This window comes from Aulostomus chinensis, chromosome 4 (assembly GCF_037954235.1).
Source record: "Aulostomus chinensis isolate RoL2024-O1b breed Wild chromosome 4, RoL_Achi_v1.0, whole genome shotgun sequence".
Lineage (NCBI taxonomy): Eukaryota > Metazoa > Chordata > Actinopteri > Syngnathiformes > Aulostomidae > Aulostomus > Aulostomus chinensis.
The window spans coordinates 8445844-8586656 of record NC_141323.1 but is presented as its reverse complement, the minus strand read 5'-3'; the positions used below and the strand labels follow the sequence as shown (position 1 = coordinate 8586656).

Below are 140813 nucleotides of genomic sequence, written 5' to 3'. Positions count from 1 at the left end.
AAACAAACACAAACACATGTCCTGTTGAGAGATAATGAACTTCAACAAACCTGGACTCACTCCCTTACATCTTTGTTTTACAATTATAATGTAACAACGAGTGAATGAGTTATAAAATAGGTATAGAATGAATGTAGTTAATGAGTTATAATGTAATGTACAAATTAAGACTTTGACCTAATGATGGCACAACATGTGAAGTTTTCAAAGGTCATCATGAAACATGGATCCAATATAACAATTTATGCAATTGTTGACATTTTCACAGTTCGAAACTCTAGTAGTGACAAGCCTGGGAAAGCTACTGACTAGCTTGGACCCGAGCAGTGTTACAAACGGGGGTGCTAATGATTAGCCTTTGACATGATATTGATTGACCATGGGATGCGACAACGAACTGTACTTGAGATGCTAACAACTACCCTGAGGAGCCTGTCTGAGTCAGAAAATGACCATTTTTGTTTTGTTTTGTTTTGCTTGCACCAACAACCAGCCTGGAGATGCTTGCACTAAGTGGAGTCAGCTGGTGGTCAAGTGCAACTAGATTAATCTAAACTTGTTATTCTAAAATCATCACTTTGAAGTGCTTCATGTAAAGGGTATAAAATGTGAGGAAGAGCAGAAGACAGTATTTCACACAACAGAATTCCTCGTTTGTTGTCAAAACCAGTCAGATTTACATTGCGACCAATTATTTCCAGAAGGAAACCTGGAATTCTGCATGTTTGTCACTGTTTCATTTTGGTCTGGATCAGATTCATCAGTGCATCATGTCTGATATGACTCGTATGTTATCATATGTTTCCACGGTGACCCACGGAGAGTGTTTCCATGTCACTGCAGCGGCAGAGGAAAGTCGGTGTTATAGGAAAGGAAACCCCTGACCTGCTGACACATGTCCCCCTCTTCTGTAATTGCACTAATTACTTTTCCATAACAGTGCTGGAACACTTATGTATGTGGTTAGAATAACAATTTCCACATGAAACACTTGTTCATTCATCAGGTCCAGAGCTCCAGCGCGAGGGTTCCCCCGCAGACGTCACAGCGCTGAGCACCAGTTACCTCACAGCTGCACACTGTCAGGACGGACGACAATCACTCATCCATCCCTCCCTCCCTCCCTCCATCCATCCCCCATCATCCATCCCTCCCTCCATCCATCATCCACTCATCCCTCCATCACCCATCCCTCCATCACCCATCCATCCATCCATCATCCACCCACCCACCCATCCCTCCATGTTCTCCCTCTTCTCCTGTTGAGGGTGGTGGGGGTGGAGCCTATCCCAGCAGCCCTCCCCCTGGACAGGTCACCAGTCCATGGCAGGGCCAACACATAGAGACAGACAACCATTGGCTCTCCCAGCCACGCCTATGGTCAATTTAGAGTCTGGATTAACCTGGTCCCTCTTGATGTCTTTGGACTGTGGAGGAAGCTGGAGTACCAGAGAGAACCCAGCAGGAACAGGGAGAACATGGAGACTCACCCAGAAAGACCCCGTGCTGCAGCCGGGGCTCCACCCACAACCTTCTTGCTGGGGGCCACAGGGAGGACCACTGCTCCACCGGGCCGCTGCAGAAATAAAGTTAAATGATTAAATCGCTTAACTTAGTTGGTTAGTCTGTTTCTGAGACCAACCAACTGTCAGTAACCAAGATGAAACCAGAACTCTGATGAGGCTGTTTTAACTCAGGGACAAAGAGTCTTAGCAGAGACAGTCTTCCTGCTGCTGCTCTGTCTTCACCCTCGTCCTCCAAATGTGTTCATCATCTATTTTCAGCTCATCTTTTTATTTCTGCCCATCACACTGAGCCAGGACTCCGGAGGGTGGAGGCAGACGGCTGATTGTCCATAGAAAAGCAACATGTTTCCATGTGTTCGTTGGCTGAGGACGGAGCAGAAGTCACTGAGAGGAATCTTTTGGGTCTTTCCATGCTGTCCACCCACTTTCTTCTGAAAGACCTTGTCAACCGGGGACAGCTTCCTGGATATTTTCACAGTGAAGTTAAAATTCAAGCGTCACTGCTCACCTGATGCCACAATCTTTTCAAATGGTACCTTGAAAATACCTAAAAGCTCTCTGTTCTCTCACGTGCTTCCACGTTGCCTCGTCACAAAACCTTTTGAGAGCAAATACTCGGACTGGATCAAGTCAGACTGACGCAGAAGCTCAGCAGAGGGTCGAGAGTTTTGCTGCAGAAAAAAGTGAAAGTTTGAGTAGAAAGTTGGACTCCTTAAGACCTCTTGAACAGCTGATCATAAAAAGTGTTGTTTAAAGATGTTGGAGACTGAGGGGAAGAAAATGTTCCAGCAGACAAGGAAAGAACAAAACTGCAGTATTTCAGCGTTGTGAGCAAGATGGAGTGAGGGTGGAGGACCTGCAGCCCTCATCCTTTACCAGTACTGGACTCCGCCGAGCGCAGACAGGAGACAGGACCCGTCCTCAGCTGTCCTCTCTGCCATCACGGCGTCCTCCAAGCCAGATTCTGATGAAAAATAGATCAGTTTGGGTTTGTGTCCAACATCTGAAGAAAAAAAGAGCTTCTGTATGAAGCCTTTGGTTTTATTTTGGCTCTGATGGTCCAACGAGTTTAGGTAACGCAGTAAAAGGCCAGGAACAAAACTTCAGGCTGTAATTTAACATTTTACGCTTCATGTTGGGGTTTGACAAGCAGCCCAGGACGAGCTGAGATGGTAAATACGGTGGTAAGAAGAGTGGACGTGAAGGTGAGGATGTAAACATCCATCCTCCAGGGCAGCGCCGCCACCACAGCGAGCTTAACGACTTCCTCCCAGGTATTTAATGTGTCACTTGCAGGCGCTTCACGCTCGACATCTTTTTCCCTCCATCATCTGGTTTATTTTCTCTGAGCTGCAGCTCCGTCTTCCTCCTCTTCATGGAAAATGTTCTCCATAAATTAGAAGTCCAAACATCGTCTCCAAAACGCACAAATTGAATAATTCAGACAAATTAGCTAAACAAACACACACTTCCAGGCTTCTTAATGGGCCTAACGAGCTGCACTTAACTGTCTGTTGACGTTTCTGTCTTTAAACCAACACCCTCCACCATGATTGCCTCCCAACTACGAGCCCGGTGGGCCGGGACACTCCCGCAAGGTGAAATGACCTGCCACGGTTTGAAGAGCGAGCCAACAGCAGCGCTGCAGGCCACCAAAGAAGAAGCAGCAGCAGCAGCAGCATCTGTCTGACAGCGAGGAGCAAATCAATGCTTGACCCGATCCCCAGGGGGCGCCGTGGAGCAGAGCCCCCCCCCCCCGTAGAGATATGAACCTGTCTGAGCGGACTGAGCTGACGTGTGAGAAAAAGGTCGGTGAATGTTAAAGAGAGTTTAAACTCTCGCGATGCTGCATCAGCTTGAAAGATTCATCACAACGCCATCCCTGACAGAGTTCAGCATCACCCCATGACATCACAACGCCATCCCTGACAGAGTTCAGCATCACCCCATGACATCACAATGCCATCCCTGACAGAGTTCAGCATCACCCCATGACATCACAACGCCATCCCTGACAGAGTTCAGCATCACCCCATGACATCACAATGCCATCCCTGACAGAGTTCAGCATCACCCCATGACATCACAACGCCATCCCTGACAGAGTTCAGCATCATCCTGTCAAAGTACGACTGCAGTTGTTTGAGGCCAAAAGCTGCATTTTTTTCAACAAGGATGAAGATGATGATGCCACGGAACACGCATCATCAGGGTTCTAAGCTCCACAGAGAGACGTATACAAATGAACACACACACACACACACACGTGTATACACACATATACAATGGGGGAAATAAGTATTGAACGCATTCACTTTTTTGTCATTACATTTATTTCCAAAGATGCAATTCATGTGACATTTCTTCCAGACACTGGTATGAACTCAAATAATCCACACATGAAAAGAAATCACAACATTCAAATCCATAAAGAATGATTATGTGGAATCATGTGCAACAACACAGGAACAAAGTATTGAACACACCATGGGAAAGCTGTATAGTTCGGCAAGGAAAGGCACCGTACCATCTCAAATCTGAAAGTAATTAGTCTTTGTACTTCCTATAAGTGCAGACCAACATCAGCTGGGTGAGTGCTGATTGATGGCCCTATAAACAGGTTGTTTTTTCACCAAGTGGTCAAACAAGACACATCTCATGATGGGTAAAAGCAAGGAGCTCTCTCAAGACCTTCGCAACCTGATTGTTGCTCAGCATCAGAATGGAACTGGTTCCAGACTTATCTCCAAGCATCTGAGTATTCCAGCAAGCACCGTTGGGGCTATTATCCGCAAGCGGAAGAAGCATCACCTTATCATCAACAGGCCACGCACAGGAGCTCCTCGCAAGATTTCTGACCAGGGGGTCAGAAAGATGGTCAGAAGAGTTCTCAAAGAGCCAAGGACCACCCGGAAAGCGCTCCAGAAAGACATGGAGGCAGCAGGTACAAGTGTTACAGAGAAAACGATAGGCAATGCACTCCACCGCCATGGCCTCTATGGACGCTCAGCCCGCAAGACTCCATTCCTCAAAAAAAGGCATGTTGAAGCTGGTTTAAAGTTTGCTAAACAGCATCTGGATAAGCCTGTGGAATACTGGGAGAACGTTGTCTGGTCAGACCAGACCAAAGTTGAACTTTTTGGCTGTCATACTACACACCATGTTTGGAGGAGAGATGGCACTGCACATCCCCCAAATAACACTATAGGAACAGTGAAGTTTGGTGGTGGAAACATCACGGCATGGGGTTGTTTCTCATCTCCTGGTACTGGCAGACTTCATATAATTGAAGGAGCAATGAATGGAAACATCTATCAGCAAATTCTTGAGATGAACCTGCTGCCATCCACCAGGATGATGAAGATGAGACGAGGCTGGACCTTTCAACGGGACAGCGATCCGAAGCACATGGCAAAGTTGACTCTCCAATGGTTTAAAAATAAGAAAATCAATGTGTTAGAATGGCCCAGTCGATCACCTGACTTAAATCCGATTGAACATTTGTGGAAAGAACTAAAGAAAAATGTTCACCAGAGGGCACCAAAGAATATTCAAGATTTAAAGACAATCTGTGCGGAGGAATGGGCAAAAATCCCACCTGAGCAGTGTTGGCGAGTAGTTAATACATACAAGAGGCGTCTGGAAGCTGTCATTGCAAACAAAGGCTTCTCCACAAAGTCTTAAACCAGTCTCAGATGGTGTGTTCAATACTTTGTTCCTGTGTTGTTGCACATGATTCCACATAATCATTCTTTATGGATTTGAATGTTGTGATTTCTTTTCATGTGTGGATTATTTGAGTTCACACCAGTGTCTGGAAGAAATGTCACATGAATTGCATCTTTGGAAATAAATGTAATGACAAAAAAGTTAATGTGTTCAATACTTATTTCCCCCATTGTATATATACACACACACACACACACACACACTAATATACACACACACACTAATACACACACACTAATATACACACACACACACTAATATACACACACACACTAATATACACACACTAATATACACACACACTAATATACACACACACTAATATACACACACACACTAACATACACACACACACTAATATATACACACACACTAATATACACACACACACTAACATACACACACACACTAACATACACACACACACTAACATACACACATACACTAATATACACACACACTAATATACACACTAATATACACACACACTAATATACACACACACACACTAATATACACACACACACTAATATACACACACACACTAACATACACACACACACACTAATATACACACACACACACTAACATACACACACACACTAATATACACACACACACACACACTAATATACACACACACACTAATATACACACACACACTAATATACACACACACTAATATACACACACACACACACTAATATACACACACACACACACTAATATACACACACACACACTAATATACACACACACACACACTAATATACACACACACCAACATACACACACACACTAACATACACACACACACACTAACATACACACACACACTAATATACACACACACACACTAACATACACACACACACTAATATACACACACACACTAACATACACACACACACTAATATACACACACACACACTAACATACACACACACACTAATATACACACACACACTAATATACACACACACACTAATATACACACACACTAATATACACACACACACTAATATACACACACACACTAATATACACACACACACACACACACTAATATACACACACACACTAACATACACACACACACACTAATATACACACACACACACTAACATACACACACACACTAATATACACACACACACACACTAATATACACACACACACTAATATACACACACACACACACTAATATACACACACACACACTAATATACACACACACACTAATATACACACACACTAATATACACACACACACTAATATACACACACACACTAATATACACACACACACACACTAATATACACACACACACTAACATACACACACACACACTAATATACACACACACACACTAACATACACACACACACTAATATACACACACACACACTAATATACACACACACACTAATATACACACACACACTAATATACACACACACTAATATACACACACACACACTAATATACACACACACACACTAATATACACACACACTAATATACACACACACACACTAATATACACACACACACACACTAATATACACACACACCAACATACACACACACACTAACATACACACACACACACTAACATACACACACACACTAATATACACACACACACACTAACATACACACACACACTAATATACACACACACACACTAACATACACACACACACTAATATACACACACACACTAATATACACACACACTAATATACACACACACTAATATACACACACACACACTAATATACACACACACACTAATATACACACACACACTAATATACACACACACACTAATATACACACACACACACACTAATATACACACACACACACTAATATACACACACACACACTAATATACACACACACACTAATATACACACACACTAATATACACACACACACACTAATATACACACACACACACTAATATACACACACACTAATATACACACACACACACACACTAATATACACACACACACTAATATACACACACACACACACACTAATATACACACACACACACTAATATACACACACACACACACACACTAATACACACACACACACACTAATATACACACACACACACACTAATATACACACACACACACACACACACTAATATACACACACACACACACACTAATATACACACACACACACTAACATACACACACACACTAATATACACACACACACTAATATACACACACACACTAATATACACACACACTAATATACACACACACACACTAATATACACACACACACACACTAATATACACACACACTAATATACACACACACACACTAATATACACACACACACACTAATATACACACACACCAACATACACACACACACTAACATACACACACACACACTAACATACACACACACACTAATATACACACACACACACTAACATACACACACACACTAATATACACACACACACACTAACATACACACACACACACTAATATACACACACACACACTAACATACACACACACACTAATATACACACACACACTAATATACACACACACACTAATATACACACACACTAATATACACACACACACTAATATACACACACACACTAATATACACACACACACACTAATATACACACACACACTAACATACACACACACACTAATATACACACACACACACTAACATACACACACACACTAATATACACACACACACACACTAATATACACACACACACTAATATACACACACACACACACACTAATATACACACACACACTAATATACACACACACACTAATATACACACACACTAATATACACACACACTAATATACACACACACACTAATATACACACACACACACACACTAATATACACACACACACTAACATACACACACACACACTAATATACACACACACACACTAACATACACACACACACTAATATACACACACACACACTAACATACACACACACACTAATATACACACACACACTAATATACACACACACTAATATACACACACACTAATATACACACACACACTAATATACACACACACACTAATATACACACACACACTAATATACACACACACACACTAATATACACACACACACACTAATATACACACACACTAATATACACACACACACTAATATACACACACACACACACTAATATACACACACACACACTAATATACACACACACACACTAATATACACACACACTAATATACACACACACACACACACACTAATATACACACACACACTAATATACACACACACACTAATATACACACACACACACACACACTAATATACACACACACACTAATATACACACACACACACACACACTAATATACACACACACACTAATATACACACACACACTAATATACACACACACACTAATACACACACACACACACACACACACACTAATATACACACACACACTAATATACACACACACACTAATATACACACACACTAATATACACACACACACTAATATACACACACACACTAATATACACACACACACACACACTAATATACACACACACACTAATATACACACACACACACACACACTAATATACACACACACACTAATATACACACACACACTAATACACACACACACACACACACACACACACTAATATACACACACACAGGTCAACAGTTCCGTCGGTCACCAACTGTCCAGGTCCCCACTCACAAGATGGGAGGCCTGTAACTTCCATGTAGGAACACTTCAACTAGGAGAGACGGGGGTCGGGGGTCCAGGAAGTCACATTGTAGGATTTTTAAAGAATTTATTTTCAAATTAAGTTGGAAAATAAGAATTTGGTTCATAACAAAGTTCATCTCAGGACTTTGCTATGTCTCCTTTGTTGCTCTTCTCTCAGTCCACCCCCTGCTGGTGGCGTTTGGCCCAGGGATGCTGAGGGGCTGTCGCTGGGCAACACCCACTTTCACCTCCTCCAAAATGTTTCTATGGGGTTGAGGTCTGGAGACTGGCTGGGCCACTCCAGGACCTTGAAGTGCATCATAGGAAGCCACTCCTTCGTTGCCAGGTGGTGTGTTTGGGATCATCGTGACGAAGACCCAGCCACGTTTCATCTTTGCCAAACTGGCGCTGCGTCCGAATGGCCAAGTAGGTCTGATGGCAGGTCTCAGAGCAGGTCGGAGGCTGTCCCAAACCACAGCTGGCGCGAGTAGCGACCTACTTCTCAACCTAAATTCCAGCCTAAACACGCCCACATTGTAGGTCGGTTCAGGTGCATCCTACGGAGCAACCTATGGCCCACAATGCACCGCGGACTTCTTCTTCGTCCCCTAAAAACTTGTGGACCCTCAAGCCAAGTTAGCGCCACCAACAGTCTCCCATTCTGATGAACACCAACATTTATAGTCGTTGATGACTAAAGGTGCGTTCATGTGCTTAATAATAGAGGATGAGTGAAGAGTGGAGTGCAGTACCACAGTCAGGCCAGCAGGTGGGGCTTTCGTTGGTGCTGTCTACCTCATTGTGGTATCTGTGCTCTGCCAGCAGAGGTCGTGCTTCACCACCAATCTAGGGTGTCTGAATGGTGCCGCCGTGTTTAGGTTGTAGCAGGAGGACGTAGTAGGAGGACGTAGGCTGGGACTGGAGCCGCAGCTAACTGTTAGCACTGCTTTGGCTCAGTAACTCCAAACAATGATGTCAGCCAGTGTTCACAACTCGCATGCTGGATGACAGTTTGGGTTAACCGAGGACACGCTGATTAAATGAGCATCAGTAGGAATGTCGACATGTTCAGCGGCAAACTGAACTTGCTAAAACATTGCTAGCTAGCAACTGGAGGCTAAAAACTCCCCGCCACAGGAAGCTGAGCAGGAACACGTCAGTGTGATTAGTTTGTAGTTTTTGCTGTTGGATTTCCATCACTGCTGCCATGGAGATGATAACTTCCTGTTGGACTACAAAAGCGCTTCATCACACTTCAGAGGTTCCAGAACAGGAAGTAGATGGAAGCCCTGCACTGCCAGGCCCCCACGGCACCTGAGAATATTCCCTGCAATCACGTGAAAAACGGCTGAGGAAAGCGACTTTCCCGTCCCGCTGCTCACGTGTGAGCTGCTGGGAACCCGCGAAGCAGCGCTCAGTCGGTCGGTCCCGGCGATCCTCCGGCGAAGCTCATAATGGTTTGTTGATCTTTGTGATTACATGTCATCTTGGCACCGGCGGGTCTGAAGATTCGTGGGAGGTTCGCAGAAACATTAACGCAAGGGAAAAGCGTTTGGCTGCTGGAGACGGAGCTTTTAGCACATTCCTGTCGGGCAGCAGGCAGACGTGGTCTGGGCTCCCGATCCGGCGCTGCTTCGCTCTCCTGCTGCACTGAACTGGCAACCCGGAGGCCGTCAATCAAAGCCCTGCCTCTGAGTCAGCAGGTTGCCGCTGATAGCTGAGCTGGCGTCTCCCTCCTCCTCCTCACTCCACTCTTCCTGGGTTTGAAACACGGTTTTTCTTGTTATTTCCCTGTCAGGGAAAATCCTGGCCTCCCGCGCTCAGTTCGTCAGACTGGCCTCACTTTAGAACCCGACGAGCATTTGAAAGTGACAAGTGGAACCGGGTTCCTTGGTCGCGATGTCGGTTGTGACAGAGAAAGGAAGAGTCGCCCGGCGGAACCGGTTCTGACCCGATTTACTGACGGGAGTCAGGAGACGCCAGAGGAAACGGCTGCGTGTTACAGGGGCATCGATGAGGCGCGAAGCCCTTCAGACAGGAAGTCAGACTGAAGGCTGATGAGCACGCGACAGGTGGACGCGTTCTGCTACGGAGGCCACGAGGGGCCAGAAGACAGAAGCTGATCCTTCAGTTTTATCACTTTGAACTGTGAGACAACGAGAACTTCCTCGGATCGGCTTGTGGGACACATTAGATCTCGAGTGTAACCCCTCCCAAACCCACTCAGGGGGGTGTCCTGCTCCCCCAACACACCGTGAAAACCCAACGCACAGCACCAACGAGACCACATGAACCGTTTACTCACTTGCAGAGAACAGCGGCGTGTGAGAGGAACCAAGGGTCCTGGAGTCTTCAGGGCCTCCCCAGGGCCTCCTGGAGTCTTCAGGGCCTCCCCAGGGCCTCCTGGAGTCTTCAGGGCCTCCCCAGGGCCTCCAGCCAGACTCAACGGGGGAGCTGACGTGCTGCAGCTGTTAATTGACTCATTAGTGAGAGCAGCGCCGACTTCAAAATAAGAGCTGAGACTTCAAAATAAAGCAGTAAATGAAAGCATATAGAAATAAAAAATAGTTCAAATTCAAACCCTACACACAGCAGAATGACAACCGTCATATTGTGGCTCGCTGCAGAGCCGGGACCTGCTGGGACTCCAAACCAGGACCTTTATCTGTGAGATCTTCTCTTTTCAGTGACCTGGAGCAGGAATTTTAATGGCAGCATTTCAGGCGGCTGTGGAGCTCCAGACTGAGGCCGCCAGGTCCGTGTTCAGGAGGCTATCGTCCTGGTCCATCAGCAGGTCCTGGTCCATCAGCAGGTCCTGGTCCATCAGCAGGTCCTGGTTTCCCCCTGCCAGCTGCCTCGAGCGGCCGCAGCTAAGAGCTCTGATACCCCGAGGACTCTGTGGCTTGAGGCTGCGCCGCCCGCAGCCAAGATCCGCAAAACCCCTCAACCACCTCCGGACCACAGGAGGGTAAAACTGGCAGAGGCCGCGACCAGACTGTAGCAGCGGGAAGACGCCATCATGGAGGTCACACTGGCGACCTCATCCCAGCGACGCTGCAGAGGTCCAAACCAGTCTGAATCCCTCAAGATGAGCCAGTGGGTCACAGAGGGGGACCAGCTGGACCAGAGCCTGTGTGTGAGACAGTGTGAGTGTGTGTGTGGGAGTGGGAGTGGGAGTGTGTGGGAGTGGGAGTGGGAGTGGGAGTGTGTGTGTGTGGGAGTGGGAGTGTGTGTGTGTGGGAGTGGGAGTGTGTGGGAGTGGGAGTGGGAGTGGGAGTGTGTGTGTGGGAGTGGGAGTGTGTGTGTGTGGGAGTGGGAGTGTGTGGGAGTGGGAGTGGGAGTGTGTGTGGGAGTGGGAGTGTGTGTGTGTGGGAGTGGGAGTGTGTGTGTGTGGGAGTGGGAGTGTGTGGGAGTGGGAGTGGGAGTGGGAGTGTGGGAGTGGGAGTGTGTGTGTGTGGGAGTGGGAGTGTGTGTGTGTGTGTGGGAGTGGGAGTGTGGGTGTGTGTGGGAGTGGGAGTGTGTGGGAGTGGGAGTGGGAGTGTGTGTGGGAGTGGGAGTGTGTGTGTGTGGGAGTGGGAGTGTGTGTGTGGGAGTGTGTGTGTGTGGGAGTGGGAGTGTGTGTGTGGGAGTGGGAGTGTGTGGGAGTGGGAGTGTGTGTGTGGGAGTGTGTGTGTGTGGGAGTGTGTGGGAGTGGGAGTGTGTGTGCGGGAGTGTGTGTGTGTGCGAGTGTGTGGGAGTGGGAGTGGGAGTGTGTGTGTGTGGGAGTGGGAGTGTGTGGGAGTGGGAGTGGGAGTGTGTGTGTGGGAGTGGGAGTGGGAGTGTGTGTGGGAGTGGGAGTGTGTGTGTGGGAGTGGGAGTGTGGGAGTGGGAGTGTGTGATCGAGTGTGGGTGTGTGTGTGTGGGAGTATGTGTGAGATTGTGTGTGTGTGATAGAGTGGGAGTGTGTGTGTGAGATTGTGTGTGTGTGTGTGATAGAGTGGGAGTGTGTGTGTGAGATTGTGTGTGTGTGTGTGATAGAGTGGGAGTGTGTGTGTGAGATTGTGTGTGTGTGTGTGATAGAGTGGGAGTGTGTGTGTGAGACTGTGTGTGTGTGTGATTGAGTGTGTGTGTGTGATTGAGTGTGTGTGTGAGATTGTGTGTGTGTGTGATTGAGTGTGTGTGTGTGTGAGAGTGTGTGTAGTACAACTTCAGGTATGGTCCCTCCCACCACAGTGACTGGGAGGCTCGCTGGTCAGCTTCTTCAGGTTTTTCAAAGGGGCCATTTTGCTTCTGATGAATCCAGAGTGTTTTTTTCAGTTCTTCTTCTGCAGTTCTTTTCCACGCAGCTTTAACAGCGCGGTGAAACAAACTCCAGGGACGTCGACAGTATTTCAAACCCTGGCGTCAGCCTGAAGCTGCATTAATGTTCCTGGCAGGTTCTCAAGGAGCTCCGCTGGGAGACGTTGTGAGCAGTTGGACCTTGAGAACCTTCAGCGTGGTTCTAAACAGCCTCTCAACTCCAACAATAAAAAAGCGGCGTGCATACTGAGCGTCTTTGTGCAGAGTTGATTTCTGAGGCTGTGACCTGTTTCCTGTCAGGGGTTCTTCAAAGAGCTGCTTGCCAACAACGGAAAATGTTGCTGTGAAGAGCAGCGAGACTTGGATCTGGCTCATAAACCGGCTGAGCATTAGAATTTAATTAAGCCGTTTTACTCCTGTTTGGTGTGTTTGCGTTGGCGTGAGCAGCTCATTCCTGGAGGTGAGGTCACCAGACACTGACGGGCTCGCCGTAATGGTTTTACATCTTTATGACTGTGACTCACTCACAAGAATGTTTTCCATCACTGAGTGAGGTCTCCTCTCTCTCTCCCTCGCCGCCACCCAGGTCACTCTGGTCCCGTCACACCCAGCAGCTCCTCTGCAGTTGACCACCGCCGCAACCTGCCAGCCAATCAGCTTCCACCGCTGCCATACAAACACTCACTTCCTGTTTTAGAACTAGATTAAGGGTTCCAAGCTAAATCTGTTCATGCAGATTTCATGCAAGTGGTTGCAGTCAGCTGTGATGTCACAGATTGCGTGGGTACGCCATAGCAGTGAACAGAAGCAATCAGACGAAGGACGATTTTCAATCAATCGGTTAATTGATCGGTCAATCGTTTTTGATTTGCTTTTTTTTCCTGTTATTTTTTCAGTAGCTTTTATCTCTTTAATATACGGTTAGGTTTTATTAGTTCCAGTCCCTTGTTTGTGGGCTTTCACACGTCAGCCGTGACGACATTTATGATCTAATCTGATTGTTCCATTCTTTTTTTGATTTGTCATAAACTTTTAAATTGGAAATAAAGTTTCTATTTACTTTTTCCGAACTGCAGCCGTTTGATTACATCACCAGTGACATCATAGCACTTCTTTCAGATTAAACCAAGTATGTTCCAGTGTCGCGGAAGACGGTAGCGTCGTCGTGTGACGTCACAATCCACTCTCCGACCATTTCCTGGTTATGATCCGGGATTTTCAGATAGCTCCACCCTTCGGCAGTGCTTTTCCTCCGAACGTAGGTTCGACCTACCGACCCATCGGGTCGAGCAGCTCCACGTCACCGTTCGGCGTTCACATATTCGTTACCCGCGTCAGTCACGTGACGTCATCAAAGGAACCCTACCAGTTGCCAGAGCCTTCTTCTCCATGTGTTGGAAAACGCCGCCATCTTGTGGTCACTGTCAGCAGCTACAGCGAGAATTCTCCGCGTCGGTACCTGAACTGACGGACTCGGATGGCGGCAGCTGATCATCGATCCGAGTTCGAGTGCTTGACTTCCATGATTGTTACCTTTTATCGTCGAAGAGTTTTTACATTTCACTGTTTGTAGCTTTGTGCAGCTAAAAACTAGCAAGCACGCACGTGTGAATCAGAAATACTCGGTAGGTTGAATACTACATTCTTGGGCTTGAGAACTACCTGACGTTAGACCTGACGTCGCCCACACAGCAGCCTCCCCTCGTCGGCGGCCACATTAGGTTCATCACCCGATGCTTATTTATTGACCCAGGAGAAGCAAAGGCCTCAGCAGTGCTGAGCTGCAGTTAGCAGGTCCGTCTGCTGTTAGCCTGCAACACGTTCATTCACAGCTGCTGGCGGCCGCCACTGACCCCTTCCCAAGGGGCCAGGATCACTCCTGAAATAAATCGGCACGTTAACGTCCTGCTCTTACTGAGCCAGTCTCAGACAGTGTTTCAACTCTGCAACTTTATTGATTCCTGCACAGACAACAGCTCCACGGTTAGTAGAAGGTGTTTGGTCTCTTGGTGGTGAAGCGAGGTTTGTGCTGGCGGCGCAGGACCCGATGAGGCAGCGGGAACTTGATCTTGGAGTCCTGCGAGAGGAAGTTGTGTTACTTTAACATGTTACAACCACAATTCATCTGTTGTCTGTCGCCACGTTCTGAACCGCCAGCTTTGAAGATGGACGCTTCAAACATGGAAGAGGAATCTGGCTGTTTGTCTGGCGGGTTTGCTGGCTGGTGCTGACCCATGTGACGGCAGCCCAGAGAGAGACCCGCAATAATAAGAGACCGAAGAACTCACGTGGAACTGCTTGATGGCCGGTCTGCGGCACTTGTTCGCAGCGATGATCTGCACCTTCATGATCTGGATGGAGTGGGCACGGGCACGATGGCGAGCGCCCATATCCCGGTCTGAAAGATGGCCGACATTTGAACCATACACTTGATAACAGGTCAACAGGAGGAGACGGATTGAAAAGGATGAGACTTTTCCAAACTGACGCTAAAGGAAACCTCTCGTGCTGCTGGTCAAACTTAGGTGGCTCCGCCTACTTAACACAGACACTCTTTCTCCCGGTTCCACCGAAGCTGGCTGAGCTCATCTGGCATGGTTTTTCCTTCCTGCGGGATCACATCTGGTGTCCCAGCACAGGAGCGCCAACTCATCTGTCCTCTCACTCACCCGGTACTTTCACATCTCATCTGAGTGGAAGCTAACGTTCACCTGCTCAGGTGATCTGCTCCCAAGTGGCGAGCAGGTTGCCACAATCGTCTGCTGGTGGAGGAACCACAAGATGACCACTTCCTGTTGGACTACAAACACTTCATCCCTGACACGACCACTTCCTGTTGGACTACAAACACCTCATCCCTGACATGACCACTTCCTGTTGGACTACAAACACCTCATTCCTGACACGACCACTTCCTGTTGGACTACAAACACCTCATCCCTGACACGACCACTTCCTGTTTGACGACAAAAACCTCATCCCTGACACGACCACTTCCAGTTTGACTACAAACACCTCATCCCTGACACGACCACTTCCTGTTGGACTACAAACACCTCATCCCTGACACGACCACTTCCTGTTGGACTACAAACACCTCATCCCTGACACGACCACTTCCTGTTGGACTACAAAAACCTCATCCCTGACACGACCACTTCCTGTTTGACTACAAACACCTCATCCCTGACACGACCACTTCCTGTTGGACTACAAACACCTCATCCCTGACACGACCACTTCCCGTTTGACTACAAACACCTCATCCCTGACACGACCACTTCCTGTTGGACTACAAACACCTCATCCCTGACACGACCACTTCCTGTTGGACTACAAACACCTCATCCCTGACACGACCACTTCCCGTTTGACTACAAAAACCTCATCCCTGACACGACCACTTCCTGTTTGACTACAAACACCTCATCCCTGACATGACCACTTCCTGTTGGACTACAAACACCTCATTCCTGACACGACCACTTCCTGTTGGACTACAAACACCTCATCCCTGACACGACCACTTCCTGTTTGACGACAAAAACCTCATCCCTGACACGACCACTTCCCGTTGGACTACAAACACCTCATCCCTGACATGACCACTTCCCGTTGGACTACAAACACCTCATCCCTGACATGACCACTTCCTGTTATTTGGCTCCAGTCCTGTTTTCTTGCTGGCGTGCAGAGACGTTGAGGTCACGGCGGTGTTGATTGTTGGTCACTGCATGTAGACAGCATTCAGCTACGTGATTGAATGTGCAGTTGTGATCACGTCCATCAACAACCCCCACCAACCACATCCCAATAGCAGCAGAGTGACTGAGGGCTGCCATGGCGATACTCACAGCACTGCGTGACTGCTCCAGAGGTGGTCAGGTCGCGGTACTCTCGGTACATGTTGTGGGTGCCGCTGCGAGAGTCGTAGCGCAGCCAAATCCCAAAGTTCTTCACCTTCAGCGGGGTCTTCTCGTGGACCTGGAGAAGGTCAAATAGTCACAAGAAAATGGCGTCAAGATTTCATCCAGCAGGAGACGGTTTCATGTTCATGTCCTCCAACTTCATCTCAGGGTCAAAGGTCAGAATATTCACACAGAACCATCATCTGCCTAATCAGGCCAAGGTGCTTCCAGCCCAGCGCTGCTCCAAATCTCTAGCCAGACTCTTCTCTTCTGTTGTTCCCAAATGGTGGAACCAACTACCGAACTCTGTGTGTTCTGCTGAGTCCCTTTCTACTTTTAAGAGACAATTGAAGACTCAATTGTTCAGAGAGCACCGAGGCACTGAACCTGACTCTGCTCCTCTTTGGGGTAGAATCAGTCAGAGGGTCCAAGACCCAGCACTTAGTGACTATGTAGCACTAACTGGGTTGTGCGATGTTGTATGTTTGTTATATAAAAAAAATAAAATAAAAAAAGGGTGGGGGGCGACACTTCTTCTGCCACTAGATGGCAGTACCTGTGACCAAATCACAACTGAAGCACTTTGGCGCTTCCTATGGACTTTTCCTTAATTAGGTCTGAATTCTTGCTTGTGTTGTACATCGCTTTGGACAAAAGCGTCTGCTAAATGAAATTGTAGAATTGTAGAATTGTAGAATTGTAGGATTGTAGGATTGTAGAATTGTAGGATTGTAGAATTGTAGAATTGTAGGATTGTAAAATTGTAGAATTGTAGAGTTGTAGAATTGTAGAGTTGTAGAATTGTAGAATTGTAGGATTGTAGAATTGTAGAGTTGTAGAGTTGTAGGATTGTAGAATTGTAGGATTGTAGGATTGTAGGATTGTAGGATTGTAAAATTGTAGAATTGTAGGATTGTAGGATTGTAGGATTGTAGAATTGTAGGATTGTAGGATTGTAGAATTGTAGAATTGTAGAATTGTAGAATTGTAGGATTGTAGAATTGTAGAATTGTAGGTTTCCCTCCTGATCTGCACCAGTTTCCTGCAGACTGTTCATCAGTCTACTGACAGGAACTGACCTGTTCTGATCTACTGAGTCACAACCTGATGGAACCATCCTCAGAACCGTCCAACAGACCTGCACCAGAACCATGCTCCGGGTCCTGATCAACCCGTGGGTTATCTAGCTAGCATTCTTCCGGCTGTCAATCCTTTCGAGGACTTCTTCAGAGTTCTCATGTATTTTCATTTCAACTACTTATATATCTCCTTCTGTATCTGTCTTTGTCCCCGTCTGTCCATCAGTCTCTCCTCCTTTCTCTCTCTTTATCTCTGTCCCTCTCTCTCCTTCTGTCTCTCTGTCTTCCTCCATTCTCTGTCTTTGTCTCTGTCCATCAGTCTCTTCTCCTTTCTCTCCCTCTTTATCTCTGTCCCTCTCTTTCCTTCTGTCTCTCTGTCCTCCTCCATTCTCTGTCTTTGTCTCTGTCCTGCTCTCTCTCCGTCCCCACTGATCCTGGACCTGCTCTACTTGGACAGAGTCAGGACAGAACTTTGGTTGGGGTTTGGTGCCACAAATAAACCTGACCTGACTTGGACTGTGCAACCTCTCCTGGGTGAAGCAACTGGTGAAGTCCAGTCTTTTACCGGAGGGTCAGCCTTTTTAAACCAAGGACTTCTGTCAACACTCAGGATGAGCTGGGCTCTCGTTGCTGGCAGGCACCTACCAGGCCACAGTAGACCGTCTCTCCAGACGCCTTCTTCATCTTCCTCAGCTGGGACACGAAGTACCAGAAGCGGGACTTTGCCACGACATGGTTGGGGGCGAAGATTCTCATGCGGTACAGAGGGGGGGAGGGGTTCTTGGCAGAGGGCAGCAGACGCCCGATGACTTTGTATTCCCTAAGCTGCAGGAATGACATCAGGACACATGAGGAAGTGAAGACCTGAGACAGAATCAAAGCGGCCAGCAGCGTCCAAATCTCCTCACATTCAGTCAGAAAAGACAAACACAGCAAATCTTAATGGCTGAGTCTCCACTGGAGCAGTGACCAGCGAGAGGCCGGATGACACCAGGAGCTGAACCAGCTGACCAAACCTACGGCACTAACGCTTTGCGAACGCTTGGAGCCTTGGTGGTTCTCAGAGATCCACGATGTCACACCGCGCCGCCAAGCAAAGAGATCAGTTCATTCAGGGGTGCAGTGTCTTGCTCAAGGACACCGGAACCTTTGCAAATGAGGATGCAATCAGCGACCCTTCTGTTGCTAGGCAGCGACCTCCGCCTCGCCCCGCAACTCATCGTTAAGCTTGCTGCAGCTGCTGCGCCCTCATAGCAATAACTTCATACACCACAGTAGCGGGTGAACCCAGGACCGGTCCAAATCTGGGGTGAAGTATCAGCGCATCTCTAACTGTCGAGCAGTGACACCTGATGGCGTCACTATTTTGGAGTTTTCTCTAGCAGGATGTCAATCATTTCCTGGCCCCACACCTGTGCACATCAGCATTTGATGCTTCTGTCTTTTCAGAAAGAAAATGAGTCTTGTAGTTTGGGGCTGCCGACAGACATTAGTTGAATTTTAGTGAGCATGTCTGAGAATGCCACAAGTTTACAGACTAAAGGAGGAAACCCTGAACAGCTGCAGGCTCAGGTGGGGAGTCCTTGAGTCAGATACACGCGTAAACCCCGCCTCTCCTTAATGCCAAGCCAGGCAGGAGCAGATGCTCCAACACTGCTTCAACATCGACGTGCATCAAACCACTGAGCAGCTCCTCCAGGATTCAGCAAAACTGCAGACACCCCCCTCGCTGAAAAGTTGTTGAACCTTGAATTCACTTTCAAAGGCACTGCAGCAGCAGAGAAAGGCGACAAGGATCAGTTTCTGTGTGCACACCAGACAAGATCCCACCACGGCCATGGTGGAACCTTTGGGTTAGGGTGCAGAGCGTGGAACCCGTCCCCACGACCACAGTTCGCATCCGGAACCCGGGACCTTATTAATAAGGACGGAGAACTTCCAAACACTCCGGGAACGTTCGGACCCGACTGGACGGACAGTTGCCGATTACGACCCGGAGTGTTTGTGTTCAAATCCGCTGAGATCACGCGGCTAGCTCTAGCTAGCATCAGTAGCTAGCGCGGCACTCGCCGAGTCTCGTCACTAACGTTTACTACTCCATCAAACGCAGGACGGTAGAGAGAACGCGTCGTCACGAGCAGCCGTTTACCGGACGCACTGACACAGTTCTATCCGCACATCCATGTCGTCCACATGGTGCCCCGGACGCCATATTGTTACCGCGAGAGTACCGTCACACCGAAGATAAAACGATCGTGTACATGTCGACTTTTCCGACACGTGAACCGATGAATCAGAGAACAGCGTCGTTACGGAGGGAAATCTGTCCTCGGAATCCCCGCAGCGCTCGCCGGTAACGGTGAAAAGGAGTTTTACGTACTGTGCCGGACGCCTTCATGGTGCCTCTCGCTCACGGCCAGGACAAAAGAGGAAGCGGAAGGGCGGAGTCTCCTCATCTCAAACGGACGGTGGGCAACGAGGAGGCGGGACTTCCGGCACCACTGGTAGGAATTTCGTCTCATGCTGGTGATCGGTAGCGATGCCAAACGTCAAGATTATTATTGGAATAAACAGATTTATACACACAAGTGTTCTTCTTCTTAATAAAAGATTTTAAACCACACACCAGCAACAAACAACGCGTGGTGAGAGAAGAGGAACCAATCACATTCAGAAGCTCATCGAACACGAACGTTCGCTCGAGTGTCGGAGCTCAGGTGGACTCGAGATGGCACGCTACGTCAGGCTGACGTCAGCCAGAGCGCACATGAGCTAACTAACATCATCGTCGTTTCCACAGAAGCGAAAAGTCACATCGTGTATGAGATGCATAAAACCGCAATTTAAGCATTTTCTAATTTATCCACTAATCTGTCGATAGGCGTCGGTGTGAACGAACCTCTTCCTGGGGTCATGACCCGGATGCTCACCGGGTGGACACGCCGTCGCTTCAGCCCGATGTGCTCCGGGTTTCTGGAGCCTTCGCTGCCTCTCCGACCAGCCGACGCGTCGAAGGAGGCACACACGCACCGGTTCAGGTCCTAAGACGGTAGGTTTCCCCGAACGGTCCGTTTGTCCGTCACGTCTCCTGGTTAGCGATGAAATCATCGGCGGTTTGTAGCCGTGAGATTTCCAGCGCTGGAGTGGTAGGCGAGCAGCAGGTGACCGTTAACGTGTCCCGGTAGTCACGGAAAACATCAGAAAGCTGCTTTGACTCCCAGTAGACGGTATGCGTCGCCGGTAACCGAAGCTCTCCGATCCGGTTGCTTGGCGGTGTCACGATGACTCTTAAGGCCGAGTTCAGCAGCTTGTCGGCTAACGCTAGCTGGAGTTAGCATCAGGCGGCTAACAGTTGGCTCTGGTTTGGGGAGCATGTCGCGCGACGGTGTTTTCTGCACCCCCAGCCCTCCAGCCCCATATCTCCATCCCAGTTAAAATTGGCCGCCGTTCGACCCATGAAGCGTCCGGTAGACGTGGCTCCTGAGCGGGGTCCGGAGTGGGAACGGGCCGTGGAGGCTGGAGGTGTTGGTCCCGTGTTGCATCATGCGGGTTGAGCCTCACCTGTAGTGTTACTGGGGCCTGAGCCTGAAGGTACTTTATTATTATTATTATTATTATTATTATTATTATTATTATTATTATGAAGATTTTAAAGAACTTTGGTTCAGAGTCATGATTACTTTTGCCGTGGAACGGTGCCAGTCTCGTGGGGGCAGCTCTGTGGTCGCGGTGCTCGGAACCTTGTCACATCTGTTACCTGAGGCGGAACGGCCGCTGATCTACATGACGTCAAAGTTCACCACCGTGAGCCTGCTGAGTCGAGCGACCCGTGACCGGGAGGCGGATGCTCTGGTGAGGAGGCTGCGGGCCCCGCGTCACGGGCGATCCGCGGGCCTTTGTTACGTTTACATGCGTGTTTAGTTTGTAGGAAACCAGAAGATGAACCTTAGTAACTGTTAGTGACGTGTTGACCTGAGACAGACGAGCGACCAATCACCAGCTTACAGGCTGCTGAGGCTCTGAGTCAGCCTTCATCCTTCCATCATCCTTCATCCTTCCATCAGCCTTCATCCTTCCATCAGCCTTCATCCTTCCATCAGTCTTCATCCTTCCTTCATCCTTCCATCAGTCTTCATCCTTCCTTCATCCTTCCATCAGCCTTCATCCTTCCATCAGTCTTCATCCTTCCTTCATCCTTCCATCAGTCTTCATCCTTCCATCAGCCTTCATCCTTCCATCAGTCTTCATCCTTCCATCAGCCTTCATCCTTCCATCATCCTTCCATCATCCCTTCATCCTTTCATTATCCCTTCATCCATCCATCATCCTTCCATTTTCTACCACCTATCCCAGCTGACATTGGGTGAGAGGCGGGGCTAACCCTGGAATTGTTGCCGGTCCGTCCCAGGGCCGTCCGTGCAGATGTTGGTGCTCCACATACAGAGCTGCACCAGTCAATCCAAGGTTTTCCTTCAGTGAAGTGTAAAAGTTCACATCCTCCATGTTTCTTCCAGATGAGAGAAACCTGCCCGACAGCAGCTGAGAGGACCGTCGCCATCTTGAAACTAACCCACGAATGGCCTGTCAGTCTGTCGCTGCAGTCATGGACGAGCAGGCCCTGCTGGGGCTCAACCCAAACGCCGACGCCCGCTACAGGCAAAGGGTGAGATACTCGCCAGCTCAGGTTGCTCCTCTGTCCAGATGGACTCTTGACTCTCTCAGAGAGAGCCTGCTAACACCACTGGACTCCACCTTAAAGTGAGGCATCTCAGCACTGAGCTACCCTCTGATGCGTGACCTGGGACGCTGTTGTAGTTGGATGTTTTTTTGGTTTATCCAGTTTATATAAATAGGTACATAATATAAAAGACCACACCCACTTTTAGGGCGAGTCTCATCATCCATCATTTCAAGAGTGCGACATGAAGGTAGAGCCCCTCCTCCAGGGAGCTGAGACCCAGGCTAGTTAGCTTAGCACAATGACTGGTAGTGGGTGGGAAGTGTTAGCGTAGCTCCGTCTCTGCCTGCATTAATATCAGGAGGGTTGTGTAACCCTGGTGATGAATACCAGTTTAACATGAGGAGACGTTGTAGTGGTAGAATCAGACACGTAGCTGGAACTACTTTCCTGACTGGGAGCAGTGATTTGACGCAGCACCTCCAAAGCTCCATTGGAACTTGGGTCAACAGAACCAAAGGTTTGTTGAGGACTAGAAGAGCGACTGCTGCTACTGATGATGATGAGGAGGATTCCTGCTGGACACACCAGAATCCTGGACCTGAGCTAGCTGATGCTAACACTTCCCACCCACCACCAGCCATTGGGCTAAGCTAACTAACCTGGACCTGAGCTAGCTGATGCTAACACTTCCACCCACTACCAGCCATTGGGCTAAGCTAACTAACCTGGACCTGAGCTAGCTGATGCTAACACTTCCCACCCACGACCAGCCATTGGGCTAAGCTAACCAGCCTGGACCTGAGCTAGCTGATGCTAACACTTCCCACCCACCACCAGCCATTGGGCTAAGCTAACTAACCTGGACCTGAGCTAGCTGATGCTAACACTTCCACCCACTACCAGCCATTGGGCTAAGCTAACTAACCTGGACCTGAGCTAGCTGATGCAAACACTTCCTACCCACTACCAGCCATTGGGCTAAGCTAACTAGCATGGATCTGAGCTAGCTCATGCTAACACTTCCTACCCACTAACAGCCATTGGGCTAAGCTAACTAACCTGGACCTGAGCTAGCTGATGTTCACCATGGAAACGTAATTTAACTCAGGAAATTAAAGGGCTACGAGATCTTTTATTAGCCCTCCTGACTTTAAGACTTCAACTGTCTGTGTTTGTGAGACTCAAAGTGCTCTGACTGCCACTGTTGAAGGCGTAGTCATTAACCTGTGTCTCCACCATCAGGCCATGGCGTACTTCGAGCAACTGAAGGTGTCGCAGGATGCTTGGGAGGTGTGTGCAGAAGCTCTCGCTAAAGGCGTCTACGCGTGAGTGTCAGAACAATGCGATGGTGCTGTGGTGGAGTGTTTGGTTGTTGCTTCACAGGTGTTTGTTAATTCCAGTGACGACCATGTGAAGTTCTTCTGCTTCCAAGTTCTGGAACATCAGATCAAGTTCAGGTAAGGTCAGAGGTCACGATCTACGTAAGAGCATCTATGTTGGCGCGGCATGTGTTTGTCTGATGGGCGTGTGGTTGCGTTACAGACATGCTGGACTGAGCGCAGCTCAGCAGCAGCTGATCAGAGAGACACTGATGAAGTGGCTTCAGTGTCAGGTACACACACTCACACACACACGACCATCAAATCAACACTCTCAGAGCATCATGGGAGTTGAGTCCACTACTGCGTGGAGACAGTGATGTAAGGGAAGGATGAAGCAGGAGGAATGGCTGGCTGATGATGACAGTGCCTCTCCATTGATGATGTCATAACATCAAGCCCGCCCCCTCCTCATGTAGTCTATGTCTCTCCGCTGCAGCTGATGAATGCTCAGCCCGAGAAGCCCTTCATCAGGAATAAGGCGGCACAGGTCTTCGCCTTGACTTTCGTCATGGAGTACCTGACACTCTGGCCCAAGTTCTTCTTCGACATCCTGTCTCTAGTGGGTCTGAACCCTCACGGCGTCGACATCTACCTGAGGACCCTCATGGCCATTGATGCTGAGGTGGTGGACCGGGACATCCTGCACGCTCCAGAGGTGAGACTGGCTTCCTCGGCAGGTTGGTTCTGAAATGGTTGCAGGTCAAATAAATGCTGGAAGTGATCAGTCAGTGGGAGATGGCGGTCGGAGGACATGACTGTTGTCAAGGAGATCAGAGGATCTACCAGCACTGTTTGGTTTAATGCTGAAGATAGTTGGCATGTTTCCATGGCAACAAAATCATTGCAAAGTGTTTGAGGGATGCTCGTCTGATGATGGAAGTGCGGGCTTCATCATCCTGGACGGTGGCGGTGTTAAGCCGTGTGGCCTCTGTCGGTGCCTCAGGAGACGCGCAGGAACACGTTGATCAAAGACACCATGCGGGAGCAGTGCATCCCCAGCCTGGTGGAGTCCTGGTTCCAGATCCTGCAGACGTACCAGCAGAGCCACCCGGAGCTCACCTGCCAGTGTCTGGAGGTGGTGGGTGCCTACGTGTCGTGGATCGAGCTCAGCCTCATTGCCAACGACAGGTCAGTCTTGTCCTGCTGAGGGGGGGGGTCGACCAACGTGTGACGAGGCAAGAACTTCTTCTTTGCGTGTGTTTCAGGTTCGTTAACCTGCTGCTGAGTCAGATGTCGGTGGAGGAGCTCCGGGAGGAGGCCTGCGACTGCCTGTTTGAGATCATCAATAAGGGGATGGACCCGGTGGACAAAACCAAGCTGGTGGAGTCTCTGTGTCAGGTGCTGCAGTCGGCCGGCTTCTTCAACGTGGAGCAGGTGAGACCCCGCACCTTAGGGCTGTGTGTGTGTGTGTGTGTGTGTGTGTGTCCGTCAGAGTGACAGGGAGGAGCGCTAGAGATGTAGCTGTCTGCAGGCCAGGTCTGATCACCCTCTCCACTCAAACCCCTCACCTGGTTCTGAGGCTGGTTCTGACTAGGGCCAATATATCAGCATGGTCCAAGTCCTGGGACATCAAAGTGAACAAAAACATGTCATTTCCTGTTGCAATCAGGGAATCTGCATTACTTCCTTTGCCCAGGCTCCGCCCCTCCCCCATGTTTGGTGATAATCAGCCTTGTAGCTGCTGCTGACCAGTAAAGAGACACCTCTGAGAACAGGACTTCCTGCTCGTCTTCATCCAGGAAGTTGAACAATAAACTGGTTTTATATGAAAGAAAGGATGCCTTGCAGAGGTCACCGGGTCACGCAGTCTTCCTGTGTCCTCGAGTAATTGTCTCCCTCAACTTCCTGTCTTGTTAGGAGGAGGACGTGGACTTCCTGGCCAAGTTCTCACGGCTGGTGAACGGGATGGGACAGAGTCTCGTCCTGAGTTGGACCAAGCTGGTGAAGACCGGCAGCGTGAAGGACGCGGCGGAGACGCTGCAGGCCATGGAGGCCAAGGTGCCGCTGCTGCTGCAACTGTTGGTGCATGAAGACGACGATATATCGGCCAACATCGTGGGCTTCTGCTACGAGTACCTGCACGTCCTCAAACAGGTGAGGCGCGTCCTCCGGGGCCCCCCCGTGTCTTCCTCTGAAAACCGTCCTGACCGCTGTGTGTGTCTGGTGTGTTGCAGCTTCCTCAACTGACCGACCAGCAAAAGACCAACATCGAAGTGAGTCCTTGTTTTTGTCACTGTTTGTGTCCACAATCTGAGCTGATGTTGGAGGTAAGACGTAACTCCTCCCCCTTCCCTCAGGCCATCATGCTCGCCGTCATGAAGAAACTGACATACGATGACGAGTACAACTTTGAAAACGAGGTAAGTGTCTGGCATGTGATGGTGGTGGTGGCGCCCTGACAGGAGAAGGCGTCTGAGCGTGTGCTGTTGTGTCAGGGCGAGGACGAGGCCATGTTCGTGGAGTACAGGAAGCAGCTGAAGATGCTGCTGGACCGCCTGGCTCAGGTGTCCCCGGAACTGCTGCTGGAGGCCGTCCGCCGCGTCTTCAGCAACACCATGCAGTAAGTCCTGCACAGTGGCTGACTCCGGATCAGCCATGACCGTCTTACTTGAGCGTGTGTGTGTGTGTGTGTGTGTGTAAGCGCCATCAGTGATTGAACACACCTTCATCTGCAAAATTCTCTTTTCCTCCACATTCAAATATCTAAAAATGTGTTCAACACTTAATATCCAAAATGTTTGCTGGTTATTGAACGCATCTCGGCCACGCCTCTCAGGGAAGAATGTTGAGTTCCATCATCACACGTACCTGCAGTCATATACCTGTGTGTTGAGCGTAGGGGGTGTGGCCATCACAGCGGCACACGGTGAGGTTCCCTCTTAAAAATGTGCGTTTTGAAGTCATCAGAACATTGCAGAAGTAATGACCAGAATTTTCGGACTCGCTCAGAGCGTTGACACAGTTTCAGCTGGAATTATGAAGATCCCGCTGCCCGTTTTGATGACATCACGCAGTCAGCTTGTCACAGCTAGAGGAAGGTGGGGCAGGAACTTCCTGTCTGGTGACCTTTAGACAATAAGAGACTGATATTGACACTGTTGGACTGGCACTGGCGAGAAGGCAAGATGACCCATTGTACAGGTTGTTGTAGCTCCACCTCTCTGTGCACAACCACGTGCTGCCTCCGTCATACGTGGAGGTGTCGTCTGAATCTGTCCACCATCATGGCAAGATGATAAAGAAAATATTTGTGTTGCTGCCAGTTCAAATTTGATTGTCTTACATTAAAAATGTGATGAGAGAAATAAAAAAGTGTGATGGCGAGCCAGCAGCGCTCTTTAATCACGGTGCGTGTCATTTTCCAGGAGCTGGCAGACGGCGGCGTTCATGGAGGTGGAGGTGGCCATCAGACTGCTGTACATGCTGGGTGAAGCACTCCCGGCGTCTCATGGCGCTCATTTCTCTGGAGATACAGCCAAGACAAGTGCCCTGCAAGACATGATGAGGATGGTTAGTCATGTGACTCACCTGCCAAGATGCGTGGAGTCTACTTTAACTGGATGAACGTGATCTTCTGGAGGTCTTTCAGTCAGGTTTTAACCCCGCGCAGCACCGAGTCTGCTTTAATAAGGGTTTTTAATGACATCCTCCTGGCAAACGGTTCTGGGGATCATGTGATTCCTGTCCTACTGGACTTAACTGCAGCGTTTGATACAGTGGAGCACATTATTGTAGTAACTCGGCTGCAGCACCTTGTGGGCATTTGTGGTAGTGCTCTGGAGTGGTTTAGGTCCTACCTGGCAGACAAAACTGTATGTGTAAGCTTTGCTGGCTCTGAGTCCCGCCCCGCTCCTCTGTCTTATGGGGTTCCTCAGGGCTCAATCCTGGGGCCCTTGCTGTTCTCCTTGTATCTACTTCCCCTGGGTTCCATTCTTAGAAAGCACGGTATCTCTTTCCATTGTTATGCTGACGACAGCCACATATATGTGCCACTGAAAAAGACAGATGTCTTTTCTTTGAAACCACTTCTAGCATGCCTCGACGACATGAAAGCCTGGATGGCTTTAAACTTTTCAAACTTCAATGAAAAAAACCAGAAGTGATGGTGTTTGGTCCTGATGGCTACGCAGCCCTGCTTGTATTTAAAGTGCTCGATAAATAAAGTTGAGTTAACACCTGTCCATGTGGGTTTACCTCCTCAGCTGGTGGCGTGCGGTGTCAGCGGCTACCAGCACAGCTCTGTGTCGCTGGAGTTCTTTGAAACAGTTGTGCGATACGATAAGTTCTTCATCGTGGAGCCACAGCACATCCCCATCGTCCTGGTGAGTACCGCTGGCACACACGGCCACGCCTCAGTCAGGGTCTGACCTGTTTGGTGTTCACTGCCAGATGGCGTTTTTGGACCAAAGAGGACTGAGACACAACAGCCCGAAGGTCCGCAGCAGAGTGGCGTACCTGTTCTCCAGGTTCATCAAAACTCTGCAGTGAGTCCCCCCACAGCACCAGAACTAGAACACAGGAACATCATGAGCTGATGCAGGTCTGTCACAGGAAAATGGTTGTGTGGTGACGTTAACGCTACTGCTGGTCTTTGTTGACAGTAAACATATGACGGCGTTCATCGAGGACATCTTGACCAGGATCCAGGACCTGCTGGAGCTTTCTCCACCTGTGAGTATCAACATCACATGACCTCTGTGGCCAGAAGCCCTCACGTTGATTGGTTTTGGTGAATAGCGAAACACAAGAGGTCCCTTGCCACCTCCTCCTTACATTGTATTACGAGTTCGTTGTGGCGTATCTCGTTTCCTCGCCGCTGCTCCTGGTACTCAACGCTAAATTCCTCTTCTCTTCAGGAAAATGGCTTCCCGGCCCTGCTGACCAGTGACGACCAGCTGTTTGTGTTTGAGACGGCTGGCGTGCTGATCGTGAACAGCGAGTGCGCTGTTGAGAGGAAACAGGTGCTGATGAGGAGCCTGCTGACGCCGCTGATGGATGCCTTCCGCCTGCTGCTCGCCAAACTGCTGCAGGAGACTGACGAGGAGAGGCAGGCCGCCCTCGCCGACTGTTTGAGCCATGCCGTCGGCTTCGCCAGGTGAAGACAAACCTTAGTGACATTTTAGGACAAATCTTAGCAGTTATCCAAGATTTTTAGGCTTTTAAGAGGAAATGGTGACATCTTGGACAAACCTTGGTGAGTGAGGTCACGTAAACATTTCTGTTACCATGACAGAATTCCATTCCCTGCTGTGAGGCCTCAGGAAAAACCTGGAGAAATGATGCAGTCTGAGAATTGCAAGTTTGAAAGATAAATGAAGCCGGGGAACGTAAGAAAGTCCAGGAGCCTCATTTAGAAACAGAGGAAATGCACGCCACTTCCTCCAAGCTGGCACGCACACAGGATCGTTGCCTCCCAAGTGTCGCAGCTCTTCATCGTGACCCTCCTCATCCTCACAGTGAAGCCAAGTTCCCCACAGACAGTAAATCCATCACCCTCAAACTTCCGTGATTAGGTTCGATGACATCATGTTGTTTGGGTGTGATGTCATCAGTCTGTGGTGGTGGCTCATGCTGGGACGCGTGTCCAGACCGTGCGCCGTATCTGATGATTCGTCTCTGAACTTTCTGATCTATTTGCAGTCGCACCAGCAAAGCGTTCAGCAACAAGCAGACGGTGAAGCAGTGCGGCTGCACTGAGGTCTACCGCGACTGTCTGCAGACCTTCCTGCCTGCGCTGAGCTGCCCTGTCCAGCGGGGGGTGCTGCGCAGCTCTGTGCGCTCCTTCCTGCACCGCATGATCATCTGCCTGGAGGAGGAGGTGCTGCCCTTCATCCCTGCAGCCTCTGAGCACATGCTGAAGGACTGCGAGGCCAAAGACCTGCAGGAGTTCATCCCGCTCATCAGCCAGATCACCGCCAAGTTCAAGGTTGGTTGCGCCCTCACGGATGAACTTTATTTACACTGCAGCAGAAGCACAAAGCAACAGGATGGAAGATTCACGTGACAGGAAACGGGAATCTGCTCAGCTGATGTCAGGCCTGGTGTCCCCTGTTGCCATGGCAGCGGCAGGTGTCCCCTTTCCTGCAGCAGGTTTTCATGCCGCTGGTGCTCGCCATCTTTGAGGTTCTAGGCCGACCGGCTGAGGAGAACGATCAGGCAGCTGCGCTGGAGAAGCAGATGCTGCGGAGGAGCTACTTCTGCTTCATCCAGACCATCGCAGGAAGTGGCATGAACGAGGTGATGACCAACCAGGGTGAGTTCGTGACTGACCTGTGAAGATAAGGCTATGTTTTACCGTAGGCGGAGCCAGGAGGGCGAGGTGGAATAAGAGGAGACGGCCTGACCGGACGGACGCTGACGTCATGCTCATGATTTGAAAGAAACACCAAGCTTGGCAACTTCTGTCAATCTTCATTCACGTTGTTTCAAAAATAGTGAGAAACCGACATCTTCCGTGTGTTCAGGAGCCGAGAACATGGAGCGGGTCGTGTTCACCATCATCCAGGGCGCCGTCGACTTCCCTGACCCCGTTGCCCAGAAAACCTGCTTCATCATCCTCGCCAAGCTGGTGGAGCTGTGGGGTGAGGTCATCCAGCCCAACCTGATTGTGAATGTGTTGTGTTGTGCTGCTGGTTCTCTCCTGACGGCGCTCTGGTCCGGCCCGCAGGAGGGAAAGACGGCATGGTGGGTTTCCCCGACTTCATCTACAAACATATCGTACCTGCGTGTTTTCTGGCTCCTCTTAAGCCGACCTTTGACCTCTCTGATGCTCAGACAGTCTTGGTAAGTACCTTTACTGGAGTTCAGTCTAGTAAGGGTTTTAACAAGTCCCTCACCTGTGCCATGTGCCGGCGTGTCTTCCAGACGCTGTCCGAATGTGCCGTCACACTGAAAATGATTCATCTCAAAAGGGTAAAACGAGCAGCTCGTATTTCAGCGCAGGTGATTTTTTGTCTGGGGGAATCGTTAAATTTCAGTTTTCTTTCAGGGGCCAGAGTTCATTCAGTTCCTACAGCAGGAATATCTACCGTCGCTTCAGGTGTCGCCAGAAATCTCTCAGGTGAGATGCCACTTCTGCTGGAAGACCAGGCTTTGGGGAGATACAGGCACTGTGGGAAATGTAGTGTGTTGAGTTAAAGTGCTGTTGGAACACGGCGGTTTGTAATGAGGGGGCTTCATTTTTACACCACCACCACCAGCAGAAGAGCCACAACTACGCCATTTTACATTCAGCATGCTAATGCTAACTGCTAATGTAGAACACCTGTTTTGGAGGCGTCTTACTGTCAGCGGGGAGGTTTTCAGGCAGTGAACACACTTCTCCACGCTACTGCGTGACGATGATGTTGGTGTTGGGTCCAACAGGAGCTGTGTCAGGTCCTCCAGCAGCCCGACGTCAAAGTCCTGAAAAACTACATGAAGGTTGGAGTTGATTTGTCATTTTCAGCTTTTAGATTCTGATTCTGTAGTTTCTCCATCCGCTAATGACCCCCCCCTCCCCCCAGGCATTCTTCCAGCGAGCGAAGCTGTAGGAGCTACACCAGGAAGTTGATGGGACGGCCGGACACTTCACAGGAAGTGGTTGAATAAGCCACTTCACTACTAAACATGGAACTTCTCATCGGAGCTGCTTTTGCACTTAAACAGTAAATGCATACAAAGCTGCGTCTGTGTCGGGTCACATGACACACAGCTGTGGGCGGACAAACGCCTCTGGCTGCCGGCAGGACGAGCTGTCCACGGGGACCCGTGATGGGGATGGACAACTGTGCCGTGTCCCGTGGGAGGAGCTGGTAGAAGTTAACGGATCAGTGGGAGAAACACAAAGTATCTGCACTATGTTTGCTGGTCACCCTGGAACCACCGGATCCCCACGGCGCCAGGAAGTACCAATCCATCCGCAATGTTAGACACGGTTGCATCAGAATGGACACTAATGAGGGCTGAACCATTAATGTCTTTGAGGGTTGATTTGGCGTTTGTAGTGCTCCCCCCCCTTAGATGTGTGACCCTGTTGCTCCTGGATGCTTCGTGGTTACGTTCTCACTGCGCGCTCAATGCCAGCAGTGTCTCACGGTCCACAGCGTTTCCACATTCATCTTCCTGTATGCAAGCAGCTGAATATGATTGCAGTGTTGCCATGGCGATGATCACTCACTACTCTGTTGTGGGAAGTAAAGTTGGGAGGGAACCACGTGGTTGCTCGCCGTGTGGAGGAACGGTTAATCGTGATGGAAGTTGTTTTTCCTGAAAAAAAAGGATTGCTTTGGCCTGGTGGTTTCAGATGGAAATGAACATGAGATGGAGGAACAATGATAAAGAAATGTAAATAAAGTTTCAAGGTTTAGTTTAGTTTTTCAAATTTTCATTACCGCCCTGAAACTGGAGGTCCACTTCTGGTCCAAATGGAAAAAAGCAGGCGATGGAAGTTGGAATCCTCGTGCTGACACCTTGGCTGAAGTACTTCTGACTTCAGTTGCGACTCAGAACCACTTTTTTATTTCCAGTTTTGATTTGTAAAGTGCTTCGGTGGTACGAGTATTTTTCTAGCGCGCACTCAGAGAGAGAGGAGTCCATCAGCCACGTCGTGATGTTGGCTTGCGATGAGTTGGTGAATCCGTGAGCGCTTAGAATTCTTCTCAGTGAAGCGTGCGGCTCAGCCCAGATCCTGATTCCACTGCAGCACGTTAGCATCCTGCTAACCAAGACCCTCATTAGTGTCGGCTCAGTCTCCACCATCGCACGCAAACAATCCACCTGCCAATGTTGAAAACTCAGGCTCACTTTCTGCTGCGCTGCCACTCACAAGGGGAAGAGTTCAGGGTCATGACATCATCACAGGGTCCCCAGGATCTTAGTCTGGATGACGGCGGCTTCCAAAGTAGATTTGACTTTATTAGTAAGAAACGGATCTACAGAATGCGTCCGTCGGTGGCCGCCATGATGAAGTAATCATTTATGTTGCTTGGTTTGAAATGTCTGGCCTGTAACCTGGTGCCCAGTCGTCTGCCTCTGTCGACAGGTTCCAGGGCAAACAACCCTGAGCGTCCGCCTTCTCTTCTGCTCCTCGGTGCGTCGGAGGTGGCAGGAGCCGCGGCTTCCTGTGCCGTCAGAGCCGCAGGCGGACGCCACCTTGACACGAAGACCAAAAGCGAAGTTGTTTTTGAAATTTAGTGTCCAGCAACCTTCTAATGTGACACTTTTCTAATGTTTATTGAAATGTTCAAACGCGGTTAATGTTTCCGTAGAATGACTGAAAACTGAGGAGAGATGAACATTTTTATGTAAGCTACGTTAGTCTTAACAGCAGGAAGCTAATTTGGTTGAAATTGTTCACAAAGGTAAAACTTGAAGCTGCTCTGCTTCGCTCGCAGTTCCGGTCTGAAGGCTAGGCTAGGCTAGGCTAGGCTAGGCATCGTGGGATGTTCCACTGTCTACTAAAATTCATTTTTGAGAGTGACGTGTTCACTGTATTACAATCTTGTGTTGTGAGGTTAGCCTAGCTTAGCTCTGTGCTAAAGCACACACCAGCACTCTCCTGATACTCACCTCAGTTCCGTGTTCTTAACACGTCTGACACTCGCAGAGCATTTGGGGCTTGAAACTGGTGCGGGAGTCACCCTGGCTTCCAGTCTAGGGTCACTTGGTCCTGTGTCCATGAGCTGAAGATGTCACGATTCACGTGTCCCTCAGGCGACACCCCTCAAACCCTGTCGCCACCCACTGAAGATATTTCCTAAGTTATTTGTTATTTTCACATCATTTCGCTGTAATTGTTGATTTAATTTGATGATCAACCTTCTGTTAGAACCAATAAAGTGTTACAAGCCTGCCTCAGTGTCAAATTTGACTTCACTTTTACACGCTGAGATTCTCAGACCAGCAAAGCTTGGACGTCCTGCCTTGGTGGCCCACGGTCTCCATCAGAGCTTCACAAGAACTCCAAGTCGACGGTTCCCCTCCATCCCCACGAGTCCCGTCGCGTCCAGGTTTGTTCAGACTCTGGTTTCTAGATGTTCAAAGGCCGAGGAAGAGCTGTTCCAGGACAGCTTACCAGCAAGAGGCGGTTGTGAAAGAACTGGTTATTTTAATTCGTTTGACGACGATGGGAATTTATTTTCACAAATGAGTTTTGAGAATATGGAAAAATAAATTTGTATTCCCATTAAAGCAGTAGCACAGAAGAGACCGGCCGGTGAGTGTGTGTGCGTGCATCGGATGTTAAATTTTATTTTTAGTCTTTTGGATCCGTTTTTAAGGAACAAAACAAAATTTCTCTTCAACTCAAAGTTTCTTAATTAACAACATAAATCACCTCAACGCTGCTTCATCGACCAGGAGCTCAAAAGCAAGTATTCACCCAATGGGAGCGAAAGCCCTCTGCTCGTCTTGTGTGTTCGTGGCCTCGTGCTCACGCGCTCAGTCCGCTGTGCGGCAGCTTCATCCTTTGATCACAGCAATGGGCCTCAGTTTGATGGCCTTCTTGCTGATTCCAGCATCGTGACACGTGTTGACGACATCCGTCACGTTCTTGTACGATTCAGGAGCCTGAAAGAAGCAACACGAGATTCGAGATGATATTCTGCCACCAGAAAATGACCACGAGATGACAAAGAGTTCGATGTTCACGTCCGAACACGCTGGCCAGGTTCCAAACAGCTGGCTCACCTCCTCCATGACCAGTTTGGGTGAAGCCACTCGGATGGCGATGCCCATGTCAGCCAATTTGTCCAGAACGTCCTGGAAGTCCAAGTTCCTGCGAGACTTGGCTCGAGATAGAGCGCGACCCTGAGCGAAGACACAAAGATCATCAATCAACAATAAGAAAACATCAGAGGGAACAAACGAGAACATGGCGGTCCTTTAAAGTCGTACCGCGCCGTGACAGGTAGTTCCGAATGTCTCAGTCATGCCTTGCTCGGTGCCGGTCAGGACGTAGCTGCAGGTTCCCATCGTCCCTCCGATCAGAACCGGCTGACCTGTGAGCTGGTTGAACAGAGAGGGAGAAGCCGTCAAACCTCAGCAGCGTTTCAATGGCATCACAAGTCAATCGGTACCAGTCTGAACCAACCTGGTAGTCTACTGGGATGAGGGGGTGGTGGGGGGGGAACGCACGGGTGGAGCCTTTGCGGTGAACCAGCAGAGTCCTCTGCTTGCCGTCCACCACATGCTCCTCCACTTTGGCAATGTTGTGGGAGACATCATAAATGACGTGCATGTCAAGATCGTCCGGTGTGGTGCCGAACACTTTGGAAAATGCCTGAAAGACAGAGGGTGCGTTAGCATGGACAGAAGCAAGCAGCGTGCGGTGAAGATGGCGGCTGCACCTGCACCTGTCTGGTGAGGAAGGTCATTGATGAGCGGTTGACCCAAGCGTAGTTTCCCGCCGCTGCCATGCCCTTCAGGTAGTCCTGTCCCTCCTGGGATGTGATGCGAGCACAGGCCAACTGCCGATCGTTCACAACGATCTTGTCTCTCTTCATCGCCTTCTCCATGGCAACGAGAGCATCTATCAATAATCAGGGACATCAGTAAGCTGGTCTGAGGTCAAGGGTCAGCTCACACGACAACGGTTAGCAGCGTGTCCACTGCTTGTAAAGCCGACATACAAGACATTTACTGGTGTGACAAACCGTTGTCATAGCAACCGCCATGATTTTGATTTTTGGACCAAACCAAATACAAACTTTTCGCCTGAAAAATTTGCAATAAAACAGACGTTTGTTGTGGCTGTGACACCTACGAAAACCTTGATTGGAGCAGATTTCCACCTCCAGCAGTATTTGTTTGACCAATTAGCATGATGACATAAAATGAAGTGAAAGCTCGCCAGCCGCTAACACCAGGCAAATGTAGCAGACATGAACTCGCTAGCATTTACAGAGCAGGGCTAGCTGTTAGCACAAGTGTAAGCTTACATATGATGCTGTTACAGGTGCAGTGCTCACCACCTCCACCTCCTGGCCAGCAGGTGTCTCCCTCCCTCCTGCTGCACTAATCTTGTTTCCTGGTTACCAGGTTAACTCAACTAACCACACGAGATCAAAGGTGGAATAGCAGGAATAAGACAGACAAGTCATGTGGTCCACCTCATCACCATAGTGATGATGTCAACACAGAATCGGAAACAACATGAACCTGTCAGAGGCCGAAGTTGCTAGCTTGCGCAATTGCTACAGTTTATTCGCAACCGTTAGCTTAGCCGTCCGTCAGAAAGTGGCACCCTCAGCATGGCTGTCCAGTGCTTCTGGTCCTCCAGCCCAGACCAGCCTAGAGCTGCTGAACCAGTATCGTCTCGCTGCTTTCTTGGTCCGACGGTTTTGGAGACTTCAACGGAACGAAGCCTCACGTTCCTCTGGTGAATCAGCACCGGCAGCTCCTGAGCTCCTGGCAGGACACACCTGGTACACCTGGTACCAGCCTGCTGGTGCTGCTGCCTCACAGACCCTCAACCGCTTGGAGTCTAAATATTAGCAACATCTGGACCCAATAATCATTTGTAATAATTATTTCACCACTACAATATTTTTTCTGGTAAATTCAGACTCCCATTCTGCACCTTTCTACAAGTTCTTTTGGTGTAGTTTTTTCCCCCCAAAATGATGTAATTTCTTAAAATGGCTGTTTCTTGCCCTTCAGCGTTCGCCCTGTAGACGTCTGTTCGCAGGTTAATGGCGTCGTGACCTCCATGGGTCATTTTCAGCGACTGTCACTTTGATTGCCGGCAGGATTTCATCACTTTTGACTTTTACCAACAAAACTCCTCAAGACACATCGTTCTCATTCGATTGGTACCTACCTGTGGCGACCTGGTGGCCCAGCCCCCTGCTGCCACTGTGGATCATCACACACACCTGACCCCTGTGGTCGATGCCCATCTTCTTGGCGGCGTAGTCGTTGTAGATTTCGTCCACCACCTGGATCTCAGCATAGTGGTTTCCTGCTCCCAGCGTCCCCAGCTTCAACACAAACACACCTTTACCTGTCGTACATTTTCTCTCTCTCTCTCTGCGCTTCAGGAAGTGTTGAGTTTAAGGAAACAAGACATGGTCACTTCCTGTTTGTACGTCATCTGTTTTGGTCCTCTGAGAGAAGCAGAAGCTCCTGAGACTATGTCGGGTTGTTACCGTGGTGTCTGTGAGGTCAGCTGACAAAGAGTGAGGATGTGAATGTGGCGCCATGGCGATACCTGCGGCAGGCCTCTCTTCTTAGCCTTGGAGGACACCTTGTTGGGGTCGGCCTGCAGCATGCGGCCGTACTCCTCGCAGTGCTCCTTGTCCTCGGCCCAGGCATAGCCCTCCCTCAGCGACCAGTCCACGCCCATCTCCAGCGCCTCCTCCAGGTCCCTGCCCACACACAGCACCCCCACGTCAATCACGCTTCGCTGTGGCCCCTTCACTTCCCGAGGACCTGAACTCACTTGGCTCCCATCGGGATGACCCCCTTGGACCCGACTCCCACTGGGATGTGGTCAAACAGCGACTGAGCCAGCTGCTCCTTCACCGGCTGGACGTCATTCTCATCCAGGTTCGTCCTCAGCAGCCGGACGCCACAGTTGATGTCAAACCCGACGCCGCCTGCCAAGACACGCACCACACAACCCTATAAGAGTCAAGTCCAGTGACTTCCAGGGGTCATTCAGGGGTCACTCTGACATCCTCGCTGATCCGAGGTTGAAGTGCATCATTAGGATTCAAAACAACCATCTGGTCTGTGGTTCTGTGATGGTTGGGCTCATTTCCTGGTCACTTAGGACTGTCAACACGCTCGTTCTCAGGGACCTGTCAATGTGCTCGTTTTCTTTAAAGAAACTAATTTTATTCTTGAAATTGACAAATGTCTTTCAAATAGGCAACAAGCAAGTTAATACAAAAGACATGCAACTGTTCTTCTGAAACACTTGAACATTTATCACAAAAATTGCAATTGTTTATTAATATGATTTGAAAAGAAAATCCCCAAAAAGTGACTACAACACTGTAATGACATTTATTAAATTACATAAATTACTAAATAATTGTCAGGAAGAAAAAAGCTGAGGGTGTGCAACAATTTATTGATTGACAAAAATCAATTCGTTTGTTGTTCACCACCACCATCATCATTATCACCATCACCACCATCATCACCACCACCATCATCACCATCACCACCATCACCATCATCACCATCATTATCACCATCACCACCATCATCACCACCACCATCATCACCATCACCACCATCACCATCACCACCATCACCACCACCATCATCATCACCACCACCATCACCACCACCATCATCACCATCACCATCATCACCATCACCATCACCATCATCACCATCATCACCATCACCACCATCACCACCATCACCATCACCACCATCATTATCACCATCACCACCATCATCACCACCACCATCATCACCATCACCACCATCACCATCACCACCATCACCACCACCATCATCATCACCACCACCATCACCACCACCATCATCACCATCACCATCATCACCATCACCATCACCATCACCATCACCACCACCATCACCACCATCATCACCATCACCACCACCATCATCACCATCATCACCATCATCATCACCATCACCACCACCATCACCATCATCATCACCACCATCATCACCATCATCATCACCATCATCACCATCATCACCATCACCACCACCATCATCACCATCACCACCACCATCATCACCATCATCATCATCATCACCATCATCATCACCACCATCATCACCATCACCATCACCATCACCATCATCATCACCACCATCATCACCATCACCACCACCATCATCACCATCACCACCACCATCATCACCATCATCATCACCACCATCATCACCATCACCATCATCATCACCACCATCATCACCATCACCACCACCATCATCACCATCATCATTACCACCATCATTACCATCACCACCACCATCATCACCATCATCATCACCACCACCATCACCACCATCATCATCACCACCATCATTACCATCACCACCACCATCATCACCATCATCACCACCATCATCACCATCATCACCATCACCATCACCATCACCATCATCACCATCACCATCACCACCATCACCATCACCATCATCATCATCACCATCATCACCACCATCATCACCATCACCACCATCACCATCACCACCATCACCATCACCATCACCATCATCATCATCATCACCATCACTATCACTATCATCATGACCATCATCATCACCATCATCACCATGTACCTGGGGAAACCACGGCGTTGGGGTCATTCATGTCGAAGGCCGCCATGTTTCCAATTGCGAACCCATATCCAGAGTGGACGTCCGGGAGGCCGATGGACCTCTGTGGGGAGATGAGGCACAGAGTCCAGTTGAGGTCATATGACCACATTTCCTGCTGTCAGCTGTCCAATAAGCTGCATTACTCACGTGTACAATCCCTGGCAGCGCAGCCACATTCCCAATCTGCTTCATGGCTGGAAGGAACCCTCCAATGCCTGGGAGAATAAAGACAGGAATTAATCAGAGGCTCAAACCTGCAGGTGAGGATGCCCCGACGTGACCTCTGACCTCCTCCTCGACAGGCGTTCCTCAGCTCCTCGAACATCAGCTTCTCCAGAGAATCGTTAACATAGAAGATTCCTTCCACCTGGAAGACAAGGACCAGGGTCAATGTTCAACGTGATGGTTAACCATCAGTCAGCAGTAGAGGGAGGAACAGGAAGTTGTCACTCCTGGAGACAGTCTGCTTCCTGTTAACATTGTTCAGTAGAAAGAAGATGAAGAACAGCTGAATACCTTCAACATCTGGAAGAAACTCTGCTTCCTTTCCAAAGAAAACTGGACTTTAAAAGCCCAAGTATTCTTCTACATATTCTTTGACTTCTTTAGCAAAGCATTTCTTATTTTATGATTCCTATTTTAGGTTGTTGAATATATTCTACAGACGCGGCGTGGCTCAGAGGTAGAGTGGCCGTCAAGCAACTGAAGGGTCGCTGGCTGGATCCCCACTTCCCCCAGTGACTTTGTCCAAGTGTCCTTGAGCAAGACACTGAACCCCTAACTGCCCCTGATGGCCCTGCGATGGACTGGAGACCCATCCATGGTGAACCCTGAAAACCTGGGAGGTCTGGAAAGGGCCAACGAACTCAATCTATACTTTAATAGATTTGAAACGCACCCCCCCCCGCCCTTACCTCCCCCATCTCTGCTGCCTGCATACAGCCACTAGCCCCCCCTCTGCCCTCCACACAACCCCCTCCTCACAGTCCCCCTTCCTCTTCAGGTGAGGGTCTCACCCATCCCCCCTCCTCCTCTGGCTCCCAGGCTAACAGCCCTCTTACAAATGAGGACTCCCCCCCCCCCCCTCCAGTCGCCCCCAAAGTGTCCTTCACAGCTGACCAGGTGAGAAGACAACTGAGCAGACTCCACACAGGCAAGGCTTCAGGTCCTGATGGTGTCAGCCCTAGAGTCCTCAAAGCCTGCGCCCCCCCAGCTCAGTGGAGTCCTTCATCAGGTCTTCTCCATGAGCCTCAGTCTTCAAAAGGTCCCTGTGCTGTGGAAGACGCCCTGCCTAGTCCCAGTGCCGAAGACGCAGCGTCCCAACAGCTCCCAGGACTATAGACCAGTGGCACTGACGTCTCACATCATGAAGACCCTGGAGAGACTCATCCTGGAACAGCTGAGGCCATCAGTCCAACACCTGCTGGATCCCCTCCAGTTCGCCTACCAGCCCTGTCTTCGAGTAGAGGACACCATCATCTTCATGCTCAACCGTGTCTACGCTCACTTGGACAAACCGAAGAGCACTGTGAGGGTCATGTTCTCTGACTTCTCCAGCGCTTTTGACACCATCAGACCGGTGCTGCTGGGTGAGAAGCTGACAGCCATGCAGGTGGAGGCTCCTCTTGTGTCCTGGATCGTTGACTACCTGACTGGAAGACCACAGTTTGTACGCTTACAACACCATGTGTCAGACGGAGTGGTGAGCAACACCGGGGCTCCACAGGGGACAGTCCTGTCTCCCTTCCTCTTCACCCTCTACACCTCTGACTTCAATTACAACACAGAGTCCTGCCACCTTCAGAAATTCTCTGACGACTCTGCAGTAGTTGGATGCATCAGGAAGGGGGATGAGACTGAATACAGGACTGTGCTGGATAACTTTGTCACATGGTGTGAGAAGAACCATCTCCTGCTCAATGTGACAAAGACAAAGGAACTGATTGTGGACCCCAGAAGGACAAAGACACCAGTGACCCCTGTTTCCATCCAGGGGTCAGTGTGGACATTGTTGAGGACTACAAGTACCTGGGGGTGTACTTGGACAACAAACCGGACTTTTCAAAGAACTCTGAAGTGGTCTACAAGAAGGGCCTCAGCCGTCTCTACTTCCTCAGGAGGCTGAGGTCCTTTAACATCTGCAGGATCCTGCTGAGGACGTTCTCTGAGTCTGGGGTGCCATCCTGTTTGCTGTTGTGTGCTGGGGCAGCAGACTGAAGGTAGCAGATGCCAACAGACTAAACAAACTCATCCGGAAGGCCGGTGACACTGGAGGAGTAAGCTGGACTCCGACGCTGGTGACAGAGAGGAGGATGTTGTCTAGACTCCACACAATCCTGGACAGCATCCACCTCCCCTCCATCAAGTCCTGGTTCAACACAGGAGCACATTCAGTGCTGGACTGATCCCACCTAAATGCACCACAGGAAGTCATTCTTACCTGTGGTCATCAAACTCTTTAACTCCTCCCTCTGAGTGATACACACATTCTTCAGCGTATCTAACGACATTCAATTGTGCAATAATGGACAAATCGATCAAATCATAACCCGAATCAGAAACATGATAATAACATGTCATTACTAAACTGTGCAATATTGTTAAACTTATCTTATTTCTTAAAGTCTGCACTTTACAAATTATTGGAATTTGTAATTTCTTATTTTTATCGTACTTTCAAGAGCAAGTTTGAAACTGTAACAATAGAATCCCCCCCCCCCCCCAGGATTAAAAAGGTATTCTGATACGTCCCTACCTCTACATCCCTACCTCTAGGCGTCTACGTCCCTCTACGCGTCTACATCCCTACCTCTAGGCGTCTATGTCCCTCTATGCGTCTACATCCCTACCTCTAGGCGTCTGCGTCCCTCTACACGTCTACATCCCCACCTCTAGGCGTCTACGTCCCTCTAGGCGTCTACGTCCCTCTACGCGTCTACGTCCCTCTACGCGTCTACGTCCCCACCTCTAGGCGTCTACGTCCCTCTACGCGTCTACGTCCCTCTACACGTCTACATCCCCACCTCTAGGCGTCTACGTCCCTCTAGGCGTCTACATCCCCACCTCTACGCGTCTACGTCCCTCTACGCGTCTACGTCCCTCTACGCGTCTACATCCCTACCTCTACGCGTCTACGTCCCTCTACGCGTCTACATCCCTACCTCTGCGCGTCTACGTCCCTCTACGCGTCTACATCCCTACCTCTGCGCGTCTACGTACCTCTAGGCGTCTACGTACCTCTAGGCGTCTACATCCCTTACCTTTACACGTCTAATTTTTTTCTTGTAAACTTGCTGGTTTAAACGCACACATTTGCTATTAGCTCCCCAGGCTAGTAGCTAGTCAGGCTAACCCCCGACGTTACTCACCTGCATGTTCGGAACAAATCCTTTTTTAATCCTCCAGCAGTTGCTGGACATCTTGTCCAGATACTGCAGCTCATCGTTGTAATTTCGACTCATTATTCCGGTCCCAAAGGCTGAACTTCAACGTTAATGAAGCGGTGCACCGGCAGGCTGACGGTGGCAGTCAGACCGGTACGGAGGCCTGCGAGTATTTCTTCTTCTTTTCAAAAGCGGTTGGCAACCAGCTTTTTGGTGCTTTGCTGCCACCAACTGGACTGGAGTGTGGATCGTTCCCTGGAGATGACCTACCGAACGTCAACCGCATCCTGACGTCTTCCTACTGTTCCCTCTCTGCCTCTTTCCTTCTTGATTTAATTTTCCTGGGCCGTGAACCGTGGCTCAGGCTTTTGCCATAAGTTCTGCTTTTCCCTCATTACTAGTGATACACCGTTGCCCCCCAACCAGCGCAGGGTAGCCATCTTCCCCTCCACTCCCTCTCATTTTCTAATCTCATTCCAAATTCTCTCTGCTTTCTCCATCTCCACTTCCACCAGTGGAGTCACAACTTTTTGCAGTGGTCTTTCTGAGCTTGTCTTATTTTCTTTCATATTGAACTGAATTCTGAAAATGTTGTCTTCTCTCCAACTCTTTCAGTGCTCTCTTCCTATCTGTTATTGCGTCCTTACATTCTTCCGACCACCATGGTGCGATTTTATTTAATGTTTCAGCTGTAGTTTTTGAAGAAGCTCCTGCTGCTGCAGCACTTATACCTCGACAAAGTTCACATCATAATTCCTCAATATCCTGATCTTTATCAATAGATGGCGTGAATTCATCACCAGCTTCCTTGTTCTCATCCCAGTCTGCTTCTCTTCAAATCCGTCCCTCTTCGCTGGCTCCATCTTCCTCACATCCACTCCTGTCTTAGTTCTAACAGGACGACGGTCGCTCCCAACTCTCCCTCCCCTCTGCACTTCCCTATCACATTCACCTGCTCCTGTTTTTGGAACAAGACTTAAATCTGTTGCTGAACCCCTTGCCACATCTTTTCTGGGATCAGAACCATCCTTTAGACAAATCCATCATTCCTTCTTCATCACTCTATCCTGAAGCCTCCTCTGTAGAGACATGACACCTCCTCCTCCTTTCCCAGCCTTCTAGGAAACAGACGATTGGAGGTTTTTCTTTTAACTCCCAACATTCTTGTCGAGTCCTGCCGTTCAAACTCCTGGCACCCACTGAACTCCATGGCGCAGCCCCCTTTTCTCCCAGAGACTGCTGGGTGTCCTCATCAAGAAGCTCTCTCACTCTTTCCCAAGACGTTCCTTTTGCATCCAAATATTTGTCAGCTGACTTAACAATGATGGAATTCTTTTGGGTTACGGTTGCTCTGAACCATGGATCACCTGGACCAAGAACAGCGTTGCAACATTTTTGCTTTGCCCCTCTTCGCACAGTCCATGACGGTGCTCGCCGCTGCATTTCCCACACCTTTGCCATTTCTAACCCCGCAATGGCCGTGGGACGTCCACCGCGCATCATAACTCACAGCTGACGCTCCTCCAACGTCAACAGGACGGAGAGACCATCAGAAACATGTCCATGCCCGTTTGTTGGCAGGCGCTCAGCTTCCCTGATCTTCACCTCACAGGTTCCCTGATTCCGCCTCACCAGATTTTTATCAAACTCCGTCCAACACCTCACTTCCTGTCCATGTAGTCGACATATCTTTATTGCTTCTTGTTGCTGTTCCACACTTTTACGACCAGTAAAGAACCGTTTCTTCATTTTTTAGCGCTCCTTCCCTCCCCAATGCCTTCAAGTCGAGTTTTGGTTGGAGTGGACTCACTCCTCAAAAGCAGCTCCGTCTCCAACAGCTGGATAAACACCTCCAACTCTTTCCCCGGTTTTTACTCCTTCGTCATTATCTGTCTCTGTTTTCATGTTCACGTTTTGTCCTCCTTCAGTCCACACATCCGAAACAAAACGCCCGCGTCCAACTTCCATCCATCCTCACTTCCTGATCCGTCACTTCCGGACCCCCGACCAGTCACGGGCCGGCTGGTGCCGCCCGACGCTCACCGCCAGCGGACGAACTCCTCCGCGGCCCTCCGTCCCAGCCCCCTGGTCCGCGTCCCGGGGAACGCCCCACATCCCCCGCGAGGGTTTGGACCACAACAGCGAAGTTATTTGGACATGACGCAGATTATTTGTGCCAGTAAATAAACTAGATAATTGTCTTTATTCTATTAAAAATGCACAAATGAAAAAGGTAAGTTGCGTTTATTTTTTTTAAATTTAAGAACAGATCTGAAGACTGCTACTACTGGTAGTACTAGTGTGTTAGTACTAGTCGCTTGCCGTAAGCATGAGCTACTTCCTCCTCCATGAATGCTTAGTCATACGTCAACGTGACGATCTGGGTTCTATTTTGAAAATCCTACGCGGAAACAGTCTGTTGCAGAGTTCTCAACTAACTAGTCAGAGAAATTACTTGAAAGACTTCTTCGAATGCGTCATGTAAGTGTTTTAAAAGACTATTTTCCAGGCTTCTGTCGTCATCAAGTCGGTTAACTAACGTTAGCTAAATTAGCTTCACTATTTACGCATCAGACCGCTTTAGCGAAGTTAGTTACGCTGTTTACGCAGCAACTAACGTTAGCTAACATTTAAGCCAGAAGCGACAACGAAACATTCGCAGCAACTTTCACGCGTCCGTCCAGTGTTGGCGTCGTGTGTGTCGGGCTGGGCGAGCTGAGTGGCGGCTGACGTTTGGCCCCTGCGAGCCCGGCGGCGCTCGGCGGAACCGCGGCGTCTCATCGGTAGGAGGTTTGTGCTGATTCACAGCAGTCTCTCAAACACACCGCTCGGCGTGTCGGTATCTGCCACTGTTGTAGTACTAGTGCACCATCTGTCCGTTGAGGGGTCCTATGCTGTGTGACGTCAGAGACCCTACCTGACGATCGCTGAACGTGAATCCTCTCGATGACTGATGACCTCCACAGCATGAAGCTGCGGGTTCGCATCAACAAGCAGACGCGCCGAGTGGAGTTGCTGGGAGAAGATCCCAGTCTGCTGGAGCTGATGGACCGCGTCAGGGACGCCGTCCTGCCCTCGGCTGGCCTCAGGTCAGACACCAAGGCTCTGATTGTTCATCGTCCCCAGAGACACACCAGAAGGTGGAGACCCTGCCGAGCGCGGAGGACACACCTGAGCTAGCCGATGCTAACACTGCCCGCCCGCTGCTGGGCGTCTCAGCTCTGGGGGTGATGGACAAGAAGAGACTCTAAAAGTGGGCGTGTTCCTTTAATAACCTGAGATCCCGCTGTGGTCGTGAACAGGTTTGAGCTCGCCGTTGTTTTCTGTTTCTCTTCTAGTGGCGACACACAGTTCAGTCTGTCTCTGAACGGCGCCGAGCTTCTGTGTGACACCAGACAGACTCTGTCCTCCTGTGGCGTCGTCTCTGGAGATCTGGTCTGTGTGATCCTGCCTGAGTCTGTGGCTGCCGCCTCCTCCACCGCCTCCTCCACCGCCTCCTCCAGGGTGTCCAGCAGCACAGAAAACCAGAGCATGCGGGAGACCACAACCTCCAGCCAGGTGAGTGGAAGAAACCGACCCTTGACCTTTGGCAGACAACATCATACTTTGAAAAGAGTCCCACGCCACCGACGCGGGGCGTCTTTATCGGAGACGTTGGGCTTCAGCTACTAAACATCTGAGTCCAGGACTCTGGGATGCAGCTGGGCTGAAACGGGTGCCGGATCCCAGCCACAGAACTCGCGCTGCTGACCCGATGCTGGCGTCTCTAAACATGTCCACACTCGCTCACAACATCATCTAATCTGATCCTGACCAGCAGCCCGCCAGCGGCCCGCCGCCACTGACCGTGTCCCAGGACAACAGCAGCATATCCGCCTCCTCGTCATCCGTCCCCATCTGGGAGCCGATGCTGTGCAGTGAGGCCCAGGAGGGCGAGGCCCCCCTCTCTCTGGAGCTGGTCTACCACGCCGCCCGCCCCACCAGCCCCAGTGACGCCCTGGTGGTGGCAGGACACCTCCTAATGCTGGAGACTGGCTTCTCTGCTCAGGTAAGGCACACACAGGACCACGCCCAGGGAGGTGTAGACCCGCCCAGGTGGATTCAGACCTGCCAGTACGCAAGTTTTTCAGCTTTGACCTCATGGTCAGTTGTCACAGCTACTATGAAAAGTGACACAGGGCACTGTGACTGGTGTGTTCAGGGATGTGAGTCGAAGCCTGGTGAGATGCCTGCTGGTTGGCGGTCGGTAGGCGGAGTCTACAAGCTGCAGTACTGCCACCCTCTGTGTGAGGGCAGCGTGACCATGGTGGTCATCACCTGTATGGGACCCCTGCTCGTCATGAACGGTGAGTTCAAGCTTCACGTGCGTCACCACCACCACGGCTGTCAGGCTCGGCGCGCCCATCAACTCACCCTGCTTCCTCCCCGCTAAGGTCATGAGGTCATACACACACCTTGGCGAGTACATGGCGTGCAGCATTTATAGTGGAAGTAATGGCAGTAGCTTGAATTTGCTCCAGGCCAAACAAGGACGTGGGAGGGTGGAGGGGAAGAGCCCAGACCGGGAACAACAAGGTGCCAGTTTGTGGTTGCGATGCAACACTTGTGGTTACGACAGTAGAAGGTAACGTCCGCGCTCTCACAAGCGTGAACCACCTCATCAGCCTGTGAGTCTGGAAGGTTAGAGGTCACCTCGTCAGCTGGAACCACGTAGATAAAAACCACTCAACCCCTTGGAACCTGCCTTTTTTTTAACCATTTCTTATAACGCGGACCCTGGGGCGGTCCGGCGCCGTGTATGTTAACACGCTGTCTCGTCTCCCTCCAGCCACTCTGAAGGTGAACGAAAGCATCAACACAGTTGGCAAACTGTCTGTGAAACCAGCCAGCTACGTGACGGAGGCGTGGCCAGGTCAGAGCTCTGATTGGCTGATCACACAGCAGACTAGCGTCACAGCTCCTGTAATTACCATATTCCTTTGTGTTTCAGGAGAAAGCGCCGCAGCAGCGTTCAAAGACCTCAGCAAACTGTCCCGTCTGTTCAAAGACCAGCTGGCGTATCCGCTGATCGCTGCCGCCAGAGAAGGTGATGACCCCGATCGCAGCCCACCTGACCAAAGCTCCACCAAAGAGCTTCTCAGACTGGGCTGATCTGTTCTAAACCATGTGATGTCATCTAGAGCTGCACTGCTTCTCAGTCGGCACCTGACGCTCACTGGTCCCTTGTGACCTCGTTCTTCCAGTTGTGAAACCTCGCCGCCATCCTGAGTGATGTCAGCAGGTAGCTTCAGCGTCAGCTCATGCTAAGGGAGTCAGCATTTCCTTGATTCTTACAGTAGAGGTGTTCTGTCGGTCAGCGCGGCTCCCAGCAGCTACCGCCAGCTTCAGCCCCTGACAGCATGACAGCGTTCCCCCTCAGCTGCTTCCACAGCTCAGCTGAACGAGGAAAACGACAACCCTGCTAACGTGCAGCCATGGCGGCTCTGACTAGCAGTCCCGTGAGGGAGGGTTGAAAGATTTGGTGTCACATGATCTTCATTTGTGAAAAAGGAGTGCCACTTGACCGGTTCTTTACGTTGCTGGAATGTTTTATGATAAAAACTGAGCCAAAACTTATTTTGCTTGTTGGTTGTCTAGATGTTAGCGGTAAGCTAGCACATTTATACGTCTGGCCGTCAACAGGCAGGAGGCCGTGAGTTGGTGTAAAACAGGTTAGGCTCCCGAACCCGACTCATGGCAGCACGTCCCTCACTTCCCCATCAGACTGCAACATTCAGAACAAGCGCTTGACTCGGTTAAATTAGCTGGTGAGTCGGTGGGATAAAAGCCAAACGTCACATCGCACCGGTGAGTAACTGAAAGAACACATGAAGAGTTTGTACTGGTCAAGACAGAGCAGCATTAGAGGCTCAAGTTATAAGTGTGACCCCTCCAGGCCCCCATAGCTGAAGGAGCCTCGTCATCTGATTAGGGTCATTGTGTCAGTAATGGTGGCTGTTGGTAAACCAGCTCCCTGATGCGTCTGCAGCCATGTCTCTGCCGATGGCCTTTGGCCTGGCGGTGCTTCCCCTGGAGCTCCTCCTGCGGGTGCTCAGGCTGCTGGACGTCCGCTCGGTGGTGAGACTGTCGGCCGTCTGCAAGCACTTCCACGCCTGCACAGCGGACTCCTCGCTGTGGAGACACCTGTTCCACCGGGACTTTAGTGGTGAGGAGATGCTGCCATATGCTGGTGTTGGATTTGATGCCCGATCCTGACTGTCGAATCTTGTTTTCTTCAGATCCAGAACCCAGACCCAGAGACACCGATTGGAGAGAGGTGGGTCAACACCCCGATCGCACTGATGACCTCATCTCTCTGTTCTCACCACTGACCCACTTGGAGTAAACTGTACTTTAGATATTAAAAAGACTTTGTTGTCAGTTGTCCCCAGAGCTGAGAGCCAGGCTAGTTAGCTTAGCTCAATGGCTGGTAGTGGGTGGGAAGTGTTAGCATCAGCTAACTCAGGTCCAGGCTACTTAGCTTAGCACAGTGACTGGTAGTGGGTGGGAAGTGTTAGCATCAGCTAACTCAGGTCCAGGCTAGTTAGCTTAGCACAGTGACTGGTAGTGGGTGGGAAGTGTTGGCATCAGCTAGCTCAGGTCCAGGATAGTTAGCTTAACACAATGACTGGTAGTGGGTGGGAAGTGTTAGCATCAGCTAGCTCAGGTCCAGGCTGGTTAGCTTAGCCCAATGGCTGGTAGTGGGTGGGAAGTGTTAGCATCAGCTAGCTCAGGTCCAGGCTGGTTAGCTTAGCCCAATGGCTGGTAGTGGGTGGGAAGTGTTAGCATCAGCTAGCTCAGGTCCAGGATGCTGGTGTGTCCAGCAGGAATCCTCCTCCTCATCATCAGTAGCAGCAGTCGCTCTTCTAGTCCTCAACAAACCTTTGGTTCTGTTGACCCAAGTTCCAGTGGAGCTTTGGAGGTGCTGCGTCAAATCACTGCTCCCAGTCAGGAAAGAAGTTCCGGCTACGTGTCTGATTCTACCACTACAACGTCTCCTCATGTTAAACTGGTATTCATCACCAAGGTGACACACAACCCTCCTGATATTAATGCAGGCAGAGACGCAGCTACGCTAACACTTCCCACCCACTACCAGTCATTGTGCTAAGCTAACTAGCAGTCAGTGATGCTCCAACAGCTGCTAAAGGCATGTCGGCTGTTGCCTGAGCAACCCTCCATACTGGAGCACCTCTCCGGGATGGAGGGGAAAACAGCGGTTTTCCTGACCTGAAGCGAAGGAGTGTAGGGAGTTCATGACTGCACAAACTCCAGAATTCCCATGCTTCCTTTGACCAAGCTCAACACCGATGTCTGATAATGATGAACTTAGCTGTGTACAAAGGGGTCGCATGGGCGACACGTTTGCTGGCCCTCACGTTATTCCAGTAATACTGCGACTTCCATTATTTTGTGAACTAATGACATGGATGCAGTTTTGTTGTTGATTCGGACAAAGATGACCGTTGGCGGAGGGGAAGGACCTCCATTCTCGTCTGATGTGTGTTTGTGTCTCCAGCTCTATAAAAGGTTTCACCGAGAGTTTTCGGATCGCCGCCGTGTGCCTTGGCTGTCCTCGCTGCCTCATTTCCCCCAACACCCCATCTTCATCCCGCAGCCCCTCCCCAGCTTCCCTGTCCCCCCTGGCATCATTGGTGGCGAGTATGACCAAAGACCCCACTTCCCCCTGCTGCCTCGCCGTCTCTATGACCCCATCGGTCCACCTCCGGGTCACCACCGATGACCAGCCGTCGAGTTCCCCTTGACGGATGCGAGGGTGGCTTGCAAACGCTCGCCTGGGATTCCTCTGACGCTGGGACCCGAGCGCCATCTGCGATGAGAATGTTTGAATGGATTGGTGCTGGTTGACTGGAGGCAGACGACCTCAGACGGAAACGCCAGTTGCTGCTTCATCACATGCTTTTGTCATTAAAACTGGGACTTCAAGGTTGTTTGGCTTCTTTCACACCTGAAAGCTGAAGGTTTTTGCTGTCAGAGTAGCGTTGTAGTTCCAGCTGGTGTACAGACCCTGCGGTCTGAGAGGAACCCCCTCACCACCATCGAACTGACTGTCACGTCTCTTCAGCCAAACAATGACGTCATCCTTTGTTGTAGAACAAAGGGTGCGCTTGTTTTCCCTCCCCCTTTTGTAACCCGCAGGATACCCAGGCGGGGTACTCTGACGTAGCACCAGTGTTACACAGGATTTTGTGCCCCGTTTATTCTGTGACCTGCTTGACCTTATTTACCGATAAACTACTACGTAAAGTTCTACCGCTGCCGCCGCGGTCACGACGTCGAGCGACTGACGTAACAGCAGCGGTGGTTAGCCGGTTATCTGCAGCTGTGCTAGCTAACGCCCATCACCTGGGCACAACAGCCTTCATGTGTAACTGTTCGTCGAATGATTCCGCTTGGCCGCTCCGGGACATCGACGTGTGTCTGTCCGTCCTGCGTCGACGCGACTCGGGGTTCGTTTGATTCCTCCGCCGCTACACACCGGAAGTGAGCGTGGCAGGCTCGCTCGCGTGCTAGAAACAGCCCGATGATAAACGACGCAGTCGAAGCACAAAGTCCAGACCAACATTTGTGTGTAATCAAACATAATCAAGGAGCGAGCACCGCCGACGATGCGGGAGCGCGGAGGACCAGGAACCCGCCGGAGGCCAGGGCCCCAGACAGTGGAGGTCCAGGGTGGGGTGTTGGCCCCCTGTGAAATAAAGTTGGAGTTGTTGCGATGTAAGCTGACGTCATTATGGTGACTGCTATCTACGAGGTTACGAATCCTAATATGTGCGTAAGATTCAAATTTACAATCAACTAAATCAAATGCTGCCATATCAGCGTGGCCCGAGCTGCCCGCGGGCCTCGCGCCGCTGCTGATTGGTTGCGAGACTGCGTCCAGCCGCCGTCGGTGCCGGCGGTCCGGTACAGAAGGGGCGGTGGACCCATCCTGAGCAGGTCCCAGAACGACCGGGAGGACGGGAGCCGCCGTAACACCTGGGTCCGCGGCCGCGCTGGCGGCTCTGCCCCTTTAAGAGCCTCGTGTTGTTACAGGAAGTGCGAGGGGTGTTTCCAGCTGATCCCCGACCTGCCCGCTCTCTCCCGGGCTCCGGAGCTGAGCAGAGCGGCACCGACCCCGGCGGCTCCAGCCCCACCTCCAGGCGTTCTATTCGGGATTGCAAACAGGAACAGCTCGGGGCTCCTGGGGCTCCTGCAGCCGCCCGCTAGCTACCGTGAGGCGGGGCGGTCGGCAGCTGTTAGCCTGGACTGTCATGGTCCCAGCGGCGCGGAGATGGCGTCCGTTCCCGGTTTGTGTGAGACTGAGGGCACCGCGGAGCAGAACGGAGAGCTGGACGGGTCCCTGCAGCAGATGCTGAAGGCTATCGCCGACGAGCGGAACCGACTCAACATCCGCCAGGAGATCAGCGGGCTCGGTGAGACCGGAGCCCCCTCCACCGTGGCGGTACCGGTTACTGAACGCAAATGACGTGACCGAGTTATAATAATACTAGTCATCTTGATGATAATCATAATTATTATTATTTAAGGTTCGAGTCCCTGCCGGACTGGAGTGGCTGCCGAGGTCACCTGAGCTTGGCGACCAATCAGATCAGAGGAAGAATTCTTCTCTTCCGTCAGAAGTTGTCATGTGTTCCAAGTACCGGAAGGTTGTACTGCTGTTCTTAATCAGTCCATCAATCACTGCCTGACCACCAGGTCACGTGACGTGCTGGTCGTGGCGGCTGCGAGCGGAGCAGCAAACCCCAATGGCTGATTACAATTCTGCCAATGCCTGATGGAAGAAATCCAGCAGGCGTGAGGTGGTCATCAGTCCCCGAGTCAAAGCACCCACCCATCGAGTTCAGAACCCAAGTTCTGCTATTCACGCAGAGCGGCTACGTAGGGACCACAAGGTCACAGGTTCGATTCCATCTGGCGGCGGAGGAATCGGTTCCGAACGGATGAACAGACAAAGGTGTCGCTGTTGTTTGTCTGGTAGTTGTTTGATTTCAGTGTCGCCACCTAGTGGTGTGGAGGACGCAGGTGGGTCCTTGATGGTCCTTGTGAGGATAACAGGTGGATTTGTTGATGGAGCTGTAACTATGGCAACAATATCAAGGGTGCACTGTAGGATGTTGTTCCGCCATCAGGACACGAGTCGCGTCGAGTTGTTGGGATTTTTCACTCATCTGCTCTGAGGTGTTGCGTTTGTCCTCTGCCAGCCGCCGGCGTCCACAGTGACTCACACCGGCCGTGGCCTGGACGCTTGTCCCTCTCTGGCAGGGAAACCTCGTTCTCAGGCGCCCTCAGGACGCCACTTGTCTGGTTTTGAGATTCCTCGTTCACTCTGTTCCAAGCCCCTCCTCAACGCTCATTGCAGTGTCCTGATGGAAGAGAGCACCGTTGCCATGGCGACATTCTGAGTGTGGGTTAGGGTTCGGCCTCCAAGAGTTTCTGGATCAGATTGTTGTTTTCCCCGAGAACTTGACGTCCTCTCACAGGTGCGATGACCTGTTCGCCCAAGGTCGCCCTCTGCTGCCGCCACTTCCTGCTGTTGATCAAAAGAGATGCAGGTTGATAAAAGCTGCCGAGACTCGCTCTTCGTGTTTGTGCGGGCGTGCGTGTGTTTGTGCGGGCGTGCGTGTGTTTGTGCGGGCGTGCGTGTGTTTGTGCGGGCGTGCGTGTGTTTGTGCGGGCGTGCGTGTGTGGGGGGAGGGCGGGCATCTGTGGGCGTGCGTGTGTTTGTGTGGGCGTGCGTGTGTTTGTGTGTGGGCGTGCGTGTGTTTGTGGGTGGGCGTGTGTGTGTTTGTGCGGGCGTGTGTGTGGGGGGAGGGCGGGCATCTGTGGGCGTGCGTGTGTTTGTGTGGGCGTGCGTGTGTTTGTGCGGGCGTGTGTGTGTTTGTGGGTGAGCGTGTGTGTGTTTGTGGGTGGGCGTGTGTGTGTTTGTGCGGGTGTGTGTGTGGGGGGAGGGCGGGCATCTGTGGGCGTGCGTGTGTTTGTGTGGGCGTGCGTGTGTTTGTGCGGGCGTGTGTGTGTTTGTGGGTGGGCGTGTGTGTGTTTGTGGGTGGGCGTGTGTGTGTTTGTGCGGGCGTGTGTGTGGGGGGAGGGCGGGCATCTGTGGGCGTGCGTGTGTTTGTGGGCGTGCGTGTGTTTGTGTGTGGGCGTGCGTGTGTTTGTGTGGGCGTACGTTTGTTTGTGTGTGGGCGTGTGTGGGGGGAGGGTGAGCATCTGTGGGCGTGCGTGTGTTTGTGGGCGTTTGTGTGGGCGTGCGTGTGGGGGGGAGGGCGGGCATCTGTGGGCGTGTGTGTGTTTGTGTGGGCGTGCGTGTGTTTGTGGTTGGGCGTGTGTGTGTTTGTGCGGGTGTGTGTGGGGGGGGAGGGCGGGCATCTGTGGGCGTGCGTGTGTTTGTGTGGGCGTGTGTGTGTTTGCGTGGGCGTGTTTGTGTGTGTGTTTGCGTGGGCGTGGGCGTGTTTGTGTGTGTGTTTGCGTGGGCGTTTGTGTGTGTTTGTGTGTGTGTTTGCGTGGGCGTGTTTGTGTGTGTGTTTGCGTGGGCGTTTGTGTGTGTGTTTGCGTGGGCGTGTTTGTGTGTGTGTTGACGTGGGCGTGTTTGTGTGTGTGTTGACGTGGGCGTGTTTGTGTGTGTGTTTGCGTGGGCGTTTGTGTGTGTGTTTGCATGGGCGTGTGTGTGTTTGTGTGTGTGTTTGCGTGGGCGTTTGTGTGTGTGTTTGCGTGGGCGTGTTTGTGTGTGTGTTTGCGTGGGCGTGTGTGTGTTTGTGTGTTTGCGTGGGCGTGTGTGTGTTTGTGTGTTTGCGTGGGCGTGTGTGTGTTTGTGTGTTTGCGTGGGCGTGTGTGTGTTTGTGTGTGTGTTTGCGTGGGCGTGTTTGTGTGTGTTTGCGTGGGCGTGTTTGTGTGTGTGTTTGCGTGGGCGTGTTTGTGTGTGTGTTTGCGTGGGCGTGTGTGTTTGTGTCTGTGTTTGCGTGGGCGTGTTTGTGTGTGTGTTTGCGTGGGCGTGTTTGTGTGTGTTTGCGTGGGCGTGTTTGTGTGTGTTTGCGTGGGCGTGTTTGTGTGTGTGTTTGCGTGGGCGTGTGTGTTTGTGTCTGTGTTTGCGTGGGCGTGTGTGTGTTTGCGTGGGCGTGTTTGTGTGTGTGTTTGCGTGGGCGTGTTTGTGTGTGTGTTTGCGTGGGCGTGTGTGTGTTTGTGTGTGTGTTTGCGTGGGCGTGTGTGTGTTTGTGTGTGTGTTTGCGTGGGCGTGTGTGTGTTTGTGTGTGTGTTTGCGTGGGCGTGTTTGTGTGTGTGTTTGCGTGGGCGTTTGTGTGTGTGTTTGCGTGGGCGTGTTTGTGTGTGTGTTGACGTGGGCGTGTTTGTGTGTGTGTTGACGTGGGCGTGTTTGTGTGTGTGTTTGCGTGGGCGTTTGTGTGTGTGTTTGCATGGGCGTGTGTGTGTTTGTGTGTGTGTTTGCGTGGGCGTTTGTGTGTGTGTTTGCGTGGGCGTGTTTGTGTGTGTGTTTGCGTGGGCGTGTGTGTGTTTGTGTGTTTGCGTGGGCGTGTGTGTGTTTGTGTGTTTGCGTGGGCGTGTGTGTGTTTGTGTGTTTGCGTGGGCGTGTGTGTGTTTGTGTGTGTGTTTGCGTGGGCGTGTTTGTGTGTGTTTGCGTGGGCGTGTTTGTGTGTGTGTTTGCGTGGGCGTGTTTGTGTGTGTGTTTGCGTGGGCGTGTGTGTCTGTGTTTGCGTGGGCGTGTTTGTGTGTGTGTTTGCGTGGGCGTGTTTGTGTGTGTTTGCGTGGGCGTGTTTGTGTGTGTTTGCGTGGGCGTGTTTGTGTGTGTGTTTGCGTGGGCGTGTGTGTTTGTGTCTGTGTTTGCGTGGGCGTGTGTGTGTTTGCGTGGGCGTGTTTGTGTGTGTGTTTGCGTGGGCGTGTTTGTGTGTGTGTTTGCGTGGGCGTGTGTGTGTTTGTGTGTGTGTTTGCGTGGGCGTGTGTGTGTTTGTGTGTGTGTTTGCGTGGGCGTGTGTGTTCATCAGCTGCTGGATTCATTTTTCTCTTTTAGTTCAAAACAGAGAAAGTAAAACTTTTGACTTCAAACACTGGCCTGTCGTTTGAGAGTCCATGTTTTCTTGGCCAGTGAGCGGTGTGACAACGTCTGAACACGCGTGGTGGCATGAACACACTTGCTGTACTTCACGTTACAGTAAACATGTAACGGCGCCATGACAGCTGGATCCACACAGACATCTGGCATGCTGCTCAAAGTTACCTGCTGGTCATCTGCCTCATTTACGTGAAAAAGCATGAACTCCTACATGCTACGAGCCGCCATCGTGATGTCATTGCTTGGCCGTTGCTGGATCCGTTACTGGATCCGTTACTGGATCCGTTACTGGATCCTATACTGGAGTGTTCAGCAGGAACAGAAGCATCTTTTAATGTCGCAGTGTTCTAGTATCAGACTGAGCAAGTGGAGTTGTGCTCACTCATTCTCCGCTGCTTTAACAGGAAGTTGAACTTACTGCTGTGTCATTCTCTTCCTGGTTGCTAGGCAACAGTTGCTAGGTGGCAGGCAGGATCCTGGGTCTGTGCGAAGGTAGCATGGTACACTGGGGTGATGGCGGGTGGGTGGTTGGCCGCCGAGGGCAGAAATATATCAACGTTATCAATGCGCCGTCATTTTTCAGAATAAATGCATTGAATAATTTAGCTGGAGAGAATAATGGAATAATTAATAAGAGGATGGCGCGGCGGCGGCTTCACGCCAGCTGCCTCGACTGTTTTCACCTGTGACTGACGGCGTGTGGGTAGTGACATCAGTGGACGTGTGTGTCTCCAGGCTGTTTAAAGGACGACCGCATCGTCTTCTGGACATGGATGTTCTCCACCTACTTCATGGAGAAGTGGGCGCCGCGGCAGGATGACATGCTGTTCTACGTCCGCAGGAAGATCGCCTACGTGGGCGCCAACACTGACAGCAAGAAGGTGAGGAGAGACCACACCCACAATACACCTGGGCCACACATGGCTGAAAAGGGCTCGCCCTGTAAACCCTGCACACTCGAGACTACTTGTTTACCGTACAGCAGTACTAGTACTACTACAGATACAACCGCTGACACTACTGCTAACTACACCAGTACTAATACTACTACAGATACTACCGCTGACACAACTGCTAACTACAGCAGTACTAATACTACTACAGATACTACCGCTGACACAACTGCTAACGACACCAGTACTAATACTACTACAGATACTACCGCTGACACTACTGCTAACTACAGCAGTACTAATACTACTACAGATACTACCGCTGACACAACTGCTAACTACACCAGTACTAATACTACTACAGATACTACCGCTGACACTACTGCTAACTACAGCAGTACTAATACTACTACAGATACTACCGCTGACACAACTGCTAACGACACCAGTACTAATACTACTACAGATACTACCGCTGACACTACTGCTAACTACAGCAGCACTAATACTACTACAGATACTACCGCTGACACTACTGCTAACTACAGCAGCACTAATACTACTACAGATACTACCGCTGACACTACTGCTAACTACAGCAGCACTAATACTACTACAGATACTACCGCTGACACTACTGCTAACTACAGCAGCACTAATACTACTACAGATACTACCGCTGACACTACTGCTAACTACAGCAGTACTAATACTACTACAGATACTACCGCTGACACTACTGCTAACTACAGCAGCACTAATACTACTACAGATACTACTGCGTTCACTTCTGACTTCTACAGCAGTACTAATACTATTACAGATACTACCGCGTTCACTTCTGACTTCTACAGCAGTACTAATACTATTACAGATACTACCTCGTTCACTTCTGACTTCTACAGCAGTACTAATACTTTTACAGATACTACCTCGTTCACTTCTGACTTCTACAGCAGCACTAAAACTACTACAGATACTACCGCCTTCATTTCTGACTACTACAGCAGGACTAATACTACTACAGATACTACCGCTGACACTACTGCTAACTCCAGCAGTACTAATACTACTACAGATACTACCGCTGACACTACTGCTAACTACACCAGTACTAATACTACTACAGATACTACCGCTGACACAACTGCTAACTACACCAGGACTAATACTACTACAGATACTACCGCTGACACAACTGCTAACTACACCAGGACTAATACTACTACAGATACTACCGCTGACACTACTGCTAACTACACCAGTACTAATACTACTACAGATACTACCGCTGACACTACTGCTAACTACACCAGTACTAATACTACTACAGATACTACCGCTGACACTACTGCTAACTACACCAGTACTAATACTACTACAGATACTACCGCTGACACTACTGCTAACTACACCAGTACTAATACTACTACAGATACTACCGCTGACACAACTGCTAACTACACCAGTACTAATACTACTACAGATACTACCGCTGACACTACTGCTAACTACAGCAGTACTAATACTACTACAGATACTACCGCTGACACAACTGCTAACGACACCAGTACTAATACTACTACAGATACTACCGCTGACACTACTGCTAACTACAGCAGTACTAATACTACTACAGATTCTACCGCTGACACAACTGCTAACTACACCAGTACTAATACTACTACAGATACTACCGCTGACACTACTGCTAACTACAGCAGTACTAATACTACTACAGATACTACCGCTGACACTACTGCTAACTACAGCAGCACTAATACTACTACAGATACTACCGCTGACACAACTGCTAACTACACCAGTACTAATACTACTACAGATACTACCGCTGACACTACTGCTAACTACAGCAGTACTAATACTACTACAGATACTACCGCTGACACAACTGCTAACGACACCAGTACTAATACTACTACAGATACTACCGCTGACACTACTGCTAACTACAGCAGCACTAATACTACTACAGATACTACCGCTGACACTACTGCTAACTACAGCAGCACTAATACTACTACAGATACTACCGCTGACACTACTGCTAACTACAGCAGCACTAATACTACTACAGATACTACCGCTGACACTACTGCTAACTACAGCAGTACTAATACTACTACAGATACTACCGCTGACACTACTGCTAACTACAGCAGCACTAATACTACTACAGATACTACTGCGTTCACTTCTGACTTCTACAGCAGTACTAATACTATTACAGATACTACCGCGTTCACTTCTGACTTCGACAGCAGTACTAATACTATTACAGATACTACCTCGTTCACTTCTGACTTCTACAGCAGTACTAATACTTTTCCAGATACTACCTCGTTCACTTCTGACTTCTACAGCAGTACTAAAACTACTACAGATACTACCGCCTTCACTTCTGACTACTACAGCAGGACTAATACTACTACAGATACTACCGCGTTCACTACTGACTACTACAGCAGGACTAATACTACTACTGATACTACCGCGTTCACTACTGCCTTCTACACCAGTACTAATACTACTACAGATACTACCGCGTTCACTACTGACTACTACAGCAGGACTAATACTACTACAGATACTACCGCGTTCACTACTGCCTTCTACACCAGTACTTATACTACTACAGATACTACCGCGTTCACTACTGCCTTCTACACCAGTACTAATACTACTACAGATACTACCGCGTTCACTACTGCCTTCTACACCAGTACTAATACTACTACAGATACTACCGCGTTCACTACTGCCTTCTACACCAGTACTTATACTACTACAGATACTACCGCGTTCACTACTGCCTTCTACACCAGTACTTATACTACTACAGATACTACCGCGTTCACTACTGCCTTCTACACCAATACTAATACTACTACAGATACTTCCGCGTTCACTACTGCCTACTACACCAGTACTAATACTACTACAGATACTACCGCGTTCACTACTGACTACTACAGCAGGACTAATACTACTACAGATACTACCGCGTTCACTACTGCCTACTACAGCAGTACTAATACTACTACAGATACTACCGCGTTCACTACTGCCTACTACAGCAGTACTAATACTACTACAGATACTACCGCGTTCACTACTGACTACTACACCAGTACTAATACTACTACAGATACTACCGCGTTCACTACTGACTACTACACCAGTACTAATACTACTACAAATACTACCGCGTTCACTACTGACTACTACACCAGTACTGTTAGCGCCAGTAGAGCAGCTGACCAGCACGGCGCTGGCGGCTGGGCTGACGTGGCGCCTGCGTTTCAGGTGGAGGTGGAGGTTTACCGCCGGGACTCCAAGAAGCTGCCGGGCCTCGGCGACCCCGACATCGACTGGGAGGAGAGCGTCTACCTGAACCTGATCCTGCAGAAGGTGATAGAAGCTCCTGATTGGCTGATGCTCCTTAACCGCCATCTCCCTGAGCTAACATTTACAAACGTAGACATACATCCCTAACATGGCTTCTGTGTCTCACGTCTGTCCTCGCAGCTGGACTACGTGGTCACATGTGCTGTCTGCACGCGCTCAGATGCGGGAGACATCCACATCCACAAGAAGAAATGTCAGGTAGGTGAGCGGCCTCGTTCCTCCTTACTCTTCATCTCTCTCTGATGCTTCCGTCCTCCTCCTGCAGGAAGTCTTTGCCTCCCCCAGCAAACACGCCATGGACAGCAAAGGGGAGGAGTCTAAGATGAGCTACCCCAACATCTTCTTCATGATTGACAACTTCGAGGAGGTAAAGGAAACGCACCTCTGAGTGAAGCAAGTTCAGCATCTGTTACCTGGCAACCAACATGGCCTCCCCAGGACAGAGGTGTGGCTGCGCTACTGATGCGGTTAGTAGCAGGTGTTTGTGTGTGCAGGTGTTCAGCGACATGACGGTGGGCGAGGGTGAGATGGTGTGCGTGGAGCTGGTGGCGAGCGACAAGAGCAACACCTTCCAGGGCGTCATCTTCCAGGGCTCCATCCGCTACGAGGCGCTCAAGAAGGTTTACGACAACCGGGTGAGCGAACTGTCCCAGCGCTAACGTCAGCGTGCGCTCGGTAACCGTCTTTACATCACGGCCCGGCAAAAAGTTGTGTTTCTGCATTTGTGTGCTGCAGGTGAGCGTGGCGGCGAAGATGGCCCAGAGGATGTCCTTTGGCTTCTACAAGTACAACAACATGGAGTTTGTGAGGATGAAGGGTCCACAGGGCAAAGGTCACGCCGAGATGGCCGTCAGCAGGGTGCCGACGGGTGACACCTCGCCCTGCGGCACCGAGGAGGACCAAGTGTCACCCATGCACGAGCGGGTGAGGACGCGCCCCTTGGCGAGTGCGCCCTTGAGTTCCCTGAAAGCAGGAAGCAAAGAAATATCTGTTTGTTTCCATAGCTTCTCTTAGGCTGAAGTCTCCGCCCACCAGGATGATGTCAGAGGGCCCCTGACCACTTTAATCAGTACCAACATGGCTACTGAGATTACTAATGTTGGAGGCGGGACGGGGACGGCGTTTGTGAATCCCGCCGGTCTCTGTTTTAACTGTCTTCTTTTCTGTGTTTATTTTAAACGGAATCTCCGCCGAGTCCCAGGAACCTTTGGCGCCCAACTTTATTTCAGGCTGAGGAAGCAGAGGAGCTGCTGCAGCTTCGTGAAACGAGGTCGCCATCCATAATTGATGCTGGACACTCCCGTTTACTGGCGGGAGAACCAGCGGCTGGAAGCAGGAATGCACTTCTAACGCTTCCATCTTCAAAGGAAATGAGTCGGCGAGAAGATGGCGTGTTAAACATGATGTCACCTGACAATAAGCCAATATTCATGTTGGCAAGGCATTGGCTTTGTTTTCATGGACGATGTTCGTTCCCATGGAAACCGATCTGAGGAAATGCAGTGATGCAATGCATCCATCACAGTGGAAGTAGTTTCATCCGCTGTAAATGAAGCTGAAGAAGAAGAAGAGATTACGTTCTGGGTGGAATGGCGCCAGTTTGCTCAGCTAACGCTAGCTAGTGTCGCCATGTTAGCGCTAGCTGCTGTGGGCAGGAACCTCATCAGCCTGTCACACCTTCTTCCTCCTCAGGTGACGTCCTTCAGCACGCCTCCGACCCCCGAGAGGAACCGACCCTCCTTCTTCTCGCCGTCTCTGAGACGCAAGGTGCCGCGAAACCGGATCGCCGAGATGAAGAAGTCTCACTCGGCCAACGACAGCGAGGAGTTCTTCAGGGAGGAGGAGGATGAAGGTACGAGGGCAGGGCGGCTGTCATGGCAGCGACTAGCAGATGGAAGTAGCGTTGCATTTAGCAGCTAAACATGTTACGCTGCGATGCTAACGTGTTAACACGCTAGAAGGTGATGAAAGGGTTTCCTGTCCTCCTTCAGGTCTTCACGGCGCCACCAACCTGCGCTCTCGCTCGCTGTCGGGGACGGGACGCTCGCTGGTCGGCTCCTGGCTGAAACTCAACCGCACCGAGGATTACTTCCTGCTCTACTCCCACCTGACCTACGTCACGCTGCCACTGCACCGCATCACCACAGGTGATCTCAGCACGCCAACAACCCACCTGTTGATGGGTGATGTTCTCCACAGATAAAATGGCGAAGCAGCGAACCGACAGGATCTCAAATTGTTGTTAATTTAATTAGCAACAACTGAGATCATGTGATCACTGGATGTGTGGCCGGGGCCCGGGGGGATCCGTCGGGGCCTCCTCTGTGTGGCCCGGGGGGATCCGTCGGGGCCTCCTCTGTGTGGCCCGGGGGGATCCGTCGGGGCCTCCTGTGTGTTTCTGTTTATCAGGGTTAGGGTCCTCCTGTCCCGTCCTGGTCCGGCCTCCATCAGGAGCTGTCGACCCATGAACATAAACACAAAGTCCCCTGAACTTCTGGACCCATGATTTTAATGTTTGTGGTCACTAAAATGTCTCCAGTTCAGCGCGATCAGATTTTCCTGGAGGACCCTGCAGGGTCCCGTACCACATTTTGAGAACCGTGTCAGTGTGCTTCTCTAATGCTTTTGTGCGTTTGGGCCCAGACATCCTGGAGGTGCGGCAGAAGCCCATCCTGATGACATAACAGAGCCGACGCCCCCCAGCGTCTCTACCAAGTGCCTCCTGCATCAGGCCACTGAGACGGCGCCCCCACCCCTGCCCCCGGTGTCCGGAGCCCGTCTGCTCCACCTGGAACCAGAGAAAATCAAACCAGCCGTCCAAGAAGTGCCTCTTCTTCTTTTCAGTTCCTGCAGGTGGAAGGGCGTCTCCATGGAAACCGGCGCCAGCTTCACAGGGCGATTGGCTGAACTGTGACGGACGTGAAGAATGTTTGTTTCCTGTAAATATTCTGCTGCTTTCCTCACTGAGACGCCTTGATAGAAGGTTCTGCTTTTTACCGCCACCTTTGACCTCTGTACCCAGTAGAAGCTTTAACCAGGTCGAGTGTCTGTTGGCGAGGTCGCGGCGAGGCCAGGTCATCGCCTCACCTTTAACACCGTCGATTTCATCAGATATTTTTCTATTCAACACTCAGTTTCCAAATGACACTCGACTTTGTTAAACGATGGAAAAACATCACCAACGCATCCAAGAGTTGTTTGTTTGTTTGTTTGTTTGTTGAGATCATTTATGATTGTGGATTCACTTCAGTCACATGACCTTCACACTAAAACATACCAGATCACCTGGTTACCGACGACCACGTGGTGACTGACACAAATATTTACAGCTGCCAGTATTTGCTTCGTACGTCCGTCTGGCCGCCTCGAGTCCGCGACAATGTGCTGTGAACCAGATGACATCATCACAGCTGTCATGTCAGGGTCATGACATCATGATTTACAGTGATAAACAGATCAAAATGACGCTAAAATAACGACATCGTGATGGGGATGTGGACAAAAGCTGAAGTGATGATTAATGTTTGTGTGTGTGTGTGTGTGTGTGTGTGTGTGTGTGTGAGAGAGCGAGCTGTTGATGGATGTCACGACCTTGACGTGGCGTGATGCCACCAGCTGAATCTGCTGGTTTTACTGGTGTTTGAAGACATCTAAAAGAGAAGAAAATGGTTTTCGTAAAAACGGTAGAAAGACGTCGTCCAGACACTGGCGAAGCCTTAAATCCACCAACCAGCTGAGGGGATGCGGCGTGAAGCCTGCCGCCGCCATTGTTCCAACTTGTTCTTAGGTTTTCACCCAAAGTTCCCAACATCTAAAATAAAGGTTTTTCCGTCTTTATTTGGAGGAAATCACGCGAGCTGTCGCTGGACAACTGAGATTTGGATTTGTGCTCAGATTTAAATGACGTCAATGTGTCTGTAGATGACGTCACCCCCTGCTGGTTGGTCGTTGTATAACACTTACACTCCGCCCCTTCAGGTCAACCTGACGTCCATCTTTGTCTTTGTTTTTTTTCTGAAAATGACGTTCACTCCCAGTGATTGACATCAAAGGGAGACGCTGACAGTTGAAGTTATTTAATATTTCTGGGAACTCACGTGGTCTCCTTGTAGTTTTGTTCAGCCTGGCGACGCCCTTGTGGCGACCCAGTCAGCTGTTATTGATCAGATATCAGCAGCGATTGATTTGCACTCTGGCGTGAAGCCGTCATCGGTCCATTCGGCTCTCGGCCCTGTTCGTTTTTCTTCGGTCAGACGAGTGAACTCGCCGTTCGCCATCTGTTGCTGAATGTAGCCACGCCCATCAATGCCAGACGGCATGGAAACGCTTTTAGAACCTTTAGTAAACTTTTGTTGTGACATCACCAACGCCGGCGTCATGGCTTTTGTACACAGTTGATGCATGTTGATCAGAACTCAGTCGCTTAGTTACCAACATTTTACTGCTTTTATTTATTGATGAAATACACGTTAACAGAAGAACACGTGTGGAGTTTTCACTGCTTCCTGTCACAAGACGACCTTCACTTCCTGGGCTCGAGAACTTTGATGCGCAATGTAACGGACTGAGCGGTGAAGAAGCTGCTGGGAAAAATCACACAAAGAAGCGAAAGTTCCAGAGATGACGTTCACCCCGAAATCCTCTGACACTCCACCAGTGCGCATGCGTCCTGCTAAGGGGCGGGAACTGCTGCTCTGATATCAGTCTCTCCTCTGATTGGCTCGTCAGCAGTCAGGTCAGGTTTATTAGTGTGTCACCAAACCCCAACCAAAGTTCTGTCCTGACTCTGTCCAAGTAGAGCAGGTCCAGCACCTCCCTCCTTCAATGAACCTCCACCCAACAATTCTCCATCAGCAGCACATCCTGCAACAGCAGCCACCAGAACCTTCCTTTACCAGCAGGAAGGTGGAGCAGATCCAGGATCAGTGGGGACGGGGAGAGAGCAGGAGAGCAGGACAGAGACAAAGACAGAGAATAGAGGAGGACAGAGAGACAGAAGGAGAGAGAGGGACAGAGATAAAGAGGGAGAGAAAGGAGGAGAGACTGATGGACAGAGACAAAGACAGAGAATGGAGCAAGACAGAGGGACAGAAGGAAAGAGAGGGGCAGAGATAAAGAGAGAGAGAAAGGAGGAGAGACTGATGGACAGAGACAAAGACAGAGAATGGAGGAAGACAGAGAGACAGAAGGAAAGAGAGGGACAGAGAGAAAGAGAGAGAGAAAGGAGGAGAGACTGATGGACAGAGACAAAGACAGAGAATGGAGGAGGACAGAGAGACAGAAGGAGAGAGGGACAGAGATAAAGAGGGAGAGAAAGGAGGAGAGACTGATGGACAGAGACAAAGACAGAGAATGGAGGAGGACAGAGAGACAGAAGGAGAGAGGGACAGAGATAAAGAGGGAGAGAAAGGAGGAGAGACTGATGGACAGAGACAAAGACAGAGAATGGAGGAGGACAGAGAGACAGAAGGAGAGAGGGACAGAGATAAAGAGGGAGAGAAAGGAGGAGAGACTGATGGACAGAGACAAAGACAGAGAATGGAGGAGGACAGAGAGACAGAAGGAGAGAGAGGGACAGAGATAAAGAGGGAGAGAAAGGAGGAGAGACTGATGGACAGAGACAAAGACAGAATGGAGGAAGACAGAGAGACAGAAGGAAAGAGAGAGAGAAAGGAGGAGAGACTGATGGACAGAGACAAAGACAGAGAATGGAGGAAGACAGAGAGACAGAAGGAAAGAGAGGGACAGAGATAAAGAGAGAGAAAGAAGGAGAGACTGATAGACAGAGACAAAGACAGAGAATGGAGGAGGACAGAGAGACAGAAGGAGAGAGGGACAGAGATAAAGAGGGAGAGAAAGGAGGAGAGACTGATGGACAGAGACAAAGACAGAGAATGGAGGAGGACAGAGAGACAGAAGGAGAGAGGGACAGAGAAAGAGGGAGAGAAAGGAGGAGAGACTGATGGACAGAGACAAAGACAGAGAATGGAGGAGGACAGAGAGACAGAAGGAGAGAGGTACAGAGATAAAGAGGGAGAGAAAGGAGGAGAGACTGATGGACAGAGACAAAGACAGAGAATGGAGGAGGACAGAGAGACAGAAGGAGAGAGAGGGACAGAGATAAAGAGGGAGAGAAAGGAGGAGAGACTGATGGACAGAGACAAAGACAGAATGGAGGAAGACAGAGAGACAGAAGGAAAGAGAGAGAGAAAGGAGGAGAGACTGATGGACAGAGAATGGAGGAAGACAGAGAGACAGAAGGAAAGAGGGACAGAGATAAAGAGAGAGAGAAAGGAGGAGAGACTGATGGACAGAGACAAAGACAGAGAATGGAGGAAGACAGAGAGACAGAAGGAGAGAGAGGGACAGAGATAAAGAGGGAGAGAAAGGAAGAGAGACTGATGGACAGAGACAAAGACAGAGAATGGAGGAGGACAGAGAGACAGAAGGAGAGAGAGGGACAGAGATAAAGAGAGAGAGAAAGGAGGAGAGACTGATGGACAGACGGGGACGTGAGCAGGTGGAGCTACGGGTGGCAGCTGGAGCCTCTCCAGGTCTGGAGCCTCCTCCAGCAGCACCAGGATCTGGGATGAGGGGAGAAGAAGAGGAGTTAGTAACACGTATGAGGACAGGAGGAGGAGAGAGAAGCCCAGTGCATCATGGGAGATCCCAGCAGTCTGAGCCTAGAGCAGCAGGTCTAAGGGCCAGCCTAAGCAGTCCTGACTATAAGCCTGATCAACAAGGAGGTCTTAAGTCTGCTCTTAAACCTAGAGAGGGGGTCTGGGTCCTGGACTGGAACTGGGAGACGGTTCCACAGGAGGGGAGCCTGATAGCTGAAGGCTCTGGCTCCATTCTACTGTTAGAACTCTAGGAACCAGCAGGAACCCTGCATCCTGGGAGTGAAGGGTTCTAGCTGGATAGTAGGGGACTAGGAGCTCTGGCAGGGATGAAGGAGCCTGATTGTTGAGGACTTTGATGGTAGAAGGAGAATTTTAAATTCTGTTCTGAATCTGACAGGGAGCCATGCAGAGAAGCAGTCCAGGAGAGACCTGGTCTCTGCTACCAGTTCTAGTCAGGGGGGCAGCAGCGTTCTGGACCAGCTGGAGAGTCTTTAGGGACTTATTAGTCCAGCCTGGTAGGAGGGAGGTGCAGTAATCCAGCCTGGAAGTGACAAAAGCAGGGACTAGTTTTTCTGCATCTTCTTGAGCCAGGATGTGTCTGATCTTAGCGATGTTACGTAGATGGAAGAAGGCGTCCTGGAGGTTTGTTGAATGTGGGAGTCATTAGTCCAGCCTGCAAGTGACAAAAGCAGGGACCAGTTCACCGAGGCTCATTTCCCAAATGTAGCAAATCCAGCTGTTTCAGAAGGTACAAATGTGAATCGACATTTATAGTGAAATATCAGCATCCCATTATTGTACATCTTTAACATACAAGTACAAACGAGTAGGACAGATTATCTGGGGAGTGGGACTCAATTGAGCAATGCTAACACTTCCCATTGTGCTAAGCTAACTAGCAGGGGCATCGGAGGACTAACTTCTCTACCAGGGGTCGGCAACCAGCAACACTCAGAGCCACTTGGACCTGATTAGCATAGCAAAGAAAACGTCAGGAGCCACAAACCCTTCTGACATCTAAAATCAAGAGAACACCGCATAAATCGTTTTTACCGCCATGAAATCAATGAACCGCGACGGAGAAAACAAAACTTAATGCTGCGTGCAACTGTCACGTTTCTTCAGAAACCCTTTTCTTAGGGTTATCCAGTTGGGCCGCTGCTGATCAAAAAGCTCAATAAATTGCGTGCCGGCGGGTGTCACACATCCCAGTTTTTTGTAAGAAAGTCAATGTTTTTAATTTTTTGATGCTACAAGATCACCATAACCTTCAAATTCAGAATTCCATTGAAAGAAACTGATGACTAAAAATAAAATAAACTTAAATCAAATATTCAACTTACTTTCCACAACCACAGGGAGCTGCAGCAGAGGGGTGAAAGAGCCACAGGTTGCCCAGGAGCCACAGGTTGCCCACCCGTTCTCTACTTACTTCAAGCTAAGTGGGGGGTCTCACGTAGTACCGCTTGGCTCCTCTGGAGGCGACTTTCAGCCACTGATGAACAGGACAGGTGGAACATTATGCTAAGGAAGTTAGCATGTCCTTGTTTCTTACATCAGCAGTAGTCAGACGCTGCCCCCTGCTGGTTGGCAGTTTGTGTTTACAAACAGGAAGTGAATGTTGGATCCTTCATTAATCAAACACGCCCACTTGACTTATTTCTTTTATTCCAACAAACGTCTTTACAAATGTTCCGACAGTGACGGCGAGCCTCGTCTCAAAGGCCCAACATAAAGGACACTTGGAAAAAGACAGAGTCTGTGTTACTGAAACTAAAACCACGAAAGGTCTGATGTCACTTCCTCCACACCTTGACAGAGCTGGTCAGAGGAAACGTTAGCACATCAATAAATAGTTCCCAGAGCCACGTCTGGCCACGGTCGCTAAAACAACTCTTACTGCAAAGGTGTCGTTTGTAAAACCAAGTCGACCTTTAGTTTAAAACACAAATAAACACTTGAGACCGAGAAGATCAGCATTTCCCAATAAAATGGCGGCGGTGGCGGCGGCAGCCGCCTCAAACCAGAGGGAATGTAGCCGCAGCAGCGGCGGCCTGATTCAGAATTTTAAAAAGAAACATTTCACAGTATGGAGACCAATTGTAGACTGAGCGAGAGGTGACGACAGCTGAGTAACCAGAGGAGTGACGGACAAACGACCAGAAGATTAAGTGGCATGATGAGGTCATGCCGGCGAGGAGCAGCGCCGCTCAGGCTTTCTTCTCCTCAAGGGTTTTGTGGAGCTCATTGGCATCCTCGGCGGTTTTGACCCGGATGAGGAGCGGCACGGGAGTGCTGGGGTTCTTGTCGTCGACTGGCGGATTAGGAACGCAAACCACCATCACGTTGTTCTTGCCGACCCGGGAGCAAGGCATGGACGCCGGTACCAGGATGTTGAGCAGGATATTACCTGACAGAAGAAGAACATGTGAAATGAGCTGAGCGGACAGACGCTGTCACCTGGTCCAACATGACGCCTCCAGCTGAGGACATTTCAACAGGCACCAATCCCAAGGGTCAGAGAGGGGGAAGGTCACACGACACATCTCGGCATGAGCACAGTCAGTTTTTGGCGGCGGCTGGGCCACCAGCTTCAACCCTTCAGAGTTCGGATTCCCCACATTGAGGGGGCAGGAAAGTGACCACCCGCATTCAGGCCAAACCCAGTCAGAGCAACGGCGAGCGGACAAGTTAGCTGACTATGTGTCATGTCTACACATGCTGACATCACAGGCTCCGCCCTAACCAACGCTGCCGTAACTGCCACAGCTGTAAACAGGGCCGAGAGTTCAGACCGACCTTCTCTGAAACAACGCTCTTATTGGCTTGTTGCTCAGGTCAGTCCTCTCTCACTCCTCGGCTGTCAAACTGAAGCGGTCCAGATGGGGTTACAGCAGGAGCAGTGTTGCCATGGCGATGTGGTTTCACCAGACATGCTGGACTGCACCAGATGAAACCGGGGGGAGGACATCTGAAGGAGACAAACTTGTTCAACACGAACGTGATCAGCCTTGAGTCTAGTCACGCCCCTTAATGTCACATGACACAAATTACAAGCACTATTGGGCAGCTCCAGAACCATCAATCATCCTCCTGAAGGTGGCGCCACCGCCATTGCAGCAACATTTGCTCTGATGATTCTACTTCAACTGAAGCTGCAGTCCCTCCATTTGTCCAGCAAGTGGAGCCATTTATCCTCTGTCACAAACGTGTCAGTTTAGCTCAGTAGGATGACGAGCAGTCAGAGTATGAAATTAAGAAAACATTTCAGGGCGGAGTTTGGCCCCCGCGGTCTTAAAAAAAATGGAGGTGTTTTTAAAAACGAAGGGGGCCACAGAAAAAATTGTAGTTAAGAGCTTGGTTATGTGTAGGGCTCAACCGATGGATGGACGGGCCGGTCATAGCCATCAGAGCGTCATCAGGTCTCGGCCCAAGGTGCCGACTGACAGTGATTTTAACTCATAATTTTCAGTCATAAAACTCGTTGTGTAGTGTTTTTCTCAGAAATGGGGGGGGGGGGTATTCTTGGCAAAATTAGGGGCCAAATGGCCTTTGGCCCTTGCTAATTTCCCACCCTGATGGCAGTAGTAGTACTAGTATAAACTAGTACCAGTAGTATGATTGAGTTTAATCCTCCACAAACGAATGAGACATTTTCTGTCTGATCAGAGTTCATCATCAATGAGGATGCCGACAACTCAAAGGCGGCTCCACGCCGCCTCGACCTCACTGCCAGCATTCACACCGTCACAATCCTCATGACAACAGGAACGACGCCAAACCAAAGACCACATCAGCTGGGTTTGATGCAAGCTATTGACAAATGTCATGACGTGGTTTGATTGACAGTAAATTTGTCTTCCTGATTGTGTGACCCCCCAGGATGACCTCAGAGGCAAATTCATCCAACATCAACACCTGAATATTTCAGAGACCAGTCGTTACCCAGGTTGGTGTCGGCGCGGATGATCAGCTGAGTTTTTCCCTCTGTTGTCTGTTTGAGGTGCAGGTTTCCAACCCCCTTCTCCTTAAACTCCGCCTCCTTCTTGTAGAAGAGTTTACACCTACACAGACACACAGACACGCAGGTGAAAGCAGGTTCCCTGACTCGTCTTCATATTTTGTCTTGTGGATAATAATTGATGTCTTCTCTATATTCAGCTTCCTGACGAGGTGTTACAATCAGTTCCCACTATTTCCTCCTACAAACTACAAATCAGATTCTGACAAAAACTACAAAACCTGTTTCGAACCCATTTCAACCCAACTGATTCATCAGCTGATGGCTACAGGCAAACAGACTCGGTTTAATCAGGAATGACGTCCATGTCCATGAAAATGGATTCATTGTTGAAGAGTCAGACGGCGGTCCCCCAAATCACATGATACTCTAACATCCGGTCTAATAATCCCGACCAGTTGCATGCTAATCTGAAGATGTTGGTTTAACGTCCCACAAAGAAAGAAAACATTTATCTGTTCACAACAATATTGAAGAAGCAAAAAATGTAAATGCTTCATTTCCTCTTGGTCACATGACCTTGACCATACACGTTTATTTGCTGGGTGGACCTACTTCTTGGAGTAGAAGGCGTCGTCCTCTTTGACCTCTTTGACCTCAGGCTTGGGCGGCTCCTCAGACTCTTCCTCTCCATTCTCATCTACAAGGCAGACATCATCACAACCGCCATCATCACCATCCTCACCATCATCATCACCACCATCACCATCATCATCATCACCATCCTCACCATCATCATCACCACCATCACCATCATCATCATCACCACCATCATCATCATCATCATCATCATCACCATCACCATCACCATCATCATCATCATCATCACCATCACCATCATCACCACCACCATCATCATCATCACCACCATCACCATCATCATCACCATCATCACCACCACCATCATCATCATCACCACCATCACCATCATCATCACCATCATCACCATCACCATCATCATCATCATCACCATCATCACCATCACCATCATCATCATCATCATCATCACCATCATCACCATCACCATCACCACCATCATCATCATCATCACCACCATCACCATCATCATCACCACCATCATCATCATCATCATCACCACCATCACCATGACCATCATCACCATGACCATCATCATCACCATCATCACCATGACCATCATCATCACCATCATCACCATGACCATCATCATCACCATCATCACCATGACCATCATCATCACCATCATCATCAGCATCACCACCACCATCATCATCATCACCACCATCACCACCATCATCATCATCACCACCATCATCACCACCATCATCATCATCACCATCATCATCATCATCACCACCATCATCATCATCATCATCACCACCATCATCATCACCATCACCACCATCACCACCATCATCATCACCATCATCATCACCACCATCACCATCACCACCACCACCACCATCATCATCACCACCATCACCATCACCACCATCATCATCATCACCATCACCACCATCATCATCATCATCATCACCATCACCATCACCACCATCATCATCACCATCACCATCATCATCATCATCACCATCACCACCATCATCACCATCATCACCACCATCATCACCACCACCATCACCATCACCATCATCACCATCATCATCATCATCATCATCATCACCATCACCATCACCATCACCATCACCATCATCACCACCACCCACAAACATCAGACGCTGGAAGGCAGCTGAGCATCGGTGGATGATGACGAGCGTTGTCAGCAGCCCGTGTCATGAGGTGAGGGTCTGGGTTGGCCTGGACCTCACAAGGACACATTTAGATTCAGACACGCTGACACCTACAGGCTATGAGGGGTCTCCTTGTGACTAACAAGCGTGTTTTTGGTATGTGGGAGGAGGCTGGCGTACATGGAGAGATCGTCAGAGGCCCAGGTCTGCAGTGCATTTGAACCCAGGACCTTCCTGCTACGAGGCAACAGTGCCACCTCCCGACAGTGATCAAGTCAAACGAAACATTGTCTCTCCCAAATCCTCTGGGTCATTTAGTGACAAACATCTGACAGAAGTCACATCAGACACTTCAATCCCAAACTCCTTAGTTTCCATTCTGAGTACCGTCAACATTTTCATGTTGGTGTATGAGATGATGCAACTGTGAGTACAGTGCCATGGAGACTAAACCGGGATGAATGCAGACATCTAAAACATCACTCAACATGATTTCAGGAGAAGCAGCCGCAGAAACCAGCAATATCCATGATCAGAGATGATGATGATCATCGCTTCCTCTGAGCATGACCTCACCTGCAGGTGGAGCCTCCTCAGCTTTGCTGCTGCTGAAGGACATCGGCGCTCCAAACACAGAGCTCTGGCTGGAGGAGAAAGAGAAGCTGGGGGACGTTGTCTTGGACCCTAAGGAGCCCAGGACCGAGCTGTCCACCTTCTGGCCGAAGTTAAATGTGACGCCGGCGGGGATGGGAGCGGCCGCAGAGCCTTTGTCTGCTGTTGTATCTTTGCCAAAGCAGAACAAAGTGCCAGCTGCTGGTGCCAAGCTGCTGCTGGATAAGGAAGAAGAGGAGGAAGAAGGAGCTGGATGGGCGACTGTGGCTGACAACATCCCTCCCTGCATCTTTTCCTCCGAGCCTCCATCGGCAGATCCAGCGCCATACTGCCGCTCGATGCTGGCCAGGTGCCGCTCATAATCCCTGAAGATGGGGTTGAGGTCACACAGAGGGTTGTCGTTGACGTGCTTGGTGATCCAGTCGCGCACTGAGCAGTTGAGCGCCGTGAGCTGCCGGCTGTACTCCTTGTTGCTGCTCACGCTGCTGCTACTGCTGCTGCTGCAGGAGGTGGGAGTAGTGCTGGGGGCGGAGCCATTGGTCTGCCTGCTGCTGATGTCAGCGGTGGGCTTGGTGGAGGCAGGGCCATTGACTGCGAGACCTGGAAAGGGGGTAGAAACAGCAGGATGAGGCAGGGGGAGGTAACGACGAGGGATGGATACAAGTCACATGATCAAACAAATCAACGAGTCTCTGCTGTCACACGTCTGCTGCCTATCAATAATATTAATCCCAAATATCAATATCAATATATTGATCCATTTACTACATGTGTTCTGTCTGATCTGCTGTTAATCACAGAACATTTTTACTGTTGAACAGGTTTACAAGCATTAACAGCAATCCCTACAGCAAGTTTCTCTACTACTGGGCAGGGGCCTGGGAGTGAGCCAGGGAATGCTGTTTTCTTTTCCTTTTTGTTTCACATTAATTGCATCATTTCAGTTCAATCATATCAAATCTATCAATTAAATCAATTTTCAAATGATGTCATCAAATTGAGAAGATGTGGACAATAAATGAAAAGTTACAGGATGAAAAAGATGACAGTAATGTAGTGATTAAAATGAAAAATGACATTTGTGTGAGCTTTTTGTTGATGGGCTGTGTGTGAAGAGGTGGGCTGTGGAGCAGGACAGAGGCCTCGCAGCACAACGTCTCCCAGCAACACCAGAGGTTAATCAATACTGAACAGGCCACAGCTGCAACATGACTATCGGTTTCCACGGGAGCGCTTCATCATCATCATCATCATCAACTCCTATGACTCTCAATAAAGAACCTCACGGTGGCTGTTGTGTTCCCATGTGACTTACACACACACACACACACACACACACACACACACACACACACAGCAGGAGTCCAGCTGCTTGCAGACTCATGGTGAAAGCCCTCAGCAGCTACAGAATTCTGTAACCAAGATTGTAGTTTTAATGCCCAGGACATAACGCCTGCACTCGCTAGCTACACAAAGAGCAGCAACATGATCCATGCCCTTCAGCTTCAGACAGATCAGCAGTTAGCTTCAGCCTCACTTCAACATCCATTCACCAGGACTCCACCATGCACGGCTTGAAGCAGGAAAAAAAAATCCTGTGCCTGAAATTCTTCTTTGGGGGGGGGGTTACTAGATTATCAATTTTTCATGGTTTTTAATGATGAACTATGAATGAAACTGAAAATGTGAGAGTCTAAGGACAGTTTTCAGACAGCTCTTTCTTGAGGCCGTGTGTGTTAAAATAGCCGGCATGGTTGTTGGAAACGGGTAACTTAGACAACGCACTTTTGTCTCCTGCGAGCTTCGTGCACAGACCCACAAGTGGCTGGGCCATTGGGAACGAGGGATCGTGTTCAGCTACCAGTGCACACACTCGTATTTTCAGTTCGTAAGCACGGGCGGTCATCCATATATTAGTGGCAGTACCAGCAGCCGTCGCTCCCGGAGAGGTTGTTGCGTGGGAGAGTGCACCGACAGAAGCTTTGTGACCCGGGTCTGAAACATGACGAACCACAATTTTCTTTCCACTGCTTCCACAAATTAGTATTCTGGAACATGGCGTACAAAAACAAGCACCTGGCTCCTGTAGTTTTTGACAGCGGCTACCGTAAGGCTCGCCGTCTGCTCCTCTCTCCTCTATCCAAGCCCAGCGCCACTTATTCTTTTCCCCGCCACGTTGATGTATCTTCACCAGGTTTAATAAACCTGGCCTCTATCCTCCATCATCAACTTTGCTAATTTGCTAACGTCAACTCAACTGCTAATGTCTGCATTTGAGTCACACGTTCGGTCACGTCTGGTCATGACAACATCAGTCAACTTGAGTGTCGCACACCTGTGAAAACCTGTTTAACCCCTACGGCCCGATGGGGCCGCTGCCGGGCTGAAAAACGCTGGACGTAATTGGGCGCTGTAAAAATGTACAGGAATTTGACTGCAATGTTTACTTTCAATTCTCGATCAAAGTTTGGACTCTAAAGCTCACAAAACAGGGTGTCTGGGTGTCTGTTTTAGTGCAAACGTTACCTTTTTATGGTGATTTAATCTGTTTTGGTACCAAATCAGGACATTTAAATTGTGCGACCACTGCGGAATCAAAGTTGAATAGTGTCGCGTAGACTTCTTCTTTATGGCAGTGTTGTAGTCTTTGGAAAGGGGAGAAGCTACTGAATCGATCGACACCTACCATTCCAAGAACTACAAATCCCAGCTACGTAAAACTTCGAGCGTAAAACCTGCGCAAACTATGCGCTCTCGCCGTCTTTTATACGCAGGGCCCCACAGACGAAGGCAGACCGCTGAACAAAAGCCAAAAGCTCCAATAGTTAGTAGACTACTAAAATCCTTGATGTAGGCTTCACTGTTCGCCCAAATTCTATCAACTTTGGTAAATTTGTGGTCAAGGAGTGGATGAAGCTAATCAGTGGTGTCTGGGTGCATGAAATCATTGCTAGCATAGCGTTTTCCTCTGTCAAAAAAATAAAATATTTTGGCGAGAGTAAAAACACGTAATTTTTCCTCTGGTTTATTCCAATTTACTCAGGCTTAATGACAGATACAACACTTTTGACACTTGGAACACATTCTCTGAAGTCCCTAGATGTCCAAGGACACCAAGAACATGCATATAACCTTTAGTAAAGTGTAGTAATTACACATTTACTATGGGTATGTCTTTTTAGGTGTTTTTTCCTGAAAATATGCTGTGAGTGGAAGAGGTTAAGACCTGCCCTACTCTGCCTCTGATTGGCAAAAACTCCCTGGGTACCTTGAGAAATGTGATTATAAATTTGGTAGTTGAAACTATCCATTTGCTTTGCTTCAAAACAACTGGTTAATACTCTGGTTGAAAGACAGTGGCTCCGGAAATATGATCTGTGCTGGACTTCCGGTACCGTGCCGGGGAACTTCAATCCCTGATCCTGTAGCCCAACAACACCTAAATGTGTGGAACATCCACCTGGAACACTTCAGGCCCAGCAGATGTCGGCTCACTCATAGCCTTTAGCTTGTTTGTGCTCTCGCGCTGTTCATGATCTGTCAAAAATCTGCAGGAAGCTACTTTTTTCAATGTACTCAAGGTTGAGTGAAAATAAACTGAGGAAGAGCTTCACGAACAGATCATGGCAATCCGGTGCTGTGTAGTCACAAACCCAGAAGTCTCCCTCTGCTGGAAATACTGAAGCAACTAAATTCTTCCAGGTAACAATGACTCCAAGGTCATGAGGCGGCTCAGCCACTGGCTACCATCAGATATCAGCTGACTCACCGGGGCCAGCAGGCGACGTCGATGAGAAGCCTCCAAACGAAGGAGACATGCTGATTCCGTTGGTTAAACTGCCAAGACCCTTGAAGCCATCACCATTCCCAAAACCTGGAAAAGGTGCTGGAGCGGCGCCTCCACTGGCACCGGTCAGAGAAAACCCTTTAAATCCTTTAAAGGCTCCACTGACCTCGCCCTGAAACACCCAAAGAAGACAGTCACCACCACCCCATCATCATCATTGTCACCACCACAATGCGGCTCTGGGTTCACCTCTGCTCCGATATTTCGGCGCTTGGCCTTTTTAATGGCCCGGTTCTTCAACACATCTTCGCTGGCAACAGAGAAAGTCCCGGCCTGAAGAGAGGAGACATGATCAGAGTGGAGCTGGCTTACTTTAAGGGTGTGTGTGTGTGTGTGTGTATGTGGGGGGGGGTCTGAGAGCTTCACCTCCTCTCCTTCCTCCTCCTGGTCCCAGTTCCTGTCGGTTAGCTCTTTATCAGCGATCCTCTTGGCCATCCCACCCGCTCGTCACTAAAATAAAAAAACCACAACAACAAAAAATCAATCTATTAGAGATTCAGTGTTCAATCAGGCATCATTGATATATAACAACAAGAACACGAATATCATTTGTAACTGTGGATATTTGTATAGGAGTCTCCATGTTCTCCCTGTTCCTGCTGGGTTCTCTCTGGTACTCCAGCTTCCTCCACAGTCCAAAGACATCAAGAGGGACCAGGTTAATCCAGACTCTAAATTGACCGTAGGCGTGGCTGGGAGAGCCAATGGTTGTCTGTCTCTATGTGTTGGCCCTGCCATGGACTGGTGACCTGTCCAGGGGGAGGGCTGCTGGGATAGGCTCCACCCCCACCACCCTCAACAGGAGGAGAGGGGGAACATGGAGGGAGGGATATTTGTTTGTAATCAAGTGGGGGCCAAGACACCTGCCATCATTCATCACCAAGTTGTAGTGGTTGCTCGGACAACAGGATAACGCCAACACACGTGTGAGTATAACGCAACTGTGTGGAGACCGCTTCTAAACCAGGATTGTATTCTGGCCCCGACAAACACCATAGTTTACATAATCCCGCTCTCACAGTTGTCACACGGCCTGTTAGATGCCCGTGTGTTGACCAGGTCACCGAGTTGCTTCAGTCTAATGCAACACTCAGGTGACCCCAATGAAACCTTCCCGCAGGTGGGATTATTGTGGCATGAAGGCCCGCATCGAGCGTGGCGTTTCATCTCGCAACACTCGTTCCACTCCACGTGGGAGCAGATCCGACATTTACGGTAACAATGTTTGTCTGACATGAGGAAGCCAGGTGCAGCAACGTCCAGCTTTACACGGCCAAGCTTAGCAACGCTTAGCTAGCTCTCCTCTCCGACTGGTCGCGTCTCAAGACAACGAATACGACGACAAACGTGTGGTCCTGGTGACCGGTTCACCTCCTGCCCGTGTTAACGTCCGTGGTCCAGCTGTTAGCCGGTCAGCGAACGAAGGTAATCGGGCCATCTAAATTAGCAGCTAGCAGCTAACGTCTTGTCAAACGCTGTCTGGAAGCTAACATTAGCAACTGAGTGTTTCCTCGTCTCTGTTAGTACACTTAAACGCACCTTTCCGGTAGAGTGTCGCTTGGAATAATGGACAGCTCCGGGCACCGGCAGCGTCTCAGACCGACCAGTTTCACGGACAATATAACCGGTTTTGAACGAGCCTTTCTCACGCCGCCATTTTACACTGCCGTATATCCGCATGAGTTTACCCGCGCCGCCCCTTCGCGCACGCGCACCGAGCAGGGTCATGGGAGTAGTAGTCCATAACAGCCTCTGCACGGATTTAACAGACGCTTTGCTTTTAGTCATACGAAAGAGAGGAAGCGTTCTTACTACGTCATCACGTTTGTCCCTAACGGATTCATTCCTTCACGAGTCAGACGTGAACACGCCAATAAGGTGGAATGATGAGCTACATTGCCTTTGCCATTTTTTCATGTCAAACGTTGGAAGTCTGACAGTCAGTACATAAGGTGACTTTAAGCACACGATTCTGACATTGAATTAAAAACAGACTGGTGAGTTTAGTCTCTTTACATTCTGACCCTCAGACCTCTAACTTTGAACTCAATAATTATACAGAAAATATATTTGAATTCTGAGTTTTCATTTCTCACAAATTTGTATTTTTTTTAACTTGTGGCTCTAATCCTTTTGCATAGCATCATGATGGCAATAATATAAATCAAGACATCTATTGGCAACATATCCAAATTGATAACATAAAGGTAACATCTGGAGTTACTTGAGTAATTTCCTGCTGCATAAAAAGAAAAGCGTGAGGCTCCGTGTTGCTGCAGGAGGTCGGAAGTTCAGCTCTCAACATCTGGCCAGCCAGGGCTGCTCTGTGCAGGCCTCAAGGAGGGGGCTTTGTTGATTCCAGGAGGTAACTTGGCTCTTAGCACTTAGCATCCTGGTCGCTGCTTCCATACAGGAGGAGGTGTTGCTGAGGGGTGGAGCTAAGAGCAGCAGACCCCTGACCAGCTGGCGAGGGCAACATGGACACACTTGTGATTTTGTGGACATTTGAGAGCAGAGTTCCTCAAAGGTGTGAGACAGGTGTTTCCACATGTCACGAGCAGTAGCTTATTGAGGCCCCGCCCTCTCTGCAGAGGCCACAGGCAGCAAGAGGGGATATGATGCTATTCAGTATTATAAGTTGATTCATTTGATTATTTATTTATTGTAATTCTGTATTCACTCATTCTTCTTTTCATGTTTCATCTATTAAGCGACCATTGGCATTCATTTAGCTCACCATCAATTAACTTTTCATCACATAATTTCATTTCATTCCACATGAATTAGTCAATTCAATGGAACCATTTGTGAATCTGGTCACTCATTCACTCACTCTCATGTCGTCATTCAGTCACCTTCCATGTATGTCACTCATTCATCTTGAAAAAAGTGCATGAATGAATAATTCATGCACTTGTGTGATAGCCTGATGATCCTGACTTGATTTTGGGTTCCTGCCTCTGATTAATGATGATTAAATCATTACGATCTCGCCATCCCTTTATTTCATGTGTTCACCTCTAATTGCCACTCAGCAGACAGATCTACGTGTCAATTAGGCCTCTGCTAACAAAGTACTAATGAGGGTGAATTAATTGGCTGGTAATGTGGACACAATTAGCAGTGACAAATTAGACAGAGGCAGAACAGATCCTCTTAATGATCCAAACGGACGATGAAAGAAGCAGACAGAACATGTGGGGAGGCCTGGAGTGGCCCGACGCACAAAGCGCTGTCTCACTGGGATCACGGGGTTCATTTATTTTGAGGCCACAAGATCCAACTTGTTCCCTCTGTTAAGGGGTCTAAGCTGAGCTGGACTGACCGAAGGAGGTCTGTCTCATGGGACATGTTTCCTCTCTTTGGCCTCTCCAGGGCTCCATATGTGTCCGTATTTCCTTGGATGTTTTATGTCAACAGAAGGTGAGGAATCCCATTTCTCATTTGGAAGTCTGAGACCAGTTTCATCGGCCTCCTCCTCCCTAGTGGCTAAGAGTGGTACTACTACAGGACAAAGGCAAATCTACCAGATTTACTTCTTTTTTTCCATCCATAATATTCTTCTTCCTAAGAAGCGTGATAAAAGGTGTTGTAGAGTCACAGTGACATGTCACCATGTGTTTCATTGCTTCATCACGATTGAAACGTGTCAGTATCACAATTGTGGTCTTGATGATAAAGATATCAGGACTCTGTTATACTGTGAGCAACAGTGAGGTGATTTCACACTGCAAATCAGTGATTTCCTCACGTTTGGGGATGATTGCAGCTCATCCCTAGTGAAACTGAAGTGGTTCAATGATGTCATGTCTCTTCACGCTGACAACAATAACTTGAGTGAGTTCATCTTGGCTCTGCCGAGGCTCTGACCCACTTCTCTCTGCGATAAAGAAACACAAGCTTCTTGAGAGTGCTTGCCTCATTAAAGAGCACCACCACTGAGAGAGACATATCTGAAAAATAAGACCAAGTCTGCTTTATGAGCAGGGGAGAAATCTATTGTTCGGCTGGAAACTGTCATGTGGAGATAATGTGCTTACATAAGAATGATTCAGTGTGTTTATGTGTGTCGGAAACATGCAGCTCAGCATGGAACAGTCACACTCATCAGAGACAACGCCTCAATATACAAAGTCACTGCACACATGATCACAGCTTTCCTCTGCTTCTGGAGTCTCATTCCTGAACCCCTAAAGAACATGAACCCCTAACATGCTGCGTCCGCCTGGTCAAACATGTGATACGTGGCAACCACGACGCTTGTAAGTTGGAGGTTCAGTTCTACATCAGATCCACCAGTAAACACCAGACCGGTGGATGGTGGAGGTTCAGTTCTACGTCAGATCCACCAGTAAACACCAGACCGGTGGATGGTGGAGGTTCAGTTCTACATCAGATTCACCAGTAACACCAGACCGGTGGATGGTGGAGGTTCAGTTCTACGTCAGATCCACCAGTAAACACCAGACCGGTGGATGGTGGAGGTTCAGTTCTACATCAGATCCACCAGTAACACCAGACCGGTGGATGGTGGAGGTTCAGTTCTACGTCAGATCCACCAGTAAACACCAGACCGGTGGATGGTGGAGGTTCAGTTCTACATCAGATCCACCAGTAACACCAGACCGGTGGATGGTGGAGGTTCAGTTCTACGTCAGATCCACCAGTAAACACCAGACCGGTGGATGGTGGAGGTTCAGTTCTACATCAGATCCACCAGTAAACACCAGACCGGTGGATGGTGGAGGTTCAGTTCTACATCAGATCCACCAGTAACACCAGACCGGTGGATGGTGGAGGTTCAGTTCTACGTCAGATCCACCAGTAAACACCAGACCGGTGGATGGTGGAGGTCCAGTGGTGGATGGTGGACCGGTGGATGGTGGAGGTTCAGGTCTACATCAGATCCACCAGTAAACACCAGACCGGTGGATGGTGGAGGTCCAGTGGTGGATGGTGGACCGGTGGATGGTGGAGGTTCAGTTCTACATCAGATCCTCCAGTAAACACCAGACTGGTGGATGGTGGAGGTTCAGGTCTACATCAGATCCACCATCAGAGGGTTCATTAGTGAAGACAGTCTTGATGAACTGAACCTGGAAGATCATCAAGTTTTGTTCACCAGAGCTGATTTACTGATTCAATCACCCTGTATCTTAACATTAGCATGTTAGCAAATTAGCATGCTGACATTAATATCAAACAGCACCACATCCTCCATTTTAAGGTGTTGACTTGGGTTAATTTTGATTATACATGCAGTAAGAGGAGGGCCCTCACAGACTTGATAGCAGCTGGACATTAGTTTTATCTTACAGTCTACCTCGTCCAGGCCAGCAACGGCCATCTGTCAGCACTGGCTGGAGCCAACGAGGGCCGGCTGGTCCTGGACTGAGCATGGGCCACCATTCACAGGAAATATTTAACCAGCCATATATGAAAAACAAACACACAGCAGGCCGCCTAACTGGCCACTGACACACAATTACAGAACTTTACTGCTGACAGACCCAGAGCCAGCAATACCAGCTGAGATACTGACTGACAATTATATTTATTACATTATTCTTAGTTTGATATGAATGTCCTCACTGACACTGCTGTTCACTAGTCCAGCTAATGAGAGATTACACAAACAAGACCTCATCTGAGGCCTGCAACTATCTGCTAACATGCTAGGAAAACTGTCATGTGCTAGCCCCAGTGAGGAGGGGAGCAGGAAGTTGACCAAATAAGCCATTCTGGATCAGCACCAAAACTGCCTGTTGACAATCTACAATTGCAGTTTCCTCTGACATCAGTGGGGAGTTGGTTTGCTCACTGCATAAAACATTTACCCAAAAATGTAGCTACCATTTGAATGTAGGCCTCCAAAGCCTCCTGAAGGGCTAACATGGTGTGCATGCAAGGTTTTACAACAAATGCAATCTTCTCAGTCTATAAAGTACTTTTGGATAAAACTAAAGCGTATATGTGGAGTGGTGTGGGAAATGGGTTGAATCTACAGTTCCTTCATCTCCAAGTCAATGGGTTCAGTGTAGGGAACCTATGCAGGTGGTAACTTCCTGCTGGACCCCGCAAACACCTCATACCTGACATGCTGACTTTCGAGTGATGTACAAAAAGTCAATCATTCCCTTGGTGTGCTGGAGTACTACCAGCCTGCAGCAGATTGTCCCTTCTCGGAGGTTATAATCATGGTTATTGTAGACGTCGTATTTAGTAGAACTGAGCGTTCGGTACCAACGCTGTTTAACTCCATGAGGGATTTAATGCATTTTTTGGTGATAATACTGCATTACTTTGGTCTACAGATACACTCACTCAACTATCAAATAAATGACTAAAATGATTGTTCTGGTATAAATGTGACTGCTAGTGACCTCACATTACTGAGTCCAGCCTGCAGCAGCAGTATTTGGAGAATTTCAGAGCAGCTCAGCCGAGCAGCTTGAGGAGGCTTCAAGAGTTTCACCGCTGAGCCGTGAAATGAAAAGTAGCAGCTGATGTAGCAGCATCGCCAGCCGGGTGGGGGAGGGTTGCAGCGGGCAGGCGGCCGGCAGAGCCTCAGAGGGACGCAGGGAACCATGGAGGGAGGGAGGGACTAGTTTCTGTCAAGGCTGCAGCCAGTCAGCCCCAAACAACAAATCTGCTTTACAGCTTTGGGTTGAATGTGTGAAAGGTGGTAATCTGAGATGGAGGATAGCACCGTGCTAGCAGATGCTGAAGTCCATCTGCTGCTGCCTCTGTCCATGGTGCTGCAGCTGTTACCATTCAAGCTCATCAGCACTCAGATCATTCAGACTCTTAGCAAGTTAAGATAAAGAATACTTTCATAGTTTGTTTGGTTTAGTTAGTGGGTAAGTATTTTGTTGGCAGGATGGTAAGATTCTTGATCACATTAACTCTCCAAGCACGTACAGCCTGCGTGATGCCCCGCCCCCTCCTGAAGCTGCCATCATTATCATTGGCTGCTCGGCCTGTCACTTCACACTTACAACTCCTCGTTGGTTACCCCCTACCCCTCCCCACCTCTTCCACTGCTTTGACCAATAGCTGTTCTACTTTTTGAGCCGATGGGCTGGACAGAAAGTGGGAGGAGAAGGAGGAGGGATGGGAGTGAGGAGGTTGTGTTTCTATGAACAAACTGACTCATTCGGCCTCTTTGTGCGAGAGGATGGAACCTCCGACGTTCACTCACATTTCACATCAGCTCATCCATATTTAAAAGCTCCATGTCTTGTTTGTGCTGCCATGCTAGAGCTCTGGCCAGTGCCAGGGACTACACCATGTATCACTAAGTATTAGTAAACTACACCATGTATCACTAAGTATTAGTAAACCACACTATGTATCACTAAGTATTAGTAAACCACACTATGTATCACTAAGTATTAGTAAACTACACTATGTATCACTAAGTATTAGTAAACCACACTATGTATCACTAAGTATTAGTAAACCACACTATGTATCACTAAGTATTAGTAAACTACACTATGTATCACTAAGTATTAGTAAACCACACTATGTATCACTAAGTATTAGTAAACCACACTATGTATCACTAAGTATTAGTAAACTACACCATGTATCACTAAGTATTAGTAAACCACACTATGTATCACTAAGTATTAGTAAACCACACTATGTATCACTAAGTATTAGTAAACTACACTATGTATCACTAAGTATTAGTAAACCACACTATGTATCACTAAGTATTAGTAAACCACACTATGTATCACTAAGTATTAGTAAACTACACTATGTATCACTAAGTATTAGTAAACCACACTATGTATCACTAAGTATTAGTAAACCACACTATGTATCACTAAGTATTAGTAAACTACACTATGTATCACTAAGTATTAGTAAACTACACTATGTATCACTAAGTATTAGTAAACCACACCATGTATCACTAAGTATTAGTAAACCACACTATGTATCACTAAGTATTAGTAAACCACACCATGTATCACTAAGTATTAGTAAACCACACTATGTATCACTAAGTATTAGTAAACTACACTATGTATCACTAAGTATTAGTAAACCACACTATGTATCACTAAGTATTAGTAAACCACACCATGTATCACTAAGTATTAGTAAACCACACTATGTATCACTAAGTATTAGTAAACTACACTATGTATCACTAAGTATTAGTAAACCACACCATGTATCACTAAGTATTAGTAAACCACACTATGTATCACTAAGTATTAGTAAACTACACTATGTATCACTAAGTATTAGTAAACCACACCATGTATCACTAAGTATTAGTAAACCACACTATGTATCACTAAGTATTAGTAAACCACACTATGTATCACTAAGTATTAGTAAACTACACTATGTATCACTAGGTACTAGTAAACCACACCATGTATCACTAGGTACTAGTGAACTACACCATGTATCACTAAGTATTAGTAAACTACACTATGTATCACTAAGTATTAGTAAACTACACTATGTATCACTAGGTATTAGTAAACTACACCATGTATCACTAGGTACTAGTGAACTACACCATGTATCACTCGGTACTAGTAAACTACACTATGTATGAACAGTTATTAGTAAACTACACTAAGTATCACTAGGTACTAGTCAACTACATCATGCATCACTAAGTATTACTAAACTACGCTATGTATCACTAGGTACAAACTCCACAATGTATCATTAAGCATTAGTAAACTACAATGTGTATCATTAGGTAGTAGTAAATTACACCTTGTATAATTAGGTACCTGTAAACGACAACATGTCTCATTACTTAATAGTAAACTACAGCATGTATCATTGGGTACTACTAAACTACAACATGTATCACTAGGTACTAGTACACTATAAAATGTATCATTGGTTACTAGTAAATTACAACATATATCATTAGTTTCTAGTAAAATACAACATGTATCATTAGGTACTGGTAAATTACACCATGAATCATTAGGCACTAGTAAACTACATCATTTATCATTAGGTACTAGTAAACTACAATGTGTATCATTTGGTACTAGTAAATGACAATGTGTATCATTACGTACAAGTAAACTACAACCTGTATCATTATGTACTAGCAAACTACAACATGTATCATTTGTCACTAGTAAACTACATAATTTATCATTACGTACTAGTAAACTTCACCATGTATAATTAGTTACTGGTAATCTACGCCAGATATCATTAGTTACTGGCAATCTACACCATGTATTACTAAGTATTAGAAAACTACATTATGTATCTCTAGGTACTAGTAAACTACACTATATATCTCCAGGTACTAGTAAACTACACCCTGTATCACTGGGTACTAGTAAACTACAACATGTATCTTTGGTTACTAGTAAACTTCACCATGTATCATTTGTTACTGGTAATCTACACCAGCTATTAGTTATTGTAATCTACACCATGTATTACTAAGTATTAGAAAACTACACTATGTATCTCTAGGTACTAGTAAACTACAGTATGTATCTCTAGGTACTAGTAAACTACACCATGTATCACTGGGTACTAGTAAATTACACTATGTATCATTATGTACTTGTAAACTACAGCATGTATCATTATGTACTTGTAAACTACAGCATGTATCATCATGTACTAGTAAACTACAGTATGTATCTCTAGGTACTAGTAAACTACACCATGTATCACTGGGTACTAGTAAATTACACTATGTATCATTATGTACTTGTAAACTACAGCATGCATCATTATGTACTTGTAAACTACAGCATGTATCATCATGTACTAGTAAACTTCACCATGTATCATTAGTTACTCGTAAACTACAACATGTATCATTAGGTACGATTAAACTACACCATGTATCAGTTACTAGTTAAATTCACCATGTGTCATTAGTTACCAGTAAACTATATGATGTTATCATGTATCATTACTAACTGATTAACATCATCTAATTAAGAGGGATGTAGGTTTTGCAACATCATCATCATCATCATCATCGTCATTGTCATCAAAAGAGTAAATAGTCACATGCTACTAAGTGGACGCCCCCCAGGATGACAAGCTCTGTGCAGGGTCGTAGCATCCATTGTAAACCCTTCAGCGGACGTTTATCTGCATTATGAACCCTAAAAGTAGTTTCCATCTCCACAGGTTCATCTCTCCGTCAGATTATGATCTGTCTCTACTGGCGTTTGCATTTTCCCTTGAAGTTTGGTTTATGTATCAAACTGTTATTGCTTCTTGTAAGCACACTTCATCAGTCTGTTGACCAGGAACTTTATTTGTTGTTTAGTGTGTTTGCTCTCAACATTGTACAATACTGTACTCTGTTACTGTCATATCATCGATCACATCGGGACAGCAAAAATATCTTGAAACACTGTGATACAGTTTAAAATTCATATTAGCCACTTATTGCCCAGTGGAAGTTCCCAAATCCAGTTTCTATAGTTACGAGACAAAAGACATTGCTTATATTTCCATTTGAATGTAATTGTAGTGTTTGACAGGGTGGGAGAGGTGATTTAGTGTTAGAACTGGTGTAAACACAGGAACCTCTGTTAAACCAAGCTACAGTACACGAATGCCTCACAAACAACCACAACAAAGACTCCTCCACTGATGAGACGGGAGGAACGAATGCTTGCTGAAGAGACGTTTGGTCACACAAAACCAGGAGATGGAGATTTTTTTAGAGCAATAAACACTGTAATGTATCCAATACACAATGCAACAGAGGAATGCTATGAACAGCAGGAGGCGTTCAAATAGAGCTGGGGGGGGGGGTGGCAGATAAATAAACTCTGTATGTTCCTCAGTAATAGTGAGCAATATTTGTTTACTTCAGATATTACAGTTACTGTCAGAACCAGGATGTGCGACCCCCGGTGCTTCTGACAGAACACAGATCTCCTCTGGTTTTGCCACTCTTCATGTTTGCTACAGAGATCTATCTTTTTTAATTATTTCTTTCCTTAGCGACCCTGGTGGGTCTTCAAGACACCGTCCAGCCCGTGAAGCGATCACGCAGATCATTCAGGATTTTTCTGTCTTCATAAACGATGCTCTCATCTCCAGCGTGATAATTCCGCCATATTGAATGTAGTTTATTTATTGCTAGAGTTTTGATCACAAATATCCACTATTGAAGTAGTTGAGGACTCACTGCGCATGTCCAGTCTCGTGTGTGTGTGTGTGTGTGTGTGTGTGTGTGTGTGTGTGTGTGTGTGTATGTATGTGTCGGCAAAGGGGGGGGCTTGCTGCTCCATCCGGGAACTTCAGAATTACCATTGACAGCCGAAGCGCAACTTTTCCCCAGGCAAAGTGAAATCAAGCCGCGGACTCGGACAAAATATAGTCCCCGTTTTTCAACTTAAAATTACCGACGGAAAAGCTCGGCCGCTTCCCCGGCGGACCCCGCGACGTTCGGCCGTCGTCTGGAGAGGATCCGTGCGGGGCCTGACGCCTCTCTGCCCGGTTTGGAGCACTTTTTCAAGACGGGCGGAAAGTGGGTGATGAGTCCTAGCCTGTAAAAGAAGCGAGAACTTGCTTTGCAGCTCGAGTAGTTCTTCTTTCAATTGTTGTTGTCGCTTTAAAAAAAATCTTCAATTCACTTAAACTTGGTCTCAGCCGCGTCGAAAGTGGGATAAAAGTGCTTTTCTACTCGAAACATGGAAGTACAAGGGCCGCAAGAGGCGCTGAAAGTAGAAATCCAATGTCATCAGGTAAATGAAACATGGTGTTGTTGCTGGCAGCAAGTGAGGGAGGCAGCGAGGGGGAGCAGGCTGCGACATGTCCGCCGCCGCCGCCGCCGCCGCCGCCTCCACCGGACGGCTCTCCGCTCGCCAGTAGGCTGGACGGTCGTTTCTTCGAGCAGCGGGACCGCGGGAGCTAATGCGGCGGCCGCTGCTGTGTGGCGATCGGGACGCGAGCTGAATATTTATGAGGCGCCGGTGGAGCCGCGGTGCTGCTGCTGCTGGTGGAGGAGGTGGAGGTGGCCATCCTCAACGCTTTGTTCCCTCTCGCAACTTCACACACTTTTCTAATTTGGCTGCTCTCAAACTAGTTGCACCGATGAAGCCGGAGCCGCAGGTAAAAGCCCTCATCGCCCCCGGCGGGCTGCGGGGGAGCGGGGAGTGCTGCCAGAAACTTTATCAGCAGAAATCTCTCCGAGCCTGTCACCCCCGCCGCCGCTGCTGGGAAATATGAGTGAACTTTCATTGTTGTGTCACAAAAATGGCCACTGACAGTGTTTGTGTTGGTTTGTAGGACGGAGAGCTAAAGAGACAGCTGCACGACCGGCAAACCCGAATATCAGCGCTGAGCGACAAACAAGTAAGCTCCGCTCCGCCCGCCCGCCGCGGAGCCTGGCTCCGGTAACCCAGCAGCCAGCCTCGTTCACCAAAGTGGAGTCTAAAACCCCCATTTTGTGTCTTGTCAGGCGTTGGGTTTTCTCTCAAAGTTGTGTAATGTTGAAAAATGTTAGCGTCCATTTTGAGTGGGTCGCGGTGTGTGAGAGAGAGTAGCTAGCGGCTAGCAGCGGTGGCTAACTCCTCGGATTCTTTGTAAGTTTGTCAGAGACACCAGTCGCGGCATCTTGGTGCTTTTTAACGTATTTCCCACCTTTATTCACATCGGTTGTGTTACTTTTAGTGTGCTGATGTTATTCCTCCTGGGTCACGTGACCCCAGCGGTGCATTTGATTCGTCCACTTTCACTCTTTTACTCTCTTTATGGCTTCCGAGCGGCGTCCTGTATTAACTTTTAAAGCAGCTCATGCTGGAGGCTAACCGTGTAGCTGGCTAATGGCTAGCCACTTGCTGGTAGGTGGATGCTGAGGAGGCGAGGAGGCAGCGGTGGTGTTCAGCACCGCGGCCAGCTCCTCCTGCTCCTCCAGCAGCTGCTGCTGCTGCTGCTGCACCGCCCCGTCGGCCCGCCCCAGCCCTGACACCAGCGCACACAACTTAGCCAGAAGAGGAATTCAAGGAAAATAGGTCGATATTTATTTCGAGTCTCGCAGCTGTGTGCTGCTCGGAGGTGTTGGGAGGCCTCCTCTCCCCCGTGCCTCTCATTTCCTGTGGAATGTTGATGATTTAACTTGCGGAGCAGCACAATGAGGGTCCTGCTGCTGGCCTCCATCTGCTCCTCCGTGTTTGTGTTGTTCTTCGTCTTCTGTCACTTTGATAGTGGAAGCATCCATTTTGAGAGCGAAGGGGGTGGCTTCCTCCCCCTTCTAACATGGAGAGGAGAAAAGTCTGCAGAGTTTCGTGCTGGAGGTGGAGGAGGAGGGGGGATGGGCCCCATTCATGCCCAACATTACCATTTTGATTGCTTTGATGCTGTTTTTGGTGGGGAAGGGGGAGGGGAGGCAGGGACCGGAGCCCAGTCCGCACCGCACCGGATGATTTTACCCACCAGCAGCCTCCTGCTGGAGCTAAATTTGACCTCTACTTTTCCTCAACACATATGAGAGGAATTCTGGAATCAAAGCTCCTGTTATTGATGATGGCAGACAGACAACAACCCCCACTCCACCCCACCCCCACCCCTTCAACCTGGAGCTCCACCACACTGATGGCAGTAGATGGTGAAGGATGCACAGACATTGTTCATGTCACCGTTTGTGTTCCTGTGTTAGTCAAATCTCACATTCATTCATGTCTACACATGAGGTGTGTGTAGACATGTGTGTGTGTGATGAAGTTCATAATGCTGCTGCTCTGACTCTGCAGCTTGTGTGTGTAGCAGCAGCCATTATGAGTTTATAAACTGTATTTCTCCTCTCCAGTCCTCACCACCAGGAGTCTTCAGCTCACTGAGGTGGTTCTCCCTCCTCCATCACTTCTTAGTGACTCCAGACTGCAGGAAGAACCAGCCACGTAGATTTAGCTTGAAGCTAACAGAGACTGATGCTAACAGCTAAACTGTCCAGAAACGTCTGGTCACCACCTCTTGTGTAAAGCACCTTTTTAAAAAGTTACATTAAGTCATACTGACATGTGTTATAGCAAGTATTGTTAGCAAGTATGTGGTCAACAGATTGTGTGTGTGTGTGTGTGTGTGTGTGTGTGTGTGTGTGTGTGTGTGTGTTGAGCAGTGACGTGACAACTCATCGTCACTGGTTTTAAAAACTGTATTGTTGCTCTTTTCTGAATCTTCAGGTAGCTTCTCAGCAGCGTCTGTTGAAGGCTACTTTTTAGCTGTTTTAGTTTGGTGTGGTGTTCAGGAGCTTGTAAACTGGCCTTCTGGATCTACATGAGACTGAGCAGTGACGTAGCAGCTGGAGGTCTAAGCGAGCCATGTGAGCAGAGGAGTTCTGTGCCAGTTTTTACTGACACCCTCTCCTGCTGCGGAGGGTGATCTTGGATCAGGAGAAGTCTGTTCATATCTTCATCCTGACCAGCTCATCTTTGGCCCTGGAAGAAAAGTAGTCGTTCATTCACTCTCATGCTCCACTTGCCCGCCGTTGCATCACACCAGCCGTTAGAACTGACTCACCAGGTAGAGACGGGTTGTTCTTTCATCTTAAGCTCCACCTGCTGTATTCCTGTAGCTGGATGAATCAGGCAGCTTGGTACAGTAAAGTTTGTGCTCATCAGTTGAAGTGACGACCACAGCTGCTCAACTTGAAACATCTCCAGTCGTAAAGTCCTCCCGCAGCAGCAGCAGTAACCATGGTTACTGCTGCCTCTTCAGGCTGTAAAGCTCATTAAAGCGTTTCTTCAAGTTTCACAGAGGAGCATTCATAGGAGCTGCATGGTGGTTCTCACATGTTGACCTCCAGAAGCAGCAGGCCTCCACACATCCTTGGCTCATTCCCACCATTCAGAAGAAGAAGAAACACTTTGGTCTGATTTATGGTTTCGCTTTTGTGTCAAACCCATATTTGATTTGACTGTAGAACCAACAGCAAGCACACATGGCAGCAATGACTGGTATGAGCACAGTTCACGCCACTGTTGAGAGGAAACTAAAGAAATAACAAAACAAAACCCAGGCTGGTGTAGCACTGGACCATGGATGGGCACTTCCTCCATAATCACCACGTAAACATTTCACCTGCATCAGGTAACACAAAGCTGAGGGGGTGGAATAAAACCAGCAGCCATGAGAGTTTACGTTTCTGATGACCTCCAGCAGGCGGGTCAGGAAGGGTGTCCTCATCTGGTGCAAAACCTTCTCGTTGCCCTCAGAACTGGGCTCAAGCGCTCAGAGTAAACCACTGGTTAACTTGAAGGCAATGCACCTCCCCTCCCGTGCGTGTGTGTGTGTGTGTGTGTGTGTGTGTGTGTGTGTTCTTGAGAACTTAGTTAACCCGTGGACATCCTAACTAGCTATGAGATCTGCGTTTGTGGGAATGTTGCTGGAGAGAGGGTTTAGCTCTGCTCGTGCTCGCTAAGACCCAGCATGGCCTCCATCATAAGGAGTTTTAGCACAAGTGCTGTGTCAGGTGTCTTTCCATGTCCACATACATGTCCATATTTGGTGGCGTAGGGGGGAAAGATATAGCTGAGGCATCTTATCATCATGAGGTTTTTGTCGGTCCTTCTCAGCAGTTATTGATGACCCACTCGACACTCATTCCTCCTCTCAGCCGAGTCACGGCCTGCCGATCCAATGTATTGTTTGTCTTTAAACCAGACAGATGCAGGGGGAAACACCTTTTAGTCTTTAGGGTGATGAAATGATGAAACTGCATCAGCATCATACAGCAGATCAAGGTCATCCAAGGTCACACTGAAGTCTCTTGCTTCCTCAAACTAGGCCTGAACGTTCAGGTCAGAGTTGAATATCTGATGAAATACCATGAACCGTGGTTTGTTTTCTACTCGCATGTTTTACACGTGTTGACTCATCTGATTGATGCAGCTGTGAATGATTCCATTGTAATAATAGATGAGAAAATTAGACGGCCCCTGTCGTCCAGGTAGAAGTTGTTATGTCTCCTGTATAAAATCCACCAACAACAGTCGACGCCTTTTGGTCCACAAGCCAAGGCTACAGCGCTGGCCGGTGGGTCATCAACCTCCTCGAAGTGTTTTCCCTCAGTTGGCCTCATAAACCTGAATTCTTTGAGTCTGCTTGCTGAGCATCACGGTGGTTCATTGGTTTGTGGAATTCAGGACTGAAACTGATGGTGTTGCAGCACCGGCTCCTAAACCTGGTGTCTGGAACACAAACGGGCCGAGTGGGATGAAGGCTGCAGGTCTTCGTCACACTCCCTCTCGGTGTTTCTCACTTGTTTATAGCAGACATGATGAGTTGAACTTAAAGGTCGCAGCAACTATTTGAAACACCCGTTAACACCCGTTAACCCTTGTACTCACTAAAGGTCACTTTTCCTGGGTCTCCATGGAAACGAGCCAGTTCTTCAGTAGAGAGAACTCACATGTCAGTTAGATGCCTGAAATCATCAAAGATCAAGTTTGATGCAGGATGCCTCAGTGGATGAGGGGACACCCCTGATGCTGGGACTGAGTGAGCGTGCTGATGTCATTAGCGTCAGTAACACGGGACACACTCCATAAAACACTGATCCCAAATACACATCTGCTGATACCAGAGGATCTCCTCATAGAAATATACACTCAACTTTGAAACAGAAGGAAAAAATGAGGAGGGGGAACTTCAGTGTATAATTTCGATGGAGATAATTTCTCTGGTGTGATTATAACACACCCTTTTCCTCTGTAAGATCCAGCAATGCCTCCATCCAGGTGTGTGTGTGTGTGTGTGTGTGTGAGAGAGAGAGAGAGAGAGAGAGAGAGAGAGAGAGGCCCATCCTCGCGGCTGCTTTGATTGGTTACTGGCAGACACGTTCAGGTTTAATTAAGAGCAACATGGCAGTGATGACTCTTCCTGAGGGAGGCGAGCGCCGCCTCCCTCCCTCCCGCCCTCTGTCTGTCTGTCTGTCGAGCAACTTCATGTCAGATTGGATTCCCCTTTAAAGCTTCTGTGTTAATATTTTTTCAAAAAACCTGGGAGACGACCTGGTTGACTGCTTAAGTCATGGTGAAGTGTCCCTCGCTATCACCTCCAAACCCTTCACAGGGGGCGGCACATCCTTCACCTGCCTTGCTAAGTTGCCTTTTTGGTGTTATTGTTAGCACTTGGTCTAGCATGTACCTTTCATAAGGGCTAGTTTGTGTCTGCTGCTACATTGGAAGTTTTTCCTCACAGCAGCACTAAAAGCAGTGACAGAAACAGGATGATGTCACTGATTTGATACTACATTGCCACATTCGTTCATCTGGTGTCATCAAATGTGTATGATACACAGAGAAAACCGCTGACGGAGATCAAGTGTGCACTGATTAGCCTGTGGCGAGAGGCTGATGTAGTTTTTCACCAAATAGATGTGGAATATCCACATGAAACTCTTGAGAGATGGCAATGTCCCGTTAGCTTACTCGTAGCCTCTTCGATTGCGCGCTAACTCCAGCAAACTATCTGGAGTCTGCAGCAAAGGTTCAAAATTTTTCACTGCATTAGACATCAATACCAGGAAGGAAATCAGCAGCAGAGGAACCTCCTAAACGCCTCCAGTGCTTCATCAGACCCAGACACATGTTTGTGGAAGGCAGGTGTCAAAGTGGTACTTCACTCAAAATGTGTATTTTACCAGTTCAAGGGCTCACTAATAGGTGTCTTCAACTAAAACAGTTGCAGCTCTACACTTGTGACCAGCTGGCACCTTCAGGTGAAACCCCACATCCAGGCTCCTGAATTGGCCGGGAGTCCAAATTACTCTTTAGGAGAAATATGGCTTGAGGTCTTGTTCCCATGCTTTATTGTACCTTCTATGTACCCTACTGCATGCGTATGGAGTGAATGTGATGTCATCATGATGTCAGAGGACTTAGTTCGATCATCTACTTTGACAGTCGCCCTTCAAACTGCAGCGCTGGTACGGGACGCACCCACATTTGATTGGTGGGATTTTTACTAGCTCCGCCCACCAGTGTGGTGCATTCACCAGCCAGTGGGATAGCAGCACACCTCTTGGGGAGGCTGCAGCTTCAGAGCAGAGTTGATTTCCTGTCTGTGATATTAGTTGGCTTTAACTCTGAAGGAAAAACCCAATCACAGCTTCTGTCATGTGTCTCTGGACCAGCTCCCCTTCAAGTTCTGGTCACTTTAGGATGAACAGAGTGACTGTGGTACCAAAATGTTTTAGGACTTTGACCACAAAATACTTTCTTTTGATTCAAGCTTTACTCCATAGCAACAGAGGCTCATGGGGATTGTAGTACTTGGAGCTGTCAACCCAAAACCCTGATCTCAGGATTCAAAGTTCTGCAACTTAACCTGAACATAAAGGACAGTAGCAGCATCCAGGAGATGATGGCTGCCCGTAGAGGTAACCTCTTAGCTCCTCCCACGTCACAGCTCAACCGTAATGTAAACAAAGACATCATGATACAGGAATATGTGGTTCTGTCTGAGTGTGCGTCCATCAGCAGCACGTGGCGGTCTGAGTGTGCGTCCATCAGCAGCACGTGGCGGTCTGAGTGTGCGTCCATCGCTGTAGATGGCCTCAGAGTTCTGGGGCCGTGATGAGCTGCACTGATTGGGTTTCTCTCGGCGTGGCGCTGTGGTCTTCCTCATTCACAAGCCTCACCCTTTAATGAACTTCTTCACACTTCCTTACCCCGGTATCATAGCAACACAGCGGGGTCACCTGGGCCTCCTGCTCCTCCTGCACCCCCCCCCCCCCATATAAGCAGGAGCTTCTGGTGTCACATGAATGTGCTTCATTTGTCCTCCTCCTGCTTGTCTCGCCGTCCAGCTGACTGACAGAATGAATAACATCTCTTCTGAGCAGAGACACGAGCAGATTCCTTGACATGGAAGCGACTTGTGTACACAAGTGGTGTCATGCATAACAGATTACAGCTCCGCTCAGGTTTGAGTCACCACTTATCTGTCAGTCCACCAACAACAGTCGACGCCTTTTGGTCCACAAGCCAAGGCTACAGCGCTGGCCGGTGGGTCATCAACCTCCTCGAAGTGTTTTCCCTCAGTTGGCCTCATAAACCTGAATTCTTTGAGTCTGCTTGCTGAGCATCACGGTGGTTCATTGGTTTGTGGAATTCAGGACTGAAACTGATGGTGTTGCAGCACTTAAACTTTTAAAGCTCTGCCCCTTGACTGTGATACCGTCTCCTGGATCACCTCCTGCTTGGTTCCTGCTGGTTGGTTTGTAGCCACAGGTGGTACCAGGGCTCACGGTCACATGGTTTTCCTGGGGTTCTGATACAGTCAGACGTTTGTCCAGGTTATCGTGGGCCAGAAGTCTTAATGATTTCATTGTATTGTAAATGTAAAAACTAGAACTAGTTTTTAATCAACCCATTATTTTGCATGTTAGGTTGTATTTCTAAACATCACTGTGTTAACATCCATTTCTCAAAGCCACCATTTAAGTTGTTTACAGTACCATGGAACCACGAGTGTTCTAGTCAGTTCTGGTCTCCAGTCCAAGTGTTAGTGGGTCCCTGATCCTCCGTCTGGATCAAGTAGACCTGGATTCTACCAGACCACCTGGAGAGGTGGTGACCAGATGTTTCTGGACAGTTTAGCTGCTGTTAGCATCAGCCTCTGTTAGCTTCAAGCTAAGCTGGTTCTTCCTGCATTCTGGAGTCACTAAGAAGTGATGGAGGAGGGAGAAACTTCTGATACTCTTTCTCACTGAAACACATGCAGAGCAAACGCGGGTTTTTGTACCCGCGTTTGCTCTGCATTCAGGCTTCCAGCAGACGCGGGTCTGAGCTCCCGCTGTGAGGCTGCGTGCCTGTGTTTTTCTCTCTTGTACGTCATCGCACTGGCAACGTCATCATTACTCCTAAAAGTGCGCCGTGTCTCTAAATTCCGGTGATGTTCCCATAAATCTCAGTGTTCTGTACGGGTCCAGAAATCTGCCGCCGAATCTCCTCTACACCGCGAATGGCGAGCAGCTGGGAGACTTCAGGATCTTGCCAGTGCGCTGCCACGATTGATAAAAAGAAGATGGCGGTACAAGTTGTTAATCAACACGGTGGTGCCTGCTCAGTTCACGTCAGGGTTCCTGGTTGGTGGGCGTTCCCCAGCAGAGATGAACTCACCTGAGATCATCCACATGGAACTGTTAGAACAACAGGAGTGGAGTGGCGTCTGGGGACATCAGCAGGAGACTGACCTCATGGCAGAGGCCCAAACTTGATTGACAGATGAGTGAGCAGCTCTCACAGCCCAGTTTTATTAATTTATTTTTTTCCAGAGCTTCCACAATGACAGCCTGACAGGCGGCACAGTGACAAAATCAGGATGCGACAGGAAGGTCGCGGGAAACCTGAGACGACGCGGGTTGTCTTTGCACACTGCAGGCGAGCCGAGCAGAGCCGCTAAACACACGGGTCGCTAGGAGGGTCGCCGGACGCAGGTCAAAATGCTGAGTCGACCCTTTCAGAGCGCTCAAACACCCGTGTTTTTGGTGCAGTGTGAAAGGAGCTTGAGTGAGCTGAATACTCCTGTTAGTGAGTACTGGAGAGGTAAAATGCTTTTTTGAGTGAAGTATCAGTGTAACAGCCTCTGACTAGCAGCTAGTAACATTAGCTGTGGGATTCGGGGTGATGTGACATAATGCTGATCCAGAAATAAACTGATAGATACAGAAGGAGACGAGTCAACGATTTTTGACAACAACAGTTGGTATGCAGGTTTAAAGAATCATTTTTATTCAGCACCTTTCTACCTTCACAGTACTCAAAGCAGTTTATGGTGTATTCTCATTCACACACTGACAGTGGAGCCATGCAAGGAGCCTCCTGCTCCTCGGGAGCGACTCAGGGCTCAGTGTCTTGCTCAAAGACACTCAGTCATGATCACCAGGGTGTGAGGATCGAACCAGTGACCTTTCAGCTGCTCGATGGTCACTCTACCTCTGAGCCACACCACCCATGTGTCTGTTTCTCTCACCTCTGACACTCACTGAGGTCATCGTCTAGTCTGTGGTCATTTTAAACTCTGACGGCCTGTTTAGAAACCTATCCTGTTCTTGGACATGAATGAAGTTGAGCTGGTTTGTTGGAGCTTTGCACCCAGCCACCATGTCTCTCCTACTTAAACACCATCTTTCTCAGTGAAAAATGATGAGTTCGCTTGTTCTTCATCCTCCAACTAAAGAGGTTAAACTGATGAAACATTGTGCTGGAGTTTAGGGACAAGAAGAAGAAAAAGAAGCAGATGAAAACATGTTGGTGTTGGAGTGCGTCAGACGACTTCTTCCCTCGCAAATAGCAACCCTTCAGATCTGTGGCAGCAATATTTGAGTTGCTCCAAAATTTTCCACGACCCCCTCGGCCCTCAGAACCCTGATTTGCTCAGTGTGATATTGATACTGCGCAGTAATCTGAGTTTTAACAGTACTCTGCTGGAAGGACAATTGCTGTTGCTTTTATTTCTGAACAAAACAATATAAATCGGTGACATAGTAATAATATCATCAACAAATGGTTGACAAATAATTTCCAAAAATGAAGAAAATACCTTTTATGTATATAATAATAATATTGTATATTATATAATATTGTGCTGTACACAACAAAAAGACAGCAGTTAGTGTGTCAGGTCAATCAGCAGTTTTAATGTTAAAAGAATAGCATATCCGACTGTTAGTCAACTTAGCCCAATGGCTGGTAGTGGGTGGGAAGTGTTAGCATCAGCTAGTTCAGGTCCAGGCTAGTTAGCTTAGCCCAATGGCTGGTAGTGGGTGGGAAGTGTTAGCATCAGCTAGTTCAGGTCCAGGCTAGTTAGCTTAGCCCAATGGCTGGTAGTGGGTAGGAAGTGTTTGCATCAGCTAGCTCAGGTCCAGGCTAGTTAGCTTAGCCCAATGGCTGGTAGTGGGTGGGAAGTGTTAGCATCAGCTAGCTCAGGTCCAGGCTAGTTAGCTTAGCCCAATGGCTGGTAGTGGGTGGGAAGTGTTAGCATCAGCTAGCTCAGGTCCAGGCTAGTTAGCTTAGCCCAATGGCTGGTAGTGGGTAGGAAGTGTTTGCATCAGCTAGCTCAGGTCCAGGCTAGTTAGCTTAGCCCAATGGCTTGTAGTGGGTAGGAAGTGTTAGCATCAGCTAACTCAGGTCCAGGCTAGTTAGCTTAGCCCAATGGCTGGTAGTGGGTAGGAAGTGTTAGCATCAGCTAACTCAGGTCCAGGCTAGTTAGCTTAGCCCAATGGCTGGTGGTGGGTGGGAAGTGTCAGCATCAGCTAACTCAGGTCCAGGCTAGTTAGCTTCGCCCAATGGCTGGTGGTGGGTGGGAAGTGTTAGCATCAGCGAGCTCAGGTCCAGGCTAGTTAGCTTCGCCCAATGGCTGGTGGTGGGTGGGAAGTGTTAGCATCAGCGAGCTCAGGTCCAGGTTAGCTAGCTTAGCCCAATGGCTAGTCATGGGTGGGAAGTGTTAGCATCAGCTAGCTCAGGTCCAGGATTCTGGTGTGTCCAGCAGGAATCCTCCTCCTGCTCATCATCAGTAGCAGCAGTCGCTCTTCTAGTCCTCAACAAACCTTTGGTTCTGTTGACCCAAGTTCCAGTGGAGCTTTGGAGGTGCTGCGTCAAATCACTGCTCCCAGTCAGGAAAGTAGTTCCGGCTACGTGTCTGGTTCTACCACTACAACGTCTCCTCATGTTAAACTGGTATTCATCACCATGGTTACACACAACCCTCCTTCTACTCATGCAGGCAAAGACGGAGCCACGCTAACACTTCCCACCCACTACCAGTCATTGTGCTAAGCTAACTAGCCTGGGTCTCAGCTTCCTGGAGTGTCTTTGTCTTCTCATTTGACTCTATAATCATACAATCCAGATCTTTGGAAGCAGTTTGATTGTAAGACAATGTGTAGAAGGGCTGAAGAATTGGTCTACTTCCTAGAACTATGAGATGTTGTTGGCAATCATCAGTGGTGTGTTCAGGTATCTTTACTCTGCTGACTATAAACATGTAGCGAAGGCTGGTGGGATGTTAGGATGTGCTGGCGATGGTGGTGGCGAGCTTTTTCTTGGTGAGAAAATAGGGCTGTTAATGTCTTTGCTGCAGCAGCTGGTTGCTTCTCAGCTCCTGCTCTCCAGGCCTCCTCACTGCTCCCTGACAGGTTTGTGTGTGTGTGTGTGTGTGTGTGTGTGTGTGTGTGTGTGTGTGTGTGTGTGTGCTCACGCGCATGCATGAGTTGTTTTATTTTTCTTTTCCTCTTTTTGGACAAACAATGGTTGACACTGAGCACTGAGAGGTCAATTATCCAGCCTGCTGCCGCTCTGATTGCTCTTTGTTCTGGCACAAACTTGCAATGCAGCGGTGCTGCCTTCTCTGGTGCCGGTCACACATTCAGAACCAGAAAAGTGTTTTACAGTTTTGGGTTGAATCAGATCGGTGTTTGTGTGCATGGTCTGTGTTTTCAGCCTTTTCTCCCAGCATCCATTCACATCCTCTCCCTGGACTGATGTCCCAGGATGCACTGCTTTCTTTACTGATTCTCCCGGTCGCATCTGTGCCCTGGGCCCTCGGTCCCAGATGCCAACAACACTAACGTGACATGATTTCAGAAGTCAGAAGTTGAAAAACTAAAGTCAGATTTGTCAGCTGATGTGTTGACAGTACTCTGAACTCAACAGGACTACAGCAGCGTTACCATCGTGATACCAGCTGTCCATCTCTAGTGCTCCTGTTAATCATCCAATCCTGATCAATGACATCAATCTGAGTTAATTGCTCAGCCTAAGAATCTATGTAGGAGCCCCAGGATGGGTCCAGCAGGTCCCCATTAGGGTCAGCATGGCGGGTCCCCTATGAGTGCGTGGTCAGTCTCATGGACTCATTGTTGTGGTTCTCAGCAGTTCTAAGGGTTGGCCTGGGCCTGAGACAACACCGCCTCCTTCAGAGGCTGGGCTGAAAGGTCACTGGGTCACATGGCACATTGCATCACGGGTTACCCACGAATAATCTCAGCAGGGGGCATCAGGGGACTTGATCAACTTTCATCATTCAACCTGAACGATCGTCATGTGTGATAACGACGTTCAGCACCTTTGTAATTTTGAGTTTGACAATGGTTAGACGTTTAGCACAGTGGTTAGACGTTTAGCGCAGTGGTTAGACGTTTAGCACAGTGGTTAGACGTTTAGCACAGTGGTTAGACGTTTAGCGCAGTGGTTAGACGTTTAGCACAGTGGTTAGACGTTTAGCGCAATGGTTAGACGTTTAGCACAGTGGTTAGACGTTTAGCGCAGTGGTTAGACGTTTAGCACAGTGGTTAGACGTTTAGCGCAGTGGTTAGACGTTTAGCGCAGTGGTTAGACGTTTAGCACAGTGGTTAGACGTTTAGCGCAGTGGTTAGACGTTTAGCGCAGTGGTTAGACGTTTAGCACAGTGGTTAGACGTTTAGCACAGTGGTTAGACGTTTAGCGCAGTGGTTAGACGTTTAGCGCAGTGGTTAGACGTTTAGCACAGTGGTTAGACGTTTAGCGCAGTGGTTAGACGTTTAGCACAATGGTTAGACGTTTAGCGCAGTGGTTAGACGTTTAGCGCAGTGGTTAGACGTTTAGCGCAGTGGTTAGACGTTTAGCACAATGGTTAGACGTTTAGCGCAATGGTTAGACGTTTAGCACAGTGGTTAGACGTTTAGCACAGTGGTTAGACGTTTAGCGCAGTGGTTAGACGTTTAGCGCAGTGGTTAGACGTTTAGCGCAGTGGTTAGACGTTTAGCGCAGTGGTTAGACGTTTAGCACAATGGTTAGACGTTTAGCGCAGTGGTTAGACGTTTAGCGCAGTGGTTAGACGTTTAGCGCAGTGGTTAGACGTTTAGCACAGTGGTTAGACGTTTAGCACAATGGTTAGACGTTTAGCGCAGTGGTTAGACGTTTAGCGCAGTGGTTAGACGTTTAGCGCAGTGGTTAGACGTTTAGCACAGTGGAGGCGCCAAGGTGTGAACCTCTTTATCCAATGACCTTCATCAGTCTTGACATCTGTCGATCAGTCATGGCGATCAACCACCTGACCAAGGTTGGAATTCTGGGATTAATAGAGATACATTAAGATGAAAGAAAAAAATAATTTTCTGAGATTGAATCACAAATGAAAAACGTGGATCTTGTTCTGTTTGTAAATTGGCACGTTCACATGGGGAAAGATTCATGTTTTTTAGAAAATAATAATTTCTTAGTTTGGATTCGTTAGTCAACAACCACAAATTAGCAAGAGCAAATGAGCCCTGAGTTCAACCCACCTGAAAGCCCCTAAGGGACCCCTGTGAGTCCCTGGACCCCTGAGCCCCCTGCAGCCGCCCCGGTCCTGGGTCCTAATGTTTAGCCGGGATATCGGCGGCGTCTTGGGGATCAGGGCTGCGCTAATCTGTGATGAGCTGTCAGGTTGACGCCTCAGTGTGTCTAATCGCCTCCTCAGATCTCAGCCAGGCTCCAGGCGCCGCTGCCTTCATGCTGATAATGCCTTCCTAGTTTGTGGGAATATAATCTTTGAAAATCCCTGTAATCAAAGCAGGCGACACGAACATCGGCCTGGAAATGGCCGAGGAGAGTGTGACGAGATGATCTGACCCCTCCCCCAACGCCTTGATGAGGCCCATCACTTGAGCTCCAGTTCCCTGGGATGTGCGTTTTAGTGGTGGGATGTTGGGGGGTGTCCTGTGGAACTAGAGTCAGGCGAAGTGTCCCATCAGCGCAGGTGTACCAGAGGCTCTCGACTGGTGTCCAACTCGCTCATCTTAACAAAGACACCAAGCACCTGAGTGACTCACACCTCCAGTGTTGACATCTTACCTTGTGAGCTTCTTGTTAGCAGCTAAAACCTGAAACTGCTTGTAGTGACAGAGTGATTTTTTGTTTGTTTGTTTTGTTTTGTTTACTGTCAACTCACACTGTTACCAAGAAAAAAAATTCACAAATTACTTTTGATGTGGATCGTGTATTTCTTACTTGCAAAGATAAAAATGGACACTCGCATATGATCAGAACATATTTCTACAGAAATGGTTTCAAAATAACAGTGTTTGACAATGAAGTCAAATATAGAAATGAAATAAAGATATTAGTAACAAAAACATCTATGAAAGTAATTTCTGCAAAACTTGTGCAGTGGTGTTGAAGTACTTGTATTAGTATTCTTGTGGTTATGTAATGGAGAGGCACTGATGGACTTCATCTCCTAGTTTCCATGTTCTTAGGTTGGGATGTAGCAGCGGCGGGACCGCTGGTTGTTACGGCTGCTGCACGTCTGCGTCTCAGGCAGTAACACATGTGGAGGTCATGTGGTCCGTAAACGCTACCCTGATGACAGACACCGCCAGTTGATTTTGATGACAGTGAATGTTTCCATCGCTCATGGCAGCTCAAAGTGTGTGTGTGTGCGTGTGTGCACGCACGCCTGTGAGAGTCACTGATCTAAAAATACCAACCATATTCCTGCTGCTGTTTGTGCCAGGTTGCACTGACCGGTGAGTCACGGCGCCGGCTGGAATAGTTTGGAAGCAACACGGCAATCTGAGCAAAAAGGACGGATTTTGTCAGGGGAGAGCAGACCGAGGGCATGAAGGCAGCTCCAGAGGATGAAGAGGAGGAAGCAGTTAGAGCAGCTTCCATAGTACTGAAACAAAATGGCCACCTCCTGCTGTGTTTGGGCGAGTCAGTGAGCAGAACATGTTGCCAGAAACATCAGACTCCCCAAGGATGCAATTCAAACCTGTCCTTCAACTATTTATGTCTCCATGCTGGGAGGTGTGAGGATATTTGGAGAGGGAACTTAGAGAGGTCAAAGGTCACTGTGACACATGGAGACATGTTGTCTCTCTCTTGTGAGCAAGGGTGTCTCTGTCTCCAGTCTGGCAGGACACTCACAGCAGTGTTGTCCTCTCTTCCCTCAGTAGGCAGGGTTCATATGTACCGACTCCATGTGTGCATGTGTCAACAATCAGTCCCAGCTCGGGCCGGCCGGGCCTGGCCAGGCTCTGGTGAGCGGTGGTGTGGCGGTAAATGTGAGAGCATGACGGGAGATGAGGAGGGATTTCCTGTGTCCACCTTTCCCTTTTCAACATGATTCTTAGCTGTAGGATGAAGGACAACAGTGCCGTTCAGCACGGCGGCGCTCGCGGCTCGGCAGCAACTCACACTGACTGGATGAAGAGGGACGTGCCAGGAATGAGAAGGGTGTGTTTGTGTTTAATCGGCCCTTCATGTCTTTGCTTCCTCGCCTGAACATACTGCTGATTTGCCTGGTAACTAAAGTGGTGAGGAAACAGTCGAGTTCACAACAGTTGCATTTACAAAAGCAGAACAGTGAATGACCACAGGCAAACGTGGCCTTGAATGCAGCACTTGAATAGGTGAGTGCCCGTAGAGGCGAGTGCCCTCCTCCCTGGCTGGAGCTCAGCCCAGGTGGTACTGCACCTGTCCAGGCCGGACTGTGACCTCAGATCAGTTCTCGTCTTGTCATAGTTATTAAATGTGTGACGTGACAGAGGAACAAATCACCCATGAACTGTGTTTGTCGTGGTGTGCGAGCTGCCGATAATCGTCCAGCCTGCATTGGAATTCCTGTTCAAAACAGCGAGAGTGAATTCCATCAGAGATGCTCGCCAGCTCTGCACATCTGCGTCTGTGTGTCCTTATTTTTATGCCAGCAGAAGCCTGTTATATTTGGCATGTTGCTACGGAAACAAGCCTTCCTTTCAGAACTATTGTTACTCTTAATGGAGGGAGAACAAACTGTGCCCAGGCGCTTCTTCTCATTCAGGAGGTCTCCCTCCGACACGCCACTCAGGTACCAGGAAAACTTTGCAGCCGGGACTCGTTAGTTTTCATTAAGCACACACACACACACGCACACACACACACACACAGACACACACACACGCTCTGCTGGGGGGAGACTATCTGCTATCTGGTTCTACGCTCCTCAGAAAGAGCTTGGCGCCGGGAGGCAGCTCTGCCACTTCATCCCGCTCCATAATTGGGTTAATTTAGCCGCTTAGTGTGATGACGCCGCAGGGTGGCGCCCAAAAAGTCCTAAAATAAAAAGCTGAGCAGCGCGCCTGTGAAGGGCTCCTGCCTCTACCTCCCTCTCTGGGCACTTCTGACCATTTATTCAAAATTGCTTTTCAGTGTTTGTCCCTGTCTTCGTTTACATCTCTGTGGCGACAATAATGGCAAATAAATTTTAGTACAGTAAGAGATAGATAAAATGTCAGCTGATGAAATAAACCTGCCAGCACCCTGCTGCCACTTCCAATGGGTTTCGGTCCACGCTGGCGAGGAGCAGCTGGCGTCCCTGGCAAACGCCATGTAAACAGTGTGTATATCAGAGGGCGCAGAGATGCCATGATGGCCAAAATCTGCTGAGAAGAAGACGACAAGGTCTTAGTTGGTCTTTGCAGTGATGAAGGACGGGCACCCAGGGCTCCTGGCAGGGCTCAGGCCTTGTGTTTGTCCTCCAGAAAGTTTCAGCAGATTCTGACTCATGATGTTGTCATGGTGATATTGTTCCAGGAGCTTTGCCCCAGGGAGCCTGCTGGCTTCTGATTTGATGTCTCATGCACCCTTTGGTCATGGAAAATGTAAAGTTATGTATGGTGTTGAATACATCTTAGATGATGTCTAAAAAGTTAAAAAGAAAAAATCCTGGAGGAAAAAAACAATTAAATAACCATATATTTATATGCTTCACATGCGGTACGTAACCTGATGACATGACAGCTGCCTGACGTAGTCGCAACTTCTGAATGTATCAGGCCACAAGTTCATTGACAACTACTCTTAGTTTACCCTTGTGCACTACAAATATGGCTGCCTCTTGTGGTGGGTGTATCACATAGAAGATTGAGCCAATTTGACTTTTCTTGGCCGATCAGATCCCCCCCTCCTCTCTGGTACAGATGCATGATGGGCAATCAGGTTTGTGGTGTTGAAGCAGCTGATCTTCCCCTGGTTAATCCTCCTCCTCCTCTGCTCCAGTGTGACGTCCCACATTGATGCCAGAACTAGAAGGATGCTGACACTCGTGTTTCTGTGTGGACGCATGAATTCAAGTGCTGACTCTGAGCTTTCAACTCTGAAAGACAAATCACAAAGACCGAGACGCAGCCAGAAAATTGCTTCCTCGGTAGAAACCAGCGTTCACAGAGAAAATTGGAAACAGGAACATTTCCTGCTAGAACATGAGCCGGGAATGATCAAAGCCCGGAGGAGACGCGAGGACAAAGAACAGAAATAGAGCTGAGCACAAGAGGCTCTGTCGTGGTGATGATTGCGGCGGCGGCAGCGGCAGAGAGATGCCAAAGTTATCAGGCCACAAAATTTTTCAGATGCCATCCTCCATCCTTAGATGCCAACTTCCATCCTTAGATGCCATCCTCTATCCTTAGATGCCGTCCTCTATCCTTAGATGCCATCCTCTATCCTTAGATGCCATCCTCTATCCTTAGATGCCAACTTCCATCCTTAGATGCCATCCTCTATCCTTAGATGCCATCCTCTATCCTTAGATGCCATCCTCTATCCTTAGATGCCAACTTCCATCCTTAGATGCCATCCTCTATCCTTAGATGCCAACTTCCATCCTTAGATGCCATCCTCTATCCTGAGATGCCGTCCTCCATCCTTAGATGCCATCCTCTATCCTTAGATGCCGTCCTCCATCCTTAGATGCCATCCTCTATCCTTAGATGCCAACTTCCATCCTTAGATGCCATCCTCTATCCTTAGATGCCGTCCTCCATCCTTAGATGCCGTCCTCTATACTTAGATGCCGTCCTCTATCCTTAGATGCCATCCTCCATCCTTAGATGCCATCCTCCATCCTTAGATGCCGTCCTCTATCCTTAGATGCCGTCCTCCATCCTTAGATGCCATCCTCCATCCTTAGATGCCGTCCTCTATCCTTAGATGCCATCCTCCATCCTTAGATGCCGTCCTCCATCCTTAGATGCCGTCCTCCATCCTTAGATGCCGTCCTCCATCCTTAGATGCCATCCTCCATCCTTAGATGCCGTCCTCCATCCTTAGATGCCATCCTCCATCCTTAGATGCCATCCTCCATCCTTAGGCCTCAGTGCTCTGCAAACACAGAGACATTATTTGTTGTTCCTGATCAACTTTTCAACTTTCTCTTTCATGCCTGCTGGTGGCCACGCCCACCAAAGTGTTGTTTACAGTCTTCTCCCGGAGCGCAATGTTTTATTGTGATGACAAAAACACAAGCAGTGTGACGAGGCACTGAGAGTTTAGGGTCCCCCTGTCTGAGAGTAGATGTTCAGTTTGGGCTCATCAGCGCGTGCGTCACAGCGCGGGCCCACCTCTCTAGGTTTGTAAGAGAACTTTTCATGTTCCAATATTACAGAAGTGGTTCCAGGAAGGAGACTCCGACATAGAACCTCTTGATGTGCTAAGGGTGTGTTTGCGGCTGCTCGCATCGATCATGCCGCTCAGCAGCAGTTTCCTCCAGTCCTCATTGCCACTGTGACACAGTTGCTACCTGTGACGCTGAGACCCACCACTCACAACTCTAATTCAACATTGGCGTTTGAAGGCATGTTTCAGCCCCGCGCCGCTGTCACGCCGGGGACCATGCTGGCCCCCACAGGCTCCTCCCATCTCCTGCCATCACCTGATGGGGACTTTCCACCACATCCACCATCCCCAACTCACTCTAGATGAATGATGTCAGCGTGCCGTCTGTGCCACCACTGACCAGCGCAACAGCTGTGACAGGAAATGGAACCGTTACTTTTATTTATCATGTCTGAGTTGATCTGCTCCTGTGTGCCTGCTGGAGGCCAACAAGGTGGCCTGTTAGTGCTGTGACCCTTGACCTTCATAAAACGCCTGTGCAGCAGAGAGCCTGCAGTGGCCCGGAGGGACGGGATGGAGGCGGGTGTCCGTTGGCTCTGTTTCCCATGAGGTTGCAGCCTTAAGAGATGGAGCCCATCACATTTTGGCAAACAAGGCTAATTCCTCCCAGAACGCCATGCCGTCAAATTGCTAACAAGCGAGCAGAAGCTGGCGGTGTGTGCATTGCAAACAGATGCTGCCGATGTAAACACAAGTCCAACGCAGGGAGGCGGAGGCGGTTGGATGTGAGGCGTCTGCGCTCGGCCTCTCACAGAGGAAACTTAAATTTGACAACGTTACCGAGTTCTCTGAAATCAGCATCTGGATGTTTTCATATCTGGCTTCCAAAGGTGGTAATTTAGCGAGAGAAGAAGTAACCACAGCATGCTGACGTATCAGGCATCAGAGATCCAGCTGCTGAACTCTGACCTGTGACCGCTGGGTCATGTTACTGACGGTACCTCAACACGCAAAATGAAATTTTTAGAGTTTTTGTGCAGCACCTTTAAGAACCACAGTTGTGAATATGCTAACCCTTCCCAAACACAACCATTCATTGTGCTAAGCTAACTAGCCTGGGCCTGTGTCATCATCACAGCCATCTGATGAAACGTGTCCTGATGAGGTTCTTTCTCTCTCTCTGCAGAACCAGACGCTGTGCAAAGGCCTCAATGAACTTCAGAACGGGCAGGTAGGTCACATGACTGCACTGGTAATAGTTCTGTTGTTCACATGATGACCTGCGACTTGGCATTGTCATCTGTGACTGTAGATGCTCATCTGGAGCACAGAGAAGAGCTGTGACAGGAAGTGTTAGTGGTTCCAGAATGACTCCTTTTCTAACCATGACAGGAAGTGTTTCATACAGGTGTAGCTGAGGTGGAGCTTGTTCTCCACATTTACCTGGTTTAGATAAGAGTTGTTGCCATGAAGAAACAGTTGCCTCACCAGAGTTGGTCTGAGATGATGTAATAAAGCGGCGTCTCTCGAGTCTCAACAGTTTTAACTAAATTGATGCCCGCCAGCGATAACTGGGAGGATGGCTGCTTTGCTCGTTGCCCCTCCCCATCGTGATCCCTCAACATCATCGTATAACTGATGGCTTCACCTGCCACACATGAAGGGAGGCAAGATGGCGTCCTTCACCCTCCTTGCCACACTGATACGTTCCTGGCTGCCGGGAGGAGATGAGACGTAAACAGACTCGAAATGTTAGGAATGTGTCAACAGGTGTCCTCTAGGGGTGGGACTTCCTCCTGGGCTGTAGCATTGAAACACTCGTACCAAACATCTGAACAAAGATTACATTTTGCATTTTTCAACACAACTTTGAAGCTACACTGTGGCATCACATGACCAGTGTTCAGGATAGTGGGAGATGCGTCAGTAGTTCAGCGCTGAATACACTTGTTGCCATGTTGGCTCATCGCAACTCATGGTATGTTGGCGCTCTCCCCACTGAGGAGTTGCCTTTGGCCTGTCGCCATGCAGTCAAGAAACACAGAACAGGAAGTGGACGGTCACTCGTGGCTTCAACACTTTTACTACAGTGGCGTCGGTAATAACGGTCCCCGGAAACCTGGACAGTCACAGACTGGGACCGCCTCTGCTGTAGCTGTTTTACGTGGATTGTGACTTCTCTGTCCGCCGTGCTTGCTGCCTGTCAGGGACGTAACTCCTCCCAGCCCTCACGTGACTGGATTGGCGAGCTCCATTTAACACGATGGACGATCTGAGAGTCGAGTGGATCAACCAACCTTTATGCACACGTTGCTGTGGTCATGTTTGAGGATCTGCGTGTGTGTTGGCATGTTTGTACATGACATTTGTAAAGTAACTGACCTGGTTGAACACTGATTTTGAACACATAACCAGAAGGACACACACACCAGATGAGCCGATGGAGACGCAGGACGCTCAGCGGGCGTTTCTCCTCTAGAGAGGACAACCCAGGGAGTCCAGGCCCCGCAGAATCTCGCATTATCATTGTGACATCAGAACTAACTTCCAGATTGTGGCTAAACGCCTCTGTGACGGCGGCCTGCCCCAGTGACCCTTTGAAGAAATTCCCCTCAAGGTGCTGCTGTGGTATCAGAGACAGAGATGGATGGATAACTGAAAACATTTCCAAAAAAGACGGCAGTGGACAGACATCATTGACGGTGTGTGTGGGATGTTGAACATGAATGAAGTCACTCCTGAGAAGGTGGAAGGGGCGTGGCTTATATATTTGGGCGTGCCACTTGGAGGTGAGCTGGAGATGGTTTCGTTGAGGCTAGTGCGAGATATTGCGACAAGCTAGTGTTACTTGTAGTCAGGTGGTATGTTTCCCTTAGTTTTCTGGAGTTCTAGTCTTGATGGGGTTGTTTCCATGGAGACATAGGACTTATTGACGCCAGTAAACATGGCGGATGTTGCCTGGCTGCCTCAGGCTGTGCCCTCGCAGGGGGTTTGAGGACAAAAGTGGCTCTTTGTCCTCCTGCCCCCCCCCCCCCAACTGCAGGAAGTTCTCAGGTTTCTGAGAGACGCAGATGTTGCTGGTCTGTTGTGTTCTCGTGCACACACTCGTTTCAGATGCTGCTGGCGATATAAGCGCTCACGAGGGCGACCCGTCGCTCTGACCCCACCTTTGTTGCACTCAGGCTTCCTGTAGTTCAACTTAACACAAGTGCTTCCATTTTAAAAGCTGCTACATTGTTGTCATGGTGACAAATCATGAATTCATGCTGAGATCAGCTGATTTCTGCTGCTCACAAACAGTCAGACAGATTTTCCGTCCACCTTGCTGGAGAGGCGGAGCCTGGACCAGCTAGGAACTCAACATGGAGAGAAGAGACCAGCGTTGAGTTACAGAGGGACAGTTTGTGTGATAGCAGGTCAGGACAGCGTCAGCTGACTGTCTGGTTGTTTGGGGATATTCATCTGCCAAATAATCCACATTTGGGCAAAAAGCTCATGAGTGTGTGTGTGTGTGTGTGTGTGTGTGTGTGTGTGTGTGTGTGTGTGTGTGTGTGTGTGTGTGTGTGTGTGTGTGTGAGTGAGTGTGAGTGTGTGTTTCTTTGTTGCTGCATCTGTCGGTCCCTATTGTTTGTGGGGGTCCATCTGCTGGTCTTCAGCCGCTCCTCCCCCCTCAGACACCCCAACCAGCTGCACCCCCCTCCCCCCCCCCCCCCTCCATCACCACCATGACAGAATAAAGACCTTGGGTCAAAGTTCAACAGAAACTTTTCTGTGGTGGTCTCGCCTCTGTCCCTGCTGGAGGCTTGAGCTGCTGTTGACGTCAGCGAGTGCACATACAAAGGGCAGCCATCTTGACCACACATACATTGATATATGTGTTTAGTACATTTGTAATATTTCAAACTTGTTAAAGAAGCCACACTATTTGGAACGCGTGAAATAAAAAGCTATAATACAAAATAAATTCCATTGGAAAGCCCTTACATGGCCGTCATTGACCAAAGCTCACCTGACAAGTGTGTTTTTGGATGAGAGACTTTATTTTGTTCTTTCTTTCTAGTTTTACATTTCATCTTCAGATCCCCATGGAACCAAAGAGTCTGCATCCAGACCTGAATTATGAATAATAAATCACCAGTGTAGAGGCGTATATGTTAACCAATAGTACAAGGATTTTCCAGTCAATTCCATGTTTTCCAAGTTCTACTGCCTCATAGTGGTGCTGTCCTCACCATCCCAGCAGGAAGCAGAAAACCCATAGAAGCATCTAATTTAGCTCAACAGATGTCCCTAATCCCAGCTAATCTAACATGTTAAACGCTTGTTTTCTCTGCGGCGAGTGCCGGGCGCCGACCTGAAGCTCCACGCAGGTCTGTTGGAGTCCTTCAGACCCCCTCTGGTCCTGGTCCAGGGCTGCACTGCCAAGTCAGGGCTGAATTAATAAAGCATGTGTTTGTGCTGCCATATGTGATGTCATTTGTGATGTTGAGACTATGTCAGTTGATGTAATGTCCTCCATCAGAGTGGACACACAATAAAAATAAGAGTCCCATAACTCATCAATGCAGCAGGACATTAGTTGAAAAAAATCATAGGAACAGTTCAACCTTTCACTGAAACTCTCTCATTGTCCATCGTCTCCAGAGTCAAACAGGACGACAGAGCCCCTCCTCCAGGGAGCTGAGACCCAGGCTAGTTAGCTTAGCACAGTGACTGGTAGTGGAGGGAAGTGTTAGCGTAGCTGCGTCTCTGCCTGCATTAATATCAGGAGGGTTGTGTGTAACCTTGGTGATGAATACCAGTTGAACATGAGGAGACGTTGTAGTGGTAGAATCAGACACGTAGCCGGAACTACTTTCCTGACTGGGCGCAGTGATTTGACGCAGCACCTCCAAAGCTCCACTGGAACTTGGGTCAACAGAACCAAACGTTTGTTGAGGACTAGAAGAGCGACTGCTGCTACTGATGATGATGATGAGGAGGAGGATTCCTGCTGGACACACCAGCATCCTGGACCTGAGCTAGCTGATGCTAACACTTCCCACCCACTACCAGCCATTGGGCTAAGCTAACTAGCCTGGACCTGAGCTAGCTCATGCTAACACTTCCACCCACTACCAGCCATTGGGCTAGGCTAACTAGCCTGGACCTGAGCTAGCTGATGCTAACACTTCCACCCACTACCAGCCATTGGGCTAAGCTAACCAGCCTGGACCTGAGCTAGCTGATGCTAACACTTCCCACCCACCACCAGCCATTGGGCTAAGCTAAGTAGCCTGGACCTGAGCTAGCTGGTGCTAACACTTCCCACCCACCACCTGTCATTGGGTTAAGCTAAGTAGCCTGGACCTGAGCTAGCTGATGCTAACACTTACCATCCATCACCAGCCATTGGGCTAAGCTAAGTAGCCTGGACCTGAGCTAGCTGATGCTGACACTTACCATCCATCACCAGCCATTGGGCTAAGCTAAGTAGCCTGGATCTCAGTTTTGGGGATGATGGACGACATGAGAAGACAGTTCTTTCAAAAGCTGCAGCTTCTTTCAAATTACAACGTTGATGGTTATAATGATGAGGTCGGCCATTTCAGTGTTTCATTTGCTGTCTGGTTCTGACTTCTTAGGATAAAGTTTCAGTTTGAGTGACGTAAACAATGCCAACAATCTCTGAAACAGGTGGAACCCTTCTCTGACAGGCTAAATATCCGTTGTCATAATAATTGCACCAATGTACAATGCTGCTCAGATTGACTATTGATGGTTTGGAGACATCAACAGAACCAAGCGGGGATGAATCACCCCTTAAATAACGGTTTATTCCCCAGGTTGAATGATTCCTCCTCTCACAACTTGATTCCAATGAATAATTTGTGCCCTCCAATAACTACATTGTGGCTTTAGAACGCCTGGTTTGTCGACATCCGTATGGTCGGGCAGTGGCGGCCTCTGAGCTTTGATTTCCACAGAGAAACAAGCTGGAAGCCATCCTCAGTGTTGGTGTTAGAAGAAAATGCATTTGTGTAAACGATAAAACTCAACTACCTGCTTCCCTGCCGCCCGTGGAGAAACAAACAGGCTTTTAATTTGAAGGAAATTATTAAAAAGTCTAAAATATGTTTGCGTTTTTACGGTGCTGATGCTTCTGGAGGCTGAGACCTAAAACTCACAATGGTGTGCTGGACTCTTTAGAGACTTGAACATGGCGGTGCGCTAGAACCCTGTGGCGGTCTGATCAGGTGACCCCCCTTAGCCTCAGACGGCCTCCACTAACTCTTCCCACTGCTCTGCTGCCATCCTTCCCGCTGTTGCTTCTGATCAACGTCATTGTTCCTCGTCTGGAGTTTGAGCCTCTGATAGTTTGGGATGTTTCCGCTGCTGGTCAATGCTGTCTCTCTCTTGAGCCAAAGAACTAATATCTGAAATCATCAACAATCAAAGATAATCAGAAACTTTTATAGAGGAGTGAAAAACCAACAACAAACTGATTTCCTGCTCTTGAAACAACTGTGCCTTTCAGAATAAAAGCATGAGCACAGTATGGCCTGCTGCTGCTCGCTCACCCCCACTCTGGCTGAGGGGAAGGGACAGGAAGTTGGCGGAGTTGACATCATGATCCAGCCGTCTGTACGCAGCCCCAAGAGGCAAAACAAGTTGCAGCTGCTGCTTCTTCTCTGGTTGGCGTGGCGGCGCTCCTGCTGCGTGGGCTGCGAGCTGCGACTGTGATCTCTTGTCTCTATGGCAACATTTCTCCCTGAGCTGACAGAGGAATCACTCTCGCCACCACTTCAGCCACAAAATATCCCAAATGAACCGACAGCCACTAGGGAGCCTGAGTTGGGATCTTCCAGAGTGAACGGTTCTGGTTCTCTGCTCTGGACCGGTGGCGGGCTGAAGATGGCGGTGCTGGGGCTCAGTCCCGTCTGAAGACTGGCTCAGTGGCGATCAGCGATAAACCAGAGAAATCAGATGACGCAGAGTATCGCTGTTGGCGAGGGATTTTGACTCGTCAAGTTTTTCTACTTTGTGAATTTAATGTTCAAACAAACTTGAGTCCGAATGGCGAGGGATTTTTGAGCCTGAAACGAGCAAATAAAATGTATTTAATTTTTTAATTTGCATTGTTTTTGTACTGATTTATTTATTCCCCGTATGGATATTATTCTGAGGTTTTCCTAACAATTTGACATCGTACATCACAGTATATGGACAGGCCCTACATGGCAATGGGGGCGTGTCTTAACTGTTCAGGCTCTAGTTGTCGAGCTGTGGCGCAGTCCAAGACGCTACACATGGATCCACGATTGGCCGGCAGCTGCAGTGAGAGGCCGTCCCTGAGCTGCATGGAGTAAATAAAAATAAACAAATAGGGGCATGAAAACATAGGAAATACAATTTTCTTACACTTTATTTTAATAGAAAAAATACTATGGGAAACAACTGAATATGAGAAGAAATGCATCCAAAGACAAGTCTAGTGGATGTGTAAATTTGATTTAGTCTTTTTTGTTAAAATTACTTTATTTTAAAAATGAACCTTTATGATGATTTGACTTCTATAATTTGATCACCGGCAGATTTAGTCCTCTGTAATTTAAGTGGAGGTGAAACAGAATTAGTCAACCAGAAGGTGTGATGAGTTGAACATCTAAAAACTACAAAATAAAAGCCTGAGACTTAAGATTCCCTGCGATGCTAAAGAGTTTTCATCTGTCAGCTGATCAATAAATCAGTCCATGGTTTGTGTTGCTTGTTTCCTACCTCCAGACGGCTGCCACATTACAGCCAAGATTGTTTCAAAAATGAAGGGAATTTGACTCGCAGCGCGTTTGATTTGCATTTAAATGGATTAATTGACGAGTAGCGGGCAGCGACTGACCATGTGATCAAGTTTTGTCTTCTGCAGCAGCCACGTGTTGTAGGCGGAGTCATGAACAATCATGTGATGGTGTTCAGCAGTTTCATATGGAGGATAAAACCTCGCTGACGTGGTGGCTGAAAGAAGGACGCTCCAAACCGCAATGACGCCCCAGAGAAGCCACGCAAACAGAATATTATTATTCAGCTCAGTTTCTGGAGCTTTCACTTGAACAAGTCTTTGTCCCGATTGAATCCTGCCTTCTCAGGGCAGAATCACATCCCAGCTGCCCCAGAAGCCAGAGGATCTTGGATGCTCTCCCCACTGGACATCGTCTCCACTGCTGGAACAGGGGCTGACTGAGGCTCCATATCTGGATTAGCAGGGGGCCCTCGTCTCCTTGACTACCAAAAGGTGGACCGGGGGCTGGACTCTTGTTCTTCCCTGGTTGATAAGCTTCTCTCCCTCTAGACAGGAAGGGAAGGGGAGAGGCTTCTTCCTCCCGAGTCAACCTACCAGCATACCCTTACCCTAGGACAGGTTCCATATCCTGTTCCCCCGAGTCTGGTCTGTTTTAAGACCTGGATTATGTGTGACCAGATTTCCCACAGCTATAATGAAAGGCCTCCAGTCATGGAAACGTCATGGTCTCCCGTTGGAGACCGTTGGCCTGGACTTTTAGAGGTTTGAAGCTTTAAGCCTGTGTTCTCTGTAACAGCCAGCAGGGGGCAGCCAGCAGCAGTCGTCTGTGATATCCTGCCACTCACAGACCGCCGTGACACCAAAGCAAAGCACTTGCTTTTAAAGGCTAGGAGTTTCCCTGCTGTTATGGCATTCTGTTGTCATGAGAGCAGTGTTGTGTGATTGGACGCTGATGAATGTCCAGTTGTCTAATGTCTCGTGTCTAATTTAAATGATGCGGAGGAAAAGCCAGTCCCGTTGTGGTCCAAATGCACCTTGTCCTCCTTCCTTGAATCACCTCTCAGGACGGTCAGCGAGTCCTCACCTTATTAGCTACCTGTGTACATCAGTGACTCCTCCCACCTCTGGAAATCCATCCCTGAGGACCGTAGTGGCGTGAGCCAGGCCATTCAGTCTGCCCTCAGAGGACAACAAAGATGGCGCTGGTTGGCAGCTGAACATCATCAGTGGAATCTGTCCTAAAACCCTCAGGTCAAAGTTCCCCTGGACAGGGACAAGATGGCTGCAGCATCAGATCACCAAAACTTTTTCACCATCAAAAATATCCTCCATCACCAAAGTCTCCTCCGAACATGGGAGAAGAACCTGAGATGCTGTCATATCTTGGTCCTGTCTTTGGGTTACAAGATGTTGTTACATATTAAAATCACGTTGTGTTGTTTCCATCAGCGGCTGATATCAGCATCTTTAACTCCGCCTCCTTGCGGTGAGAAGATGGTAGGCATCCTGACACCTGCTGCTTCCTGTTTGTGTGAGTTCTCTGTGGGAGGGTCAAGTCTCTGCCGGCCCGTCTGGAGACCCTTTCAGTGAGTGACCTTTGTGACAATCAGAGGTGCTCCCACTCTGACAAACGCTGAATGGTGAGCGGCAGCCCCAGGGTCCTGATGCAGTCCTGTGGCTTACATTGATCCGGGACAATGAGTGCCGCCACAGCCAGCCGGCAGGGGACTAATGAATAACATGAGTGAAGGCAGGGGGGTCCGGCTGTGGGCCGTACGTCCCAGTTAGGAAGGACTGTTAACACACCACCGCACAGAGCTGGGGTGTCTGTATGACTCAACTTAATTTGAAATTCTTCAATTGTGTCTCAGGTGTCCAGCGGCCCACACTGCCCCCTGAGGGTGAGGTGATGTAACTGCAGGTGTGTGTGAGGCTGCAGCTGGTCAGGTGACTAACAGGCTGCAGCCATGGTTCCACCTGTCATGGGATTGCAAATAATTCCAGAAATTAATGTTAGTTACTTTTTAATTTTAATCCATCCATCCATCATCCCTCCATGTTCCCCCTCTCCTCCTGTTGAGGGTGGTGGGGGTGGAGCCTATCCCAGCAGCCTTCCCCCTGGACAGGTCACCAGTCCATGGCAGGGCCAACACATAGAGACAGACAACCATTGGCTCTCCCAGCCACGCCTACGGTCAATTTAGAGTCTGGATTAACCTGGTCCCTCTTGATGTCTTTGGACTGTGGAGGAAGCTGGAGTACCAGAGAGAACCCAGCAGGAACAGGGAGAACATGGAGACTCACCCAGAAAGACCCCGTGCTGCAGCCGGGGCTCCACCCACAACCTTCTTGCTGGGGGGCCACAGGGAGGACCACTGCTCCACCCACAACCTTCTTGCTGGGGGCCACAGGGAGGACCACTGCTCCACCCACAACCTTCTTGCTGGGGGCCACAGGGAGGACCACTGCTCCACCCACAACCTTCTTGCTGGGGGCCACAGGGAGGACCACTGCTCCACCCACAACCTTCTTACTGGGGGCCACAGGGAGGACCACTGCTCCACCCACAACCTTCTTGCTGGGGGCCACAGGGAGGACCACTGCTCCACCCACAACCTTCTTGCTGGGGGCCACAGGGAGGACCACTGCTCCACCCACAACCTTCTTGCTGGGGGGCCACAGGGAGGACCACTGCTCCACCGGGCTGGCCTTTTGAATTTTAATTTTAATTAATGTCATCTGTCTTCACTGGCAAACATTTGGAGACCTGAACACTCTGGATCGCTGTGGAAAGGGGGGGGGGCAAGAGGCTCGCTTGTTGTTGTTGTTGTCCGTAGCAACCCGATGGCCAGCGCTCACATTTACATGTCCGTCCATCTCTCCTCAGAAGCTGGCTGTCAGAAGCTGTCCTGTAGGGACCACCAAGCCGCTATCTCTCATCAAGCCTCCCAACCAGGGCATCGCCATCTCCGTGGTGCCAGCCAAGACTCCCGTTTCCATGGTGACTGCACACATTAATGGACAGAAGGCGGAGCCTCTGCAGACATCTCCCATCAACCTTCAAACTGGCGGCAGGGTGGTGGCTGCCGGAGTCCACCCGTTCAGCAGCAGGAGACCTGGGGAGCTGCCTCCCTCTCAGGTAACCAAGGAACACTTGCATAGGGGCGGGGCTAATTGCAGTGATGTCATCTGGGGTTTTAAACACTAACTGAAATTAGATGTGGACACAGACGGTGGAGGTGATACTTCAGAAATGTTCCAGGACTGGTTTAATGGCTAACGTCAACCCACCTCCAGGTGACGCCCCGCCAGGCCACCATCTTACAAGTAACAAACTACAAATCATAAATGGTGATGAGTGTAAAGATCACCATGATGTCACCTGATGGTCCAATGAGAATTCTATCCAGAGTACCTGTTGTTGTTGTTGTCTTGTGGAAACGTGACACAGTTTTGATTTTTACCTGATATGACCCGCCATCATGACCTCATGACCTCAGCATTCTTTTGGTCCAATCATTACTGTGTTCACACCAAACGCGAATTTCGCGTCGCATTATTCGCGCGAATTTGACCGCTGGATCATTTTCGTGTCATCCGTGCGAATTCGCTCACCTGCCCGAGTAGCGAGTATTTCCAGCTACGTTTCTTTCTGCCATTTCACCATGGATATTCAAAGGTCTGTTCCGTTGTACCTGCCGTGGAAGGCCGAAATACGTCAGAAAACGAAACACCGTCTGGGTCATCAACACCATCTCAAGGCGAGCTCCAGTGTGACGGCCTGCTCGCTAGGATCGGTGACAGAATGTACCGAATGGACACCAACTTATTCAAATGGTTCTAGTCATTTTGACACGTAGTGACATGTCGCACCGGGTTCCCACACACAGCCACAATCAACTTGTCCTCCATCTTGTGACAGTCAGCCATGACGTCGGGACATCCTCAACGCTGATTGGCTGTCGTAACGCAAATTTTTCGCCAAAGTTGAATATTTTCAGTTTGTGCGAACGCGAAATTTTGCCATGCGAATTCGCCTCATTCACGCCGCCTGACTGAAAATTCGCGTCATTCGTGCGTTTGCATCGACTTTGTATGGAAACTGTCACTGAATGTGTGAATTGGCGTTTGGTGTGAACACACAGTTCAGTCACAAATCTACACACATGCCGTAACACACTTCACCACATTCTCCAAAAACAGACTTTCCATCTGATCAGTGTGTTTCCAGTGAGCTGATGATGTCATTGATGTCATGGGTGATGTGACCTGAGTCAGCATGGGTGTGTGGAGGCTAGCAGCTCCAGGTTGCATGAGCCTCTCAGGCCTCACTGCTCTTCCTCCTGTTGTGGTTCAGAACCGTCTCATCACCTGGCAGCAGGTGTGATGGGCTCGCTGATCTGCTACTACACAAACGTAGTCCCAAACCTGCAGCGCTGTCTCTGAGTCAGCCTCTGATGAGTCAACGCCAGACACAGACTCCACTGAAACAAAGAGAACTCGTGTAGTGTCTGGTCCTGATCCGCCAGCGTAGACTCACACAACCAGCAGCAACACGTTCAGCACAGAAAAGTACAAAGACAAAGAAATCGCTGTTTTACACAACCTTGAATTTAACTTGTTTGCAATCTACGTTTGACTTCAAGGTGAAAAACAAGTCAGGTCAGGTTTATTAGTGTGGCACCAAACCCCAACCAAAGTCCTGTCCTGACTCTGTCCAAGTGGAGCAGGTCCAGCACCTCCCTCCTTCAATGAACCTCCACCCAACAATTCTCCATCAGCAGCACATCCTGCAACAGCAGCCACCAGAACCTTCCTTTACCAGCAGGAAGGTGGAGCAGATCCAGGATCAGTGGGGACGGAGAGAGAGCAGGAGAGCAGGACAGAGACAAAGACAGAGAATGGAGGAAGACAGAGAGACAGAAGGAGAGAGAGGGACAGAGATAAAGAGAGAGAGAGAAAGGAGGAGAGACTGATGGACAGAGTCAAAGACAGAGAATGGAGGAAGACAGAGAGACATAAGGAAAGAGAGGGACAGAGATAAAGAGGGAGAGAAAGGAGGAGAGACTGATGGACAGAGACAAAGACAGAGAATGGAGGAAGACAGAGAGACAGAAGGAAAGAGAGGGACAGAGAGAAAGAGAGAGAGAAAGGAGGAGAGACTGATGGACAGAGACAAAGACAGAATGGAGGAAGACAGAGGTAAAAGAGACAGACAGAGATAAAGAGGGAGAGACAGGAGGAGAGACTGGTGGACAGAAACAAAGACAGAATGGAGGAAGACAGAGAGACAGAGAAAAAGAGAGAGAGAAAGGAGGAGAGACTGATGGACAGAGACAAAGACAGAGAATGGAGGAAGACAGAGAGACAGAAGGAAAGAGAGGGACAGAGAGAAAGAGAGAGAGAAAGGAGGAGAGACTGATGGACAGAGACAAAGACAGAATGGAGGAAGACAGAAGGAAAGAGACAGACAGAGATAAAGAGGGAGAGACAGGAGGAGAGACTGGTGGACAGAAACAAAGACAGAATGGAGGAAGACAGAGAGACAGAGAAAAAGAGAGAGAGAAAGGAGGAGAGACTGATGGACAGAGACAAAGACAGAGAATGGAGGAAGACAGAGAGACAGAAGGAAAGAGAGGGACAGAGAGAAAGAGAGAGAGAAAGGAGGAGAGGCTGATGGACAGAGACAAAGACAGAGAATGGAGGAAGACAGAGAGACAGAAGGAAAGAGAGGGACAGAGAGAAAGAGAGAGAGAAAGGAGGAGAGGCTGATGGACAGAGACAAAGACAGAGAATGGAGGAAGACAGAGAGACAGAAGGAAAGAGAGGGACAGAGAGAAAGAGGGAGAGAAAGGAGGAGAGACTGATGGACAGAGACAAAGACAGAGAATGGAGGAGGACAGAGAGACAGAAGGAGAGAGAGGGACAGAGATAAAGAGAGAGAGAAAGGAGGAGAGACTGATGGACAGACGGGGACGTGAGCAGGTGGAGCTACGGGTGGCAGCTGGAGCCTCTTCAGGTCTGCAGCCTCCTCCAGCAGCACCAGGATCTGGGATGAGGGGAGAAGAAGAGGAGTTAGTAACACGTCTGAGGACAGGAGGAGGAGAGAGAAGCCCAGTGCATCATGGGAGATCCCAGCAGTCTGAGCCTAGAGCAGCAGATCTAAGGGCCAGCCTAAGCAGTCCTGACTATAAGCCTGATCAACAAGGAGGTCTTAAGTCTGCTCTTAAACCTAGAGAGGGGGTCTGGGTCCTGGACTGGAACTGGGAGACGGTTCCACAGGAGGGGAGCCTGATAGCTGAAGGCTCTGGCTCCATTCTACTGTTAGAACTCTAGGAACCAGCAGGAACCCTGCATCCTGGGAGTGAAGGGTTCTAGCTGGATCATAGGGGACTAGGAGCTCTGTCAGGGATGAAGGAGCCTGACTGTTGAGGACTTTGATGGTAGAAGGAGAATTTTTAATTCTGTTCTGAATCTGACAGGGAGCCATGCAGAGAAGCAGTCCAGGAGAGACCTGGTCTCTGCTACCAGTTCTAGTCAGGGGGGCAGCAGCGTTCTGGACCAGCTGGAGAGTCTTTAGGGACTTATTAGTCCAGCCTGGTAGGAGGGAGGTGCAGTAATCCAGCCTGGAAGTGACAAAAGCAGGGACTAGTTTTTCTGCATGTTCTTGAGCCAGGATGTGTCTGATCTTAGCGATGTTACGTAGATGGAAGAAGGCGTCCTGGAGGTTTGTTGAATGTGGGAGTGAAAGGGTCCTGGTCAAAGAGAACTCCTAGGTTCCTTATGGTGGTGCTGGGGGCCAGGGTGGTGCCATCCAGGGTACCTGTCTCATCAGATCAGGTGGTCCTCAGGTGTTTGGGCCCAGCACAAGAACTTCAGTTTATCAGAGTTTAATAAAGGAAATGATGGTCCTCCATGTTTCCTGTCCTTCAGACAGGCCTCCAGTTCAGTCAGCTGGTTTGTTCCATGTGGATCATTGATGAGTTCAGCTGAGTGTCGTCTGCATAGCAGTGAACATTAATGGAGTGTTTCCTGATCATGTGACCTAGAGGAAGCAGGTACAGGGTGAAGAGGACTGGTCCAAGCACAGACCCTTGTGGAACACCAGAACTGACTGTAGTGGTCTCAGAGGAACCATCATTAACTGGTACCAACTGAGATGGACCTAGTAAATATGACCTGAACCAGTTTAGTGTGGTTCCTTTAATGCCAGTGACAGGTTCCAGTCTCTGTAGAAGGATATGGTGGTCAATGGTATCAAAGCTGCACTGAGATCTAATCAGACCAGCACAGAGACCAGTCCCTCATCTGGTACCAGTAGGAGGTCACTGGTACCTTTGACTAGTTCTGTTTCTGTGCTAGGATGAACCTGGAACCTGACTGAATCCTCCAATCAGCTGTTGCTGTGGAGAAGTCACAGAGATGTTTAGCAGCTGCTTTCTCCAGAACCTTGGAGAGAAAAGGAAGATGTGATGTTGGTCTGTAGTTGGTAGAACTTCTGGATCCAGGCTTGTTTTTGAGGAGGGTTTAATTCCTGCTACTTTAAAGGACTGAGGGACGGAACCAGATACCAGCGCCACATTGACCATATCTAAGAGGGAGGGGCTAACGAGGGGAGAGAGTCTTGGAGCAGCTTAGTTGGGATGGGGTCCAGGAGACAGGTGGAGGTTTAGAGGAGGACATTATTGAACTGAGCTCATGAAGGCTGATGGGAGAAAAACTATCCAAGTGTGTGTCTGGTCCTCCAGCTGCCTCTAAGGTTCTGGGTTCTAGGGCCATGTTGTCAGCTGATGGCAGCAGGAGAAGAAGTTTCTCTCTAATCAGGAGAATTTTGTCATTAAAGAAGTCCATGAACTCTTTGCTGCCCAGGGAAACAGGACTACTTGGTTCAGTAGAGCTGTGGCTCTCTGTCAGTCTGGCTCCAGTACTGAAGAGGAACCTGGGTTGTTCTTGTGTTCCTCTGTTAGTGCTGAGTAGTCGGCTGCTCTGGTTCTACTAAGGGCTTTCTTCTCGGTTCTAAGGAGGCTTTGAGAAAAGAACTCGTAAGCAGGAAGTGACTTGGTCAAGGTTGTTGTTGATGGAGAGGACGGGGGAGGGGAGGAGGAGGCTCATGAAAAGAGGCAGCTACATCTTTCTGTGCAACAATGTTCACTGGTGCTGTTGCCATGGCAACGAGCTGCCTCCTCCCCCTCCCCCTGTGCTGTGCTGCAGCACAACACAATGGAGCGAAGACTCAGCCAGGGGGGCTTACTCACTTACCTGTTCATGTCCCAGCTGAAGCCAATCACGGCACAGCTCTCACCGATAGACTCACCTTTGTGGAAGAGGCATTCATGAGGGTGGCGTGAGAGGCGGAGCAAGCAGGTTCCAGAGCTGCTGTCACTCAGCTCCTCCTGTCTCTTCAACTTCCTGTTGCAACACAATGACAAACTTCCAAAAGTTTTCCCAGCATGCAGCAGGCAGGAAAATGCCTCACGCTGGAGTGACACAACATGACGCCGTGGCGTTAAAATAGTGATGTCAACCCTTTGGTGATGTCATAGAATCTCTGTGCAGTTGTGGTGTTGCGTTTGAGCCTTGAAAGGCAATCAAACAGCTGGCAGAGAAGAAGAGGTTCGTAGTCACATGTTTCCTGCTAGTTCTCTGTAACCCAACAAACACCAGGCACCCCCCCCCCCGAGGTCCCTGGCTTGTCTCAGCATCAAAAGGATTTTGTGTAACGTTCTGTTGATGTCCTCACATCTTGATCTCACAGCTGGTCTTGGATCGGTTCAGCTCACCATCATGAAGAACCCTCAGCCAACAGAAACCTTCCTGGGTTCTGTGTGAGTCTCAGAGCGTTCTGTTGGTCTGATACGTTTGTGTGTCTCTCAGATGCTGGGAACTCTCACTGCTGTGCCCATCAAGGTGCCTCAAGTCAGCTCGCTGCACCGGCTGGCAGGTCAAGCTGTGCTACCTCAGGTAATACACACACACACACACACGCACACACACACACACACACACACACACACACACACACACACACACACAACATGCATGTTGCTGGCTGTAGTGAAGCAGGCGTCCACCTGGTGGCACCACAAGCCAGCACAACACTGCAGCTCTGAGCAGCCTGAGGAGTTCATGGCCTCTAGAGGTTTTTTGAGCAAAATGAGTCGACTGGCTGCAGTTATGAATAGGTTGATAAACGTTGATGATGTCATTAGTAACAGCATTCAGGGTGGGTTCACAACTATCATTCCGTTAAAACTGACTGATACCTGTGCTGGGGGGGAGTACCGAGTCAAACATGTGCCCACTGAAGCGAATCTGGTTGGTCAGGCCCGGAGCAGAGGCGAGCTTCCTCCTCCTGTGCTCAGTCTCTCTACTCTTATGCAGCCCCACGGAGCTTCAGTGGTGTAACATTCCTGCCATGTCAGAGGTGCTGCAGGTTATGGCCTGTAATGACCAGTGCAGCCCCCAGGGGCAGTGTTAGTGCTGCTTCGGGGTCGTGTGCGTGTTTCTTCCAAGACGAGTTCCCACGTTATTAATGTGCTCTGGTTTGTGTCGTGCTCCCCGATGCAGGTCAGGCCAAAGACCCAGATCCCCGACAGCCTTCCCCACGGCCCCTGCCAGGAGCTGCAGCCACTCAGTCTGCAGAGGGCCACCGCTGTGGTCAGCCCTCGGAGCCAGGGCTCCACCTTGCCCACCGCCAACAGCACCTTCAGCCCCGACCACCAGCCCAATGGCCAGTGCGACACTGTGTCGCTGCCTCCGGCTCCAGCCCACAACCTGTCTGGGGGTCCTGAATCCAGCAGCCCGGCACAGCATGCCTCAGCAGGGCCTGGAGTGGCTTACGCCATCATCGCTGCCTCACCCGCCACCAGCAATGGGGTGTCTGCCGTCAGCGAGGCTGTCAAGGTGCAGCCGCTGCTCTGCAGCTACACCTGCAAACGAACATGAATTCCAAATCCAGTAGAAATGGGATGGCGTTGTGTGGCTCTGATGACCCATCAGCGTGGTTCTCTGCTTGTCTCTGCAGGTCATCATAATCCAGCCTCAGGCCCCCAGCAGCAGTGAGGGGTCCCCAGGGGTCCAGGCTGACCTCCCTGCACAGGAGGCCCCACCTGCTCTGACATCACCCTCCCCAAAGAAGGAAGAGGACCCGCAGGTGAGATTGCGAGTGGCATGTGGGAGAGGGGGACGCTGCTGCTGGAAGGAACACTTTAACACTAACCCCCCTATCTTTGCGTCTCTCCTTCCCTCCCTCTTTCTCTTTCTCAGAAAATTGCCTTCATGGTGGCCCTTGGCCTCGTCACCACAGAGCAACTAGAAGGTGAGTAACTCCGCAGATGAGGTCACATGACACTTGTCATGATGTGAGTGCAACACAACAAAGACAGGTCTCCCTCCATGCTGCCACTCAACATGGCCTCTGCAGGTCTTATTCCGGCTCTCAGGGAGGCCTCCTGGTTGTTTCTTCACTTTTGGTAGAAATCTTTACTTGTGGTCGAGGCCACGCCGTTAAGATTCTGGAGGTCACTGTGACCTCAGAGAGCATGGCTGTTATTCAGCGCCATCTCAGTAACGTTCTTCAACGCTTTTTCCTTTAAATTCTACGTCTCATCTTGTAAATACTAGACTGTTGGAGTAATACTTCCCTAAAAGTGTATTTTACCTTCCAAGTACTCACCACCAGGCGTTTTCAGCTCACTCACTTCTCCCTCCTCCATCACTTCTTAGTGACTCCAGACTGCAGGAAGAACCAGCCACGTAGATTTAGCTTGAAGCTAACAGAGACTGATGCTAACAGCTAAACTGTCCAGAAACGTCTGGTCACCACCTCTCCAGGTGGTCTGGTAGAATCCTGGTCTCCTTGATCCAGACGGAGGATCAGGGATCCACTAACACTTGGACTGGAGACCAGAACTGACTAGAACACTTGTGGTTCCGTGGTACTGTAAATGACACTCAAGACACCTGATTGTGAGTACTTGAAGACCAAGTACATCTCTGGGTGAAGTGGCCCTTGAAGGTGGTGGCAGTCGTGACTCCATGACTCGGCTTGTTGTGTTTGTAACCTACAGATGTTTTTATGTTTTTGATCAGAAATCCAGACAAAGCGTCAGGAGAGGAAGAGACGAAGCACAGCTAACCCGGCCTACAGCGGGCTGTTTGAACCTGAGGTCAGAGTTCTGGAGAGTCATCGTCATAGAAACAACGAACAATGAGAGGCGATGCAGAAGAACAATAACAATGTTGATAAGAGAGGCTGGAGGCAGAGTGGTGTTGTGTTGTGTGTAACCTCAGACTTGTTGTCTTCCAGAGGAAACGACTGGCATCACATTACCTGAGCAGCTCGCTCTTCCTGTCAGCACGAGGTAAATCTCCTCATCACTGAAGGTCACAACATCATGACAGCCAGAGTCGCACTATGATGATGTCATCTGGTTCTCCATGTGTGAAACCACTAACAATAATAACGTGCATGACGCAGATGAGGTGCATCAGGGTCAAAGGTCGACAGACGACCACAGGAGCTTTTGATCTGAGTACACTGATGCGTGTGTAGTAACAGACATGTTCGTTAAGCATGTCAGTCCCGCGTCTGCTGCTGCTAACCTCTGCTCTGCTTCCACCCACATGCTAGACACTGAGGAGCTCTGCTGGAAGGTAGGTCACATGACTGCTGCCGCAAAAAACGCTCACGACTCATCACCAGCTTAAACTGTTGACCTCCTGTCTGTTCTTAAACTTCATGTTTCACCTTCACACCAGCAGGGGGCAGCATAAACCCCAGGAAATAAGACTGCCCTCATTAGTCCCAAAGAAGTACTTGATTAGTAAACTTGAACTTACAAATGGTCAAAAATACACACGAAGAACTCAACTAATATCAACATGAGGCACTGATGGTCGCATCCAAATAGAACACACGGTACAGCTGTACGTGTGGTAGTGGTACGTAGTACAACTGTACGTGTGGTAGTGGTACGTGGTACAGCTGTACGTGTGGTAGTGGTACGTAGTACAAATGTACGTGTGGTAGTGGTACGTAGTACAGCTGTACGTGTGGTAGTGGTACACGGTACAGCTGTACGTGTGGTAGTGGTACGTAGTACAACTGTACGTGTGGCAGTGGTACGTAGTACAACTGTACGTGTGGTAGTGGTACGTGGTACAACTGTACGTGTGGTAGTGGTACGTAGTACAACTGTACGTGTGGTAGTGGTACGTGGTACAACTGTACGTGTGGTAGTGGTACGTGGTACAACTGTACGTGTGGCAGTGGTACGTAGTACAACTGTACGTGTGGTAGTGGTACGTGGTACAACTGTACGTGTGGCAGTGGTACACGGTACAGCTGTACGTGTGGTAGTGGTACGTAGTACAACTGTACGTGTGGTAGTGGTACACGGTACAGCTGTACGTAGTACAACTGTACGTGTGGTAGTGGTACACGGTACAGCTGTACGTGTGGTAGTGGTACGTAGTACAGCTGTATGTGTGGTAGTGGTACACGGTACAGCTGTACGTGTGGTAGTGGTACACGGTACAGCTGTACGTGTGGTAGTGGTACGTAGTACAACTGTACGTGTGGCAGTGGTACGTGGTACAACTGTACGTGTGGCAGTGGTACGTGGTACAGCTATACGTGTGGTAGTGGTACGTGGTACAGCTGTACGTGTGGTAGTGGTACGCGGTACAGCTGTACGTGTGGTAGTGGTACGCGGTACAGCTGTACGTGTGGTAGTGGTACACGGTACAGCTGTACGTGTGGTAGTGGTACACGGTACAGCTGTACGTGTGGTAGTGGTACACGGTACAGCTGTACGTGTGGTAGTGGTACACGGTACAGCTGTACGTGTGGTAGTGGTACACGGTACAGCTGTACTACTACCACACCTACAGCTGTACTACGTACCACTACCACATGTACAGCTGTACCGTGTACCACTACCACACGTACAGCTGTACCACTACCACACCTACAGCTGTACCGTGTGTATGTGTGGTAGGCAGAACGTCAAACTGCTGAAAACAACACTGATGTGATGACGTACAGATGGTTCAGCATCTCATTTTATCCAATGAGAGGAAGTGGGCGGGTTCCTGTGTGTGAGGACTGTTTGGCTGAGCTGTCATTGGTGTGTTGGTGCAGGAGGATGTGGAGCATGACGACCACTGTGCCATCTGTAAAGAGGACGGCGAGCTGCAGCCCTGCCACAACTGCCCCCGAGCCTTCCACCCTACCTGCCTCCACCCTCCCCTCAAAACCCCACCAAGAGGCCCCTGGTACTGCCCCAAGTGCCAGAAGAAGGTACAGTCAAGATGGAGGGAGTAGGCTTTCATGTAGCCTGGCCTAGCATAAGCCCCCTAGCTTGTCCCTCTGTAGGACAGCCTTGGTGGTCCGTTAACCACCAGATTTCATTACTGTAAATGTTAGCATTAACATTCGCATAAGAGTATGGTGATGTCACATGTTCCCTGTTTGGTCTTCAGGTTCTGAACAAGGAAAACATGTCATGGCCACAGAACTTTGTACAGTCCTATGTAACACACAAGACAGGTAAGAACCTGCCGCGCTCCAGGCAAAATGCTTTCACATGTTGCTACATGTTCTGATGGGGTGTGTGTGTGTGTGTGTGTGTGTGTGTGTGTGTGTGTGTGTGCGCAGTGCGACAGGAGGAGAAGCGGCGGCTGCTGAGGAGAAACGCTGAGCTGAAGAAGGAATGCACGCACCTGGAGGAAGAAGACAAGAAGCTCAGCAAGACGCTCAAAGTAAGACATGTAACCCTTTAACACTGAAAAACGCCTGTCAACGCAGGTTTTTGGACCCTTGTTTGCTCGGCATCAGGGCTCATTCAAACTTCCCGGGTCTCAACTCCCCCTGTGAGGCTGCACGCCTGTGTTTTTCTCTCTCTACGTCATCGCGCTGACAACGTCATCATTTCACATAAACGTGCGCCGGAACACTGAGAGGTAAACAAATGACAACATGGACGTTGTTGAGTCGAACCTTAGCGTTGTCGTTGCGTGCATCGCAATGTTGTCTCTTTTGCAAAGCAGACAAACTCGACGCAGATGGAAAATGTCTGAGCGCCACTGCAGCGAAGGAGGATGGAGTTTTGGGCTCGACTGGAAGGGAGCAGAAGAAGCTACAGGTGAAGCCTGACAGGCGGCACAGAGACACAATCGGGATGTGACAGGAAGGTCGCCTGAAACCTGAGACGACGAGGGTCGCCTTTTTCACACTGCAGGCGAGCCGAGCCGCTAAACACCCGGGTCGCTTGGCGAGTCGGTTGACGCGGGTTGAAATGCTGAGTCGACCCTTTCAGAGTGCCGAAAAACCCGCGTTGACCCGCGTTTTTGGTGCAGTGTGAACGGGGAGAGGAGACATACAGGAACACGTGTGACGCCATTCTGCTGGAACCGCCATCTTGTTCACTCGACTTGCAGGTGACTTAGAGGATCAGTCCATGTCATCAAGATCTGCCAACCACACTGAAGCTGTCCTGGGGGGCCCTTGAGGTCCTGATGACTGTGCTGCTGCTGCTCTGCGTTAGCAGGACTGGGGTCGTGTGGCTGTTGTGTGACGGTTTGTGCCGTGAGCAGCAGCAGCCACGCCAAGTAGCTAAATCATGGTTCTGATTTGTCGGGTTTTCCTACACAGTGACAAGCTAACAACCTTCGACGGTTTCCTGAAGGCAGTTCTGCTGCCCCGGTCAGTCGGCCGGCCCCAGTTCACTGGTCCACGAGTCCATTTTAGTTCCTCTGACGGTTACTCAGCGTCTGAGGAACAAGATGGCACAGCGGCAACACTTGTAGACATTTGCACATCTGCTAGCTAAGTGACAGACTGACTTGTGGCTACTTCCTGTTTGCGTCTCCACAGCAGTGCATGGACCTGCGGGAGCGACTCCTCGGGCAGCAGCGAGACACACAGGCGTCACTGGACCGCCTCAAGTCTCTCATCCGGTTGATCCAGCATGACCAGGTCATCCAGGTCACCATGACGACCACCGCCACCATCGCCGCCTCTCTGCTCTCTCAATCCTGGATCAAACCTACCAGCACCACAGCCCCGGGCCCCTCGGCCACACCTCTGCAAAAGAGCCACGCCCACAGCAAGGATGACATCACCAACTAGCCCTGCCCCTTGACAGTATCCATGTAGGGCAGTGAAGATTTTGTTTTTCGAATATCTAACCATGGTTTCTCCGCGAGCTGTTGTGGAATGGAAAAAGCGACAAGAACTGAGAAAAGAGCCTGCGTCCTCCACCAGTCGAGTATTTTTGAAACACCTACAGTGCTAACGAGATTTCTTTTTTTAAGTTATTTTCTATTTATTACTGTTCTTGGCCTTAATGTATTTGTTACATGACGTTAGTTGACAGCGCCGCCGCAGGAACGCCAGATTTCTTCTGTGCAGCCCAAAAGATTTTCAATTTTTTTAACAATCGCTCTGCTAGTGAGAGCGACATTAGCTAGTGGTAGTTAGCTGAGCGTGATGGCAGCGGCGGCGGCGGCGGCGGCGGCAGAGTGAAGGACTGTACATTGATGTATCCCAGTCGGTGTTTGTTCTCATTCTCCTATGAACAATGTTTTTGCCATAAGAATTCAGGAAGATGTTTTCATCGTGTATGTAAACGCATACGAGCCTTCAAACAAAAGCAGAGAATAACGTTTTTCAGTATTAATATAGTTAAAGACTAAAGTATTTAAGAGGAAAGTACAGAAATTAGCATTTCTAGTTGAGATTTTAGTATTTTCATGCTGATGCCTGTTGATGTGTGTAAGTTCGGAGCATTCAAGGGATCAATGTACATACGTTGTATTATTATCTTCATCATCACCTTCATCATCAGCGCAGGTTTTTGTTGGTTCCACACTTTATTAGGGTCGCACGTCTAAAACAAACAAGGGTTCCACCGGTGTTTCCTGCCCAGCCACAGAGACGACGTCACCAGCACCAGCACACATACGTGTGTTTATGTACACGTGTGTGTGTGTGTGTGTGTACATAAACACACACACACAATGTGACATTTACTGAATGCCAACACAGATAAAACATGAAGGTGGTATTGTAGCAATATTATCTGTACAATACAGATGAATCCTCTCTGGCCACACACGGATGCGTCTCTGCAACCATTGATGGATGCTTGTTTCATTTCTAAACACATTCATGTGTACATCGACATGCCTGTGCACCCTCACATATCCACACATTGAATTTATATGCACAGAGATACACACACATGTAAGTGTATACATATGTACACACACACACACACACACACGGGCTTAGGTTTATGTTGACACGTGCACATTCATATTCGTGTGTACAGAACAGCAGTACACGCGCGCAGGAATAATATTGCTACAATAAAACTGTTCATTGCAGCCAGCAGCTGCTGAGCAGTTGGTCTGTGCGCAGCTTTCTCTCACTGTTGCTAACATTAGCACCGGAGCTAACCAGCTCACTCGAACGTGAGCATTAGCATGTAGTGTACAGCGTTAGCCTCAGCAGGTGAGCTAGCAGCCCTGCTCCTGCTGCTGGCTCCCGGTTCGACCTGTCACTCATCGAAGCGGAAGCTTCTGATCTTCTCGTGAGCTTTGGCGGTTTCCACTGCAGTGGCACCAGCAGGTTCGAGTGCTGTATTTTTGGAGTTTTCACATTTGCTGCGATCACATTGAGCTCGGAATTTGCATAGCTCACAAAAACGATCCGTTCTCTTTAACCTGTTTGTTATCGTGCTTGATCACGTTGCTATGACAACAGTGTAACGCTCATTCGGACTTTCAGAACGTCTTAAAAGCAGTTGACGCTTTCATTTCGGTGAAGCTGTTGTTTCTGTGGCTGTAGCAGCCGAAGGGTTGAACTCTGGGTTTGCGCGACCTTCCAACATCCGAGCGCGTCGGTGGACGCAGAGTCTGAGTCGGCGTGACGCTTCCGTTCGGTCCCTCCTTCCCTTTAACTGGTGAAGAACACATGCCAAAAACTCGATGAGTGCCGGGACGCCTGTCAGTACCGTCGAGTACTTTTTCCGTCCTGCCCTCTTTTCTAGTTCGTACTGCTGTTTGATGACGTGGTGACGTATTTCTGAAGGAACGTTAGAAGAACACTGCCTCAACTGGAAACGTTCGCCAGGGTTTCCCCCCTCATTGCAGACACTCCACTCTGCCCCACATCGACCATCCCGGCCAGGACTGACGGCGTCCCCCACTTTGAGGTTCCCACCAAAATAATGAGCAAGGACATGGCCGCCATCTTGTCCAGCTGGGCCCACGTGTATCGCTTGTCTTCCTGCTGGTCCAGAAGGGTTCTTTCAGACGTGATCCTCCACGTACCCGTAGATGCACAAACCAACTAAACCAGTGGAGAAAATGCCTTTATCAAGGTGGCCACGCCCACTTTTAGACTTCACCCTTCTGATCTGAGACATATCCAGGGTTACATCATCTGCACATTCTGTTTTCATGGAAACATGGTGGCAAAGTAGTCCAGTGGACAAGAAACAGCGGGCAACACAGCGCCAAAACCTGGAACCATCCGTCAGGCTGTCACATGACTGACCGCATCATCAGCAGTTCTCAGCCTCAGCTGGATTTACTGCCATGAAATCCAAGCGTTGGTTAGGCGTTAAATCAGCTCGTTTGAAATCACGACTCAAATTACCTTCAACCAGGAAATCTGCATGATGCCCACTCACAGGCTCCGCCTCCTTCACCTGCTGGGTCATTGGCTCTGATCCAAATCCTCGCATCATGTGATGACCCAATGTTTGTTTTCCTCACAGCCGTCCAGCTCATGAAGACTCGTGTTACACTGGAATTCACCTCAAATTCAGCAAAATGAAAAAACAAAAAGCAGCGTTGGTGAATGACAGGAAGCTGGTGTGGTCAGCAGGCGAGGCCGGCGTCACGCGGTCAGCGTTCAGTCCAACAATCATTTGCTGAGGACTCCTTGGGTCCGTGGACCACTATTTGAGAACCCCCTGCTAAAGTGACATTGATTGATGAAGCTGACACCAGCTGTGTCAGGACAGACACTCTACAGTAGTAGCACTGCAGTAGTACTGCGTATCTGCCTGCACAAATACTTCAACCTCAAAACAATCTGGAGTTTTAGTGGCGACAAATTCAAGCTCCGTCGATGTGCTGAGACCCCACGCGACCACAGCCTGAGGTTCGGCGCCACGATCCCTTCATTAGAATCTGTGAATCTATGATGATGTCATGATCCAAGCGTGGCGTGACCAGTACGAGACATTTTTCACAGTAAACTGATCGATCAAACTGATCGTGTGCTGCATATCGAAAGACAAAACAAAGATGAACCACATCAGTGCTGGTCATGACATCGACACGCCTCCCTGCAGACCCCGCCCACCCTCATTGTTTCTCAAACTCTTCTCCGGGAGAAACTGTGCAGCGCTTGAACAGATCTATTTTACTACATGACACGACATTTGAACAAAGAAAAGTTAGAACATTTTTATATTCTTTTATCAAGGAGCAAAAAACAAACAGCTGTCCTGCATTCAGACTTCGAGCTCGCCACGTCTGACGTATTATTTAGCCAGGAGGTGGCGGCGAGGAGATGACACAGGGGCGTGTCCATGGAAACTAAGGTGTCTGTTGATGTAGAAGTTTTTTGTTGTCATTGGTTTGGGGGGTCGTGTGTATAGGAAGTGTTTGTCTTAAATATGCCAATGTAGTTTCTCTTCTTTCTGATGCATTCAAGCGTTGATTGATGGACGTCGGTTCCAGAGTAGTCTCACTTTTTTGTACCAAGTTCTTACAAAAAATGGAATCATTAATAAACAAAGTTCAAGAACAAATATTTGGACTCAGGTCTCTGTTTTACATCACACCAGGAGATCCATGTCTGTCCCTGTCAGCGTGGAACCACAAGTGTTCTAGTCAGTTCTGGTGGATCCCTGATCCTCCGTCTGGATCAGTTTAGCAGTTAGCATCAGTCTCTGTTAGCTTCAAGCTAAATCTACGTGGCTGGTTCTTCCTGCAGTCTGGAGGCACTAAGAAGGGATGGAGGAGGGAGAAGTGAGTGAGCTGAGGACTCCTGGTGGTGAGGACTGGAGGGTGAAGACGCTTTTCTACAGTGAAACTTTGAAGGACCGCGGGGGGCGGGGACACATGAGCTGTAACATGAGACATGAACATGGATCATCATCCTGCCTCCTGATCACTGATGTCCTCCATGGAGACACGGTGGTTCTCACTGTGCAAGTGTTGCAGTTGTCATGACAACGTCAAGAGGGGTCAATCTAAGTCCTACAGCTCGTCCTGCAGTGATGTCACTCAGGGTGTCTCCTGTCCGGGGGGGCAGCAGGACCCAAAAACGGTGTGGAAATGCTCGATGAGGATCTCAGTAAATATGTTGACAGGCGTCAGAGCGCTCAGCGAGAAGGAGCTGTGGCGAGGACGGACCAGGTAGACGCCAAAGACATAGGCCAAGTTCGACGAATTCATCCTGTTGAAGATGCTCTCGAGGGACACCTGAGACAGACGACCAATCACAGTGCAGTTAGTCATGTAACTGACAGGAAGCTAAGCCAGAGGGTTATGTGTAGCTCCACCCCCTGGCAAGCTGGACTGCATACCATGTGGAGAAACGCTAGCAGATACTTGGCCACGATGAAGTGATTTTCTGGGAGACTTTGGACCAGCTGCTTACACCTCGTCACCCTCAGACTCGTTTCCACACCTGAAAGACACACTGGCAACCTGACCACACCCCTAACATTTAGAACACGTGTGACATGATGACATGAGCGACAGGTGAACTCACGAAGGAGATCCTGGACCTGGTCGTAGACCTGGAAGGTCAGCAGAGGTTCAGGAAGTTCCCTAAGAAAGATCTTCAGAACCACAGCGGCGACATGGACGTTGTCGTCATACACATTAAAGTTGACGGGTTTTCCTGGAAGAGCCGAAACAACAGTCACCTTCAGATAAGTGATGTCTGACAGAGCTATGCTAACACTTCCCATCCACTGCCATTCATTGTGTTAAGCTAACTAGCGGGGGTTCCACGTCCCTAGAAAAGGCTCTCTGTCTTCGGGTCTGTCTCTGGGAACCATGGACATAAAGAGCATTCCCTACATGTGGGCGTGGTCATCTAAACAGGGTTCAGGGTTCTCTGACTCCCTGTTCTGCTGGCTCAGTTACTGGAAGTGAATCAGACTGGACAGATCTCACACACACAGATGTGTACTTCCTGTTGGAGGTGGAGACTCACCCAGGTTATAAAGTTTCTGAATGTCCTTGATGAGCTGAACGTGAACCGAGCGCCTGAAGATTCCCTCGGTCCTCAAACCTGCAGACAAACATGGATGTCAAACATTACAGACTCGCCAACAGACACTCAACCCCAGGAGAAGGGGAACAAATGGTTCAAGGGAGTCTTTTGAGTAACCCTTTGTGTGCGTCTGTCCTGCTGCGCTCATCTCTGGGGAAAGCCCTCCTCCTCCAGGAACATATCCAAATAAGGACATGTGCCACACAGCAGCTGGAGGTGAGTCTCCTCCAAAAAGTCCACAGCTGCACAGGTCTGTGCACTGTTCCTGGACTCGTCTACTTCCTGTTTGTGTTCATGGAGAAACTAAACGTGATTCACTTTTATCTGCTGTTTTTACATTTGCCTTTTCCCCATTTTGATATGAAAAAGGAAAACATTACAAATGAGCCATTTTGCTGCTCTGCTTTGAAACAATCAAACAGAGGAAGGTGCCCAGTCACCAGGGGCAGACGCTTGTGTGACATCAATCAAAATATGTTTTGGAATTTTCACGCCCCTCCCTCACAACTACAGATTCTGTTACAGACCAAACAAAATGGCCGCTGAAGTTCATGTGCTCCCATTCAAGGGGGTGTCCCTCCGTCAGCTCCCATCATGTTTGACGCGCCAAAACGACTACTTATTATTCCAGTAGTGATAAAGTTTGAAGATGGAATCCCCGAGTTGTTCCCTCACACATTACTGAGGTCACAGTGACCTTTGACCTCCACATGTAGTTCTACTCACCGTTCTCCTTCAGGTAGGTGACAGTCTGACGCATCACCAGCGGGATGATTGCTGCCTGGTTCTTCTCACGGATGCTGACAGGAAGATATGTTTACATTCACTGAGTGGGGTCGTAGCCATAGCAACAGGTGAGTGACTAAGGACTCACTACTGCAGGCTGACAGCAAACTGCTGCATGGGCAGGGGGGGTCGAGGGGGGGGCTCCTTCAACGAGGGCAGGGGGCGGGCGTTCTGAGCAGCTCGCAACTTCTCATCATGTCTGTCAGGAGCACACAGTGAAGAGGGTATTAGCATCTTAGCATAGCTGCCTCTGTCTGGCGAACGGCACGCCCACCTGAGGACATCAGGAGGGACGAGGAGCAGCTGGTCGTTCAGGTGACGTTGGAGCTCTGCCAGGTGGTTAACGTACTTCAATTTCTTTCCAAATTTGTGGCTGCAAAAGAATCGGGACACAAGGTCAATATGAGTGTAGGAGGTGTCGCGTCCAGCAGGTGGAGACGGTGGTCACCTGATCACAGGTTTAAAGATGTTCCAGACAATTCTGATGAAGTTGGTCGGATGGACAACATAGAGAGTCTTAAGGTTCTTCTTATACCTGGAACAACACGAAGACAGATGGAGAACTGCAGGTTCTCACACACTCACAGGACCACGCCCACTTTTAGGAAAAGTCCCCTAATTGTCTATCATCCACAGAGACTACTTCTCTCGGGAGCTAGTTAGCTTAGCACAGTGAATGATAGCTGGTGGGAAGTATTAGCATAGCTCCTTTGGGTTGGCATGACGAATGTTTGTCTGACTCGATGAGCGTTAACAGATTAAATAGAGAAATAGGAAAAAGTAAACAAAAATAGCAATTATTAATGATACAACAAAAATAAAAGTTATGAGTAATTACAACTATTTTCAGACACATGTTAGTGTTTTAAAGTAGTGTAGTGAACATTAATGGAAGAGTGTACTTCTACTCTTGGTCTACTTATGAAGCAGGGGGGTTGTAGTACTTTCTGTCAAACTGCCGGTACGCCTCTTGTAACCAGCGCAGTGATGGCTTGTTGCTGCTGCTCAGGCCGTGGTGGAAGTACACAAGGATATAGTCCATCTCCACGTACTGGTCCAGCGTGAACTTCAGGTACCTGGTGAGGAAGCAAAGACCACTGAGCACATATGTTCAGGAAGTGGCGGCGGCGAGGTCTCACCGAGGACGTACTCAAGCAAGCGCTGGTGGTTCAGCTGGTGAGATGGCGGCAAACAGCAGCTGCTGAAGACAATCAACTTCCTGCCATAGCCGTCGTCTCCTGTACATGAAACAGACTTGTTACAGATGTTCGTCATTGGAGGCGTGTCTGTGGCGAGAGGTCACTGGGACGGACACATCAGCACACAGAAACAGAAGCCAGCCAATTAGCAAACCAGTCCTGCCATGACAGGTGCGTGAATGTGGCTACTGACGCAGCTTTGTTGACATGTATTTCTCTTGTCAGAGTGCAGACTAGCGCCCCCCGCAGCTGAGGAGGATTACTGACTGAGTATTGTTATCCATGATGACTCAGTCAATCACAGGGAGTGATTAGTCAGAGAGGTTTTGTGATGTCACACATAGCCCCGCCATGTCAAGTTCACTGATGGAGCGGTTCACTGACCGGAGACCTGTAGGATCCCGTGTCGAGCCACGTCATAGAATGGATGGGAGGTGTCGGGACCAGACAGGGTGAAGGGGGGGGGTGAAGGAGGGTCTGTGACACGCCTCTCCTCTTGCTCCTCCTCTTCCTCACTCTGAAACTCTGGAATTCACAGGAAAAAAATGTACTCAGGGGAGGACAAATGTTCAAGACAGACGATCCCAGAGGAACTGGATGGAGCCAGGCGACAGGGTGGAAACAATCCTCATCGTTTGTTCCTGCTCTGAATGTTTACTCTGTGACACTGAGGGGCGTCTGATGTCATCTGATCAGACCAAACCCAGGGGATGCTGGTGGCCATGTTATTTCCTCCTCTTACTCATTTGCTCTGGTCTGAATCTGCTAACAAGACCGTCAACTTGCTTCACTTTGTTTTCACACCAAAACAAAAGAAAGTAAAACAAAATGTGCTGCTGCCAATCAGCTCAAAAGAAGAAGAACACTCACTGTTTATTGGTCACATGTGTGGCGGGCGCAGCTAAGAACTAAATTTAGAACATTTGTACAACAAACTGCTACAGTCCAGCAGGTCAAGGCTCAAACTAGTGGAGGGTTGGACTTAAGTGGGACCACACCAGAACTGGTTTGTGCTGAGACCACCTCCTCAACCAGGTCCACGCTCCAGTATGATCCGAAACACAATCCATATTCCAGACTCTAAATTGACCGTAGGCGTGGCTGGGAGAGCCAATGGTTGTCTGTCTCTATGTGTTGGCCCTGCCATGGACTGGTGACCTGTCCAGGGGGAAGGCTGCTGGGATAGGCTCCACCCCCACCACCCTGAACAGGAGAAGAGGGAGAAGATGGAGGGATGGATGGATGGATGATGGAGGGAGGGAGGGATGGATGGATGGATGGGTGGATGATGGATGGATGATGGATGGAGGGAGGGATGGATGGATGGATGGGTGGATGGAGGGATGGATGGATGGATGGAGGGATGGATGGATGGATGGGTGGATGGAGGGATGGATGATGGATGGGTGGATGGAGGGATGGATGATGGATGGGTGGATGGAGGGATGGATGATGGATGGGTGGATGGAGGGATACTTCCATTAAACCTCTGTGTCGTCATCACACCCTGGGTTCAATTAAAACAAGTCAACTCACCGACCGCATCCGGCTGCTCCAGGTCACTCCCTGACATCATTGCTGATTAACGAGCGACACCTCACCACCCCCGCAAGTCATGTCACAGCACGTCACCATTCAAAGAAAAAACACATCAAAAGTCACACAAACGCTTGTCAGGAGAATTCAGTGATGAGACAGCGCTGGCTAACAATAACAGGCTAACAATAGACAACTAACACTAACAAGCTAACAATAACAGGCTAACAATAACAGGCTAACAATAGGCAACTAACACTAACAAGCTAACAATAACAGGCTAACAATAGGCAACTAACACTAACAAGCTAACAATAACAGGCTAACAATAGGCAACTAACACTAACAAGGTAACACTAACAGGCTAACAATAACAGGCTAACAATAGGCAACTAACACTAGCAAGGTAACACTAACAGGCTAACAATAACAGGCTAACAATAGGCAACTAACACTAACAAGCTAACAATAACAGGCTAACAATAACAGGCTAACAATAGGCAACTAACACTAACAAGCTAACAATAACAGGCTAACAATAGGCAACTAACACTAACAAGGTAACACTAACAGGCTAACAATAACAGGCTAACAATAGGCAACTAACACTAACAAGGTAACACTAACAGGCTAACAACAGCCGACTAACATTAACAAGCTAACAATAACAGGCTAACAATAGGCAACTAACACTAACAGGCTAACAACAGCCGACTAACATTAACAAGCTATAACTAGCCGACTAACATTGACAGGCTAACACTAACAGACGAGTGATAGCCAACTAACTTTATCAAATTCACACTAGCCTACTAAAATTAACAGGCTAACACTAGCCGACAAACACTGACAGGAATATTGACAGGCCAACAGCAGCCGGCTAACAAAAAACAGGCTAACACTAGCCGACTAAGAAGCAGCAGGTAAAAGCTAACAAACTGATCAATGTTTAGTTTGATATAGTCTGAGCTCGTTTATCATCAACAGGCGCGTCTAACACGTCATATCTCTCGTCTACCAACAATTCAGTCAGTATTTTGCAGCTGATTCGATGCAGCGTGATGGCCAATCTCACCTGCTCAGGTAGACGAGTTAACTTTCTTCTTCTTCTTTGGGTTTTACGGCGGTTAGCAGCCAACTAGCTGAGCATTACCGCCCTCTTCTGTCCCACCGCGGAACACCATCTTTCCCTACATCTAACCTCAACAACTAAATCCTATCAAACAGTCCTGAACCCCTCAAATACTCTAAAAGAACCCTAACACTCTCCCTATCCTCCATCCTCATCCGCCTTCTCGTTCCCCTCCACCCCCACATGTGCTGGCACCCATAAAAACCTCACCTGACCCCCCCGCTGAACTATCCTCGTGACTGCCTGAAGAACCTGGTACTGAAGAACCTGGTACAGAACATCCTGACGACTACCCGAGTGAAATGACCTGATGCTAGCTAGGACTGCTGCTGAATCTGAGCAGACCACCACCCTCCCCACCTGTGTACACTCCACCCACCTCGGTGCCACCAGCACCGCTACCATCTCC

General features: G+C 49.0%; 8 protein-coding genes, 2 long non-coding RNA genes and 1 other non-coding gene across 34 annotated transcripts in view; 4 read left to right on the top strand and 7 right to left on the bottom strand.

The window, feature by feature from the left end:
- Positions 1 to 1570, bottom strand: part of LOC147262537 (uncharacterized) — a 30024-nt gene extending 28454 nt beyond the window's left edge. For all 3 annotated transcript variants that reach the window (XR_015112404.1, XR_015112406.1, XR_015112405.1), the window contains exon 1: positions 1491 to 1570. This is a non-coding gene — a long non-coding RNA (uncharacterized LOC147262537). The remainder of the gene's footprint in view (positions 1 to 1490) is intronic.
- A 17-nt stretch (positions 1571 to 1587) lies between these two features.
- On the bottom strand, positions 1588 to 11572 carry LOC147262536 (uncharacterized). Its single transcript, XR_015112403.1, has 4 exons — positions 11366 to 11572; positions 2403 to 2490; positions 2074 to 2197; positions 1588 to 1988 (listed from the first exon to the last, which is right to left on the bottom strand). It is a non-coding gene; the product is annotated as an uncharacterized LOC147262536 (long non-coding RNA).
- A 3696-nt stretch (positions 11573 to 15268) lies between these two features.
- On the bottom strand, positions 15269 to 20858 carry rpl18a (ribosomal protein L18a). Its single transcript, XM_086201483.1, has 5 exons — positions 20706 to 20858; positions 18971 to 19150; positions 17193 to 17322; positions 15627 to 15736; positions 15269 to 15415 (listed from the first exon to the last, which is right to left on the bottom strand). The coding sequence occupies exons 1-5, from the start codon at positions 20721 to 20723 to the stop codon at positions 15323 to 15325; spliced, it is 531 nt and encodes a 176-aa protein (XP_086057609.1). The 5' UTR covers positions 20724 to 20858; the 3' UTR covers positions 15269 to 15322.
- Positions 20061 to 20191, bottom strand: LOC147262535 (small nucleolar RNA SNORA68). Its single transcript, XR_015115529.1, has one exon. It is a non-coding gene; the product is annotated as a small nucleolar RNA SNORA68 (small nucleolar RNA).
- On the top strand, positions 20793 to 32723 carry xpot (exportin, tRNA (nuclear export receptor for tRNAs)). 3 transcript variants are annotated; one of them, XM_086201466.1, is made up of 26 exons: positions 20793 to 20829; positions 21207 to 21374; positions 22840 to 22988; positions 24249 to 24331; positions 24407 to 24463; positions 24549 to 24618; positions 24825 to 25043; positions 25332 to 25516; positions 25594 to 25762; positions 26246 to 26482; positions 26563 to 26601; positions 26686 to 26748; positions 26824 to 26948; positions 27754 to 27898; positions 28591 to 28710; positions 28778 to 28872; positions 28990 to 29059; positions 29245 to 29483; positions 30029 to 30314; positions 30452 to 30641; positions 30853 to 30969; positions 31056 to 31171; positions 31253 to 31300; positions 31377 to 31448; positions 31754 to 31810; positions 31894 to 32723. In XM_086201466.1, exons 3-26 carry the CDS (start codon positions 22902 to 22904, stop codon positions 31918 to 31920), a joined length of 2916 nt encoding a protein of 971 aa, XP_086057592.1. In that variant the 5' UTR covers positions 20793 to 20829; positions 21207 to 21374; positions 22840 to 22901; the 3' UTR covers positions 31921 to 32723. The 3 variants fall into 3 exon arrangements, with proteins under 3 accessions (XP_086057592.1, XP_086057593.1, XP_086057591.1); XM_086201467.1 differs by lacking the exon at positions 20793 to 20829 and adding an exon at positions 20852 to 21042; XM_086201465.1 differs by lacking the exon at positions 20793 to 20829 and having other exon boundaries at positions 21052 to 21374.
- A 1869-nt stretch (positions 32724 to 34592) lies between these two features.
- rtcb (RNA 2',3'-cyclic phosphate and 5'-OH ligase) lies at positions 34593 to 45126 on the bottom strand. The gene is made up of 12 exons (XM_086201468.1): positions 43051 to 45126; positions 39971 to 40049; positions 39830 to 39897; positions 39644 to 39743; positions 37809 to 37965; positions 37578 to 37734; positions 37188 to 37347; positions 35722 to 35897; positions 35460 to 35648; positions 35264 to 35374; positions 35057 to 35176; positions 34593 to 34936 (listed from the first exon to the last, which is right to left on the bottom strand). The coding sequence occupies exons 1-12, from the start codon at positions 43141 to 43143 to the stop codon at positions 34829 to 34831; spliced, it is 1518 nt and encodes a 505-aa protein (XP_086057594.1). The 5' UTR covers positions 43144 to 45126; the 3' UTR covers positions 34593 to 34828.
- Positions 45048 to 51067, top strand: fbxo7 (F-box protein 7). 9 transcript variants are annotated; one of them, XM_086201476.1, is made up of 10 exons: positions 45049 to 45298; positions 46032 to 46154; positions 46404 to 46623; positions 46883 to 47113; positions 47267 to 47411; positions 47894 to 47977; positions 48056 to 48151; positions 49094 to 49270; positions 49344 to 49381; positions 50624 to 51067. In XM_086201476.1, exons 2-10 carry the CDS (start codon positions 46033 to 46035, stop codon positions 50846 to 50848), a joined length of 1338 nt encoding a protein of 445 aa, XP_086057602.1. In that variant the 5' UTR covers positions 45049 to 45298; position 46032; the 3' UTR covers positions 50849 to 51067. The 9 variants fall into 9 exon arrangements, with proteins under 9 accessions (XP_086057597.1, XP_086057602.1, XP_086057601.1 ...); XM_086201475.1 differs by having other exon boundaries at positions 45974 to 46154; XM_086201473.1 differs by having other exon boundaries at positions 45924 to 46154.
- A 343-nt stretch (positions 51068 to 51410) lies between these two features.
- kiaa0930 lies at positions 51411 to 63688 on the top strand. Of its 3 annotated transcripts, none has more exons than XM_086201480.1 (10): positions 51411 to 51843; positions 56924 to 57069; positions 60409 to 60513; positions 60631 to 60708; positions 60776 to 60877; positions 61005 to 61145; positions 61246 to 61434; positions 62203 to 62362; positions 62502 to 62657; positions 63154 to 63688. In XM_086201480.1, the coding sequence occupies exons 1-10, from the start codon at positions 51735 to 51737 to the stop codon at positions 63192 to 63194; spliced, it is 1227 nt and encodes a 408-aa protein (XP_086057606.1). In that variant the 5' UTR covers positions 51411 to 51734; the 3' UTR covers positions 63195 to 63688. The 3 variants fall into 3 exon arrangements, with proteins under 3 accessions (XP_086057606.1, XP_086057605.1, XP_086057608.1); XM_086201479.1 differs by lacking the exon at positions 51411 to 51843 and adding an exon at positions 52098 to 52541; XM_086201482.1 differs by lacking the exon at positions 51411 to 51843 and adding an exon at positions 53600 to 53681.
- A 3799-nt stretch (positions 63689 to 67487) lies between these two features.
- nup50 (nucleoporin 50) lies at positions 67488 to 79069 on the bottom strand. Its single transcript, XM_086201478.1, has 8 exons — positions 78877 to 79069; positions 77704 to 77787; positions 77527 to 77610; positions 77260 to 77449; positions 73455 to 74090; positions 71707 to 71791; positions 71076 to 71194; positions 67488 to 69540 (listed from the first exon to the last, which is right to left on the bottom strand). Exons 2-8 carry the CDS (start codon positions 77770 to 77772, stop codon positions 69341 to 69343), a joined length of 1383 nt encoding a protein of 460 aa, XP_086057604.1. The 5' UTR covers positions 77773 to 77787; positions 78877 to 79069; the 3' UTR covers positions 67488 to 69340.
- Positions 79070 to 88634: 9565 nt separating this feature from the next.
- Positions 88635 to 134266, top strand: phf21b (PHD finger protein 21B). Of its 10 annotated transcripts, none has more exons than XR_015112400.1 (16): positions 89096 to 89436; positions 89614 to 89679; positions 108850 to 108894; positions 118328 to 118579; positions 124315 to 124401; positions 125008 to 125343; positions 125465 to 125593; positions 125707 to 125758; positions 126532 to 126608; positions 126749 to 126803; positions 127073 to 127095; positions 128585 to 128743; positions 128926 to 128992; positions 129101 to 129204; positions 129281 to 129405; positions 129493 to 130304. XR_015112400.1 is itself a non-coding variant. In XM_086201463.1 (15 exons), exons 4-15 carry the CDS (start codon positions 118439 to 118441, stop codon positions 130571 to 130573), a joined length of 1485 nt encoding a protein of 494 aa, XP_086057589.1. In that variant the 5' UTR covers positions 88635 to 88852; positions 89614 to 89679; positions 108850 to 108894; positions 118328 to 118438; the 3' UTR covers positions 130574 to 134266. The 10 variants fall into 10 exon arrangements, 8 of the variants coding, with proteins under 8 accessions (XP_086057589.1, XP_086057585.1, XP_086057584.1 ...); XR_015112399.1 differs by having other exon boundaries at positions 129490 to 130304; XM_086201463.1 differs by lacking the exons at positions 89096 to 89436; positions 129281 to 129405; positions 129493 to 130304 and adding exons at positions 88635 to 88852; positions 130319 to 134266.
- On the bottom strand, positions 133876 to 140543 carry LOC147262527 (rho GTPase-activating protein 8-like). The gene is made up of 13 exons (XM_086201464.1): positions 140348 to 140543; positions 139273 to 139332; positions 138121 to 138261; positions 137688 to 137775; positions 137482 to 137613; positions 136986 to 137072; positions 136812 to 136910; positions 136626 to 136736; positions 136478 to 136551; positions 135692 to 135769; positions 135242 to 135373; positions 135054 to 135157; positions 133876 to 134949 (listed from the first exon to the last, which is right to left on the bottom strand). The coding sequence occupies exons 2-13, from the start codon at positions 139310 to 139312 to the stop codon at positions 134752 to 134754; spliced, it is 1284 nt and encodes a 427-aa protein (XP_086057590.1). The 5' UTR covers positions 139313 to 139332; positions 140348 to 140543; the 3' UTR covers positions 133876 to 134751.
- Positions 140544 to 140813: the final 270 nt, after the last annotated feature.

Bases quoted from the DNA above. Each gene is read 5' to 3' on its own strand.
- xpot (XM_086201466.1), top strand. From the start codon at position 22,902: ATGGCCTGTCAGTCTGTCGCTGCAGTCATGGACGAGCAGGCCCTGCTG. The intron at 31,172-31,252 runs GTAAGTACCTTT...CGTGTCTTCCAG, and splicing joins CTGATGCTCAGACAGTCTTG to ACGCTGTCCGAATGTGCCGT. The intron at 31,811-31,893 runs GTTGGAGTTGAT...CCCTCCCCCCAG, and splicing joins TCCTGAAAAACTACATGAAG to GCATTCTTCCAGCGAGCGAA.
- LOC147262527 (XM_086201464.1), bottom strand. From the start codon at position 139,312: ATGATGTCAGGGAGTGACCTGGAGCAGCCGGATGCGGTCG. The intron at 138,262-139,272 runs GTGAGTTGACTT...TGTGAATTCCAG, and splicing joins GGAGCAGCCGGATGCGGTCG to AGTTTCAGAGTGAGGAAGAG. The intron at 136,737-136,811 runs GTGGGCGTGCCG...TGCTCCTGACAG, and splicing joins GTCCCTCCTGATGTCCTCAG to ACATGATGAGAAGTTGCGAG.
- kiaa0930 (XM_086201479.1), top strand. From the start codon at position 52,400: ATGGCGTCCGTTCCCGGTTTGTGTGAGACTGAGGGCACCGCGGAGCAG. The intron at 60,709-60,775 runs GTAGGTGAGCGG...CTCCTCCTGCAG, and splicing joins TCCACAAGAAGAAATGTCAG to GAAGTCTTTGCCTCCCCCAG. The intron at 61,435-62,202 runs GTGAGGACGCGC...CTTCCTCCTCAG, and splicing joins TGTCACCCATGCACGAGCGG to GTGACGTCCTTCAGCACGCC.
- nup50 (XM_086201478.1), bottom strand. From the start codon at position 77,772: ATGGCCAAGAGGATCGCTGATAAAGAGCTAACCGACAGGAACTGGGAC. The intron at 74,091-77,259 runs GTGAGTCAGCTG...CCCCCTTTCCAG, and splicing joins GACGTCGCCTGCTGGCCCCG to GTCTCGCAGTCAATGGCCCT. The intron at 69,541-71,075 runs GTAACGACTGGT...TTCTTCTGTCAG, and splicing joins CCGCGCCGACACCAACCTGG to GTAATATCCTGCTCAACATC.
- rpl18a (XM_086201483.1), bottom strand. The intron at 15,737-17,192 runs GTGAGTATCGCC...GCCATCTTTCAG, and splicing joins TGGAGCAGTCACGCAGTGCT to ACCGGGATATGGGCGCTCGC. The intron at 15,416-15,626 runs GTGAGTTCTTCG...TTCCTCTCGCAG, and splicing joins CGGCCATCAAGCAGTTCCAC to GACTCCAAGATCAAGTTCCC.
- rtcb (XM_086201468.1), bottom strand. From the start codon at position 43,143: ATGAGTCGAAATTACAACGATGAGCTGCAGTATCTGGACAAGATGTCC. The intron at 39,898-39,970 runs GTCAGAGGTCAC...TTATTCTCCCAG, and splicing joins GAACGCCTGTCGAGGAGGAG to GCATTGGAGGGTTCCTTCCA. The intron at 34,937-35,056 runs GTGAGCCAGCTG...TGCTTCTTTCAG, and splicing joins CCAAACTGGTCATGGAGGAG to GCTCCTGAATCGTACAAGAA.
- fbxo7 (XM_086201469.1), top strand. From the start codon at position 45,395: ATGAGCTACTTCCTCCTCCATGAATGCTTAGTCATACGTCAACGTGAC. The intron at 46,155-46,403 runs GTCAGACACCAA...TTTCTCTTCTAG, and splicing joins CTGCCCTCGGCTGGCCTCAG to TGGCGACACACAGTTCAGTC. The intron at 47,412-47,893 runs GTGAGTTCAAGC...GTCTCCCTCCAG, and splicing joins ACCCCTGCTCGTCATGAACG to CCACTCTGAAGGTGAACGAA.
- phf21b (XM_086201456.1), top strand. From the start codon at position 89,287: ATGAGGCGCCGGTGGAGCCGCGGTGCTGCTGCTGCTGGTGGAGGAGGT. The intron at 108,895-118,327 runs GTAGGTCACATG...ATCTCTCCTCAG, and splicing joins ATGAACTTCAGAACGGGCAG to AAGCTGGCTGTCAGAAGCTG. The intron at 125,344-125,464 runs GTGCAGCCGCTG...TTGTCTCTGCAG, and splicing joins CCGTCAGCGAGGCTGTCAAG to GTCATCATAATCCAGCCTCA.